We start from the raw sequence: 142,510 nt of genomic DNA, 5'->3' as shown, positions 1-142,510 counted from the left end.
GCAGCCTCCATCGGAAGTCGTGCATGAGACCCAGAGGTGGCCAGCTACAGCTGGACGCGCCTGCCCTCACCGCTTCAACGCCTCGCCCCGCAGAGTGGTTCACACACAGATCCTAGCGCCCTGGCTGGATGGTTAAGTTCCAGAGGACAGAAACCCAGCCTTGTAGTCTCTGTAGCCTCCACAACCCCACACCCGGAGGCTTGCCTGGAGCTGTCACTCAGCCCGAGTGTTAACGACACCTTTCCCTCTGCGCCCGGGAGGTCCAGAGCCCCGTGTACATGTCAGTCTGTGCATTCCAAACAGTCTGGGGGGAGGGCTTGCTAAAACACCTTTCCATCTTGCGCTCAGGGCCGAGGTCAAGCAAATGGATCTGTGCAGAAAACGCTGTTTAAAATGCATTACGTGCAGGAGTTTAAAGAGACGCCCGCCGCAGAGTGAATTTCAAAAAGGAGCAAGTGGGTGATGAATGACCTCGGGTTGTTAGCAGCTAAGGAACAAGGGGCTCTGTCTGTCTGCTGGTAAATAAAGTGTGGCCGTATGTCACCTTCGGGCTCTGCCGGAGGGAGGCTCCGGAACCTGTTGGACAGGAAAGTGCACTTCCCAGTTCATCAGAGCATCGGACAATAAGGTTCTGATTGGGGTGCACCATGGAAGGTCACAGTATGTGGGGAGGGGTCCTCACGCCCATCACAGGGGTTAGGGTCTCAACTTCATGGCTCCTGGGCAGTGAGGAAACTCCAGGGGGCTGCCTCCACGCTCCAGCTCTGGGTGATGTGTTTTGTTAAGTATCCAGCAGATTCTGTTTCTGAACTTTTCCATCCCGGGCAATGCTCTGAGATGGGTCGAAGGCTCTGTTAGCCTGGCTTCGTGCGGGGAGAAATTAGTCGGGTACATCAAGAGTGTATTAATTAGATCCTTCCATTTCCTCGCCTCCTAGAGCTGTCAGTGAAATTAAAACCAGGAGGGCAGGGGCCAGAGTTATGAACACGCCAATATAAAACACGCCCTGGGTCTGGAGCACCCCGTTAGGCCCTGCAGGGAGACAACAGAGCCCACGAGGCCGCTCTGGCGCTCCCGGGGTCTGCAAACAGATACAGGGCGGCTCCACAGTAACTGTGGGGCCATGCGTCACTGAGTCCAAAGTGACAGACTCGACACTGAGCAGATGAACTCAGGAAAGCACTCGGGCAGAGGAGTGATAGGACCGAGTGGGGACGTGTCCTGCGGCTCGCGCTCACTTCAGGGAAAGGAGCCGGCTGTTTGCAGATCACCTTTCTTGTGTATTACAGATCCGTCCCAGGCTCCTCGGGGCCTGGGCGCCCCGGGCTGTCACAGGGCTCGCACAGAAACAGATACAAGATAAAGGATGGGCCCATCCCGTCAAGGTGAGCGGAATGGAATCACGCTGGAGAGCCTGGTGTGGGCAATTATTCACACAGACTGTGTCTTCCAAGATGGACGGCTTCTCATCGGGGCTCGGGAGGCTGGGGTTGTGACCTTGGGCAAGTTGCTTGCTTCTGGGAGCTCTGCCTCCCATCTGCCGACTAGTCCCCCGCACATCTGTGAGCCCGCGCCACGCCTGCCCCTCCAGGACTCCCACCCAGGCGTGTTACGCCAGGCAGGCGTGATGTGTGGGCCCCACACGTGGCCTCACGTGGAGAGGCGGCCCCCGCACCGCTCCCCTGGGAGAGCCACGTGCACCGATCTGTGTTCACCACACGCATGGGGTGCCGCGGCGCAGAGGTCTGGGTACCAGGCTGCCCACAGGCGCCATCTCGGTTTGCGGAGCTGGGGATTCTCCTGGTGGCATGTTTGAACGCCACGCTGGCCCACGTTCCCAGCAGGCTTCCCGCCTCCCTCTTGCCGAGGCAACCGCAGAGCGTGCTGTGAAGACAGGAGCTCGCACATCACACGGCCTGGGCCTGGATCTCAGTTGTGCCATAGGCTACGGCATCCGCAGGGCGGGTGGCGCTCCTCCGAGTCCGGCTCCTCGTCTCTGGGGCGAGGATGAGGATAATGTAAAGCGCTCCCAACGGCGCCTGATACAGAGGAAACCCCTCATAAAATAACTTCTGATTGTAGCTGTTACTGTTATCACGATGCCGGTCTGGAAAGAAAGAGTGTGGTTGCGGTGGTGTGTGCCCCCCGCCCGCCCCGAGGATGTCTTGCTCGGTCCTCCTCGCTGCCTGAGATCCGCGGCTCACAGTCCAGCTCCGGGTCTTCATCTTTGCACGGGGACCTTGTACAGAATGCTCCATCTCTCCCCAGTTCTGGGGGAAAACATGGCTTGAGAATCCCCAGCTATGGACAGAATCCCACCTGTGAACCTGCTCCTTACCCAAGAAAGCCCGCCACGGGAGGAGGCCACAGGAGGAGGCCACGGGAGGAGGCCACGGGAGGAGGCCACTGGGAATACTCAAAACGGAGGCTCTCCCACAAGAAATCCTGGCCTCTGCGGTCTCTGGACCATGGCCTGGGCATCCCTTCCCGAAATCACAGTTCTGCTCGACCCTCTGGGGCAGGGAGCCACGTGAGGCTGTTTAGAACGAACACCCAAAACACGATGACTTCGACAGGTAAGCAGTATGCAAAACTGCTGGGCTATCTTACATTCTTTCTGCCGTGGCAAGTTTTCCAAAGCTGGTGTGTGTTTTGCTCTGAGAGCATATTGTAATCCGGACGCTAAATTCTCATCAGAAGTACTCGACGTGTATTTAGAGTTTGTAAAATGTAAAGCCGAAAATAGATATACGCGCCCAAGTTGTTCCAAACAAACTTTAAGGTTTTCCAATAACTGAGTCGAGCGTTTAGTTTTGAATTTTCATTTTAATCAGGTAAAACGAGACATCTGGTCCTCAGTCACACAAGCCACATTTCAAGTGCTCAAAAGCCACGTGTGGCTAGTGGCAGCTTATGGTACTGACAAAGAACGCGTCCTCCATCGCCCCAGGAAGTTGTGTTTACTGTGCAGAGCGGCTCTAGAACGGTGCCCGGAGCGGGGGGGAGGGGCTGTGTGGATGCAGACCCCCACCATCAGACAGGGCCAGGGCTACGGTGCAGAGGTCCACAGCCAGAGGCGGGCTGTGAGCTCCGTGAATCGTGCTCGGGGTGGTGACATGCTGAAGAGCCAGGCAGAATTTCAGAGCAGGGACTCTGGAGACAGCCAGGCATCCGGTGCTGGCCCTGCCCCCTGCGAGAGCAGTCTACCCTCTTCATTCCCCAGGGCTCCTGCCCCATTGATTGTCCCGGTCAGCAAAACCTCCCAGTATTTCTGTGAGCATGTCATAACGTGACGGGGCTTGTACGGGTGACGCTCGGTGTCTCCATCAATGAACAGCTGTAATTTTTTACAGTTCTCTTGCACAATAAACTGAAACTTTCCTCTTTGTACCTTACACCCTCCCACCTTCCTTCTGTTCCCCGGAGCTGAGTGGAGACAAGCTGATTGCCTCAGCCACACAATAGGCCTTCAAACATTCTAAAGCAACTCTCACATCTCCTTAATCTTCTCTTCCTGTACTCTAAACCACATACCCACTCTGTTTAGTACCATGGGAGGAGAAACCTAATAACCAACTATCAGTCATCCACACTTTAGTGAGAATTTGCTCATCAGCTTACTTCCCTCTGGAGGAGTGGGCAGGCAAACACGGCTCCGCCTCCCTGGGCACAACTGACCCCAGGCTGTGGGGCCCATGGTTACAGCAGGAGGACTAGTGGACAGCAGGCCAGCAACAGAATTAGAAGGTTTACAGTCTCTGGCCATCTGAGGCCTGGGTAGAGGGGAGTTTCCAGAACTGTGTGGTTGGTCCTGATGAACGTAGTCATTCCCGGCAGCCTGCGTGCAGAGAGCCAGCTGGGACATTGCAAGGTGCTGCCGTGGACACCCTACTTCCGGCACCCCTTCCTGGCAGCACCTTCACCTTGGCCTTCTCTGCTCCAGCCAACCCTTTGCTTGGAGGGTAGATGACCCGACTTGGGGTGGGAGGGCATGCCACGGGCCCTTCCTCACAGCTTCCTGAGACCAAACACTTCTTAGGGGCCCTTTCTTTCCTAATACGCCCCCAGGGTCAACTTTAGGGGCTTCCCCTGTGTGTTCCCATGGCCCCCTGCCCTTTCCCTTCAAGTCACCCAGCTGCTTGTCTGTCCTGGTTACTGTCCTCAGTGTCTGCAACCCTATTGTGAGTCACTTTCCCTTCAGACGGACATTAGGAGCCCATCTGCAGGTAAAAAAACAAACAAACAAACAAACAAACAAACAAACCAAACCTAAACAAGGCCGTGTCTTTCCTGCTTATCCCTATATCCCCTGGGCCAGTGTCTGGAATATTATAGGACCTTAATTAAGGCTGGTTGAATGAATGAATAAATGAATGACAGGACAGCAGGTAGCTAAAAATGGAGGGAGGTGCGACCTTCTCTCCTTCTGGAAGGATGGGATTATGGCACAAAGCTTAGATTTCCCCCTCCCACATGGCTCCGCCAGCCTGATGCCTCCCTGGGGTCCATCCCAGGGTTGGAAGGCCCAGGTAGCCATCCGAGCATTCACGCCCGGGGGCACCCTCCAGCCTGCATCAGCTGTGGGGGGTCACAAGATTCAAACCTGGGGACGGGCCAGGTAACTGGGCAGGAAGGGTTCCTCTTTCCAAAGAAACGTCTGCCTTTTGCCCGGGCTCCTGGGAGGAGCAGATCTCTAAGCCTCAGGACTGTCCTGCCTGATGGAATGTCCTGTCTTTGTTTCCCTGGGGGTCTTGGGCCACGCCAGACTATGCTGACGACACGATTCAGCATGGGCGCCTTGGGACACCCACTATGTCCGCTTGACCTCCAGAAGGGCTGGACACCAAGAACAGCCACCAGGCCGTCAATTGTGTCTACACGGCCAAGCTCCTACAGACACCCTTGGGCGTGGAGGCGCAGGGAGCATCCTAGCGGGCAGGGCTCGCACAGGGGACCCCCGTTGCCGGGAAGAAGCAGGCGCTACCCGTGGCCCCTGCGGGGAGGACCGCTGAGGCTCCTGCCTGGCGCTCTCCCGGCGCTGCCCCTGGCTGATCCCCCTCTGCCTCCTCTGCCAGGGTCAACCCCGAGTGTGAGCAGGAAGCCTTGTTGAGAGCTGAGGGCACTTCCAGCAGGTCACTGAGCTTAGAGGTGGCCTCTGGATCCCCTCCTCGGGCAGTGACTTTGCACAGATTCGCCGTCCATCTGGGCCTCTGTCTCTGCGTCAAACTGAGGAGGTGGACAGAGCGTCTCTCTGGTCCTCCCTGGGATATTCGCACTTAGGCCGCGAGCGTGTGCACTGCTGTGTTCTCACGGGAGGGACAGGTCCCCGCGGCGGGTCCCCGACGACGTGCGCCTCTCAGCACGTTTTCTCGTGCTGACCTTGATCGAGGAGCTACTCAGGCCTCATCTTGTTCGGGAGCTGGGGCCACGGGGCAAGAAACGGGAACGGCTGCCTGTTCTGTGTCAGGTTCCCTGAGGGCCTCCCCGGCCTGTGGCTCAGCCCGGAGAAGATGGGGCCGCCGGGGGGCAGGAGCCCCCCCCCACGCCTCGCCTCCTCCCAGCTGGGCCTGCCCTCCCACCCTTCCGATCTCGCCTCTTGTCTGAGAAGGGCCGACCGCCGCTGCCTGTCCCGGGAGCCTCGCGCTCGCCCGGCTAACAGCACCGAGCCTGAATTTCGTCCCCTGCGGGTGGGGGTGACCCAGAGCCACCCCCGTGGGCACGGTGGGCACGGTGGGAGTCACATCGCCGGACGATTAGCGTCGACACATCATTCCCGCCAGCATGATGTTTAGATGACTTTGCACTACGGGAGTGACACGGCCCAGCGTGGCCTTGAGAGCGGGGACCCCGGAATCTGCGTGTTCAACTCCCAGTTCCGCCGCTTGGAAGCCCCCTCTGCTCCCCACCGTCGTCATCCGCAGGCCCGCTGCCGTGAGGTGAATCGGGTGAATTCATGTCGATTCGGTTGTGACGTGGAGTGTGTGCCCGGGGCTGCTGCCGGGTGGATGCGTGGCCCTCCTCCGGCCCCCTCTGGACCTTTCTGTGCCTCGGCTGTGTGCCCGCTGCCCACACGGGGGGCCTCTTCGCAGCCGCTGTCAGGTAGGACCACCAGGCCTCGCTCCGTCCTGCGCCTCCAGAGCGCCTCGCTGGGGCCTGGACATCCGACGGCTGCTCAGTAGACGGGAGCTGGAGGGTCCGGATTTACCCCGGCAGCCCCCCACCCTCGCCGACTCCCGGATGCTGGAGGACCCCCTCCCAAACGGCGGCCGCAGCAGGGGCCCAGGCTCTCCTGGAGGCCCCGGCACCCCTCCTGGCACCCTGCCTGGCACTCGGCAGACGCACGGACACCGTCTGGACAGAGGCCGGTGGAACCGATCGTGGAGGCCTGGCGTGGACTCCGTGTCGGGCCCACGTCGCGAGGGGCGGGAGGTGACACGGGTGGGTAGAGGACCCTCTGCATCCTCATTCCCCCCACCTGCAGAGCTCACTGCGGGGCCCCAGTCAGTGCCCCCTGGGGCAAGGAGGTGCCACGGCAGGGAGAGGGGAGAGGGGCCCGGGTGGCCGGGGCAGGCAGGGTCCCGAGGACGTGGAGGGGTCTGAGGAGCCACGTCCCCTTACCAGTGGAAGGAGTCCACGGACGAGCCTCCCAGAAACAGCCACAGGGACGTGCTCCTTAGAACCAACCGGAAAAGGAAACCACTAGAAGAGCAGCATGGGGGCCACGGGCAGGCAGAGGGAGGGCTTCTTCATCCTAAGCGCACAGAACTCTTTGGCTTTAAAATTATGTACATGCATTACTTTGCTAAAAAAAGGAAAAGTAAGAGCAATACTAGAGCTCCTTAATTCATGTAATCAGATGGGAGGTTCTGGGGTGCAGAGTGGAGGACCAGTTCTGTCAGGCTCCCCCGTGGGTCGAACCGCTGTCAGCAGAGTCGTGGTGGCAGCTATGAGGAATGAGGTGAAGGTCAGATGCTGGTGTGGAAAGGTGTCCATGCACCGCAGGAGTGCCTGGAAGGACGCGGGCCTTAGCACGGCGAGGAGGGAACGCAGGACAGTCAGCCCGATGGCTTACGGGGGGCAGGTGGTGTCCAGCAGCCCGATCATGGGTACTTTGCCTTCGTCCATAAGGATTTCGTTTCTTACGATGAGCATGGATTTCTATTGTAATCGCAAAAGAGCTTAGGCCAAAAAAACATATAAAAATCTATTTAGAGGGGATAAATGTAACTTCATGTTCTTACTCAACCACTCCACAGCTCAAGAAACCTTGGAGGGAGGGGCCCAGGAGGGATCAGAGGAGGAAAGGGGGGTCAGCTGGGAAGTAACATTGGGGCCATGGGAAGGGGACGCTTAGGAGCCAGTCATGTCACTCTCCTGGTCAGGTTGCAGTTAAAATACAGCACACCTGGTTACGTGGGATTTCAGATAACAACAGATACTCTGGAGCGCCTGGGTGGCTCAGTTGATGAAGCGTTTACTTTCGGCTCGGGTCATGATCCCAGGGTCCTGGGATCGAGTCCCGCATCGGGCTCCTTGTTCAGCAGGGAGCTTGCTTCTCCCTCTGCCTGCCGCTCCCCCTGCTTGTGCTCTCTCTCTCTCTCCCTCTGACAAATAAATAAAATATTAAAAAAAAAAAACAAACCCAGGGGCGCCTGGGTGGCACAGCGGTTAAGCGTCTGCCTTCGGCTCAGGGCGTGATCCCGTCGTTATGGGATCGAGCCCCACATCGGGCTCCTCCGCTGTGAGACTGCTTCTTTCTCTCCCACTCCCCCTGCTTGTGTTCCCTCTCTCGCTGGCTGTCTCTATCTCTGTCGAATGAATAAATAAAATCTTTAAAAAAAAAAAAAAACAGATACTCTGGGGCACCTGGGTGGCTCAGTCGGTGAAGCATCCGCCTTCAGCTCAGGGCATGATCCCAGGGTGCTGGGATCGAGTCCCGCATCGGGCTCCCTGCTCAGCGGGGAGTCTGCTTCTCCCTCTCCTCCCTGCTCTTGCTCTCTTGCCATCCCTGTCACTATCTCTGTCTTTCTCAAATAAATAAATAAAATCTTTAAAAATAGAAAGAAAAATTTAAAAACGGATAATTTTTTAGTACAGGTCTGTCCCACAAAATATTTGGGACAGACTTATACTAAAAAAAGTACCCGTTGTTTCTCTGAAATCCCATGTAACCGGATGTACTTGTTTGAGTTTGCTAACTGGCAGCTCTGTGTTGTGGTGACCTGGACCCCCTTGCAAGCTTGATAGAAACCGTGGCCCTTCTTCTGGAGAAGTGCCCCGGCCCAGTCTGCAAACAATTCCAGGGAATTCATGGAACCCTCTGAAAGTCTATCTGTGGGTTTAGATCAGGGCTCAGCAAACTTTTTCTGCAGAGCTCCACATGATAACTATCTTTAGCAGAAGCACCATAGCCGGTACATACACACCAGCATGGCTGCACGCCAATAAAACATTATGGGAAATTCAAATTTCAGTTCCCATAAATAATTTCTGTGTGTCAAGAAAAATCTTCTTTTTTTGATTTTTTTCAAACCATTTAAAAATGTGAAAACCGTTCTCAGCTGGTGGGTCTGCGTGTGCCAACCCCTGCTCTAGAAGCCCCAGCTGGGTCTCCTTCTTCCTTTGGCCTCCCCCTCCCCATTTCTGCTGCAGCCCCCTTTAGAGTGAGGCATGAACAGTTCGGGGAGGTGGGTGGGGTTGTTGTTTGTTTATTCGTTTGTTTGTTTTTTTCCTAAGAAAAGCAGTTGTTACGGAAGGAATAAGGGCAGGTCCCTGTGTGGTCTTCTCTGATGACCAAATCACAGGCTCGCCCTCAGACTTGAGCCCCTCGCATTGGTGCTACAGGAGAGAAAAGTAAAAGTGGGTTTTGAGGTTGAGTGGCCCGAGCAAAAGGCGGTCCACATGGCCCCTGGCTGCTGGCGGAAGAGGACCCCGGTGTGTCACATGACTCCTAGGACATTCTTGGTGCTTCCGGAAGAGGGAAGTAGGGGTGATGGACGGTCGGGGGGCCAGCAACATGGGAGGTCACAGGCAACTCTCCTTGCGATGCCGGGTCCTGCCCTGGGCACAAGCTAGGTCCCTGGGGATGGGTCTCCCCACAGGGTGGTGGCTTTCTCAAGGTGTTCAGGAGGAGAAATTAAGTGGGCCACCTCCTCTGTCTCTTTCCTATCACTCGGCGGTCCTCGAGACGCTTGCTCTTTTGCGGCCCTTCTGGAAGAACGCCGCTCGCGGTCCCGCCTGGTTAGGTCAGACCCAAGGGTGGGGCCGTGCTGGAGCCTGGAGGAGGGGTGTGACTTCCCACTGCTGGGGGAAGCCTCTCTCAAGTTTGGGGCTGTCCACAGGGACAGACAGGAGGTTTTCACGAGGCTGGACATACTCGGTTCAAGGGCAATGTTTGTCCTGTCTCCCCAGTGCCTGGAATGCTACTAGCCCGGAGGACGTGCTCAGGAAATGTTGGTTGAATGAATGCGTGATGTAATCAGCTCTGAGATTCAGTCCTTCCGACTCCAGTTGCCCTTAGAAAGTTTCAATGCTCTCCCTTTCACGAGAACTCGCCTTAGAAAGTGGTTGCTTTTTAATGCCCTTTCTCGATAAAATAAAAAGTGGCTCTCTCCCCTCTAATTATTGTTATTTTTTTCCTGGCCTGTAAAACCTCCAATCTGGGTCCGAATTCATCAGCATGTTAATTGACTGAAGAGGAGTATCCCCTAGAGCACTGAAAGTAGCCCCTCTGCAGCCAGCTCCCCATATAGACTACAAAAGATGTTTCGATGCAGGGTGTCTCTGCCTTTCTTCGCCGGCTTTGTAAAACAAGGCATCGCCAAGTGTCTCGTATTGCTCTCTGGGAAGACACCGAGGACACTCCGGCTCAAGCCAAGACACATTAAAGGGCTAGGTTTTCAAGGCTACCCGGCGGCATCTACAAGCTTGGCGTCTGTGTTTTGTTCCCTTCCCCCATTCCCCCGGCAGAGGCGTTCCTGGTGGGGTCGGCCTACCCCTGCCGGAGCCCGCCAGAGGCCTGGGGAAGAGTGGAATCCATTATACCCGAATAGCACAGCTGAAGGAGAAACGAAGAGTGAGCTGGGTCTAACCGCACCTTGGGCAGCCAGGCAGGGCCATGAGTGGAGAGCAGATGTGCTGAAATTTCATTAAAGGGTCTTGAAAATCAACCTGTCAGGATTAGACGCTTGTCCTTTCCAAGTGGCCTCTGAATTTTCAGGGTTTTCTTTCTTTCTTTCTTTCTTTCTTTCTTTCTTTCTTTCTTTCTTTCTTTCTTTCTTTCTTTCTTTCTTCCTTCCTTCCTTCCTTCCTTCCTTCCTTCTTTCCTTTCCTTTCCTTTCCTTTCCTTTCCTTTCCTTTTTTTTTTTTAAAGGAAATAAATAATTCTATAGATCCTTCTCCCCAATCAGTGGCCTGCCTTTGAAATTAACCATTTCTCTGGCTGTCCCTCTGATTGGGATCATGGTCGTCCCCGGTCTTTCTGAAGCGCTATTGTGCCCAGTGTTATTCGCTTAGCCACACACAATGTAACTTCGAAGTGTGATGGAAAAAACATTAGCATTTCCAGTGAACTGGAAAGAATGCATCTGATTTCAAATGTGTACTTAAAAAAGAAAAAGTGCACCCAAATTGATTCTACCGACTCGAGGGCCTGTTCTGCCAAGCCGAACCTGAAATGCATTTCTGCAAAGGGACAACTTTTAGTTATGATTCTTTAGAGAAAGGAAATATGAAGATCCAGGCACAGGGTTAAAAAAAAAAAAAAGCATCTTGAGGATTTAATATAGCTTGGATTAATCAAAGCGCCTGCTTTTAAGCTGTGTGTCCCCACAGAGGAGTGAATTAATGAGCGATTTATGCAATGAATATATTTTTTCTTTAATTATCTAGGTATTTCAGACAAGCATGCTTCTTCTGACTTGAATCCTCCAGATACTTCTCTGAAATTTTAGCTTCACTTTGCATGGATAATTACTGCCTCCGGTTGTTCGGAGAGCAAGTCTGGAGGAAGTGGGAGCCTCTCTCGCCCCGACCCTCATGCAAATCAAGCTGGCTGCTCACCACTCTGCCTCAACTGTAGCCTGAAACCTTTTGAATGAAGAATCCATTTTGGAATTATCCTTAGGCCAGTGTCTCCTAGGTTGGTTTGGGGGAGGGTTTTTTTTTTTAAATAAGAATGCAGACCCTGGACCCCACCCCTGGAGACTCAGAACCCGCAGGTCTGGGGTGGGGCCTGGGAGCCAGTATTTTTGATATTTTTAAAGGACCCCTGAGCAGAGTGGCCCAGCCCTCCGCGCCCCCCCCCCCACACACCCACACCGAGGTGAAGGCGTTCAATTAGGCAAGTTAGCTCATCTGCTGCCTTACAAGGGCCATCTGTAGACCCCAGGCTGAGCCCAAAGGCTGACGTTATGTGAGTGGCGAGTAGATGGGTTTTCCTTTCTCACAGCACAAGCTCAGCTGCAATTTAGACCCCCAAGAAATGGGGGGGGGGGGGCTCTGGAGACAAGCGGAGCCTGTGGTCTGCGTTGCCCCACCGGCCCCTAACTACACTGGGTCTCGTTCTTAGGTTCCATGATTGTCCTGGCTTCCAGGAAATGAGGAGGGGATGGGGACACTGGGTGGCTGGAATTCCCAGGCTAGGGCCTAGAGCGTGTCAAGGTCAGTCTTATCTGCCCCTTGCAGCTTTACCGAAATGGACAGTCAGGTTTCAAGAAACAATAGGTGGGCACCGCCAAGAAGCCTGGAGCTATTGAAAGCTCGGGGCAGCAAATGTCGTGGGAGGATTGCCCCTTCCTCTCGCAAAAAACAAAACAAAACAAAACAAAAAAAACCCGATCCTGGATCTTACCTGAGTGTGGGGGCAGGGCAGCAGGACTCTGAGGTGGGGCCTCCTCTGAAGCCCAGGCCTCCAGGCCACCCAGCCGGCCACCCTGCCTGGTCTTCTCCTGGGCCCCTCCCTGACCAAGCCCTCTTCTGAGGCCAGAAGAGGGGACTGGGGAAGAGGGTGGTGCTCAACCTGAGAGAAAGTGCTAGATCAGAGGAAAGACTGGACCCCTTCCGGCCCTTTCTGCCTCTCAGCCAGCCCCTCTGGGTAGGAGTCAGGAGACTCCGACCCAGATCCCAGGTTCATGCCTTCCCACCGTCCCATCTCCCCCACTGAGAACCTTCGGGAACCAGAAACCTCAAGTTCAAGAAAGGACAAGAGTGGCCTCTCCTTCCAGTCACCCCTCCCCTTTGCCACATTTCCATTAGCACCAAAATCATAGCCTCCAGAGCCCTGGCGACTCTCCGGCTTAGATAATTATTTTCTTCTTATTTCCATTCACATTCACCTGCAAACTTCATTAGACACTGGTGTATAAAATGGTCAGCTCTCAGTACAGATGGCCAGCTAAGTCCACAGTTCTGTCGGCGCCTGCCTCCCAGCCCTGCGCCCATGCCCACTCCCTCCTGTGGGTACTGGGACGAAGCCGTCTTGACAGGGGCCTGCAGAAGGTGGCCTCATACCTCCCGGGGAATACTCATCCACCCTTAGACCGGCGTTGATCCGGGTTCAGGAGAGCCATCTTGTTTTGCCTTTCCCAAGCAAAGGCACAAAGCCAGACAGAAGGGTTAACGCGGCTTTCCAGGAGAGACTAACCAGCAGAAAGGTGCGCAAGGCCCATGCACAGGGTGACCATGCTGTCACCAACTCCAAATGAGCAGGCATTCCGGGTATTTCAAAGGCGAATGGCAGAGCTAGGGGCCCAGGAAATCCCGCCTCCGTGTAGCGGTGACTACACATGGCCCTCAGCCTGCTCTGCTAGAATTCTCTTTGCCCCCGTCAGGAGAAACCATCATGCCCTTCTCCACTGGAGCCCCACTCCTGTGTCTCTGAAATGTAATCTAGAGCTCCCTCTCATCTAAGTACCCATAAAGCAATAACTCCACCCCATCTGTTAACCAGGGTTGTGGACGCTGGATCATCTGAGGGCGGTTTTGTCCCAGGACCCATTTCTGGTGCTATCTGCCTGCAATCTGTCTGAGATGGGCTGCAGGCAAGAGTTGATCCAGCCAAACCCTGAGGTTCATGAGGCCTCCCTTATCAGCTTAGGATTTGAGGCCCTTAAGGCGTAATTGACACGGGAGAACGAACAGTATACCCTGCAATGGAATGGGAAGTGAAGGTCCTCATCTCTGTACAGAGGTGGGCGGACCCGACAGAGGAGCTCAGGTGCCTTGGGGAGCCTTCTACCCCCCGACCACTTACGGAACACCTGCATCTGCTGCTCCACAGAGTAATCGAAAGCTCACCGCGAATGCCCGTGTCTTCTCTTTTCTTGATCACGTTGAGTTAGACAGTCCAAGGGGCCAGGTCATCGAACGTAAAGTCACTCTGCTGGGAGAGCTCCATGACGTTGCACGGAGCTGCGTGCCCCGAATTTCAGCCCAGCACGTTTCCATATCCGTGGTTTTTGTGTATCTGCTGGCTTTGTTGTGCTGTGCTGTACCTAACATTGTTTCGCTCTTGCGTTATTTAAATGAATTACTTGAAAGTGAATGTTTACACTACCACGGTGAACAGAAAAATCTGTATCACTTGCCATAGATAGGAAATACACATAAAAACAAGTCCACGCTTATCGAACGTAGTAATAGCAACCCTCACCAGGGTCTAAGGGGACAAGGGTCCTGGACTAAGGGGACAAGGGTCCTGGAATATGTTTTGGCCCACAACTAGAGGGTATTGATGGCCGGGTTATAACGTGGAAGACACCAAAGTATCACAGATATTAGCAAAGCAAAAAATCCTTAGAGAACTACTGCAAAGTTTGGAAAAAATTCTGAGGTCCAGAGAGGGGCCTGGGTGTCCCCAGGGCGACACACTTGCGTGCTTCATAGGAATTCACCAACCCTTCCCTACGGTGTGTTTTTCGTAACAAATTAGCACGGTGTGTGGTTTGTTTGTGTTTTTTTGTAAAGGAAATTTAATTTTATATATTTATCTCTGAGCACTTATTTCTGGTTCGAAAACCAAAACATACAAAAGGGTGTGCAGGGAGGCGTCCTGTGGCCTCTCTCTCTCTCTCTCTCTCGCCTCCCCGTCCCCCTCCTGGGAGCCAGCCAGCCTAGGGACACACTAGGTGTATACAAGCCAGTGCACACGTGTATATTTTTTCCTTTTCTTATAAACACAGACGGGAGCACACTATAAACATTGTTCCCCACCGCGGCTTCAACAATGTGATGACGCATCCCCTCTCACTGTACAGTGAGCCTCCAGGTTCTGTGTTTAGCGCTACATGGTAATTCCATCGCAAGGGAGGAGTGGGGTTTCTTTAACCAGCCCTCGATGGCAGGCATCTACGTTGTTGCCAGCCTGTTGCTGGCCTCTCGGCAATGAATAAACCTGGGTACTCATCCTCCCCGGCCTGGGCAGGGCATCGGAAGGATAAGTTCCTGGCAATGCAATTAGCATGAGTCTTAGAATGTTTTTCGCACGGGTTTGTGATGTTCCCGTCCCATGGGAGGGAGGGCTGGGCCAGCGAGGTCAGCATCAGAGGACAGGGGCTCTGAAGAGCTGCTTTTTATTTTCTCCAATTTAAGAATAGGCCTCTCCCAGTCTCGATCTTCGGTAAAAAAAAGGAAAATTCAATTGAGCCGCACTCCCCCTGACTGGGTTCTCCATGAATTATGGATTTTTAAAAAGACAGGAAGGGAGGTGAGATATTGAATTTCCAAACTGGTTTCATTTACTTAATTTAAAGTTCGTCTTCTGCCTCTGACTTCGGCGCTGGCACGCAAAGCGGCTGCGGGAGCACCTCTCCGGGCCTTCTCACAATCAGTCGGAGGGCTTACGCGCTCCCGAGAGACACGGCCCCTTCTGCGCCTTCTGCTGCTGGGGGTCTGCTGGCGCACAGCCCGCCCATGTGGCATTATTTGTAGGGAAACTGGTGCCCCGGCCTCAGGCCTCACCGCGGCCTCGCGGGAGTGGGACTTGTCCCAAACACGCAGGGGCTCCTGGACCTCCAGGGGTCCTGCCTTTGTGAGGGGCTGTGCTGGGCCAGGTAGGCACAAAGGGGGGACCTTTAAAGACAGAAAACATGGGCAGTGACTCGGAAATGCAGCCGGTCCGCATCCTGATTCAGGGGCCTGAACCGTCTCTAGGAGGGCCTCGGGTTACAGCACGCTCTGTGCAGGCCCCGCGCTTGGCCCTCCCGCATGGGACCATTTGGCCTCAACTGGAGACATTTGGGGTTTGGCCTCAACTGGAGACATTTGGGGTTGTCACGACTTGGGGGAGGAGGGGAGCTATTAGCATTCTGTGGGTGGAGGCCAGAGAGGCTGCAAAACACCCTACGACGTCCAGGGGGCCTCCCCATAGTGGAGAGTTACCCCACCCCAGCTGTTAGTAGGGCCTTGGTTGAGACAGCCAGTCTTAGCCCGGCCGTGAGACACCATCAGAATGATCTGGGGACTACATGCTGTCTCTGAAGGGCAGAAGCACCAAGTCCGCTCACCTGAGGCCTGGAGGCATGCTGGACCCCGGGTGTTTTCCAGTCTGGGACGCTTAGAAGACCCTCACCGAGTCTCCCGTCTCCTAAATGTCTGTGCTGCAAAAATGTACACATCAGCTCAGAGGCGAAGTATATGAGAGAAGCAATATCTCCGTATTCTCAACAGTTTTTCTCAGCTGAGCTCGGAGAGCTTTTCCAGGACAATGTTACTTTATATTCCTATAATATAATGCGGGAAGGGATTGCTCTTCTCACTTTCCAGATAGACATCTTTCCCAGGGAGCTGCTCCTGACAGCTAGTTAGTGGGGGAACTGGATCAGAATCCGTAAGTCTTGAATCCCTTTTTCTTATTTTTACAAAATGAAAACAGCTCTTTTTTTTCTGATTATAAAAATGATACATGCACATTGTTCCTTAAAAAATTCACACAGTACAGAAAAACACAAGAAAAATAAAAAATTACCCAAATCCTTTCAGCAAGAGATAAACAAATGTAGACATTTCGGTGCCTTTCCTTCCAGGCCTCGCTCTCCGCTCACGGGAGGGCACGCATGTTACCCACGACACCCTGCTGCTGGCTCCGGGGTTTCTCCGCCTGCCCCTGCCCCTCTGGGCTGCATTACTGTGTGCCGCGAGGCCGTCCTAGGCACTGTAGGGTGCTCAGCAGCACCCCTGGCCTCTACCCACTAGATGCCCAGACCCCTGAACTGCAAGAACCCAAATGTCCCCAGACATTGCCAAATAACCCCGGGGCGGGGGGAGGGCAAAACTGACCCTAGCTGAGAACCCTGGAGATGGATGGACTCAGGTACCTCCAGCTCTGTATATATCCAGTGGTTGGAGAGAGAGAAAAAGACTAAGGGTTATGACCTTTGTATCCCTTGGTATTTAGCATCAGAGTGGCGGGGGTCCTGGACCAGCTGTGATATTTACGAGGTCAGAGCTGCGGGTAGATTACTTGACATCACCGAGCCTCACTTTCCAGCGTCTCCAGAAACAGGGGTAGTGCGCCCACGCCAGGAATGACCCCACAGGCCCATCCAAAGTTTTTGCTTGGACGGTCTCACCGGGTACCTAGCTCTGTGCCTAATGTGGCAGGGACCCCACGACCGGAAGGAGGCTGGCCCCTTCCCAGGGAGGAGAGGCAGGCTGCAGGGTGATTTATTCCAGGCATCGAGGCAAGAGGAGCAGCAAGGGGGCTGGTGCAGACAGCACCGTGAGGTTCTGTTTGTGGGCTTTGTTTTTTAATTCAATTCTTTTGAAAAACAGATAAGCACACGTCTGCTTCAATCTAGTGTGCTAGGTTTTTCTTTTCGTGTAAACTTTGGTTTCTTTTGAGCTTTAGATATTAAAAAAAAAAAAGACAAACGTATGAGATCAGTTGGAGGTTTAAGCAAATTGGTTTATTCCACTGCCGGGGGAATTGGGGTGGATGAGTCACAGTCCTCGCGTTGTTGGATTTTTACAAAGTAGCGTATGGTTTCAATGCTGGTGCAAAGCCTCTGGATCCTTGCTCTCCCCACCCCCATGCACGCCCTCCCCCCACCTCTGCACGCACTCCCATTGTCCTCGACACGCGGAGTCCAGGACTGGCTCTCTGGGGCCACATCTGCTCGTGGCAGGGAACCTCCATTTATCCATCCCAGTAGGACTGGCAGAGCCTCTGATCACTTCCTAAAATGATCCTGGCTCCTTAAAACGTGAGTCCCCTGGCCTCAGGATAACAAGCGCAATTCTTTCCAGGGCCCACAAGCCCTGCTTGGACACCCATTTCCCCCCAGGTCACTTAGCCTTCCTTGGGTCCCTCCCGTTCCCATGGTTCCCTGCCACAGGGCCTTTGCACATGCAGTCCTGTCCCTTTGCCTGGTAATGAATGCCTCCCCGTCAACTGGATCTTGGCCCTACAGCGCATCCTGTGGGAATGGACCAGCCCCTCTGTTGCACATCGTCGTTGGTGGCAGTTTGACATGTGTTTCTGTGATTATCCAATTAATCCCATTGAGCTATAAGCGCCCTGATGGCCGAGGCCCTAATTTTGTTCACTATTGTATCGCCAGTATTTTACACAACGCTGAGCACAGTCAATGAATATCTGAAGGAAGGAAGGCAAGAGGAAGAAGGGAAGGCGGGAGGAGAGACCCCCCCATGTTTAAAAGTGTTTTGTTTTTTTTAACCTTCAACATCCCAATCATCTATATTCAAGTGTACATGATTACCAGCGCTCTCTGCCTGCCTTCCTCCTCCTTTCCTGGGGGCCGAGGGGAGCATCTCCCATTAGTGGATTGGGGAGACACATCCATTAAGCCACCTGCGATGGCGGTCCGCTACCAGCCAGCGCGTGGGAGGAGGAATGACTCAGTGCCTCCCTGGCATGAGTGACCAAATGGCCCGCTCCAGCCTTCCCGAGGAGCCGTCCTCTGCCCGTAATGGAGAAATTATGTGAGGCATAATTTATAGTAAAAATCAAATGAACATTAATTCTGGTGAGTCACCCATGCAGAAAGGGCACCCGGCGGCTGTGGACGTGGGCTGTGGTTGAGGACAGCTAAATGTTTAATCAAAGAGAGAGGAGACCACACTGCACACTGCGGTTCCTGAAGTTTGGGGTGGCAGATGGGTGCTGCTGTCCGAGCCCTCCTGGGTGGCCGCAGCCCCACGTGCACCTCATCTTGGGCTCCTGAGCTGAGAGAGCATGTGGCTGGCAGCCAGATAAGTTCCCTAATTTTATAAAGGGGGACTCCAGGACCACGGGGACATGCCAACTTATCGCCCACCCTGCCCCAATGGCTATGCCCATTCTGCGTCTTCCGGGGCCTCCTTTGCACAGGGCTGGGGTGCCCAGCCTCCAGGGCTGCCTGCAGCTGGCACTCCTCTCTCCTCCCTCTGCCAGCCTCCCTCCACCCCCGTTCAGGGGTTCTCATCTACTGAGGGGTGACTCCAACAGCTTCCCTACCCCTACGTGTCCAGGCTTCTTGAAGGAACTTTTCCAAATGCAAACTGATCGCCACTTATCTGAAATGCTTCCGTGGCTCATCCCTGCCCTCTCAGTAAAATCCAAGCTGGGGGTGGAGGCTGGGGGAGTCCTGAGGGTCAAGGCCTTCCCACGCATTCCCCCCACCCCACCATGGGCGCACTTCGCTGCTGCCGAGCCACCTGGCTACCTCCTCATTCCATGTACACGCCATCTCCTCTAAGTAGCCCTCCCTGCTTCTCCTGGCCAAACCCCTGTTATTCACACGGTCACAGGCTCCAAGCTCTCCAAGGACAGGCCCACGTCCATCTTGTCCTCCTCTGTGTCCCCGTGGCCCCCAACAGGGCCTGGTGTGCAGAAGTGTGCATACATCTTTTCAGACTGTCTGCAGGGAGGGATGCTTAGTGGCTGGCCCCCGAGAATGAGTGATGGCAGTGGGGGCACCTCTGCTCCCCTTCCCCCACCCCTTCCACACCTCTTCCCAGAAGGAAGCTGGTCCTCAGGAACACCCGAGTGGGGGGTGGCCCACCCCAGCCGCTCCAGCCTCGGTCAGGCGGCAGGCACCCCCTCACAGCCCTGGCCTGGATCGCAGGCATCACAGCTCACTGTGAAGGAACAGGCCACAGATGGCTCCCATTCACAGGCAGGTGCCAATGCCCAGGACACAGGCACATTTTCTTTCTGAGAAGATGGCATTAGTCCCAATTCACCTCAGATGATGAGAACATTCTGCCTTTTGAGAAAGTGAAGAATGTCATCAGGGGAGTATTGGAAGATACTTTTGGGCAGACAGGGGCCTCCCCTGGATCTCCTTCTGCCAGGAGCGTGTGCTCTGGGTTTTCTTCAACTTGGGCAAACCACCATCAGCAGCTGGGAAGGCCAGGCCCCACAGGGACTCGGGGCCAGGGGGACAGCACCTGCCAGGCCCAAAGTGGTCACGGAGGCTGTGGAACCAGCGGTTCCAGCCCAAGTAGGCCTGGGCCTTTCCCAAGAGGTCCTGGGTGCACACGCTGGAGCGTGAGCCACCCTCCTGTGCCCTACCTCAGACCCAGCACCACCACTCGGGCCTGCCCACTGGCTGGTCCCAGCCGGAGCCCCAGGTGCTCCTAGACACCAAGTGTCCTACCTCACCACGTATCCAGCCCAACTTCCTCCCTCCTGTCCAGTCTCCCCCACATGAAGGGCTGGCCTCTCTTATCTCTCAACTGCTACCCGATGTTGGCCGTGCGCCTGCCAGGCCCAGGGGGCAGAGCTGCACAGCCGGCATTCAGGCAGACAAGTAAGCCCATCCGCTGGGCTCACGGTGCAAGGCGGGGAGTCGTGGCACAGAAAAAAGATCAGCCAGAGCCCACGTGGGTGTGGGGGCAGGGTGCAACTTCACCCATCTTAGTTCTCTGTAGCGCTGATGGGCAGCCAGGAAGGCCTGGTGCCTTGGTTTCTGTTCCTCACGAGACTGGGCCACATACGCCTCTATTTTAAGTAAACTTTTAATTTTAAAATAGTTTTAGATTTACAGAAGAGTTACCAAGATGGTACAGTTTCCATGTGCCCAGCACCCAGTTTCCACTGTTACACTGCTGTGGTAATTTGCCACAATGAATGAACCAATACGATACATTATTGACTGAATGCCATGCGTCATTCAAGTTGTCACTGGTTTCCACCAAATGCCTTTTTTCTGTTCCGGGATCCCACCCAGGCCACGTTACATTGAGTTGTCACGTCTCTTCTTGGCTGAGTGTCTCAGATTTCTCTTGGTTTTGATGCCCTTGACCATTTTGAGGAGTGCTGGTAGATCCTTGGTAGCAGGTCCCCGATGTTTGGTTCATACTTGGATCGGGGCGATGGGTTCGGGAGGAAGCTCACAGACGTGATGGCCTTCTCATCACAGTCTGTCTGGATCCGTGCTCTCAGTGGACTCCGTCACTGGCGATGTGAACCTCGGCCCCGGCTGGTGTGCGGTGTTCCCCTCTGCCCAAGTTCCACACGGCGCTCTGGAAGCTAGTCCCTGAGCGGTGCCCAGACTGAAGGGGTGGGTAGTTACGGCCCCACCTCATAAGCAGCTTTTACATGAATCTGTGAGGAGTTGGTTGGACAGTCAGGTAGTCAGGGCCAGGGTCCCCAACAAGGAACTATGGAGTCAGGACAGCTAAGAGCAAACAGCATGGACATCCTGTCCTATAGCTCAGACAGGACCACACTGACAGTTTGCTTTGCAGCCTTTGCGGAAATGACTTCTGCAGAACGTCCTAAAATAGGACAATGGACCACAAAAGCTTTTGTCAATATCACGGGCAAGGGGCAGTTAAGACCGAAGCCCCCCCATGTGAGGGGAAAAAAAAGACCATCAGCATGTGGACATGAACCTAATAGGCAGACAGATACGTGACCAAGCCCTGATCGGCACGACTCAGCACGTCCTGATTGTTGAAGATAGTTCCACAAAAGAGCTCATAAAAACCCCTAAACTTAGAAACGCCGGGGACAAGCCACTCCGCCCCCGCCCCCGGGACCTTGACGCTCTTGCTCGATAAACTTTGCTTTGCTGCCCACCTCTCCTGGTCCGAGCCTCCTCCTCACTCTCTGAAGCGGTGTGACCGCGAACCGCGGGCGCTAAGGGGACACAAACTCCTGTCACAAATTCTTTGGAATTCTCCATGCAAGACGTCTGTCCTGTACACATTTCTCTATTTGTTCAGTTACTTCCAACAGTATAGACTCAGGGGTCATAATCCAGTGCTAGCTTGTGAGACTGTCCCACTCTGGGCCCCGGGAGCACTCTCGGTGGCTCTTGTGTCCCTTGCCATGGCCCCCATTTTGGTTTTGGAGCACGTCCTTACCTTCTGCCACAACGCGGTGCTCCTGGCTCATCTGTGGTCCCTGCCCGGGCCCAGGAACAATCTTTTAGCAAGAAGCCTGGTTCCTTCTCTTGGATAATGGCGTCGGAGACCAAAGTCTGAGGGTGGGGCGTGCCTGCTGCTGCTGGGGTCACACTGGTTCCAGGGCCTCCCAGGGCCCGAGTGGAGTGCGGAGACCCAGCTGAGCACTGTGCCCACGATGTACAGATCCAGAGCTATTTCTGCGACGTCCCTCAGCCTCCAGATTAAACCTCCTCTATCACCGTGACCACGGAAGGGCACAGGCTTTCTTTAATCTCAGCTACCCTGGGGCAGTAGGATCAAGTCCAGGTCAGGTGATGTGTGAAATATTTTTCTGTCCTTTTTTATTTCTTCCCATGAGGTCAAGATAAAATTTGTGTAAGCTCACTGCAGTCTCCAGTGGGGCATGGGTTTCCCCCCAGAGGACGCTGGGCGATGTCTGGAGACCTCTTTCGTTGTTACAGTGGGCAGAAGGGTGGTTACCGGCCTCCAGTGGGTGGAGGCCAGGGACGTTGCCAGGCACCCCACGGTGTGCAGGACGGCCCCCACCACAGACAACGGTCCAGCCCCAAAAAGCAATAATGCTGATGGTGGGGAAGCCCAGGGCCTGGACACAGAGGGGAGGGAGCACGGGGTTCCCTGTTTAAGTCTGCAGCCTGTCTTCCTGCTCCCCCCACACCCACTCGTCCTCTTGGTCCCCCTGAGTGGGCGCGCAAGTGCACAGAGCTCAGCACGCTACAGAGTTCCAAGTTCTTTACAGCCGTCCTCTCCCACTGGAGGGAACGTCTCATGGAAGGGATTCCTGCCTCTCCTGTGTGCCCATGGCTGAACGGTGGTGAGAAGGAGGCAGCCAGAGTAGGCAGAAGCCACGAGAAGGAAGGTTGGCCTTGGCAAGGACGGTCACGTTGTTTTCCCGAGGTAGAAGGAAAGGCTACAGGCAAGAGAAGTGGGTGGCAGTTGGCATTACAACCGTGCTGGGGATGCGGAGCACTCAGAAGGGGAGAGGGCTAGAGGTGCCTGGCCACAGAATTGGACCAGGAGGCCCATTATCTCCCACGCCCTGGCACAGTCTCTGAAGCCACTGACTTGGAGCCTTCCCCATGGCACGTGCTGTCTGGTAGCCAAGGCCCCGTTCTTCATTCTCTCTCTCGGCCTCTCCGTGCCCTTGGCCTCCTCGTCCCACTTGCCAGGCCCTTTACTGCCCGGTACCTCACTGGCAGGGCCACCCAAGTCTAGCTGGGAGAACTCTGGAATAGGCAGGGGGCAGAGAGGCCAGTGGCCCGAGTGCATCACCAGGATGACCGCCCCCACCCTGGCCCAGCACAAAGCCCCTGCAGAGCCAGGCACCAGAGGCCCCTCAGTCCCCCTTCCCCCGCCTGTCGAGCCAGGCCAGACCCCGCGGAGGTTCGCGAATGGTCTTGGGGGGGGGGTGTCCTAAGGCCCAGAGAGTTCTGCATCCGCTGTGCATGACGCTGCTGTGACAGGATGGGTTCGCCTGCCTCGCAGAACACGTTTGACAGGAAGGAGGTAGCTTCCCCTGTGCAGCTGCTCTCAGCAAACTCTGGAATGCCTCTCACTCCCGTGCCTGTCCAGGTCCAGAGTCGCATGAATGGTCATGAGGCCACTCTCAACTTGCGATACTCCTTCAATTGCCTTTTCATGTCCCAACTGTGTGAATCCCTCTGCTCTGTCCATCCAGCCGTCCATCCAGCCAGCAGTTCTGTGACCTCACTGCCTGCTCTGTGCTGAGTGTGTGAGAAAGACAGGCCCAGCCCTCTGGGGTTCAGTCTGCTGGGGAAGCCAGGCGTTCGGACAGTAAGTTCCATGTGATGATAAATGCCACCTGTAATCAGGGGAAAGGACGGCGGCACCTGGCTCGGCCTGGGGGCAGGCGTGGGATCACGCTTCCTGAGAAGCCCCACGAGCAGCCGCCGGGAGCTCAAGGGAAACGGAGCAGAGGCAAGGGAACCACGGCCCTGCGCTGACCTCGGGCCACGGGCGCGAGGCGAGCTGGAAGGGCTCCGTGGAGAACGAACAAAGAGAAAGGCATTCACCCTCCTCGTGCTCACACACTTATTAGGCACCGACTGCACACCATGGGAGAAGACCAAGCTGGAGAACATAATAATCCTCAGGGCAGCCCTGGCCCTCATCCCGGGAGCTCAGGGACTAGAAGAGCTGGCAGCAAACGTTCCCAGCACGGGGACAGAGATGACAGAGGCCGTGGTGCCAGTGACGGCTGGGTGGCAGGGGGCTCCCTGCAGGTGGGAAGCCGGGGTGAGAGTGCCGAAGACCCCCAGGAGAGGAAGAGCGGGCCCAGGGGCAGGTCTCCAGGTAGCCCAAACAGCGTCTGGGGCTGGAGGGGGCGATGCAGGTGGTCAAGGCCGGGCTCCGGGCGTGGGTGGTATGCCAGGTAGCCGCTGGAGGCCCGGGGCAGAAGAACAGCATGGTCAGTGGCCTCTGGCTACGTGGGGTGCTCGCTGGTGGAGTGGGGGCCTCTGTGGGGGGGGCAGGCGGACGATGTGGCCTTTCCCTTGTCAGGTTCCGTGTCCCGCCTCCTGACGGCACAGCCTGGGGTGCAGCGCTCCTCAGAGCCCTTCAGGAAAGCCTCCACCCAACCCTCTGAATCGAGCACAACAGGATTGGGGGGGGCCCTCCGGAAGAGCCCTTCATCATCACCCCCACACAAGGCTGTGCCTCACGCACTCCCCCTCCCTGATGTCATAATGTGGCCCAGGGTCTCCTGTCACCTCTCCCAGCCTGGCCCCACATGGGGACGTAGGGTGGGCCCAGATGGATGGAGACGTCACAGGACACTGATGACCCCTCTTTGCACCCCGAGGGCTTAGGCCACCAGAAACCACGCACCTCTCCTGGCGGAGCCCGTTCAAACACGCACACTGACTGAGACCTGCCTTCCAACCCATTTCCCTTCCCAGTTCAAAGGCAGCGCTGTTTACTTTGAAGAAACAGCCTTTGAACGTGGGTTTGCCAGGGCCTTGGCGGCAGACTCTGAGCACCATGGAAAAGAACTTCATCACAGCTCTGTCACGGCCTCACGCGCTGACAGCCGGCCTCAACAGTTCATCTTCCGAAGGCTTCTCCCCGAAGGTTCTGTCGCTACCTTGATTTGAGTGGCGGGTGCGTGCTCACCGTGTTGTTCCGTGCGGGGACCCAGGAGAAGAGTCTAGGAACGATTGCCTAACTCGAGTGTTGCAACGACGGAGAACCCCTGCCTCGTTCTGAACAAAGGCTGCAAATCAAAAAGGAGCTGTCAGCTCACTCCTAAGCCAAGCAGGAGGCTGGTCCTTCATGGTGGGGGAAAGCCGCCGCCACCCCCCACGCCCGTGTCCTCCTCCAGGGCTGGCGCCTCTGTGGCGGGTCCGCACAACTGACTTCGGAGATTCTAGGCAGATGCCACGGGAGCATGAGGAGCGTCCACAGGAGCCTGCACGTTCTCCCTGGAACATGTGCTGTGGCGTCGAGAAGAAAGTGAGGAAATGATGAGCCGGAGCCAGAGCAGCGGCACGGCTGAGGGCTCAGCCTCCAGCCCTCCCCTGGGGGGCCAGAAGGCCACAAACCTCACAGCCCGGCACCCCAGACAAGCAGGGAGTGGGGAGACACACCCGCAGCCCCCTCAGCCGAGGTCACCGCATCCCACATTTATTATGCAGCAGTACAAAGTGTTTGCTCGGTGGATGTTCCGTTATTAATTTTTTTTTTTAACAACAGATGGTCTGGAGTTTCCCGCTTTCACCTGATCTGGCTTGGAAGTAAACTGGTACAGTAAATCCTCTCATTTCAGGTGGCTTTGGGTGGTGGGGTTACCTCCGTGAATTAATCAAGCCATCTTACAAAAGCCCGGTGGTGAACCCGAAGTCAGCTCTGACGTGGTGTTTGTAAGGGGCCACCTTACTGGGCCTGCACTCAAAGCTAAAAATGACTCAACTCCCAAGCGACATTTGCAAAGAACACGGCATAGAAGCCTTTAAGAACAACAGCTTCTGGCAGAAGGTGAAGATCAGTCTTTTCCTCCTTAAACCTTGTTTACACAAATCTGTGTATTTAGCAAACCTCTCCTCCAGGGAGCAAAGGGTAAAGTCCCACCGAGAAGAGGCTGAAGCATTAAGAGTCAAACCAAGGAAGTGGCATCAACCAGGCTCAGCGGTGGCAGCGCTTCAAAGGGACACCGCTGCTAGAGGCTCCAAGGACACCTGCGAGCAGACCCGCTTGGGGCAGAGAAAGAGGAGAAGGGGGAGGGTTAACAGGATACACGAAGGCAGACACGGACACGCGTGTGCACACAGCACAGCCACCCCGCCCACATTCGGACAGCTCGTGCGCTTGACTCTCTCCCGACCGCCAGAACGGCCATCCGCGCAACTCGTGCTCATGGGCAATCTAGACTGTTGTCTGTTGTTGATTTCAGAGAGAGGGAGTGGTGGTTTCGGAAATGTGGCCTCTTTTCTGATGAGAGAGAATGGGCTGTTAATGAAATCAGCCAGGAGCCACAATCTCCGAGGCCTTCTTGTGCGATCTTAGACAGATCACCCGCCCACAGCTGACTTCAGAGCTCGGCCAGCCAAGAGCAGAGCACACGGAGACAAGTTCACAGAAACCCGCTCTGAAATCTTCCTGGTTGGCCAGAGGAAGCAGACAGAACTACGGCGGCCTGCTGGTCTTGTAGAGCAGGGACAGAAGCTAGGGAACACAAGAAGAAACGAGGCAGTTGAATTTGTGGCCTCATTCACCATCGAATGATTGCGCTGATGGAAACCCGTCATCTCTGTCCCAACCGTCACTGCAGACGAGGAGACCCATGCAGGCGCCATCGCTTACCCGACCACATGGCCAGATCCAGAGCAGGTCCAAGAAGTGTCCCAGGTCAAGGGGACCAGAGGAAGCCCCCCACAGGGACTCTCCTGAGAAAGGGGGCATGGGTAGCCCCGGCGACATCATCACTGCAGCGGCGCCATCTAGTGGTGAGGGACTGGGGCACTTCGTGCCTCGGTCCGAGCCCCCAGGAACATCAATCACCCGAAGAGAGGAAGACGAAGGGCAGGGCTCCCAACGAACTTGGGGGTGTCCAGAAGACCTCTTCACGGTGTACCCAGAGTGAGCGATGGCCACCCACGCACCTAGCTGACCGTTTTCATCAGGGGTGTGAGGAACGGCTTCAGGCGCTCACCTCTCCAGGCTCACTGTCCTCACCTATCGGAAAGTTAAAATGGGAAGACTCAGGACACTGCATCGACAGGTCCTACTGCTCCTTCCAGAAGTGTAGGTGAGAGGGAAGGCACTGCTGGAAGTTGTGTCACTGGGCGCACACACGGGTGTCTGCTCTTCCTAACAGTCACATCCCACCCCAGCCAGGTCTCCAAGGCCACCCTGCCCTGAGGCCATGTCTGCTCCAGGCTGGAAGGAACCAGCTCTGACCACAGGCTGACGAACATTCCAGAAGTACCAGGGATCCCCCTCTACATTGTCAAGAAAGAGGTCTCCAAGGGAAAGCCTCCCCCCAGACTGGACCACCTCAGGAAGCAGACCAGATCAGCAGACCCAGCTGCCCAGCTCAGACCCTGAGCAAATCAGAGTGACCTTTGACCTCTAGCACATCCACAGCCAAGTGCTGTAAGCCTCCCAAATGCGTCTCAAACACACTCATTATCACCACTCACGGGTCTGGACCAGCGGGTCTCCCAGCCACTCCTGCCTCTGACAATCCCTCTTCCGCACAGTAGCAGAGAGGGCGCTAGAGGACGTGGATTCAGACCATGGCTCAGACCCCTCAGTGCTTCCATGGCCCTAGTCCAGCCTCGCTCCCTCCCTCTCACTCCTGCAGCCAGGCTGGCCTCCCTCTGTTGCTAGAGCTCCCGGCCACTGTTTCCCACCCCAGGCCCTTTCCCCAGCTTGAGACGTGGCAGGCTCCTGACTCAGCCCAAGGATAATCTCAGACTCCTCCCTGGAGCCCAACCCCCAACCCCATCTCCAAGCATCATTGAAAGACAGCGGTTTAGAAGGTGGGCTCTGGAGTTCAAAACCAGGCCCCACCACTGTCCAGCTGTATGGCCTTGCACAGGTTATTTGACCTGTGTGCCTCAGTTTCCCTATAAAGTCGCTGTGAAGATTAAATGAATTAATGTATTTCCCTAATGCCTAGGATGTGGGAGGCACCATCAGACATTTCCAATAAAGGAGCAAACAAATCAGGAGGAAGGGCTTCTCCAAGTTTCAGGCTGGTTGTGTGTAAATAGCCAACCCTACCGAGTGTTTCTCCCACTGAAGACTTGGTTCTTCAAAAGAGGAGGGGTCTCCCAAGACCTCGCACGGGAGGCCCTGAAGGCCCAGTTGCATCACTGCTACCATGGGTTCTTCCCAGGGGCCGGGACAAGCAAGAGGTTCCGCACAGCAACAGGGATTTAATTGAGGGCTGCCTGCCCCTGGTCAAGGGCCCCAAGAGCCCCCTGAGCACCCCCCTCCACCCCTCTGCCTTCCTTCCCTGGGCTGAGAAGCCACATCCAGGATCCAGACCCGCCCTGGCCTCCCCAAGCCTCCTTGAGCCCCATCCTGTGGCTGAGAGGCCCAGAGCCACACGGATGCTGGCACCGCCACAGAAATGGCCCTAACCCTGTTGTTTCTACTCAGGTTACCAAGGGGCCACAGGGAGGGAAACAGGCAGCCAAGCTGCCTCCAGGGGCCTGGCAGAGGCCCTCGTGAAAGCTCGTGGCCCCCTTCCTTCACCTCCCCCTTCCCAGGCCAGGCCAGGCCACTCAGTGCTCTTCCATGAGCCCAGGTTTCCCAAGACCAGTGTCATGCCAAAGTCAAGGAGGCCCCAGCCAGCAATTCGGTGGCTAATTCTGACAGCCCTCGCCCCTTCTGAGATAATAATAGGTCCACTTCACTGCACAGAAAGCAAGTGCAAATGCCTACAGAGGCCAGGCCCTGCTCAGAGATGAGTGACGGGGCCAGATGGCGGCGGGAGCAGTGGCGGTCTGCAGCTCGCCAACAGGGGGCAGCCGCCCCTCGGCGAAGGCTGCCTGTGGACAGGCGCCGGACAGCTAGAGGCTCTGGAGCGTAGGCCAGGAGACGTCAACTCCAAAAGTTCTGGTAATATCTCCTAATATCTAAACATTGGTGCCTATCATAATGCAGACTTAAGAAAGCAATTCTGTGTGGTTGAAACACAACCTGTTTCTGGGGGGATCAGCCCAGAGGGCAGTCTGCAGCCCCACTCCATAAGGGGGTTTCCCACAGGTTACTTTCTGCTAGTAATAATAGCGCCCACCGTTTCGGGACTTGTTTCTGAGCGTCCGGTGTCGTTCGTCTGGTTTAATCTCCAGGAGCCCAGGTCCCCTTCCTGGTAAGTCAGGAAACCAACTCGGCAGATAAATGAGTCGCCCCAAGGGTGTGGGGCAGACAGTGGGGTGCTGAGGTTGGTGCTTAGTTCTGTTTGACGCCAAAACCGGGGACAGGGTTTACTCCGCGGCCTGTTCTTGTGAGCGAGGGGGCTCAACCCTGCTGACCTCTCTGCTCTAGACTTGTCCTTGGCGTTTCCACACATTTCCATCTGCCCCCGCCCCTGCCCGCCAGCGCCTATCGCTTACTCAAATGACCCTCCTGCTACCTCTTCACTGAACTTCACACGCTGGGCTTCTTCCCAGGCACTAACCCTACCCAGCTCTCCTGACTGTACCTAGCCGTGGTCGTGCGGTGTCCTCCAAATCCCCCTGCCCCTCTACCCTGCTGCCATCTGAGCTTCCATTTGGCCCGTGACATTTAAAAATATCTGTCCAGCCTTGGCATATAGAACCCAATACCCCCAGCTGTTTAAATACCACTGCCGCATTCGGCCTGCACATGCCTGTGCTTCCAGTAAAAGCGTAAGTTGACCCAGAACATTGGGCCACCCGAACCCTCTATTCCAATCACACCAATCTTAATTTGGCTCCTTCGTCAAGTGTGCTGTCCGCTTGAGCCCATTCCTGACCCTACAAGGAGAAGACAGGCGCAGGCCTGGGGGGCTTTGAGCGGCAGGGCAAGGTGTGGGCCATCTGTGTGCCCATGACACGGGAGCACATGCCTGGAGCATGGTGTGATGTCCGCCACAGCTGTCCCATCTTCTCTCCCTGGCTTCCGACCCCATTGGGCCCCATGGCCCTGCTATTAATACAGCGCAAAGAGGCCCAGCAGCTGGCCGTGGCAAAAATCTTTCCACACGGACAGTGACAACTGACATCACACTCATTTGGGCTCTGTATGTTCCAAATGTGCATTCTTTTAGAAAGAGCATAGCTGAAATTTGCCTGGCCGCTGAAAATGTATCTACATTGTTTTGGGAATTGGGAAAATCTCCAGCGATCAATTTGGAGGCCTTTAAAAGGGGACCCAAAAGATGGGTGGCGGTTTCAGGAGACTCCTGGGGCTCATGGGGTTAGAGTCTACTCCCCTAGCAAGGGGGCCCCAGATCTGTGCAGTGACTGTCTCACAGGGAGGAGGGAAGGGCAGAGTCAGTTACCTGACTTGCTCTCCTTGCGGAGAAGAAGGTGGCTTTGACAGAGCCCCAAAAGAGCCGAGAAAGAGCAGCATGAGATGGTATGATTTCTGGGACATGCCTTAGAAAAGACACCCAAAGAAGGAATAGGGGTGAAAGAGGGAGCGAGCACTGATGGCCTAGTACAGCTGGGGTCTCGTCCCCACCTCAGTACGCCAGGAAACTTCCATAACAACAAATTTAAATTTATGCATGTGAAAAAAGATTCAACAAAAATTCAACAAAATTTGAATTCAATATTCAAATATACTCGCAATATACGTGTAGAAAAGAACCAACAAGTTGCTGAGAACCTAGTCCGTGCTAGGAGACCCCGGAACTTCTTGATTTGTACAAAAGAAAGACGGGTAAGCAGAGCCCTGGCGTCTGGTAAGCAACAGCCCGGCCTGAAAACCACCTCCTTTGGCCACAGCACAACGGGTCCCCTCCCCAAATGCCCTGGATTTGTTTCAACTGTCCCATTCCATTGATCCATGGAGACGGCCTCGACACATACCTTTTAAATTTAGTATTTAAAAATACACAACAAGCCAACCCAAGCACGACACAGCCGGTAACTTCACTCACTAGAATGCCTCTCTCCCCTGCCCTCATCCAGCGTCTCTGCCAGAGTAACAGGTAACAAATCTCTAGTTTATCACATGCTTTCTGTGAACGTGTTCCTTCCATCATGGATATATCGGCTTCATTTTGCTGGCTTTTGACCTGTATGAAAAGTGTATCCTACCACACTTCGGAAGGCATATTTTTAGGCACAGGCTCTTTTCTGGCATTTTCTGGCATCCAATCAAGAACCAAGCGCATGATGGGAGAAAAGACCCACCTCCCCCCACCCAAATCCCCAGAAAAGCCCAGCGTGAGAGGAGAGGCCTCCCCTCAAGGAGGGGAGTGGGTGGGCCCTGTGAGACGTACCAGCAGGAAGTAGAAGGTGCCTGAGCTCACCCTCCTGTTGTTTGGGACAGAGCTCTGCTGAGGCCAAGGGCATGGGTTAAAGCCTCACTGATAAGCCTGTTTCTTGGCTGCGTCTGCAAACAAAAACATGTGAAGTGACGGCAAATGTCATGGTAAAGGCGGATCAAGACAACTACATCTGTCGATTTATTATTAGAAGGCAAATGTCACGGAAAGAAAATATGCCCCAAGTAATTTAGTCCTGTGCAAACTCACCAGGCTTCAGCTGGCTGGAACCAGAGTCCTTCCCAGCACTCCTGAGCTAAGAGTTGCCTCACTAGATCCTGGGGTCAAAATCAAACGTGTCCCCCTTGATGGTAAATATCTGTTGGCAAGGGAGACAAGAATATGCTACACAGCACAGGAAGACCACCTGTCAGGCCATCCTTTCTAGGGTCCAGACCAGGATGTTCCTAGAGGGATGAACAGACTCAGCCCCTTGCCATCTGTTGGCGAGTAGACAGGGCTACGCCTGACCAAGATGGTGCCCGAGATGATTCCAAGGGGCCAAGGGCCAACATTGTCCATTTTAAGAGCTATGCATTTATCTTGTATATTTAAAAAATTCTTAGCCAGAAGCCAAGTGATAATGGTGTAATTTCTCCTTTAAAGTAAATTCATTTACATAAATACAGCAAGTTGATTTAAAGAAAACCGTTAAGTGTCACTGTAGTATGGGAATATAGCAAAAATCATCTAGCTAGTATGGAAATAACTGAAGTTTGAGCAAAAATCTCAATTCTTTCTAAGGGACTGTAAAATGTTTTCTAATTCCTATGGTGCTTTTGAGCTGGGAATGTTTCGACTACATTCTCTGCCTAAAAACGGCCCTTCCATCCATACCGCAGGCCAGCCACCTCCGGCCTTCTCTTTTCCAGGCCGTGTGCTGTGGGGCGTGTCCGATGGCTCTGCTGGAAGGGGTGCAGTGGACCCCCAGTATGGCGCGTGTGAGACGGGGGAGGAGGAGCCCGGAGTCCCCGCCACGGATGCTGAGCGAAGCCAACAGCTGGTGGTCGTGCACCTCAGCTCTCCGGTCAGGAACCCCCAGGAAAGGCCTCAGAAAGTTCCTGTTCTTTTTCTCCCAAGTTTGCTCTTTTCCTAAAGTTTCCACAATGACTTCAGAAACACAGATGAGCGAACACATTTCCCTTTTCATGCAGATAGTTCCCCCAATCGAACAAGTGGTCCTCATGGCAGACCTTTCTCTCCAGACAGAAGTCTATTTTGAAACTAGTCAGAGATGGGAAATAACTCTTTCAAACATGCTAAAAATATAGTAATGTTAATCATGTTATTTCACTAATTTTACTTTAACAACTACAATGTTATATTATTAATAATGAACTACTGTTACTATTAAGGAAAAGCTAGGACACCCATACAACCTGGTTTGCAGGAAAGCCCCACTTTACCCTTCATCCCAGAAACCCACCCAGTGAACTTGGCCTTTCACACTCAAAAATGTCCCAGCTGGATGAGGAATTACACAGTAACCCTGGTTGTACACCGTGACTAACTTGTCTATGCCTGCAAGGAGCAGGGTGGGGAGGAGCACAGGGGACGGGGTCCCCGATCTCAAAGGCTGGAGAGCATTCTTCAATCGTGGCCATTCCCAATTTAAACTGTGGACATGGGGGATCAGGAGAGGAGGTCTACCATGCGGGTTCAGAATGGTCAGAAGAGCAGAGCACTGCTCAGAGTTCTCGAGGGCACACCAGCAAGAGAGGTCTGTCCGCACTGTCTCGAAAGGCTCAGGGCCCTTCATAAGAACTTGAAGAAACAGTGCAGAGCCTGTACGCCGGCCTCTGGTCTAATTTCTCTCAGCGAGGTTCCCCCACGCCCCCGCCACCCCCTTTGTGGCAGGTCTCAGAAATGTATTTCACTAAAGTTTAACTTTTCTTCCTGACCCGTCAGAGCCAAGGTCATGCCCCTAAGGAAAACAGGGCTGGGGCCTGGCTCCCAACTCGCGGGGGTCTGGGCACACCACTGGTGCTCCTGCTCTCCTGGCCGGAGCAACTGGGTGTGAGAAGGTGGGGGACACACACAGTTGTGGGGACAGACCAGTAGCCTTGTACTAGAGGGCAACTGAGTCAAAGCGCCGTGTCTCCCTGTGACCTCACTTAAGACTGACCCCAGACAAATCCTTGTAAATGCATACACAGAAGAATGTGCCAGGACAGGGGACCAAATGGAAAGAGCCAGAATGTACATCAATAGGGCAAGGACTATCGACAGTCTTCTACTGGGACCACAGATGATGGGGTGACCACTGAAAAGAACAAAGGAGATCTCAGGTGGACCAACACACAAGGGTCTCCAAGATAACACTGCCAAGTGAAAAGGCTGCAAAGTGACATAAACACTACTTGTGTTTAAAAAAAAAAAAAAGACATTTTTTTCGGGGCATGTGGGGGGCTCGGTCAGTTAAGCATCTGACTCTTGATCTCAGCTCAGGTCTTGATCTCAGAGCATGGATTCAAGGCCCACATTGGGCTCCACCCTGGGCATGGAGCCAGGAAGGAAGGAAGGAAGGGAGGGAGGGAGGGAGGGAGGGAGGGAGGGAGGGAGGGAGGGAGGGAAGGGGAAGGAGGGAGACATTTTTCTACTAACGGTCATTCTGTGTGAAGTTGGTAGCCTCGGGGGAATTTGAGAGGTGGGCTATGGAGACCGTGGCTGGTGGAGGGCCATTAAAGCAGACTCTAGCCTTAAGCCCCAGTCAGTATTACTGACTTGCTATGTAACATACCCAATTCATGTATGCCACATGTAATTAAACACTGCACTTTTTAAAAAGTTAACAGCTAGAAGAAGCTGCTGAGACATCACAGGTTTCACAGAGTAGGCATCTTGAGAAAGGGTCTTGAGAAAAATGGGTTTGCCCTTCTTGTACCTAATCCCCACATTCTGGGGACCACCTTTCAATAATAACTGGTGCTTTGGGCCGTGGCTAGATTTTTGAATAACCAGGAGAAAAAAGAGTGTCACCAAAGGCTCTTAGCTTTAACCTTGCCCAAGTCCTTCCCGGATGCCGTGTGGACCCTGCCAGGCCTGAGTATTAAGGGCATGGTATAGTTCTATTTCCAGCCTCCAAACCACCTTCAGCCAGCCCTTGGTTTGCTCTTTCTTTAATAAGGAGCCGGCAGAATGTCAGTTCTAAAGTGATCAAGAAAAGAATGTGAAGCTGTGAACTGTCCGTTTAGATGCTGACAAAAAATAGATCTGCTATCAAAAGGGTTGACCTCTGAGCGCTCGGTTCATGTTCCCTCTCTCCATGAAGACACTCTGCTTGGGGTGGGGCGAAGGGATTGAAGTAAGACTGAAGCATCCTGTCCCCAAAGGCTTCTGCCCCAAACTAGCAGACCTGCCCTCTCTGAGCCTCAGTCTCCTCGGCTAAAGCACAGAGGGCCTGTCACTCCATCTCCAGTCCCTTCTGCCACAACGACTTCGGCTGGAACTTCAGCGTGGGAGGCCCTTCCCACGAGACTCTTCTGCCACCACCAAGCCTCTCCGTCGGGCTCTAGACCCCCTCCCACCACCCTTCTGCCTAGTGGATTCCTCCTCACAGGTCATGCAAGGCGCTTCTAACTCAGCGAGTCAGGGACAGAACTCACCCCACTCCACAAGGCAGAAGTCAAGGTCTGCCAGCTGCCCCTGCACCCTCTCCACCCCCACCCCTTCCGCAGCTCAGTGAAAGCTCCTGACTTCCCTCCCTCACACGGCGCATTCCCCAATTCCATGTCGCCACCAAGCCCTGCTTGTTGACATCTCAGATGCCTCTCAAGGCCACTCTCACTACCACCAGTTTTATGTATTCCCGAAGTCCAACTACTCCCATCATCTCTGGCTTCCCTTCAAATTCTACCCCGAGCCTCCGCCAAAGAGATTTTTGCAACGGACAGCTTGATGGCCGCACCTGCCGCTGGGACGAGGGCTTCCCGCTGTCCTGAGGGTGTTCAAGACACAAGACTGCATTTTGTCCTGCCGGGTCACGGGGGCCCCACATGGCAGCCCTGGGCCACCCCTCTCACTCACTTTACTCTGTAGCCCAGATTCTGCTGACCTTCTGCTGGTTCCCCTAATAAGTTCAGTCCCTTCCAGCAGAGGGCCCGCGAACACGCTATTCCTGCACTGGGAACTGCGCCCTGCCCCCCCGCCACCACCCGCCACATGCCCATCCTTCAGTTCACAGCTCAAGTGTGCACATATCGCTTTCTCAGGCAAGCATTCCCTGACATGCCCAAGTTGGGGGCAGCTTCCTCTGCTGCACACTCTGAAAAAAGGTTCTTTTCCAGTGCCCTTAGCTTGGGTTGTAACGAGACTCTCCTCAGTATGATGATTCATTATTTCCAGAGCCCCACGGAATGCACTGAGTGGAGAGACAGAGTCTGATTCAGCTCACCAACATACACCTGGTGCCCAGCACAGGGCATGGCCCATAGCGGGTGTTCAGTACACTTCTGTACATCAAACCACGGCTTCTAAGACCTTCATCAAGAAGCCACTAAGAGAGAACTGGAAATGTATATAGACAAAACCCACCATCATCACCGCCCTCGTCATCACCACCACCACCATTATCACCACCATCACCACTGTCATCACCACCGTCACCACCACCATCATCCCAGCCACCGCCGTCATCACTACCACCTCCTCCATCATCACTGACAGCTGCTGTCAAACTACTGGTTCAGAGTGTGCCTGTTCTAGACCCTTGCTAGGCACTCTCTATTTCTTTCCTCATGTGATCCTCTCCATAACCCTGGAAGGCAGAGCTTTCTGGACCCTAGAAAGACCTTTTTTGCAACGGAGGAGACAGAAGTCCAGACAGGTAATGCACTGGTCAGCTATGAAGCCGAGGGATGCAAGACACACGTCCAGGCCCACCTGGTCCCAACGCCGGCTTCTCACCTCTCACCCTTATCAACCTTGCCGTTGAGTCCCTCTCATGAGATGCCATCTTGTTTCCTCTTAGAAGCCACCTAAATACTGTCAGAGAAAGGACGTTAAGAGAAAATCCCTTAAAAAAAGAAACGCAATGAGGATACCCCCATCCCATCCCCTTGTTTAATAAAGGAGTAAGGGCTCTTTTCTGCCACACACTATGAGCACGGCAAGGCACAAGGGAGGGTACGGAGACTGAAAAAAGATGAGAGAAAACATAAAACACCAATCTAATGAAATGACACAACTAACCAGAAGAATACAAAAGACTAACTGGAAGAATACTAAAGAATAAACCAAACTTATTTTTAAATAAAATGGGAAGCTCAGAATCACCAAATATCATGAACTGTACCATCCAAGAGGACATGAGGTGGAAGTTCCGGATTTAGAGATTCCAGACAATGCTAAAATTTCAAAAGAAATGTGAGATGCCAACCTGGGGTTGCCAACTTATTTTTTTAGTAGAAGTAAAATCATTTTAAAAAATGAAATAAAAACAAAATTTTTTAAAAGCTCTAAAAAGCTCTCTAAAATCTTAAAACAAAAAACTCAAATCACTATCTGTTGTGATTCAAAAAGAAGTCCCACTGACAGACTAACAGAAGGGAAGATTCCGTAGGCTCTGTGATCAAGAACAGCCCTGGGGCGCCCGGCCGGCTCGGTCGCTGGAGGTGCGACTCTTGATCTTCGGGTGGTTAAGTTTAAGCCTCAATTTGGGAGTAGAGATCACTTAAAAATAAAATCTTAAAAAAAAATCGTCCCTTCGTCCCTTCTCTGAATAACTGAGCCTGATGAAAAACCTATCACGTCGTCTTTAATTTTCCTCCTTTCACTACAGATTGGCGTTTGGTGACTACTGACTTAGTTCGCCTCTCTCCTTACGCAGGAATCGCTTCTACAAAATCCTCTGCAACCTTCCCTGAGCGTTTGCTTGGGCAGACTGCTGGCTGCCTCATAAACCAAGCAGTTCTAAAAGTTGCGGAATATGAGAAAAATGCACAAAAATCAATACCATTCCTATAAACACATAATAAACAATCTGCAAATGTAATGAAAAAAGAGAGCTCATTCACAACAGCAACAGAAGTATCAAATACTTGGGAGATACATGATCTATTTTCACATATCAAACTCTACATATGATATATGAGAATTATATAAAGAAAACACAAATCCTTAATGGGAGAGATAGAAACTCAAGGAAATGAAGAGTGAGATCATACTGGGGCTTAAGGCTAAACACAGAGAAGATGACAGTATTTCCCAACTTAATTTATAGATTGAATGCAATTCCAGTCAAAATATCACCAAGGTCATTACAGAACTTGATAAAAATGGTTTTTAAATTCTATAGGAAAATAAATGGGCAAAACTATCAGAGGGTTCTGAGATAATATCCAGTAAGAAGGCATTTGCCCCAGCAGATCTTAAAATACAATATAAAACGATGATCATTAAGGCAGTAAAACACTGGAGAAAGGAAGGAATAAACTAGCTATCAGGTAAAAAAAAAAAAAAAAACACAAGCCACATTATGCCACAGGAGTCTGGCTGGTCGTTTCTTAAAACCCTCTTATCTCGAATGTGGAAAGGAAGTTTTACGCTTAATTAAGCAGTATCAGGAAATTTCAAAGTGATAAAGACGAAGATTTCTGACAGTCTAAGAAAAACACCTTTCTGCCTCCTCTGTATTTTCCCCGGTCATCTCAAGCCCCACCACCTCCTTGCTGGAGTGCTTATCAATTAGAGCCTCTTGTTCTTGGACTCTGAGCACGAGTGTGGGTGAGGGAGATACGGGAGGTGGACGGGCAAGAATCTTCCATCTGGGCTCCCTGGCCAGGACCCTACGCCCAGCGTCCCCCAGCAGGCCCCATGCAACCCTGGTTACCCACTGGTTGGCTTCCTAATGGCAAGGACTGTTCTCAAGGGCAATTATGATTGAAGTCCACGCTTGCCTCAAAGCAAACAGCCCTCTGTGCTTTGGAAAAACACGAGTCTTCTCTTGCTCCATGAGTGAAGAGAGGGAAGTGATGGGTGTTTTGTGAGCATATTTCTAGACCAGCTAAGGGAAAAAAACCCAACAATGATGTTTAGCCAAAACAATTTGAGTGGAAGAAGGAAAAGCCATGGCCAGCCGATGATGAGTTTTCATCTCTGATTCTGTTCATTTCTGGTGTGTTAGTCTCCTAGTTTCATGACGTGTTCTTTAGCACACGTAGTTCGTGTCCAGCCGTGGGTCCCGCTGGAATCTGGATGGTCCCGGCACAAGCACGACCCTGTTGACCACCTGAACCATGTCTCAGGATCCTTATGCACAAAGGAGGGAAGGAGGGGGGAGAAAAAGATAGGCAAACCCGGGGCCGCCAACACCAGAAGCAGAGGTGGTCAGCTGAACTGCAGATTACATACAGATCCACATCACTGCCCCCCGCGTCCGACTGGTCAACAGTGTCCTGCAACCAAAGGGAGCCACACGCCCTAACACCTGTGTGGGGTGGGATGCAGCTTCACCAGACTGCTTTTTGGAAAAACAAAGCCCAGCTCAAATAATAAACAAATACCTAGAATCCTCTTTAACTCAAAGCAGCGTTACAGTGAAATGAGGCTGATTCCCCCGTTACCAGGACCGACTGATTACAGAGCCCAGAGCCATTTGCCTGAAGATAATTGCCCCAATTCCCCACTTCACTTTGCACATATAGAAACAGTCCCAATCTACCAGAGCCTCAGTGACTAGACATGTAAAATTGGTCTAATCATATTTTGAAGAGCTCGAGCTGAAAGGGTTTCTATGAGCGTGTGCCTGAACCATGACACCACTAAGAGTTTCTCCCCTCTGGGTGCGTTGCTCGCTTGCTCACTCCCCCACCAAATTTGAAGGGGTGAGTCAGATTCTCAGCAGATGGGAGAAAAACAACTTTGAGGCTCTCTGTCGGTGCTGGTGGCCGGAGGTAAAGGTGGGATGACCCAGAGAGCTGGACAAAAGCTAAATCCACATGCCAGAGGACGGTCCCGAAGGCTGAGTCCTCTGTGACCAGCAGCCCACCAGCTACAGGAGGAACCTGGTGTGCAGGGCAGTGGGGACATCTGAGACTGGAATCACCTGGGCTGTGGGCACCTTGGGACACCGATGTCTCAGCTGGCCATGGGAAAGAACTAATCACGCTAAAGTGTTAAGTTGGGGGCAGGCACATGGACAGAACCCAGTCCCGATTTCTACAGGACAAGGCCAGGCCAACAGCCAGAGTCCAGAGTGTACACCAGGGGCCACAGGAAAGCTAGAGCCAAAGCAGAGAAAAAGAGGCACCATGCCCAACAAGGGCCTGTGTGCCTAAGCTTACACTTGGCCTAAATGAGGGGCCTCTAGACGTTCGGTTGGGTGAGGAGCCCAGAAAGCGCTCCGCCTGTGGTAGCGGGGGGCAGGCAGGTAGATAGGTGAGTGGGTGTTGGATCGATGGGCAAACCCTGGTAAAGCACAAATCCCAGGGAAAGAAAGGCCATTCCTGAGAAGACAACTCCTAACCACTCTATACACAGGAATATGGTTCACTTCTGATCCTGTCTCCCTTTAAAAACAAAGGGCACAAATAGAGTATTATAATCCCAATGATGGCCTGGACAGAATCCAGCCGTGTCAAAAAGATGATTATTTCGCCCTATCATTTGCTTTTAGCTCTTGGATGGCATTCCCCCCAAATCACAAAATCAGGAGCTTGGGGTTTCACTATTTCTACCGGTGAGAGCCAATCGATATCAGCAAAATAGCCCCAGAGAAATGAGCCAAATGCTTTTGTACTGTACCCAGACCTCTCTGGGGGGCAAATGGGAGGGGCAGTGCCAAATTCTCAGTGGGGTGGAGCCTTTCTGGCTGATTGCCACAGTCAGGGGTGGGGAATACTTCAAACTCCCTGAATTCATTTCTACCCAAAAGAAAGTTTGAAAAGCTCTCCATCTCGAAAAAATAGTCCTTTCTAACGATTGTCCAAAAAATACATTTAAGAGTCACTATACCCACTCACCTGGCCAAGTAGAACCAATCTTTTATCTCAAATCTCTTGGAAACTGTGTTGGTGTCCATGGGACCCATGACAATAGCCTGTCAAGCCTTTTGAGAACTCATGTGATTCATCTTTGTCTCCCCCAGAGTGACCAGCACGGGTCGTGTACAGGTGGGCACATGAGAATGGATGAGATTGAAAGCGATCGTCTCCGGACTTTTAAAGAACAAGAAAATTTCAAAAGTCAGAACCAGGAAAAAAAACCACCTTTTTCGAAACCCAGCAGATGAACTTCCCCTCTGACTGCACAAGCAGTTCCTCGGCTGCCCTTGGCAGTTCATGGGCCTCGTGTAGGGTTTATTATCCGGCACCTGCGGCAGCCCGCTTTTTAGAATCTAGGGCACCTTGCGCTGACGTGCATGTTGGAGGGTGAGCTGTGTGCACTCGGTTACGGCCGTCCCCCCACAGTGCCCGCGACAGCGTCTTGCTCACAAAAAGTGACTCGACTCCTGATTGCTAAACAGCCAATTTCATTCCTAATTTCCGAGACAGCTCTGGGAGGGGAGGCAGAGGACCCATGGAATTAATAGACAGACTTGACGAATTTCTTTGCTCCAACAAGAGGGCTGTGGAGCAAAGCGCCTCCCAGCCCTGCTGGTTCCCTCTGCATACACCTGTTTGCTCATGTCCTGAAACTGCACCCAAACACTCCTTCCTGTCACTGAGCCGCTTGCACTTTCAAATGCTTCTAAAATAGAAGCAGAGTCGGAAGGGCATGTCCATCAATAGAGCCCCCAGCCCCTCTCCCAAGGTCTCCAAATGCCTTTCACGGAATCGGAATCCGAGTTGAAAAGAATTTTGGCGCGCATTGAGTTCCAACGCTGCCCGGCTCATGAGTCCCACGGAAAACATCTCCAATATGTGCTCATCGTCCTTTGATTTAACACCGCTTCTGACAAAGAGCCAACCGCCTCCTGACAGCCATTCCATTTCAGAGCCCTAATTGTTAGAATATTCTTCCTTGGGTTAAACTGAAATCTGCCTGTGGTAACTACGACCCATAGGTTATAATCTTGCCCTCTGGAGCCACATAAAATACATCTCAATGCCTGTTCCACAGGACAATCCTTTAAGGGGCTGAAGACAATATTCTTCACAATTCATCCCAATCAGAACCTTACTGTCCGATGCTCTGAGGAACTGGGAAGTGCACTTTCCTGTCCAACAGGTTCCGGAGCCTCCCTCCGGCAGAGCCCGAAGGTGACATATGGCCACACTTTATTTACCGGCAGACAGACAGAGCCCCTTGTTCCTTAGCTGCTAACAACCCGAGGTCGTTCATCACCCACTTGCTCCTTTTTGAAATTCACTCTGCAGCAAGCACTTTTTAAAGTCATGCACGTAATGCATTTTAAACAGCGTTTTCTGCACAGATCCATTTGCTCAACCTCGGCCCTAGTGCGAGATGGAGCAGTGTTTCAGTGCAGTCCTGCTGCTCCTCCCGGAGCCTGTGTGGAAGGTGCACCGAAATTTATCTGTAACCATACAGGACTGGGGCTCTAAAATGCAGTGTTTTGTTAAATGTTCATTTGCTGATTAAAATGCATCTTGCAAAGAAAGTGCATTACGAATGCAGAATCTAGTCCAAAAATACGTATTATGTAATGCACAGTTGTTAATAATGCGGCCGATCTCGGTGTAGCTATATTGGTGGATGAGCCCGGGGCTGCCATCTCCATTACAGGCATAAAGCACTCCTTCTGAAAAACGAAGTACTTTCTTATGAACACTAAAGAATCATAATCCACCTCGTTGCTGACAGCTGGCATCCGTCTCCATTGAAAGGGCATTCACCAGCACCCACATATTCCTGATTTTTTTTCCCCAGCGTGCCTCGAAAAATCACTTGAACGATGTCTTTATGTTCCATGCATCATCAGTGGGGCTGTGCTAATTGAAAGAAATAAAGCAGGTGGGTTAATGTGAGCAAAACCTTTAGAGATGTCCCTCCTGGATGGGGTCTGAGAGATAAGGATTTGAGATACACAGCTCCAAACAGCCGGTCCAGTGTCCCATACTAATATCCCCATGATGACTGGAACCAGGCACTTGTGATAATAAAACCCTTTCAGTGTCTCTGCAAAGTGTTAGAGTCAGGCAACATTAGAATACAGACACTTGTCCTTTTATGGGATTTGCCAAATCAGTCCTACTTTATTAGACCCATCAGTATTTTAATGCTACAAAGGAACTCAAAGAAAACAAGATGAAAGATAGACACAGCCAAGAAGCTAAGTCAGGAACATTCAAGAACGTCCACAGCCAAGATGCAGAAACAAAAAAACCTCAACATGGCAAAGGCGATTGCTAGAATCTTGCTAAGGTCTACACTCGGGATGTGACAGCAGTACGTGGGCATGGTGTTGAAGGTATGAGGACCAGTCCCACCATGCTGAGTGACAGCTGTAGGCACATGACTCCTTAGCCACCAAGAAGGGAGTACCATGAGGGAGAGCCAGGTGGACAACATCAAAAGGGAAAGCAGAATTACAAGAGGTCATGCCTCTCCAAATGTCCCCCATATTAACTCAAAGACAAAACAAAACAAAACAACACAACCCATGTGTTCCAAGTGGATCCACTTTGTTGACGCGTCCGAGGATTCTAGGAAGATGGGATGGCTCTGAATTACACTACCGTTCAACAACAGGGGCTCTCCGTGCTTTACCAGGGAAGGCATCATGTACAACCCAGAAGCAGCAGTCAGATTACAGACAGAACTCAAGAGCTTTCCAAGGACCATGCTTTCCTGAACAAAGATCACTCCAGGGATTCCCCTTCAGGAGGACATGGAGCTCATTTGATTTTCCAGGGCTGAGAATGGGATGTACTAATTTCTTTCAACCTTTTGGCCTTTGGGGTTCAACATGGTCTATGGGTGTCGAGCCGCAACATCTACCCCAAATGCTCTGATCCACCCAATGGTTTTCTCATGGAGAATTCAAGCCAGATTAAATATTGGTGGGCAAGGAGGGATTCTGAGTGGTTTAACGCTCTCATTAACAGCAGATTAGTCCTAAACAGGCTTTCCTTAACGTAAGTTTTTCTTTCTTTTTTTTTTTTTAACTTTACCTTCAGCACCTGGAACAGAGCTTGGCATGTGCTAGGCACTCAATAGATATCCCCTGAATGAATTAGCTTTGTTGAAAACCTATCATGTATGAAATGAAAGAGGCCTAAGGGGTACCCCTGAGATTTCCTTGATAGCCGACCAGCCTGCAGCGCCCCACAGGGGCAGAGAACAGGGCCGGGCCTACTGAATGTGAGCTCAGGAAAGCCTCCCCCCAACTAGTGGTTCCAGCTAATTAGAGGCTGTCTCCCAGCACATGTTCTCGGCTCAAGCTCATGGCAGTCCACTGATGGGTTCGTGGACTTGCAAACCATCACCCTGTCTGTGGGCCCTTCCTAGGAAAGACGCTTATTTGTCCATGAGGTAATTAGCCAACTGAGACTACAACGGGGGGGGGGGGGTATTTTTCGGAAACGCTCTAATTACAGTCACTGTAACAGACCTGCCAGAGGTGGTGTCATGATTAATGACTGCCTGACGTTGCCATCCTCAAACTATTAAGCCCTTGGAAATCGCCCGGGGCTGATCATTAATGCCCATGCACAGGCCCCCTCATTTCATTCCGCCGAAAATCTGCAATTTTGCGGTCCTGTTTTTAGCTTCATTTTACCGATAACCCTGGAGTTGGGGAGGGGTATGGACCCCATGGAGAACCCATGCCCAGCTGCCTGAGTACCCTAACCTGTGGCTACCTCGCTCACTTGTTTTGCTCCTTGGCACCCGCCAGACCCACCCGCCCCTCGCTTCGCCCAAATCCTTTCAAACAAGGTTCCCTCCTGCCACCTGCCGGCCCACTAGGGTCTGCGCCACCGGCTGGGCGCCACCGCGCAGCTCGCGGGGAGGCGCCCCCGCCTGCTTACTGCACATGCCCGGCAGAAGTCCGGGAGCTCAACTTTGCAGAATCTCTCCGCCGCGTCCCTCCCCGCCTCAGTCTCCTCTTTCCTCTCCCAGGCGAGAGGACCAGCGGAGGCACCTCTCCCGAGTCTTAGACTGCAGAATCTGAGACTTAGAGAGAGGAGCCCAGGAGGAGGGAGATTTTTTCTCCCTTTTTCTCCCATCCCTTCTTCTCGCTCAGAGAGGCAAGCAGGGGCGCGGAGCTTTAGAAAGTTGAGTGGTCAGGAAGGTAGGTGTTTCCCTTTTCCCCCTCATACCGAGGTGGGGCTGGGACCTCCGGACCCAGCTTCTCACCTCGTGGGGTGCATCTTTTTCGGCTCTAGCAGCCAATGCGCATTGGAGCCGCTCTCTGCAGAGCCAGAGGGCGGGTGGTCTTCTCGGTGTGCGCCTAAGAGAATGGATCGTAGGTCCCGGGCTCAGCAGTGGCGCCGAGCTCGCCACAACTACAACGATCTGTGCCCACCCATCGGCCGCCGGGCAGCCACTGCGCTCCTCTGGCTCTCCTGCTCCATCGCGCTCCTCCGCGCCCTTGCCACCTCCAACGCCCGCGCCCAGCAGCGCGCGGCCGCCCAGCAGCGCCGGAGCTTCCTTAACGCCCACCACCGCTCCGCCGCCCAGGTGTTCCCTGAGCCCCCCGAATCTGACCACGAGCACGAGGAGGGAGACCTTGAGCTGTCCCTCCCCGAGTGCCTAGAGTACGAGGAAGAGTTTGACTACGAATCTGAGACCGAGACCGAGACCGAGTCTGAAATCGAATCCGAGACCGACTTCGAGACCGAGCCTGAGACCGCCCCCGCCACTGAGCCCGAGACCGAGCCAGAAGACGAGCGCGGCCCCGTGGTGCCCAAGCACACCACCTTCGGCCAATCTCTCACGGAGCGTCTGCACGCTCTGAGATTGCGGAGCCCCGACGCCTCCCCAAGTCGTGCGCAGCCCAGCACTCAGGAGCCCCAGAACACCAGACAGGGGGAGGAGCCCGAGCCCGAGGACAAGGATCCGAGGGACCCCGAAGAGTCTGAGGAGCCAAAGGAGGAGGGGAAGAAGCAGCAGCGCCGCTGCAAGCCGAAGAAGCCCACCCGCCGCGACCCATCCCCGGAGTCCCCTTCCAAAAGGGGGCCCATCCCCATCCGGCGCCACTAATGGAGGACGCCGTCCAGATTCTCCTTGTTTTCTTTGATTCAGGTTAGTTGCCCGCCGCCAAACCCGGGAACCTGGGGTCGGTGTGGGAGCCGCTGGAGGAAGGGAGGAAGAAGGAAAGGCAGGTTAGGAGGAAGGCGGGAAGACAGTGGACTCAGCAACCCTGCCCCGGGAGGCGGGGGAGCCAGGGCAAGCTGGGGAAGGTTCCCCAGGACGCTGGGAGGATGCCGGGAGCGCCCAGGTGGCCAAAGGCTTGTTGGACGGCGGGGCGCTCCGTGCGCCCCGCTGGAGACAGCCTGAGGTCTCCGAGCTGGTGTCCAGGACTCGCGACTGAACCCCCGGCGCGCCCCAGGTTTCGAGTTGCACACCCAAAAGGCACGGGTAAGTCACTTGTTTTACACGCTTTTTTTCCTCTGAAACACTAGTCTCAAACCAGTTGGCCTCGGCAGGCGCCCGAAACGTGATTCTAAGGTGCGCGCGCCAACTTTCACCGTGCGGAGAGCAGCCGCGCTGTAGCGACACTGTTGCAATGTGCGAAAAGTAATCACATTGGGATTGGGCGAGAACTCCCGAGACTGCCGGCTCCGAGAAAAGTCGCGCGCGGCGCTTTAAGGCGCTCGGAGCCCAGGTCCCAGCGCTGCCAATTTGAAGCCGCGGGACCTCGGCGCCAGTGCTCCCCGCAGCTGTGCGCCAGTCCTGGCCGCCGCCATCCGCCTCCGGGCGCGCACGGGGCCAAGCACACTGCAAAGAGCGTGCGCACCTGCCCGCACTCTCCAGAGCAGACCTCTCCAGGCCGGCCGGCGGTTCCCCACGAGCCACGCGTACTTGGAGGGCTGGCAGAGAAGGTAGGGGAGTCTTAGGGGGTGCCCCTACAGGCTACCAGGGTTGCTGGCGCGGGCTTGGTCACGTCGGGGCATCGCTAACATTTTGGCGCAGTTGATCTGGCGGCGAGGCTGGGTGCAGCTTGGCTGGAGAGGTCAGGGACTGTTTGCGCAGGGCCCTGGGAATGGAAGAGAGGGTCTAAGAGGCCCGCGAGGCGGTGCCGAGCGGAAGGGTAAAGCGGCACAAGAAACCGGGCTGGAGAGGGGTTCGCGTCTTTCATCTGGATACCCTACAATGCGTTCCCAAAGAGCGCGGCAGCGCAGAGCTGGGGAAAGGTGTTGGATCCGACGCAAGTCCTTGGGTGATCGGTCGAGAGGGGGCAGGGGCCGGCGGCTTGGGCAGCCTCGGGGAGGGGAGGCGGCGCACCGGCCATTTTCAGCTCGGGTGGAGCTAAGTTTGGAATCTGTAACCTGGAGGTGAAACCGCCCTGTTTGGTCAGAGGACAAAAAGGGCTGCAGTCCGGTAACGCATCTTCGGTGCATAAAGTGTGCTTTACTCGCCAACCCTGGAGGAGAAGACTGAGAAGTGAAATACATTTTACAAAACCTCACCCAGTATGGAAATTGAGCTTTTCTTGGTGCGCGCGCGCCTTGGTTTGCGCCGATTTGAGCTAGTCTGATGAGAATGATGGGGGTGGGGGGAGTGAAGCGTTTTGAGGCTTGAAATGAAAAGATCGGTCGGGTTATAAGGTGAAGCCAGAAGGAACACTTTCCATGGTCTTCCTTCCAGGTCTCTTCTCTAGGAAGGGCGTTGCGGTGCCCCTGAACTTCGTTCTGCCTGGTGCGCGCCGACTAATGACTGTTGGATGCCTTTACGGTCTTAACTAGTAAGTCCCAGGAAGGCACTCTGTGAGCAGGGGGCTTCCTTGGGCAGCGGGCAAGTGTCAGAAGTCTGGAGGCTGCCGAGTACTTGGAGAAGGGCCAGGCGTGCCCTGCCTTTGGCTTAAACGTGTGAGATTGCCTAAGTGAGATGGAGCTCCCCGAAGTTGAAATTTCTACTCCACGTAAACAGAGATGCTGTGGTTCCTTTCCGTGGCGTTAAGTGTTGTTTTTCCTCCGGTAACATCTTAGCAGCTTGAGTTCACCAAGTAAAATGTGTCTAGTGAGTGTGCAGCGAAGCCAGGGTTTGGGTTGGCTGTCTGGTGTGCTTTTCAGTGTGGGAGCATTCTTCCCAGACTGGGTAGTCTGGAGGCCCCCGTTTTCCTGCAGAGCTAGGTTTTTCATTAGAGAAATTAGCATGTTGCTTTGTTGCAGGAAGAATAAACAAGTTTTTTAAGAAGTCCTCAGTGCCTAAGCACACACTGTTCACGCCAATCGTCTGTTTTTAAACAGAAGCCTGTATATTGGGAAGCTTGCTTTCTTAACTGTAAGCAATACACCAAGCTCATTATTGGGGAGGGGGTGGTCCCCATCTAGGAACACACAAATATCTGCCCTCTTTCAGAGGCACTCCTCCCTATAAACTACCTCTGACTGTGAAAGTCTGTTGCCCACCCCCACACCCCCCTCCCCCACTCAGTTCCCTTCCCCCACCTTCCACCCCCCTCACCCCCCCCACCCCCCTTCCAGGGTGGAGAAGCCATTAGGGACTACACAGAACAGCTGAGGAATATGCCAAAGTCCTACAAACGTGCCTGGGACTCACCGGAGGACCGGATTTTGCTGTATAGACACTTCAAACCCTCTTTCTACCTCAGACACTGGTGCTCCACTGCCCCCCCCACCTCCACCCCCAGGCATTTCTGGCAAGTTCTTCCAAGCATTCCCAACTCACTAGTCCCCAAACTGGCCCTTTGTCTCACCCGGCTAAACTGGGGTTAGCATTTGAATGGGCTCACTGGCCCTTTCAATTTAGGTGAGGTGTGTCTGGGGAGGAAATGCACTCAGAAAAACCCAGACCTTCTAGTTGACCACCGAAGTGAATTACTTACTAGCTGGTTGTAGTATCTTCCATGGAGAGGGGGAGGAGAATAAAGCTAGTTAAAGGTGATGGTATGCTCTGGCATTTAGGATTTTCCTTTACTGCATTAATCATTTACTTACTAAAAATTTGCTTTTTCTTGGACAAAGTTCCTCTTACAACTGAACTTTTTGAGTTGGAAAGTCACAGCAGTGTTCAGATATTGTGTGCTGTCAACCAGCTGGCGGAGGTTTCCTTCTGAAGTTTGGCAAACAAAACTTTTATGTTTATCAGAGTTCAAGAATAGGGAATTGTAAAGTTTGGAAGTGTTTTAAGAGGATGTTTCTTTAATGCGCCAGAGGCTTCCCCCCGCCTGAACTGCTTACAGCCCTTTGCTCTTTAGCCCGCCTCACTCGTAGCAGCTGGGGTAGAAGATTTCATGAGGAAGCTGAAACTTCAGTGTGGGTAGGAATGAGGTCTTTTCCTTTGTTTTAGTAATCTGAATGGATTTTACGTAATTTACCTGTGTTATCACTGTTCCTTATGCAGACGGAACCTACTGAGGGGCAACTGAGCAGAAACCATGGTGTTGGGGAAAGTATGTATCTTATCAGAAAGGTGACCTATAACAAAAAACCAAATTACTAAAATCAAATTAAGCTTCCAGAGGCGAGTGATGTCATATGCCAGCTCAAGTGCTGCCCTTCTCTTAGAAATTGCCCAGCAAAGGAGATGAGATCCTCAAATTACATCTTTAATCCCCATGTTCCAGACTGAGAGATGGAATTCCTTGTCCTGCTCTGCGGAATTTTGACACTAATGACTGACTGTTTCCTAAATCTGGATGCCCCAGAGATGGACAGCAGGACCTAAGAATCTTCTAAGCCTGGTCCCACCCAGTGGCCTTGGGTCAGACCCAGCACCTCACTGCCTCTGTTTCTTCACGTGGAAAATGAAGTATTCCCTAGCATCGCCTTCAGCTCCAAATGCGTGTAGGCTGATTAAGCCAGGGTTGCCCAACTTGACTCCATCCATGATTTTAACACTAATGGGGCCAAAAAAATGTGCAAGGTTGATCAAATAAAAAGCATCAGTTGTGAGGAAATCTGTTTTGTGTTGCTCTGATTTCGATTTTATCCAGTCTGTTTTTTTTTTAGAATGGGTGGCAAAAAAAAAAAAAAAATGGTTTAAAAAGGCGAGTTAGAGAATACAGAATCCCACTGTGTCTTGTCACTAGCCTGAAGGGGAAATAACCGGCCCGCCCGTCCTTCAGAGCCGATCTCTAGCGGGCATCTTCTGTGTGCCTGTTTCCCTCACCTGCTCTCCCGGGTCTCTGTGTGTGAAAACGAGCTTTTCCGAGTGGCAGCAGCAGCCTGAAGCCGGCGTTGCTCTGAGTACTGCAGCCTGGAGACGCTCGCTGCTCTGGGAGAGCGCAGTCTGACAGCAGCGCTGGCTAACTGACCACAAGTGTTGAATATATTATTTGGTAACACTTAGAAGCGTCCTGATTAGGCCAGACCTGCACACACGGCTCAGAGGCTGCAGCTAGTTAGGATAAACCAGTTTCCTCAGCCTTTGTGTTTGTTTTTCTTATCCTGCCCTCCCAGGGGCTTTTTCGGACTTTTTTTTCCCTTAATTGCTCCTCCCATGAAATTTTAATACCACAGTTATAGAGATGTATTGGATATCTGCTTCTATATGGCGAGACCTTGTAATAGATAAGGTTTTTTTGTTTTTTTGGGGGGGGGTTTATTTTTGTTTTTGCATTTCCCCCAAACCAATCTTCCCTTGTTGCAAATGCATAGGATAACAAACCAAATGTTTAAAAAAAAAAAAAGGGTCAAATTAATGATTTGACATCCCATTTTTGTTTTTTGTTTTTCTTTTTTTTTTTTGGCTACATATTACAAGGCTATATATATGGTAAATTTTACTAATATTTGATTTTCCTTTTTTAAAAACATCTCACCCCTGGCACCGATCTGGTGCTAGTGCCCAGCTAATTCAGAGCAGAGGAGCCAAAGGGAACAGCCTAGTGCCTTAGTTCTCCCCAAGGCCAAGAGTCTGCAGTGCAGGGCCACCGTCACCTGTTGACAGGGCTCAGCCAGTCACGGCAGGGCATCCAAGAGGAGCTGGCGCCACGGCACCCCACACCTCCCCCCTGCTTGCCCTCAAAGTCCCTGTTGCAAGGTAGAATTGGGGAGGCTGCCTTCCTGGCTTCGCCTGTGGACATGGCCTATTTTTATTCTACGAGCTTATTTTAGGGTGAGCATGCTGCAAATTAACAGGGGGCCACGAATATCAGAAAGACTGGGGTGCGACTAGGCTGCGTGCACAGATGGGAAGGGGTGTCCCTAATGTGCGGGAAGAGTTGAGAACAACAAAGGGAAAGGAAGGTTTGGGGGATGGAGCACAGAAAAAACTGGAAGATGGAGACAAGAACACTGGGGACGGAGGAGAAGATAAGATCTGGAGATAGGAAGTCACAGAGCCCATACATGCTAGGGCTATGAAGAGTCATATGAAGAAATAAGGAGAGATTCAGGGAGAAAAAGGTTTAGGGGAGACTTCACAGCCATCTTCAAAAATCTGGTGGCAGCAGAAACAATGTCAGGAAGAGCATTTCTAATAGTCACACCTGGCAGTGGAGGACCACCGCCCGCCCCCCCTTCCTGGGGATTGCAGAAGAGGCACTCAGAAGGTCCCTTTCCCTTAGAGGGTCTCTACAGACCTGGCCAGAAATTTCAGTTTTCTAGGTGGGCTTTTTGTACATCTTCCTCAATTGCTTTGACCAAATGGAAAGATTTAAAACCTAGGAAATCTTGTTGTAGAGTTCAAATGCTAAATCTTGGCTTTCAGTTCAGGGACAGGCCCCAGGTCTCAAATTGGCCAAGGACTGCGGCCAGCTGAAGATGACCTGTTTCTCCCCCACCCCAGGCAAGAACGGGTTCTCAGCACCCTGGCTTATGTTGCTCTCTCCATTCCAGCTCAGGAGGAGAATGCACTCAGGGAAACTGAGGCCATGCACAAACATAAAATACACCATTCCCCTCACATTCAAATTACGGTGCCTGGAATTCCCACCATGATTACTGAAATTTTAAACAGAGCTTCCACTAAACAGATGTATCCTCAGGGATTCCCTCTTGCCCTTCTAGCCCCCACTTTTACTCCTCTTAGTCCCCCTTCCCAGGGCACTGTTCATCTTTTCTGGAAGAGCCACTTCTCCCCTCCAGATTCTCTGCTGCACATCAGCTAGCCTAGAGAAGGAGTCCACAGCCCAGTTCAAGCGATTGTCGAGACGGTGTGGACCCACCGCACCAGGACGGGTGGTCAGAGGACAGCCATGCGCCCAGCTGCAGCAGAAACGGGTAGTAGCCCTTGCAAGTGGAGGGCTGCTGAGTTTACCTCGTGAGCTGCATGAAGGGGTCTGAACTGACAGGAGACCCTTGGCCCCTCAGGCTCCAGCTCAGGGCTTTTTAATCTGAGCACATCAAGTATTTTCCGAAGTCTGGTTCTGTCTTTAGGATCAGCCCTAACCTCCATTCGAGGCATTTTCTCTTGAGCTGGCATTTGCCTGAAACAGCCTGGTCACGCAGACCCTTCTGCAGACAGCAGCAGGCTGCTGCTGCCTCCACCGGCCAAGGCTGGCAGAGGAGATGCTGGAAGGTAGAAGGATGGGCACAGCAAGTCTTAATTGAACAGTAATTAACTGAACAGCTTCAAAGTCTTATGGCTACTCACTCAGCACTCAAAACACATTTGTCACTGGGAGGCTGAGAAACGGAATAGTTGCCTCAGTTCTTTTCCCCTGGTTCCCTCCTTTCTGCTTTTGCTTTTTTCCTCACAACTGGTGAAAAGATTCTCCTTTTCCTCATTTGAAAGAAAGCCCCTGACAACAGGGACGGAGGTGGTCTGCAGAGACAGCTCTTCTGCAAATGGCCCCCCACCCCAAGCCATAGGCTAGGAGGAAATCCCACTGCCAAAAAAAGATCTTTTTCCTGGTTTCTGCTCCCTTCCCTCTTGACCACCTCCTTCCCTGTCTACTTTCTCTTTCTCAGATACAGGGGTGAACTAAGAAAGAAAGTTGACAGGCAGCTACTTAAAACTTGGACGTGCCTTGTGCTTTTGGCAATGAGTAGGAATCCCCAAATATAAGCATCCTAACAGCCGTCTGCTGATTATACTGTGTGCTGGCGTGGAGGTGTCGATATAGCAGGAAGATTGAGTTTGGGAAGCCTAGCGTACCACATGGGGTCACCAAGGAAGGGGGCCATGTCCCTGCAGATGGCAACAGTGCCACTCGGAGATCCCACAGTGAAGAAATACGTTCTTTCCATTGGGGGTTGCTCGTTTACAGAAAGCCAGCCAATATTCCACCTGAGGCCCCTGGGCCATTTGGTAAACAGGCTGACTTTCCTCAGAAATGCAGTTTAACTGAAACGTGAGCGGTGTTGGCTGCTCCTTTCTTAATTCATCGAGTGTAGAAAAACCTATTCTTTTTAAGTAGCTGAGGATACACAACTTCCCAGAAACCTTCGCCTGGATTTTGACAGCCAATCCTTTCCTTCTCTGATGGATACACCATCTCACCGCACTCCTTGTGGGAACAGGGCCCAGAGCCTGGCACGCAGCTTCTGTCCTTCACCCCAGCTCCCCGTTCTCCCAGGCACCCTGACGAGCCTCACCTTGCCTTCCTCTTTGTGATCTGTGTCAACTCATTCACCGACTTTCCTTCCTTGTTCCTGCTTATTCCTATCAAATAGTGACCTCTTTCCCGAGAGAAATCCATCCAGAACTAGAGATCTGGACTCGGCTGCCCACCACCACCTGTAACTGGCCATCTCCATCCAGGGCAAGGCCACAGTTCTGTCTTGAGCCAGAAAGCTTGACAGACAGCCCCACCAATCACCGCAGCCCCCAATCAACCCACCCGCTGTCGCCCCCAGCACTTACCACACCGGGCTCCTCGGGTCCCTGTGGTCCGGCGCGCCAGCTGCCTTTCATGTCAGCCAGCTCCTCAAACATCTGGCCGCACTTCCCACACGCCCATTCTCAGGTCCCACTCCGTTCTGTGCTGGTTTCAGCTTTGAACCCCTTCATGTAAGGGATTTGGGGTTTTCAGACTCTGGTGGCCAATCACTACAGGGGGGGAAAAAAAGAGTAGACAAAATGGGGAACACTAGAGTTAAATAGTGGGATTTTTTTTTCTTCCCAGTCCTCATTTACCTTTCAATTAAAGTGACTCCTATTCAAGTTCAAGGGTCCTTACTCAGCCTACGGCAGTGGTTTCATCCAGGGGCGATTTTGCCCCCCAGAGGACATTTGGCAAAGTCTACAGACATTTTTGGTTGCTACAACTAAGGGGCTGCTACTGGCATCTAGTGGGTAGAGGCCAGGGATGCTGCTGACACCCTAGAGTGCCCAGGACAGTCCGCAGCAGAGAGTCAGCTGGTCCCGATGTGAACAGTGCAGAGGCTAAGAAGCCCCAATCTCCATTAGGTACTCTGAGCACCTCTTAGATTCTCCCCTCCGGCGTACCCCCACCAGTCCCTTCTGAGCCCACTGCTCTCTCCCAAGACAACTTTCCTTTTCCTCTCCAGTGCTCCAAGTGTTCAAGATTCTATCACCAAATATATTCTTCCCCTCAAGGCTAGTCTCTGATCCAGTCATTTCATACCCTGTAAGGATGGCTATTACTTTGAACTTGGGGTCTTTACCTTCCTTCTAAACTTCAGACCCACCCTCTTAAATAATAGGCTGCCTGACTGCCCATCCTTCCTTCATCTCTGCCAAGTCTAAAACCAGAGTGGCTCCGCCACCACGCCAGCTCCTCCCCAGATCCTGTGGACTTCCTGTGTCACTTGTGTGTCCCATCACCCAAGTGCCATACTTTGGCTTCTCCACCTTTTGTGCCTTTGTGGCACAGAAGCTGCTAAAGGGCCCTTTGGGATCCCTCTCGAGTCCCTTCCTTCAGCCTTCCCACTACCTTAGACGACGCGACCAGCCACAGCTTCCACTGTTCTTGCCGTCAGGACCATCCCCCCCCCCCCCCACCCCAGCTGCTTCCATCTTTACTAAAACTAGGCTCAAACCCTACTTGCAGTATAGAAAATGTTCAACATCTGCTCTGTTTCCTACCAAAACAACCTCAAAAGTGCTTGGCCTTTAGTTTCCAACTATCCCTGGAGAGATCCTATCCAATTTGTCCTGCTTTCACTCTTACTGCCCCTCCTAAGACTCCACACGGTGTCCCTTGCTTCCCCCTATTGGGTTTTGCTCAGCTCAGGGTAGGCCCACATCTCCCATTCCTCCCATTTCCCCCCATTGGTAGGCCAGGGCCCTGCCCATCCATGCAGGCCCATCTGAAACGCCATTTTCCCCATCAAGACTTTCAGGGTCCCCCACCCCCAACACCAGGAGAGGTCTTTCCTACCATTTTTATGTTCCTTATCCTTTAGGATGGAGGGCGGGTATCTACCCAGCCTTTATCCCCTCAATAGTTTGCTCTCCAGGCAAAGGACCAAGATACCAAAGAGTGTTGAACAAAGGGGTCCCACACGCCCATGAGGATGTCAAACAAAGAGACCCTGTACCCACTCCTTGATGGACAGTGCTTGGGGACAGAGTCCAAGCGTCGTAGGCAAACCGTCCCTTTGGGGCTCCAGACCCCAATGTCTACTGACCTTCTAGCTCGGCAGGGCACAGGATCCCTGGGGCCTCAACTCCTTATCCGTCTGGGACTGCTCCTCTGCATCGGGGCAGTGAGCCCTGTCTCTCCTCAGGGTCCTGGCTCTCTACCTCCAGGCCCTAGACATTTTCTTCCTCCTTGCCTGGCCTCAGCGGCTGTCCCCTCGGTCGGGTGGGTTTGCCCACCGCCACCAGCGACTCCTAGGGTTGGCCCCTGACAGCCCCCGACCTTCCCTTCCAGCCTTGGTGACTTGTGGCTTCAGGAAGAGTGACCCCACGGCGCCAGCCCTCCTCGTGGCGTCCCAGGCCTGGCCGCCATACGCCCGCCCACCAGCTGCTTCCAACCACCCCAACAGCATAATCTCTTAGGGCGTTCCAACGCGGCGCCCCCTATTGGACCTCCCATTCATATCCGGTTTCCGGTCCGACGCCCCCTGCTCATTCGCCAGGCAACCTTGATTGGCGTGACCCCAGCCCAATGGCTGACCCAGCGCTGGGGTCGGAAGGGCGTGAGTGGACGGTCGCGACCCTGTTGGCCCATTCAGTGGATGCTCAAATGGTTGAGACGTTGCGTGTGGGGATAGTTGGACAAAGTTTGAGCCAAAGTTCAGCTTGGCATTTCCAAGTGTGTAGACCCGTAGTCCTGACATGATACGCCTTTGGGGGACCCCACACGTTGCCCAGAGTCCGACTTTGTCAGTTTTCCTCTGCAGCATGGCCACGTGGATGGTGGATGCGGGGCAGTGATGCGCCGCGGCTGTGGTCCCATCGTTCTAAAAGGGATGCGTTAGACTTAACGAGATTGAACGGTGCGTGGTTCACCCGCCTGCGGCTCGTACATACAGCGATCCAAGCAGTGCTCCCGCTCACCACAGCCCAACCCTTGTAACACTCATCCTGCATCTCTCTCCTGCCTGCCCACCAGGCGACCACCTGCCTCATGCCCGGATGCTTTTCACCGAAAGGTGGCTTGCAGGTCCGTGTCACCCACTGGCGAGACAGACCTCATGCCCATGTCCCGGGTCGTACGTGACCCGCAAGCGGCAATTTTTTCCCGCGGCTCAAATCCCTCCGCAGACGCCAGACCCCAGACCCAGGGCAGTGCGCGCGCACGCACCAAGCCCACCCACGCGGTGCGGGTATTTTCCCCTGCTGGCTCTAAGCCCCCACGAGCTTCGGCGACAGGAGCGCAGCCAGGCGACCGCTGGACTTGTGGCGGGCTCAGTGCCGCCTCAGAGGGCTTTAGCGTGGAAAAGTGAAGCGGCTGCCCTGGGATACCCATAGCGAAAGGAGAGGAGCTGGAAGGGAACTGGGGTCGCTGGCCGACCGACCCTGCAGCCGGCACCCGAGGCAGATAACGGCACATGATAGCCGCTGCCGCCGGCGCGGCACTGTGTGTGTGTGTTTGGGTTCAGTGCGCACAGGGTTGTCCAGTTCTCTGAGACCATGCTAAGCCGGCCATAAATCCCAACTGAAATGCCCTTAGCCTTTCCCCATAACAGTAGGACCCCCGAAACTCTGAGGCCTGCCCTGGATGGGGGTCTCCGTGTGTGTCCTGCGTCCCCCCCTGCCCCGTTCCGTGCCGTGGCAATTACCGCTTAGAGGGTCTCGGTTGAACGCGCGCCCAAGACCCTCTTAATTCCCCTGCATCATTATCCACATAAACAGGGGAAACCCTTGCCCAAACCACCCTAGGCTACTGCGAGGACCCCCAGAGTGTGGTGGGGATGGGGATGGGGGACATCGAAGTGCTTTACGGGAGCCAGTCTCGCAAGTCGGCAAACAAAAGCTCCATAAGCAGCGGAAAGTAGCCCAAGGCATTTTAAAAACAAATTAGGTGCGCACACCCGGCAGCCCCTCGCCTCCTGTCCGCTCGGCCGGTGGGCTCACGACCACCTGTCGCATCCCCGCGTGCACCCGCGCCCCCTTCCCACGCGCCCAAAGCTTTGCACTCTGGACTTAGAGCTTAAGATGGGAGGCTGCCCAGGTCTGGGGGCTACGGCTTAGGGGTTCAGAGGTATCCTGGGGTGATGAAACCCTCCTGCAGTTCCCCCCTCCCCCGAGGAGAGTCATTTGGATCTGGGAGGGAGGGTTTCAGCTCCTGCGCTCAAGCAGCTGGGGGCCCACGTCTTGCGTCACGTGTCCCGCAACGCAGGAGAGCTCTCTCTCTCTCTGGCCAGGGGATAAGAGAGGAGAAAGACTCCAAATCAGTCAGGAGAGGAGTGGAAGGAACCAAAACATCCCTGCGAGGCTGCGCTCATCAGCCCCCTTACCCAAAGTCCAGGGCTACCGGCGCCAGGATCCGGCTCCCGGAGCCACCTCGGAACCCGGGCCGGCGTCCTCTGGTGGCAGAGAGCGAGCACTACGAGCGATTTTCGGACCGAATCGGCACGCTCCTCAGATCCAAGCAGGCGGGGCTAGCCTGGAGCAGAGAGAAAGAGAGAGAGGAGGGGACAAGGGCAGACCAACGGGGGACGGGGGGGGGGGCAGGGGACAGCCTGAGGGGATAAAAGGTGGCCAGGAAGGAGCCAAGACTCTACCAGCAACAATAGAGTTGCTTCCGCCACTGTCTTGGGTTTGAGGCCCTGAACCCCCAGACCTCAAGAGGGTTAGAAAGTGAGGTTGGAGAACTTTCTAGTTGGTACTTTGAATTTTTTTGAAAAAAATTTTTTCACCCTAGTTCGGTTGGGTGCTCCGTCTTACGGGGCCCCAAGTTTATTTTAAGAGTCCGCCACCGTGTTATGGGCGTGCGCAACTGCCTCGACGGCAATAATATGTCAGGACAACGCGATATCCCCCTTGAACTCGGGGAACAGCCCCAGCAACCATCTTTGGAGGCCCCAGGGGCAGCTGCCCCCAGTCCTGGGCCTGGCGCAACCGAAGAGATGGAGACCGAACCGCCTCACAGCGAGCCCATCCCCATCGAGATTGAAGGCGAGACCTGTGGACCCTCAGAGGTCTCCAGGCCCAACTTCCAGGACCTGGGCCAGGCCATCGAGGAAGCCAGAGCCCATGGAGGCTACAGCCCACCTCCTGAGGAAGCCATGCCCTTCGAGGTCGAGCAGCCCAGCTCAGGAGGCTTCTGGCCTACCCAGGAGCAGCCTGGAGACACCACTGGGGCCTGTGCAGGCTTTGAGGTCTTCAGCCCAGCACTCATGGAGCCCGGAGCCTTCGGTGATGCCGGACCAAGCCTGGGAGGCTACAGCCCTCCACCTGAAGAAGCCATGCCGTTTGAGTTTGAGCAGCCTGCCCAGGGAGGTGGCAACCAGCCTGTCCTGCAGGTCTCAGACCTTGCTCCAGGAGGCCCAGGTGCGGGGGTCTTTAGCACTCCTCCCCAGGAGCCCCAAGCTCTCAGACCTGCAAATGCAGGCTTCAGAGGAGACAGCAGCCCTCCCCCTGAGGAGGCTATGCCATTTGAGTTTGATGGAGCAGCCTTTGGGGACGACAGCCCACCCCCTGGGCTCCCCCGAGCTATCCCACAAATCGACGGCGGCGGTGGCGTTGGCCAGTCCTCGGCAGCCGCGGTCCCGAGTGCGGTCCTCCTCGCTCCCGCCGCGAACGAGCCCCCCCTCTGGGTCCCAGCCGCCATCGGCAGCCCATCCCGAGAGGCTGTCAGATCTCCTGCACACTTCACGGGCGACAGCCCCCCGATGGAGATCTCCGGACCCCCGCTCGAGATTGGTAGCGCCCCCGTTGGGGTCGACGACGCTCCCGTCAACATGGACAGCCCCCCAATCGCGCTTGACGGCCCGCCCATCGAGGTCTCCCGAGCCCCAGTTAAGAGAGAGCGAGCAGAAGGAGAGAGACCCCCAGTTGAGGGAGAAGCAGCCGAGATGGAAGGAGGCTCAGCCACCACTGCTGCTGAGGGAGGAAAAGTCCCCTCTCCGGGGGACGGAGCCCCTGACGCCGGGGCCAAGCCTGCTTCTCCAGCCGCCGGGGCAGCCGCTGCCGCCCCTGACGCTCCAGCCGCCGGGGCTGCCGCTGCCGCCCCTGACGCTCCAGCCTCCGGGGCAGCCCCAGCCGCCCCTGACGCTCCAGCCGCCGGGGCAGCCCCAGCCGCCCCTGACGCTCCAGCCGCCGGGGCAGCCCCAGACGCTCCAGCGGCTCCAGCCGCCGGGGCAACCGCTGCCGCCCCTGGCGCTCCAGCCGCCGGGGCAGCCGCTCCAGCCGCCCGGGCAGCCCCTGCCGCCCCTGCGTCTGGAGCCCGACCCAAGCTCCGCTTCCTTAGACCCCCCAGCCCCGAGATCCAGGCTGCCGATCCGCCTACTCCGCAGCCTACTCGCGCATTTGCCTGGCGGGGCAGGTCTGGCCGCAGCCGCGACGACGACGAGGGGTCGGTCAGCAGCGACGACGACCACAGCAGCGATGAGTCCGACGATGGGACCTCCGGATGCCGCCGCTGGCTGCAGCCCCGGCGAAATCGCCGCCGACGAAAGCCCCGGCGCAACTTGCTCCGCAACTTCCTCATGCAGGCCTTCGGGGGCTGCTTCGGCCGATCTGAGAGCCCCCAGCCCAAAGCCTCGCACAGCCCCAAGGTCAAGAAGATTCCTCTGGCGGAGAAGCGCAGACAGATGCGCAAGGAAGCCCTGGAGAAGCGCGCCCAGAAGCGCGCAGAGAAGAAACGCAGCAAGCTCATCGACAAACAACTCCAGGAGGAAAAGATGGGGTACATGTGTACGCACCGCCTGCTGCTTCTAGGTAATGCGGCGGACTCTGCCCGTGGGGAGCAGGGCCGCTGGGGGACCCCGGGAGGGGGTGGCAAGGCTGCCCGGTGGAGCTCAGGGCCTGGCAGCGGGAGGAGGGGGTCCAGGCCGAGGCGGGAAGAGACTGCTAGAAAGTTCCAGCGAGGGGCCCTAACTTTGCCCTGGGAGCGGGAGGGGGCCTCGGTTGGGCTTGGGTGGCCGAAGTATGTGCCCTCCAGGGAGAAAAGTGGTGCCGAGCAACACTGAGGGTCGTTTCCGGCTGGACAAGCCAGCGCCAGCGACCGTAAGATGCCCCCGGGGTGGGGGCCGGCAAGAAAGGCAGGGGCTTCAGGTGAGCCAGGAACTGCCGGGGAGGGGCCCCAGGGTTCCCCAGGCTAGGCCGGTTGGGGCCGTGGTGGGCTGGGGTCGTTGGGGAAGGTGCGCCCCCGCCTCGCCTGGCACTGCTGCTTGGACTCAGACAGCTTGTCGTTGGTGTGTGTTGGTGTCCATATTGTGTCCGCCTGTGCATGATATGCTCAAGTGTCCCCAATTCCCATCCCTGGCACCCCCAGATTACCCGCCGACTGTGTACCCGTACTGGGGAACGGGCTGTCTTGTGTTTTGCGCCATGGCGCGGGCAGAAACTTTCCGTGTTTGCACACTGTGGTGGTACCTGTGCGCTGGCGCTCTGCAGCGGGCGGCGCGCAAAATGCGAAGGAGAAGGTGGTGGGACATCTTGGGGAGTGTGTTGGGCCACTGGCGCGGGGGAGAGGGGGCCGCCTCTGGCTGGCCTCCATAACCTTTTTTCTGTATGTCTTTCTCTCTTTTTTCCCTTTGCGCTAAGCGTTTCCTCACTTCTCATTCGTTCGCCAAACCCTCCCGCCTTTACGGTTGAAAAACCAGACACTCAGGTATCGGGGGCGTCGGGGCTACACACATAAGTTCAGTATTCTGCACACACGCAGCTCACCTGGTGGGGGGATGGAGGGAGGAGGGGGGGAAAAAAAACCCACTTAATCTGCTACAGGCAGGTCTGGATCCAAACCCTCATGGGGCTGGTTCCAAGAGGGTGGGCGTGGCTGTGTTTAAAAAAAAAAAGAAATAATTTTTTTCCTAGGGAAGAGTCCGAGGTAAGCCAATCATTTACGCTTTTACAAAGAGTACAGTAGGAGGGGCTTGGTTTTAAAAGACTGTTATGCGTTGGGAGTGGAATGCTGTCTTGTCTTCGAAATGCGATTAAAATAAAAAAAATTTTTTTTAAATGTTTCCAGTGTATTTTAAGAATGTGGACGAAATGTGGTAAAACTGTGACTATGACTTGTAAAATATGTAAATGTTTGCATGTGAATCTTTTCAAGCAGCTTTAGCTGGGGGCAGAGAGGATCAAAGGTGAGATCCTCTGCGAATGGACTTGGGATACCAAGAAATTAAAAAGGTCTTGTGTTCATAACCATACCGGGTACGTTTGGCGGCCCTCCGCCTTCCCCTCCTTCTCTCTTCGTCTTTCCCACCTTTCAGTGTCCCCTCGCCCCTCAGGACTGTCTCCCCCACACACAAGTCCCTCCCCCCCATCTCCCTACCCCTGTGGCCCTTCCCACTCCCCCCACTTCCCCTCCTCCAGCCTGCCTTGGCTCTCATGTGAGGCGTTGGCTCCTTGTGCCACAGTCCATCAAAGCAGCAATTAGCAAGGGTCTGAATGTGTGGCTTGAATGAAAATTTCAAAAGTGAAGCCCCACAATCTTAATTTATTTTATTCTCGAAGACCTTTCAAGGGATTTAAAGATCACAGTTTCTAAAGCTAGGCTACATTTGTTGGTTAAATATTTTATAATGTGTGATGCTTTTTAGTAATGACATTATGGACATAACTATTGGCTTTTGTGACATGTGTGTCTTTCACAAATCACAGTTCCAAACATGGTTGTCATTTTAGTGATGCCCACCCAGGGAAATAATGATATCATCATTTTCCCAATCACATATAGAAGGGAAGCAGTTTTAAATTTGGGATGTCCCAATCGTACTATAGCCAGAGCCTTAGATGACAACGCGCTGTTTTCCTGCAGACAACTGGGTTTGCCATAACAGTCCCATTTGCTCTGGGAAGCTGGCCTCTGATGGGGCGGGGACACAGTGGGTACAGACAGGAAGCCAGGTGACAGTGTGCACTCAACCCCTAGTTGGCAGTGTCCCTTACTCGCTGGGGTCTCAGTTGTCTCATTTGTGACATGAAGCTTTCCCAGCAAATCTCCAGTACAATCTTCTTTGCTCCATGTCTCCAGTCCTCTATTCTGGGGGCGGGGGGGGGGCGGGTTGGGGTGGAAAGCCCAGTCCACTTAAATCAGGACTGGGGGCTTAAACCATAGATTACGCCCAGCCTGCAGCAAACTATCAGTCCATGTCTGGGGCCAAGCCCTAAGAAGATTAGAAGTTTACTTTGCTTACCCTTGTTTTGTATCCAGGGTGCAAAATTAACCTTAATAAAAAGAAATTTGCTGGGGTCATCCTGCAGTTGTCCTGACTCTGCTCTCAAGGAGTCCCTGGTCAAGAAGACCAAACCTCAGGCCATGTCAGACACGAGGCTGAACTAGGACAGCCAGTGTTACCTGCTGCCGTAATGCGGTTTGTCGAAACGGCTCATTTCCGACCAGCCTTCATTTGGCCAAAGTAACAAAAGAGCTACCCCATCTGGGTCTGAGTTACTGATGGGGGGTGGGGGAGGAAGGATGAGGACTTACATTTAGGACAAGACCTCTTACTAACAGTCTAATTCTAACATAAAACAAGACATCCATATAGTCCTACTACTGAAAATGCAGGTCAAAAGACCATCCTTTCATATGGTTACTAATTTGTGACATGCACACTCATCTGTTGCTTTACAGCTGTGTGTGTTTGTGTGTATGTACTGTTTCCATTGTTATTGCCCACACAGTTTAACCACACTACAGGGAATTTTTTTTAAAGGAGATAGATAGATAATAACAGACTTTAATTCTAGCATATGTAAGAGATGAAGCCCTTTTCTTACTTGACATTTCTCAATAATAGACTATTTCCATGTTTTTGGAAACCCAATTTGGGTATGATTCCCCCATTTTTTAAAAGAATTGAAGGGGCTTGTAGATTAGAATTTTTTAATATCTGCTACATTTATTAAAAGTGTGCAGGCAAACGTTATGGAAAATAATGGCCATCCTGCTATGACACTTTATATAGCGAATCTCAATTAATTGTATAATTTATTTATGCTGCCAGGTATAAACAGTAATGCATTGCATCCCAGCATGTGGGAGGGCCTTTCCTTTCTTCTCCTTTAGTACGGCCGTTTTTCCGTAGTCAGAATGCCTCCACTGAGCTTTTTGGTGCAGTGGGAAGGGCATAGCTTATCAGGCCACCAAATCTTTAGAATTAAGAGAGACTTAGGTTTCCCTCTCTGTCTCCCTAGTAATATTTTATGCTTCTTGGAGGCCGAAATTCTTCCCTGCCTTTTAAAATCCAATTTCCCGTAGATTTCTCTCAAAAAAAAAAATGTTTTCTATACAAGTAGGTTCATTTTTATAGTTTGCCCACATTATGTCTATCATGGGAAATTGGTATTAGGCAAAGAAAAGTGGGGTCCCTGGGCTTTTTGCACACCCCCTCCTGACTTGAAAGGGATAGCCTCACTGCCTTTAGGTATTAGTAACCAGGAATAGTAATGATCACGCATAATGATACCACATTCTTATTGTATTTTTAAAAGCCTTTCATCTAAGTCACATTTGTCCTTTGAAACAGCCTTGGGCGTTAAAAATGTGGTAGGACCCCATGTCATAGGCAAATAAACCGAAAGCTCAGAGATTAAATGTCAGGGACTTTTGCTCAAAGCCTGCAAGGTAGGTGAAGGAATCAAAAGTTTCGAATTCAGATGAGACAGCGCTTAACAAAAAATGCAGTAATAAGCGATAAAGCACTATTTAAATGTGAGGCATGATTGTGAGTGTGCCGTGGGCTCTTCAAATCCCTTGTCAAATGACAGGTGTCTAGCAGTCTTCTGCTTTCTGAAGGATAGCCAAACCCAGCCGATCCCCGGTTATAAATGTCCATCGAGTGTACATGACACGTGAGCTCCCCCATTTCTGAGATACCTGTCATCGCTACGGGGATATTTGGTTTCCACATTTGCTTTAACTCATCTGCCAGCACTGCAGTCTTAGTTTGTTTATTGGGCTTTGTTCTTTTTCAACTGCAGGTTTCCTTTCGAATCCTCTGTGGTTTTCTTCAGTGGGGTCTAAAGCTTTCCTTGCTCAGAGTTCCCACTTAAAAAAAATAATAATAATTAACAATAATACTAAAAAGTGGGCTTTTATGCCTAGCTCCCTATATTCGTGGGGTTTGAGAAGCAGACTGTTTAAATTCCTGGCCTGGATCTAATAACCCTATTAAAATCACTCTTGTTTTAATATTCTCCATAGTGATTTTTTTTTTTAAGTATGTCTTACTTTTAGTTGGGGCTTAATTCCTCCTTAGCAGGAGTTAGTGTGTAGTTTTAGAAATCACCTTTGACTTTTATGCAGGAACCTTGGTATTAAGCAAAAAAAAAGAAAAAAATTAATTAAAAAGATATATATATATATATATATATAAAATATTTTTTTAAAGAGAAGGTAGCCTAATGCCTAGATTTGAAATTCCTTATACCGTCATGCCTCTACTCCTTTTCAGTCAGTTTCCCCACCAAGTAAAACTCACCCTCACCCCCAGCAAACTCGTGGCACTCCAGTGCTTCTACGTAGAGTAACTTTCAGGAAGCACAGAAATAGCCTTCCATTCAACAGAATTAAAATTGGTTTCTACACTTCTTGGTTTCTTTAACTGGTGGCAAAGGGGCTCTTTCCAAACCCACCTTATCCCTCCTGGGGTTCCTAGTGGATTGTGAAATTAACATGCCCCTTGTCCATTTCAAAATCAGATTTCTCAGAAAGATTCGCAATTTTCAAAATAGGAAGGGCTGGGCCAGTTGATAGGACAAGGTTGCCCCCCACCACGTAAAGCAGTGAAGCATTGGCCAGTCTAATTAGCCCTCTGAAGCCCTGGTGTCCCCCAGTAACAGGGACTCTGAGGCTGTGGCTCTGCTGGCACCCTCCTGACAAATTTCCTTGAATTAGACTGGAAAGGGGTTTTGTGGCATCAGGTTCCTATTCTGGCCTGTGGTCACCCTGGGCATGAGATCCTGACCTCTTTGGGAGGGAGCAGAATCAGCCTGAGTCTGTCTGTCTGTGACAGTCCTGCTGGAGAATCAGCAGATTCTCAGTGGCCTCTCTAAAAGTGAGAGGGACAGGTAGGGTGCCCCAGGTACAAACTACCATAGGGGTGGGCCAGGGAGCCTCTGAGCAAGGGAGAGGAGGGGCGTTTCCAGAAGAATCAGAGGAAGGGTTGTCATTTGTCCATAATTCCTCTAAAAAAAAAAAAAGGGCCAGATACTAGAAGTGAAGTTACCCTCTAGAAATTCTCAACCCTGTGCCTGGCATAGGCAAGTGCCCAGTAAATGGTAACCATTGTTTCTGGAAATTCCCTTAAGACTTTTCTCTCCCTGCTCCAAGTAAGATTTGGGGTTTTTTGTTTTGTTTTGTTTTGTTTTGTTTTGTTTTTTCCTGTACTCCCCATGAGACTGTTAACTTGTACATTCTAAAAGTACTAGGTACCCATTCTTTCTCTACGTTTCCAAGTGCGCTCTGCATACATACTTTATAAATAAAGGTCAGCTGAAACAGGAGACAGATGACACCTTGCCAAATTTAGGGTTGTGTGAAGTCACTCTCAGGTGAATGATGTGGCCAAGCGAAGATGGGGAGAGACCTTGTTTTTACTTGTCCTGAAAAAGTTTCCCCCATCCCTCTTTCCTATCCCCTACCCCCCACCTCCTTCTCTTTTTATTATTTCTATTATCCTCCAGTCTATAAACCAACTCCGTACTGTGGTTGAACCCAGGGACCTGAGCGCAAATTGTTCTGTTTACTACACATGCAAAAAAAAAAAAAGATTGTTTTTAGTTTCCCTTCCTGACAGCCAGATGGTGAAGGAGGCCAGCCAGTGGGAATTGAAGAGGAGACCTCCAAGAATGAGGTAAGAACAACAAGAAAAAGCAATCGTTGATGTTTAATTGTTGTTGACCATCGCACGCTCAGTTGGGACCCAGGGTGCTCTGGTCTCCGACACACAGCACACAGGTGCCCACCTTGCACGTGAGAATTACCAGAGCCGTGGCGGCCCATGTGGGAACCGGGGGCTGTAACATGGGAAGGCTGTTAGGGAACTGATCTGTGACACAGTAATGGAAGGGAAGGGAGTGCGCCTCTGTTGTACTCGCTGAGAGGGAAAATCCCAAATTGCACGGCAGAGTAATTTGTTAAACCTCGGGAGAATTCGGGAGCCTTTGACTCGTGGAGCTCTGCCCACAGAACTTGAACATTAGATCTTACTAAATGCTTCTTAATGATTCAGTTTGGGGCGAGGAGAGAGGTGTATAAATTGTTATCTGATCCCAGACTTATTATGAGTCAGTCAGCGTTTCCGACATTGTCACACACACTTGGTGTGTGGGACAGAGTAAGTACCTTAAACTGCCTTTAATGAGCTGATAATGGGAAGCGAGATCTCTTGTACCCACTTCCTAAGGAGTGCCGTGATCGGGCTCCACGTCCCGCTAGACCACAGCTGAGTCTAACAGGGAACCCAGGGGCGCCAAGAGGCACGCCCTTGATTGACACAGCTCTCACCTCCTCCAGTCAACAGACCCTGTCGCCTCCCTCCTTGTTCCTAATTATTAAGTAGAATGGTTCTTCCTTTCATCAACCCAATGGCTAGTGTGCAGATGTCTATAAGGGGATTTTTTTTTTTTTTAAAACGGGGAGCTTGCCTTCAGGTAAGTTTGCAGGATTTTTGGAAGGAAAGACTCACGCTCATCCTGATGCCCCCAGAATGGAAGTCAGGTGGCAGTGCTAGAGTCCGGGCCGGGAAGGCCTGTTTCACCAGCCGGGGTCCAACCGAAAATGATGAGAACCCCCAACCTGTTGAGAGTAGATGGTGTTACTTAGGAAGGGTCTGGGTGCTTAAATGCCTGGGGCCTGTGAACACATCCCTTTCGATCTTCTTGTCTATGGTAATTCCCAAGCGTCGGAAGGACTTAAGCAAAAAAGCCTGTGAGGTCCTTGTTCATAAAAAGTGAAACCTTATTTGTCATCAGTCCCTTGAGTTTTTTTTGGCCTTCTCGGGCTTCTCAGATCGTAGAAAGTGTCCATCTCAATTCCTACAGCTTCTGTCTATATAGGTCTGTGAGGCCTACGGGATGCATAATTAACATATTAATAAAATCATAGCCGTCGTTCAGGGGTCCACCCACTTCCCCCACTGCTGTGAATTCTTTGATGACTTTAATAGGGCACGAGCATGGTGAAGGCGAGTTGGTATTTCAGATGGCCACTAGATGGTGAGACCGTGTAAGGCAGGGAAAAGGTGTCACATCTATGATTAAATGAGAGGGAAGGGGACAGGGAGCAGGGGTGGGGAGGGTCCCACTCCACTTTCACCCTCCACCCCCACCCCCGGACAAAGCCCACATCTCATAGGCCCCAAAAGCTTTAGTCAAACCCAGCCTTTTGTTTTTAAGCTGTGACATCTCCCTGTTGGCTAGGCAGTGGGATTTTTGGAGCATTTTAGGGGGCCGCGTCTAACACAAGGGTCCTCCGTAATAGTTCTTCTGATATTTTGTCATGGAGGCTGTCTGGTAGACGCACTGTAGAGGTGTCCAGCAGCATCCCTGACCTCTGCCTACTGGATGCCCATCTCTCTTTCTCTCTCTCTCTCTCTCTCTCTCACACACACACACACACCGCACTGCACCCCATCCCGCCACCACTAGGGACATACACAGTGTGACCATCAGAACTGTGTCCCCTGGGGGACATCATCATCCCCAGTTGATAACTTACTGCCCTAACAGTATCAATATCAAATTCCGGGGAAGGTGAAGATCACACATGTCATAACTTGAGCACCTTAAAAAGGGAAGATATCTTCAGAGAGAAGGTTATAGACTCCAGTTACTAATAACCAGTCAGAAATGTTTGTCGCAGTGGTGAACCCTGCTTTCTTGGGTAGAAATAATGTCCACAAATCGTAGAGAAGAAGGTGACCCAGATGACCCTAAAGAGAATAGAAAAGGGGATTATTCCAGGGAAGTAAGTAATGAATTGGTCTAAGACTCTGATTAACGAAGTCAGTCCCATAGCTAATCAATGGGCCAGGATAAATCAAGGCTTAAATAGATTTTAACCCTCAACGTGATCATCTCCAGCACTTAGAGGTCCTTTTAGGGGCCTTTGCAGCAGGCTGGGGATTCTCCCTCTGGTATGTACTTAATCATTGACTCTGCAGTGTAGAGAAGGGTCCCAGGATAATCAGGACTAGTGCTCAGACAGCTATTAATATAGCAGCCCTGGGATGGCTGGGCCCCTCTTTGCACGTGTCTCACAAAACATTAATGGAGCCTTCAGCTGGTAGTGTGTGCACACACCCAAGGATGTAGGCTCTTAGCTGGGTCACCTTAGTCCCAGGTCTACAGGGAGCCAGCCCACCTGCATGGAAGTGACCCATAATAACCCTTAGCAAGGGATATTTCAAGGCAGGAAGTTACCTTGTGGGGGTGGCGGGGGCCCATGGAAGGAATGCCTCTGAATGACTACCTGAGAAAGGTAAAATAAGATCTTCTAGAAATAAAACATAGTTGTGCCAGTAGAAGTCCTAATCCAAGGACATTTCCTGATCAAGAGTCCTGTACTTGGTTTTGGGGAAGATGGTCAATGCCCCCTCCTCCATCCTAGGGCACAGTCTATAACCAGCATCTCTTGTAATAATCATAACAAGAATAAATCATGATTTTATTTTTAAACTGTGGCCTGACCCCCCGCCCCCGCCCACCTTGCTCCTAAACAGCCTCTCCCCTAGTTAATCGTTACAGAAGGCGTCTTTGTTGCTTCTTTTTTGTATTTTGAGCCCAACACATTTATATTCTCGCCCCCATTTGGTCTTTCAACAGAGCTGTGAGGTCTTCCAGATCCATCAGATTGAATTTTTCTTAAGCAAGTGTTTTGTTTTGTTTTTTTCTTAAAGCATTTGGAATTTGTGATCTTTAAGTTAATTGCAAAGTCTAGAAGGGAAAAAAAAAAAGAACAATTACTTTCCATCCGTAGACATCTATATGAATTTAAACAATTTTGCTCTTATTATTAGGATGACTTTAGGGTGAGGGGTAGAAAGTGATCGGTGGTTTGATAAATTACATATCGGATATGTAAATTTAAAACTATCATTTTTTTATATGTTTCGAGTTTAGTTAAGTGAAGTGCCCCTAACTAACACATCCTTATTGCAGAATCCTCGAAATTACCCAAGGCATGTTTTTTGAATGTTGATTTTGACGTTTTGCCTGGGACTAAGTACAACATCTTTCCAAGGAAATACTTAGAAGACTCCGGGCAGAACCCAAAAACAAATGCCAGACATTAGGGGAAAATTTTTAAAAGTTGGGTTGCCAGAAAACTAATAGCTATTTATAATTAAACATTTGTGTGTGATTTTATTTCTTCCTTTTTGCTGCTAAAAAGGAAGCACATTAGATCATTTTGTTTTACGAATGGCCAGGGCTGGTTTTAAGAGGGACACTTGCAGGAAGGTTCCCCTTTCCAAGTGGGAGTCTTTGGAAATTTTCCCGATGGGATCCAGTCATTCTGGAGCACTGTTAGGAAATCATTTATTGTGGGGTGGTTTGGCATGGGGTGAGCCTATGGTGATTATTCCTTGCTGTCGTCCCACGTTGCCCTGATGGGGGAGAGAGTCTGACCTGATGGGGGAGGGGTGGGCAGAGGCTCCCCAACTTTTCTGGAGGGTCTAGGAGAGTGGAAAGAGAGCACTGGCTTAGGTGTTAGGGGGGTTCTCATTCCTGGGACGTTGGTGGTTTCTAGATCCCATGTATTTGCCAAGTGACACCCAGAAAAGGCCAAATTTGACTCTTAAAAGGGTTGACAAGCCTTCATTTTGTGATGATTCTGCTAGAGGAGTCCTGGGGTGCTGCCATGGTCAAGGGAGAGACTTAAATTTGATGGGTGGTCCAAGAGAAAGCCAGGCGGTATCTCTGTGTCCAACTTAATGTATAAAGAGGTAATGAATGACCCAAGGTGGGGGGTGGGCAGGGCTTGAGAAAAGGATTCTGGGTAGAGCACATCAAAACCCTTGCACATGTCTTATCCTGAGACTTAACTTGACAGGTGGCAGAGGGCTTTCTTTTCTTTTTCTTTCCGGCCCTAAAACCTTGATACCCCAGAAGTGGGGGGTCTGACTTCAGATGTGAAAGCAGGCTCAAAGTGAGGAGTTGGTCTTTCATCCCGTAGGAAGAAAGGATCAAGGAGAAGACCATCGGGGCCTGGCCTGGCCCTGCAGAGGTCTGCACAGCTCAGAAATGGGAGCCGAAATTAACCTCCTAGGGAATTCTTATTTCCTTCTTGCTTTCCTTTTCTTTCCCTTCTCTTTGAGGTTTTTTTTTTTTTTTTTAACAATTAGATTCTTATTTTAGGGGGGCTTCAGAGCAGGAAATAGCTTGTTTTTAGGGAAAGAGGTGAGATTCCCCAACTGTCTGGGCTGGGAAATAGAAACAGTACAATAAAGCAAGGCTGTTCTGAGCTGGCTGGCAGATGGCGCTCGGCTTTTACTATTGGGAGCCTGCCTTTTCAAAACTCACCGCGCTTCCGCCCAAGGCCTGACTCTGCACCCCCTCCCCTAATCCTCTTTCTCAGGGACTCAGCCCCCACCCCCAAGGCCTAGGGGTAGTTTTAAAGATTTTTCAGTTGAATGATTGATATCTGAGGACAAATCCTGTCACTTTTAACTAGTGGCTCTGGAGACCTTAGCCAGTGCAGAAAAACACACTGTCACGGTGACCTCCAAATTCCTAACCCACGTGTGTGCCATGGTTCTCCTGGGAACCAGCTCTGAGACCTTGGGCAAATGTACTGGGTCCCAGTTTCCCTCATTTGAGCAATGAGAGAGAGGGATGTCCTCCTCACTTTAAAACTTTAGTTCTCTTATAAAAAGTTTAACTAGAACCGGTATACTGCCCCCCACCCCCCCCCACCCCCACCTTTGAAGTGTCCTTTCCAAAATGGCAGACTGTACAGGAAATTTTAGGCCTATTTGTTGTCCTTTGGTAAATAATTAATAATTTCTGAGCACCCATTCCTGGGAGAATCCTTGCAGGAAGCAGAGGTGAGTGGCGCATTTTTGCCAACCTAGTCAAGGGGTAGAAAAGAGATTCGGAGGTGGGCAGAGGTCCCTTTCTACCTGGGAAACCCAAGGAGCCTTCCTGGAGGAGTTAGCATTTGAGACAACACAGGAAGATACAAGGAGATTCGGGAGTAGAATTTGGGATGGAAGCTCAATGCTCTTACAAGTGAAGGTACTGGCTTACGATGAATTCTTTTTTTTTTTTTTTTCTCACTTACAAGGGCGTCCTTGGGTTTTTCAGGGTCTCTGAGATTTCAGGGTTAGCTTGAGATTTTTCCCCTTTCCGCCCCCCCGCGACTCCTCCGTGCCGTAAACCCACAGCGCACTGAGGGCATTCTTGTTGATTAAGAGCTTTCCCTGCCCAAGGGTGGGACCCACACCTTTCACCTCAGGATGTGGGGCAGGTCACCTCTGCCTTCTTTAGGCCAAGTTTCCGTGGAGGGGAAGCTAGGTCTGACAACGTCTGGGGCCAGGTTCATTGGTTCTAAAAAAGAGCAGGCACTGTTTCACCATTTCTTTCCACCCCCTCTCCCCGTTCCCTCCCTCCCTACAGTGGCCCTAAATCGGGAGATCGTCCATCTGAGAAGGGCCACGTGAGCTTCTCATGTGAGCGCCTATAGAGCCCTGTAATGGGAATTCATTCCTTTCCAACGAAACTTATCTTCCATACACCACTCCTAGATACTTACCCCTCTTTTATAGTTGAAAAGTCAAAAGAACTGAATAAAATGTATTAATTTCAGGCAAAAGCTTCCCCCACCCTGCTATTAAAATTCTTTTAAGTGAACAAAGTTTATTCCAACATTCCTGTCTTAAGCCCATAATCTTCTGGGGCTTCTTTCAAGCCTTTCTTGCTTTTTTTCTCCCCACGCCTCCCAACTTATAGCCCTGAACCTTGGCCAAGGCACATGACCATGGCAGCCCCCAGAGGTGTTCCTCAGGATTTAGGGGGTACTGGGGAACAGGACAGGTGGGCTGCCCCTGTTTGGAACACCTTTTTGGGGCCAGTAGAGCTCCTCTCCCACCAGAGGTCAGCAGAGAGCTCAGAATGGCTTTGCGGACTCGCAGGAAGTGGGATCACTTAGAATTCTCTAGATGGAATGTAGGAAACCCAAACGGGAAAAAGCCCCACCTTTCAGGGATATCTTAGGTTGGGGTCTCATTTTGTCCTGGGTCCCTAGGGGGCTTAATTTTGACACCGATCCTGTTGTTCTGTGCTTCGAGGGGGCCCGGGGGGCTTCAGTCTGTTCATTTGGTGAGTTTCTTTGCCAGTGTCCCCAACCCCCCAACACGTACACCCACACAGACACCCCTTTTCCTGACAGGGGACCTGGCCCTCTAGAACTCGGAGCCTCCCACATGTGACCAAACTGCCCACTTGGGTTGCCCACAGGACTGAGAATCTGCACCCCATACTTTCCCTGGCCCCTTTCCCTTTTTCTTCCAGAAGGCCATATTTATTGTTAAAATGACATTATAGTATTGCAGGAAATCCCCCCACCCCGCCCTTATCCTGCCATGATTTTACATCTCCTTATCTGCTGTGCTTCAGCCAGATGTATGGATGTTTCTGAAGAGGGTATTAACCACGGTATACAAACCATTCTGTGCAAACCATTCTGTGCGTGTGCCCCAGCCCCCCCCCCCCCAGCACACACACAAACACAGACACACTTCCTTGGAGGTTTTCCCACGTTCTCCATTGTGCTGTCTGTCTGTCTACTTGCTCTGTCCTCCCACCGGGGTGGGAAAAGGAATCTGAATTCCCTTCGTTTGTTTTTTACTCCTCTGAACTTTTGAAATCCCAGAGTGCTTGCAAACGACCCCTCTCCCTGCCACCCCAAGTTAAAAACCAACTCCCCTTAGCCAGGTGTTTATTGTAGAAAGAGAGAGAGAAGGAAAGAAGGTGCAGAAGGAAGCGAAGACTTAAACACAGAGATCAAATGGAAGTTTTTAAGAGAGAGAAAAGGTGCCTTGCCTAAATTTAGCTCTAAGCCACCGATGGGGTGCCTGCCCTCTGGGAACTTGCAGTCAAGAAGGAAGGATCGGGTTGCAAGTCTAGGCAGTGGCAGCAGGCGGAGGGTGGAGGGCTGCCAGCCTCCTGGGAGTGGCCAGCACAGCTGAGAGCCTGACCTGGAGCAGGAGTGGGAGGCATCCTCCTCCCCATCCCTCTGTGTCCCCAGGGTCCGATGTTGGCGCCCAGAGCCCACTGAATAGGACAGGGACTGGGGGGCCAGGGGTGTGTACCAGGGAAAGGCTGAGCTCTAACCACCACCTTCTCTCACACACAGTGGGCCCTTTCTGCCTCCCCAGATTCCTCTCCCGGTCCTACAATGACTATTATTCGATTTCTGGAATCTTTTTTTGAAATTAGGAATTAAGCCCCTCCTAGCACAACCTGATTTTCCAAGCCGTTTTCACATGCCTTGCCCCGCTCATTGGTTTGGTTTTGCTTTAAGAAATCTGGCACACAGTGGACCTTTTTGTCCTTAAAAAAATCCAGTCTTCATGAGTTCTTTGATTCGATAATTACTCAAAGCAAAACAAAGCCAATCCTAAAGTTAAAAGCAAACGCCCTATACGTTACGTATACATCTCAGATGTTGAGGAAATCCTTAGAAGTTTACAGGTTGGTGTCCTCGAGAATTTGGCTCCAGCCAGACCCAGTATAGGCATTGTTTTCTTTTTTGTTCCTTCCTTCCTCCCTTCCTTCCTTTCTTCTCCCCCCCCTTTTGGAAAAACAAGTTTTATTCTCCTGGGTATGTTCATTAGAGAGGGGAGACATTCTATTCAGTAAGGAAGAATGGGGGGAGGAAGAAGGGGGAGCAGGGTTCTGCAGGAGGAGACACAAGATTGATTGCTCTGTGCTGGGGGGTCGAGAGTGACCATCACACCCAGATGCAAATCTCTCGGGCTATAACAAGGAGCAACACAGAGCAGACCTTCGGCTTCCTGGAGTTAGTGGGGAAAGTATTTCGTCAGCTGCCTCTGTCCTGCGCTTTATTCATTAACTCAAGTGAAAAGGAAAAAAAAAAAAAAATCAAAGTCTTGTCCTAATTTGTTGCGGTGGGACCCCAGTTCTCCCAAATTTTTGCCCTTTTTTGTTTGTTTGTTTAAAAATCACAGCCCACAGAGGCAAAAGGGGTTTGCTGGGTAGAGCGTGCCTCAGTTTGCTCTCAAGGCTTAGCTTCTCTCCACCAGGAAAAGTTCACACTCTTCCCAAGTGCCAAGAGTTAGAAATGTGTTACTAATTGATTTGACCTAAATTTGTATTGCTTTGAGACTTAGCAAATGGTCGATTAGGGGCCAGCGGGGGAAACAACAGTTGCTGTCCCAATGGCCAAGAAAAGGGACTCGCCACAGCTATGTTTATAAAACGGGCCTTTCTATGACCTTTAGGAATTGTTGGGGGTGGGGGGAAGGAGGTCGTGGTTGTTCTACAGAGAAAGAGAAAGGTGGCTGGGAAGTGTTTAATGGGAATTTAGCATAAAACGACACGCCTGGCCGAGGAAAATCACGGTTCCAAATGAAAACAGTTGTCACAAATTAATTTCTCAAATTCTTGACTATTGGCAGATGTGAGGTTTACCTCATATGCAGAATTATGTCCAACTTGGCAAAGAGCATGGAATATTGCCTGGTTCTTGGTACATACGTACCCATTTTCCCTCACTGATAAGTTATTTCCTAATTGGGGGGTTAAACTGAATGTCCAAATAGCTCTGTTTCCTTTTTGCCTTTCTAGTAGCGTCTCTTAGCTTGCGGTAGCCGTGGGTGTGTCTGCCAAGCCTCTCAGAAGGATGAAATCCTTGCCGGGTCGGTGAGTCTGCCTTCACTTGGGCATTTTCATTCATTCATTCATTGACTTGTTCACTATACACATATTGAGTGCCTAATATGTGCCCTTCCCCGTGGGGAAGACAAAGGTATAAGACTTGCGGCCCCCTTTGCTGGTCTTATAATCAGAACAAACCCAGGAAGTCTCTGCTAAGGAATGCAGTAGGGCAGAGAGAGAATGGTTCAGAGCAGTTGGAAAGATGGCCCAAAAACACTGACTTCAGAAACCTTTCATCACTTCTCCAGGGTGGTGGGGCAAACCAAATCAGTGCTTCCATGAAATTATTGTGCCCTGATCATTATACCACAGAGAACTGGCCAGAGTCGCTTGGGTCAGAACAAGCAATGGTGTCAACGTGTTGGATGGGTACAACCATGTGGATTTCCATGTCTGTCGGAGGCTGGAACTTTATAAGCAGGCCGGGATGGAGCCCTCTATGGTGGGCTGACAGGGCTTCCTCCCTAGGACTCCACAAGGCCTTTCTCCCGCCCTGTAATCCAGGGGCGACTGGCGAGCTCGGTGGGGGGGGGGGGGGGGGATGGTGCACAGGTGTGCTTTCCCGTCTGCACTTAGCCCCTCTCTTTCCTGCTCTGTCTGGAGCCAGGCAGTGCCTCCCAGGATCTTCTAGGACTAAAAACTCTTGAGATGGGCCCAAAATCTTCCACCCACTTAGAATCTTCTTTGGGATTCCTGTTCCAAGGGTGGGATGGGAAAGTGCTCGTAGTTTGCTGCCGGAGGTCCTGATGGACGGTGGAGTGCTTTTATCTTAGCTTCTAGACTGCCCTTTATTTTAGCTGCAGGCCTCCATCTTAGTTCTAGGCCTCCATCTTAGCTCCAGGCCGTCGTCTTAAGTCCTGAGCTGCCCTCCATCTTGGCTGCAGGCCTCCATCTTAGGCCCTTAGCTGCCCTCCATCTTGGCTGCAGACCTCCATCTTAGGCTCTGAGCTGCCCTCCATCTTGACTGCAGACCTCCATCTTAGGCCCTGAGCTGCCCTCCATCTTGACTGCAGACCTCCATCTTAGGCCCTGAGCTGCCCTCCATCTTGGCTGCAGACCTCCATCTTAGGCCCTGAGCTGCCCTCCATCTTGGCTGCAGACCTCCATCTTAGGCCCTGAGCTGCCCTCCATCTTGACTGCAGACCTCCATCTTAGGCCCTGAGCCCTGGGCCTCTTTTTCCTTTTCTCTGATGCAAATAGAGAGAGTCTGTATTCAAGTAGTATAATTAGTTCCCAGTCATTGTGGAAAGAAAACACACCTTAAATTCCAGAATTAATTTCCAACTTTCCTTTAACAAATATTTTACCTCCGCATTACCCTACCGTTACCCTGTAGGCCTCCTGTAATGCTCAGCACCTACATGATCTTTATATAAAAAAACAATTTTTTAATGCGTGTCTAAAGATAGAGATTCTTTGCTTTAGCTATGAGACCAGGGACACGCTTTTGCGTGGACGACTGAACGGCAGGAGCTCCCAGATGACAGGGACTGGTTTTGTTCCAGGAGTAAAGTTCAGATTCACAGAATTAAGTTTTGGCCCCCGCCGTTTGTAATATTGAACATTCTGCACCCGAGAGGCACACAGAGCCATCAATGTGACTGAAAACTCGTTTCAGGACCCAAGCTGAAGCTTGCTTGCCTGCTTAGAAAAATCAGTCGCCCAAGTCACTTTTAAAGCATCCTTTATGCCCAGTCGCCAGCTCTGTAAACGCATTAGTTTATGTGCAATTGCTTTCCCGCACCGGCCTGACGCTGCTCTGTTCATCCGGCCGTGTTACCAGGACACTAACAAAGCCTTGTCCACCCCAGGAGAAATGATGGGCAGAGATGAGGGCAGCAAGGCTGGGAGAAAGTCAGTAAGCAGGTGGTCCCACAGCTGGGACTCAGGCCCTGGCTTCAGAGTCCCCTTCCAAAGAGATCCGAAACAGGGATGCCTGTGTTTTGCGTTCTGGGCCCTCTGAGATGAGGCTCTGGCAAATTTGAGAAGCGGGGACTTGACCCGGGGCCTCCTTACCTCCCTGCAGGTGGCTGTGTTCAGTTCAGTTAATCCCATTAGCTGGCAAAAGCTTACCGGTCTACCCTTATGGGAAATTTGCATTTTAATAAAGAGCTCTGTAAAGCCAAAAAAAAAAAAAAGAGAGATTCACATTTTTTAATGGTGGAATCCTTAAAAGTAGAATTCTAACTGGAGGCATTGGGAAAGGATAAGGGAGAGGGCGCCTGGGCAGTGGATTTCCCTCCCCACTCCTTGTCCCAGGCTACACCCCCATCCTCCCCGGCCCGGCACCTCCCAGTGCAGTGAATTCATTGAGTTGGTTTTTTCCCTGGTGACCCTGCAGGACTTGAGGGTTCCTCCACCCCCCCCCCAGGTGCTACCAGGGTGCCTCACTGGCTTCCGCTTGGCAGTGGGGGGTCGGGGGTGGGCATCCGAGTGGCAGAGTCAGGTCCAGATTGAAGCCTTCAGGTGTCTGACTCATTCCGGCTCGGGTTGATAATAACAGGCCCCATGTTTTTCTCCAGCATCCTCTGCTATGACACACAGAACAGCCAGGAAATAAAAGGCTCGGGTACTATATGGTTGCTTTGCTTTCTTTAAAAAAGAAAAAAAAATATCATGTCGCGGGGGGGGGAGTAGAAGGAGCTAGGAGGTAGGAGGCCAGGCCGGCAAGTCATCCAGCAGCAAACACGGTCTCGTTGCCCGGATGTTACATCAACAGCCCCCCAGCCGTCCTGCGTTACAGCCTCAGGAAAAACTGGTGCTTAGTGCCACTTGGGTTGATTTCACACCTTGGCTTCCAGTTACTCAGAGGTGCCCTAACAGCTACTGATTCAGTCGAGGGAGGCCTGGATTGCCATTTTGACTTGCTAGCTATTAGCATACCGTGTAGAAACCCGGAAGCCTGCCAGTTAAGCTCCCCAGTGTAGCTCAAAGGGGCCTTTCCAAGATGTGTGATCTTTAGGAAAAGGAAATTAAGCTAATTTTGAAAGCTCCTGACATACGAGTTTCCTTAAAATGTAAGTCGTTGAAGGCTGGGATGAATATTATGATTTCCTCACATTATGTGTATTTGAACATATGTCATCGATTCCAACGGCAGAGCTCAAAGCTACTCGGGGCCGCGGGCTCGTTGGTTCTTCTGTTTTCTTTCCTTCCCAGTTTTTTCCTCTTTTCTGTCCTTTGTCTTCTCACACGTTGACACGCACGCCGCACCTGCAAGGCTCTTTGCAGAAAGTTCTGCGGCAGCCAAGGGGCTTAAAGGGACGTTTGCACAAAACGCAGGGAGACGCCATTGCCAGGACTAGAGCCCGAAACACTGCAGTGGCCGTGACAGGCAGCGGTGTCCCCCAGTGGCTCGGTAGCACTCGGCGGGGAGGAGCGGGGCAGTTAATTATGCGTGTAAGTTATGGCTTTATTTCGAGCACACGCACGCAGGCCGCCGACACTGCGTACACAGTCACGCTTTCCCTGTGAGCCTGAAAGGCATTCGGATTTTATCTTCCCAGATCCAGAACCTATTGACTTCCTCCCAACAGCTTCCTCCTGCCCCTCTGCTAGGTCCCGGGGGAGAACCAGCCTCCCCGTGGGGCGGACTCGCGCCCCCGGACAATGGCGGGTGATGAGGGGCCCCGTGGAGCGGAGCCCGGGTTGGGGGGGCCGCCGTCGCCGCTCCCGCCCGCGGGGATGGTGGCTTCGCCAGCACCTTGCCGCAGAGAGGCCGCTCGACACATCGATTGCCCCCCCCACCCTCCCAAGGTTAGGATTCTGCTTAGAACTCTCTGCTTCCAGCTGAAATTTCCATCCCCAAAGGGCCTGATTTCAGCAGAGAAAGGACCACTTTAGCAAATGAGAGAAGAGGAACGAGAGGGTCATTTCAACTGCAGCAAAAATCAGCCATGCCATTTTCCCTGACAGCACTTTAATTATGATGAAAGAACAAGATGTTTTTTGGTTTTTACAGAGGAGGCTTGCGGCGGGGGAAGGGAAGGGACCTCTGGAAGAGATGGGAGCTGCGGCGCGGGAGTGCAGAGCGCCTGTCACCCGTGTGATGTATACTCTGGGAGGGGGAGCCAGGCCCCCCACCCGCGCGCCCCGCAGCAGCCCCGGGGTCCCGGCCCCCGCTCAGTCGGGCACGCCTTGCGGTGGCCAGGGGTGGAGTGTGACTAGGAAGGGCCCACAGGACAGAAGTCAGCAAGCGGCTGGGTGTTGGCCTTTCCCTTCCTTTCTGTGGGGGGAGCTGGGACCTTCACCCCAAGGAGGAGGCCAGCCTGCTTTCTGCTCCACCGGCTTTGAAAGCAGCGGAGGGGTTTCGAGGGGTCACACCACCCCGTTGTCGCAAATGATGTTTTTTTTCCTTAAAGTCAGGTGCCCGTGCCAAATGGGCATCCGGGGGCCTCGGAGCTGCAGGGAGAGCCGGGTGCCGATGCTCGGATGGGCAGAGGCCATGTTTCAGGGTGGGAAGAGGGTGAGAGAGGAAGACGGTGATAGACCTCATTCAGCTCGTGCAGGCATCCGGGAAAGGGTCCCCTTGTCCCCCTGCCACCCTCCCGGGCTTGATCCCTGCCCTGACCTTAGGCATCGGGCCCACGGGGAGCCCGCAAAGTAGGTGGCTACAGCCCCGGCCAGGGGCCCTGCGATTCCAGTCTGGCAGCCTTTAGAAAGAAATGTAAAAGTGAATACTAGACTCTCAGCTGCAAAGAGCCTTAGCTGCTGCGAATGGGATCGTGAGCGAGAGAGGAGCAGAACGTATCCAGGTTAGCCGTGGGGTCGCAGCAGTGCAGGGAGCAGAGGGAAAAACACCAGACCTAGAGGGTGCGTGATTTCCTGCCCGCTTCCACCCCCCTGCTAGTTGTTGGGCTCTTTCATGCCACGCAACATACAGCGCAGGCAGCTTCCGGAGCCTCCAGCGCAGAATTACACAGAGCAGGAGACACGGTGCGAACGTGCTCACGGCGGCTGCTTTTGTGTAACCGAATTAAACAATGTCGCCGTTAAAAGTGATGTCGCCGCCGCTGCCGAGCGCCCCGCGGCCTTGAATTCAACACCGATGGGCGTTATTTCCCTCCAAGGAGGCACGCTCTGCGGCAGCGTCCCCCAAACAATTTGTGATTTTCTGGGGCTCCTTATTCCCCTCACTACACTGGTGTGCTGCTAGGCACACTTCTAATTTTGATGATTATTAACGGGCAGCGGATAATGAAACAGCGGGGACTTGGGGCTTTGTGGTAGATGAATTATGGACACTTATGAGTAAAACCACTTTATTTCTCGCACTTAACAAGAGGATTAACAAGCAAAATGCCACATCCGTAGACTCTTAGAGGAGGGGGCTGCAGTCGGGACTGCAGCCTGGGCTGAGATGTCTTCTTCCCTGGAACCACTGCAGTCTCCCCATCGGAGCCAAGCCGAGATGCAAATTCTCGCTTTATCTAGATACGCGGGGATTCTGCTTCGGAGATGAGGCGCCATGATCGTGCTGATTTCAATGGACCAGTTGAGGGGAAAACATTAGAAAAATATGTTTAAACCCACTCCCCTCCCTTTTCGCTTGGAAAATAATATTAGGAGCCGGCAGTTTGGTCTGCAGGGAGAAACATCGGAGGACAACATCTTGACTTACAACCCTCCGGGTACTTCGATATTTTATTTTATAGTGATTTTATAGTTTGGAGGAACAAAAAAAAAAAAAAGAAAAGAAAAACCAGACAAATAGGATGTAGACGCTGGCAGGGTGGGGGAGGGGCGGCCAAGGCTAGCCCACTTCAGGAGATCGTGCCTTTCCTGTGCAGAATAAGGGCAGAGTGAGGATTTCATCCCCTCTTTGAAAGAAATAGGCACTTCGGAGAAGGGAAAATATCCCGTTCTTTGAGAAACACAGTGAGGCGATCGGTTAATGTCAGGCGGGCGGTGGTCATAATCTTGTCTGGAGAATTGGTCTCATTTTTCATGTCAGAATTAATATTGGTTGAGATTAGATGGCTTCTTAATTTAGACCATTTACATTTTCTACAGTGCTAAAAAGGAGGGCTCAGGCCACTCTGTGGCAGCAGCAACGCCAAATAAATAGGAACCGTATAACCTTGAAAAACATCCACTCTTTCTGCTATGGCTTTGTTCTGGCAAATTTTGAGTCATTTAGCACAATCTGAAAACTCGGATTTTCGTTGCTAGAAAAATGTCATGCTTTCCGCTATTCCTATGGCTTCTTATTGCCCACAAATTTCCTGTTCTGGTGACCTTCTTGACTTGGAGTTTTTTGTCTTCTTCCCACCGAAGCATCCAATCAATTTGGTCAAAAATGTAATCGTGAAAAAGCATCTGGTTGTTTTGTCTGCAGACAGCCAGTTTGCCGGAATATTTCCGAGGAACAGCTCATCCAGCCACCTACCCTGACATCACCCCAACACAGCCCAAATGCCGTAGATAAACTTATTTTTTGGAACCAGGGGGAGCAGACCTAGGATCCAGGCTGCGCTCTGAGGGACGAGGAAGGGAGGGCGTGAACAAGACGTTGGAGTCTCTTGCTTTCTCTGCAGTGGCCATCAGAAGTCTGCGGAGGGACGGTGGGGTTGAAGTAGTAAGCCGGTCCCTACAGGCAGGCGCGGGGAGGCAGAACGGTGCCAAGAGACATCTTTACGACTTGGCTCTCGGCAGCATCATTATCAGGGTCAAGATTCATCTGGTACCTGAAGCCATCTTAGAATTTAGAGGAAGCCGAGGCCACCCAGCCCTTGTTTTGTCTTAGGTTACAACCAGCTCGGTCCCAGCAGTAAAAACTAAGGATGAGAAATTGTAGCTTTCATAGAAAAAGAAAAAATGTCCATGATTCAGTTTCTCAAAAAAAGCTGATACCCTCCCCCCTTTTATCTCAAAGTCACCGAAACTGGAACTAGATCTTCGGTCTTTTCTCTTTTCCTTTCTTTCTCGTGTGGGTAGCCAATTTAGACTCCTGATCTTTCCATGCCATCAGCAGCCAGGCAGGTAGAGGAGGAAGGGGATGAGGAGGAGAGGTAGGAGAAGGGTCCAGGCTCCCTTGGCACACCTCACTCGTGCACTCCAGTCTCGCGTACTTCACGTCTATTTGCAGACAGCTCAGCTCAAAGCAGAGCATTGGTATTACCCCCAGATGCTGTCTTACTTTCCCTCTGGGGCGCAGGCAGGGCAGAGCCCAGATATGCTCAGACCTCCGAAACCGCGCAGCCTTGATCCTTTATTTTTATGTTACAGTTACGGAACCTTGAAAATGTGTTTTCAGCAGTTTACCCCATACCGAGAATTTCAGGAGAGAAAGGTCAAGAATTGATGACTTAAATTTATTAGTAGCCCCATTAGGCAGACCTGAGAATTCTAATAATGGGTCTTTGCCAGACAAATCCATGTCACGTTCCTAAAAGGAAGAGAGTGACAGCTGGGTGATTTCACAGAATTACCAGGTATGGGGAGGAAGGTTAAGCAAGGGTTCCATTACGATAAATTAGAGTGATCTTTTCGTTTGTTTCCCTGGGGTCTGCGTGCCGTGAGTAGCTTTTTAAAAAAATTTTCATTTGCAAGACGTGCTGTTTTGCTCTGCACGTTTTAGAAATGACATGTATATTTTTCTCCCCGAATGCCTTTGGCATCCATTTTAGATACTAGGGGTTCGTTGTAGAATTCTTTCCTTCCGTTCTAGTCCTGTCCTCCTCCTCCTTTTTCTGGAATTCCCCTCTCTGCTCTCCATACCCTCAGTAAATGTAGCATATAAGTAGCTACGCCAGGTTGAGGAAAACCCATTTATTTAACACATTTAAAAATGTGCAAGGAAAATGAAATATCAAGGTATTTTATACTGAAGATTCAAGCATTAAATGTCCTTGGGGATCACACTAGTCAGTCAACAGTTTGTTTTTTTTTTTCACATTTTGCATTCAGCCAACTCGTGGCAGCTCATTGAAATGATATATTTAGAGTACTTACTGACTTAATTAAGAGAAAACCATCTAAGAAACTCACTTTAAAGGCTGAGAGTGATTTTAAATTACCCTGCTCTGGGGCGCCCCCCTGAGGCATGGTTAATAACAACATGGTAGGAATTTGGGGTCAGTTAGGTTTTTCTAAACTTGGGGATGCTTTTAATGGCGGTGAGTAAATGGAGTATTTGTTTAACTTGCAGATTCGGTGTCTTTGGGTCCCAAGTAAGTTTTATATCAACTTCCTATGAAAGGTTCTTTCATGGGTATGCTTTTGGAAGCAGCTCTGGGGATCTGGTTATTAAAGAGAAATCCTGGTACTCAGAAGGCAGAGATTACCTTTTAAGAATTGGAAGCAAAAGGGGCGCCTGGGTGGCACAGCGGTTAAGCATCTGCCTTCGGCTCAGGGCGTGATCCCGGCGTTATGGGATCGAGCCCCACATCAGGCTCCTCTGCTATGAGCCTGCTTCTTCCTCTCCCACTCCCCCTGCTTGTGTTCCCTCTCTCGCTGGCTGTCTCTGTATCTGTCAAATAAATAAATAAAATCTAAAAAAAAAAAAAAAAGAATTGGAAGCAAAAAAACCTAACATGGCTTTAAATTGGTCGCCACCTTCAGTGGTCATCTTAGTGAGAAGCACTCGGGAACCAGGGTCCCAAGTGGGAGCTGTGGCAGCATCTGGAGCTGGCCCTCTGTCCATCAGCTGTCTGGCACCATCTTGCCAGAAGATGGGGACCCGGGGCCTTTGCCGTCAGTGGGACAAACCAAGAAACGCCTTGTCCGGGATCCATCTGGGCTTGACAAAACACAGCCTAGCCTTCTTCCTTCTTTCTGTAGACCAGGACACCCCGTGGGCATCATCCAGTTCGCCCAGGCCAGACTGACATTTCAGAGTTGCCCTCTTCCCAACGTGCTGACATCACCCCCAGAACTCCCGAAGTTTGGTCAAGAGCCTCACTTGGCTGCTTTCACTGCTTCCAAGTTCCCACGAAAATCAGCTGCCTTCATGGGTGACTGCTGATTTCTCACCCCGGAGAGGACCAAGGGACCCAGTGAAGCCATTGCCCCGTGGCCCCCACCCCCAAGGTGTTCGTGTCTTACATATGCGAAGGGCTAGTTTTCTAGAGATCTTATATCTTGGTGTTAGGTCACTGCAACCCTAGGATAAAAATAGCTATAATTAGTATGTTACAGATTAGACTCTGCATTTCTAGCTTTGTGCCACTTCCTCTAATAATACCAATTTTGGTGACACATTTCCTAGAATCCTGGGCTTGCTTCAATTGCTGAAATCCTCCAAGAGGCGATTATAGGACAGACCTGTTTGCTTTAAAACCTGGAAGGGTTTGGTCCCGATCGGTTCTCTCAGCTCCCACCTTTGTCTTTCTCCCACCTTCCAGGGTCTGTCTGGATTTTCTCGTTTTATGTTCCGGGAGCAATGCCTCCCTCCACTCTCCCCCCGGCTGCCGTTTTGTTGACAGCTGAGCACACATGGTCTTCTGTGTCTGTAGCAAAAGGCGCTTGCTTTCCTGGCCAGCTCCAGAGTCCCTACCAATTAATTGGGGGGGGGGGGATTTGAGTGGGGCATCCCAACTTCGGCCAAGCTGGGCATACATCAAGTACACCTGTCACTCGAGCCGGTGTCCAAAATTCAGCCCTACGGGTCACAGCTGTGGCATTATTTCAGCATGAGCAATTCAGTATTTAATGTTCCTTAGAAAAATAAATCATTCCAAGCTGCTACTGTTCACCTATTAACCCTTGGAGGATTTCAGAGAAGGAGGGGTGGTGTCATCCCTAGTTTGCCTGGCTTGCAGGGGTAGCTCGTCCTTCCCGGTGTTGTCTCTCCCGGAGATGGCTTCTTACATCATGGAGAGTAGGGGCCGCAGAAAGCAAATGCTCTGCTCTGTGGCAGTCACAGCCTTGCGGGGGGAGAAGTTAGGCACGCGTTTCATGTATGTCTTCACCTGCATGGTCCAGGTACTGCTTTCTGTAGGGCTGCGGCTTCGGTCTCTGCCCTCTTCCCGTGGTCACTACGTTAGCCTGCCATCCCTGGCAGGTCGTAATTTACAATGAAGTGCTGGGACGGGGTGCGGGGGGAGCTCATCATTCATCAGATCTTCTCATTTTATGTAAATGGCCCCCAAAAGCAGCACACATTTTTAATTTGTCCTCCCAGTCTCTGGGCTCTTCTGTCACCTGGGTCCTAATACATGAATTGGCCATCTGCAACTAATCTACGGAGTGCGGATCGTTTGAAAGCTGAGTTGTCTGCCTTCTGAAAGAAATTGGCTATATTTAGGCTTTAAGGCAACCCTGCTTTGTGTTCTTTGTAAAGTCAGCGACATTCTTTCCATTTTTTCAGTGTAATTAGCACAAAAGGAGCCGTAATCTGAGAAGGTAGGAGAGACTAAGGCAACCGAGAGGCAGGAATGTTCAAGAAAGCGGCAGAGGCAGCTTTCCCAGTCCTGGGCAGCGTGCAGAGACCCCGAGACGCGGCTGTGGCTAGGGCTGAGGTCTGGAGCTCATGGAAACATCTCCTTTTCATCTGATCCCCAGACTGGTGGCTTGATGCTTTGTCTGAATGATTTTCTCCTCCTAACTTCCAGAGGTCGGCAAAGACCTCAGGACGCCACAGCACCAGCGGGGTCCTGCTGCTGCTGAGTGGGCTCCTGACAGGCCGGCCAGGGTCGTGCACGCTGCTGACCCCGTAACCTGAGGGATGGGGACCAGGGTGGGGTGGGGTGTGTGTGTGGGGGGGTGCAGCCTCAGGGCTCCCAGCAAACCCTGAGTTTCACCAAATGGTGGCTGAATGGAGTTTGTGGGGCAGGGTGGGGGGCAGCCAGGACAGCCCGGGCTTCTGTGGAGCCTCAGTGGAAAGGAGGCTGCCTTCCCCATCTGGGGGCCATGCTGTTTATGCCCCCCGATGGTTTGTTCCCCCTGAACACAGAAACCCAGGGAAATAGGTGGAGCCGCACCGTAATTACACATTTTTCTATTTCAGTCTAAACGTGTGTGGGCAAACACAGAAAGATGAAAAGGTAGATCCATGTCTAGATGCAGGAGGCATGTGACTAACGATGTCACAGGAGTGCTTCGTGCAGAGTTCACCAACAGCAGATAGAAATGGGACTGGGGAGGGGGCTCCAGCCAGGAAGACGACACCCCCGCCTGGCCGGAATCTAGGGGATGGGAGACAGAGGCTAGTCACTAAGCGCAAGGCTATTTGAAAATGATCACCCACATTGGGTTAGTGGGTAAGTAAAGGAAAACCCAAGACGTAAAACTTGTATCTAGAAGTCGTTACGTTTGTATATGTGGGTGCACTGAATTGAATGAAAGCATTGAATGAAAGGAAATTTATTACCTGATTAATCCAGAGTGTTCAACTCTCTAAACTCTTAATGATAGGGGGCTGGGTTTGAAGAATTGAATGCAACGAGAAAAAAACTAAAATCTTTAAAATCAGAGCAATTTAAAGGGCCTCTTTAATCGGAGGAGGTCTTATTAGGACTTCAGCACTCTAGTGATTGTGCTAACTTGCTTTTTGGTTTTTTTTTTCCTGTTGTTACTTGTTTAGTAAGATGTCGGATCAAAATGTCATTTAAATAAGGCACCCTGTAAATGAAAATAGAAGTTAGCTGACCCTCCCTCCACCACCACTCCCCATCCTGGATGAGTTTCCGTCCTCAAGGCCAACTTAAAAGTTCTAAGCAACAGGTTTTGCCATTACCTTAGCCCTCGTGAAAAAATTTTCCCGCAAGGGGAGTTAAAAACATTTTAAGTTTAGGAAAATTAATTTCCCTGCTATAGGGCAGTAACACTTACATGGCTTTTTTTTTTTTTTTTCAAACCCAATTATGACCTCCAGTAGGTGGGTCCATGGGTCTATGTTTGATGTCATTGTGCCCTAATCCAAAGTGTTTGTCCATCTAGAATCTTAAGTCAAGGCTAACATGTGTATCAGATTATTTAGGTTTCAGTTTTAAAAGGAACAGAGTAAAGCACATAGTCTCTTTTTTATTGTCTCCCTCTTTTAAGGTAGCTGGTGGCTTTGTTAAAAGTCTACTCCCACCCACTCTGGGGCTCTTTGGGGATGTAGTAAGGAAGGGAAGGCACCCAGGCCCCTGGAAACTGGGCATCCACAGAGACCAGAAAGCGCCCCCTCCTAAATGGGGCCCACTCCTCAGCGTCAAGAAAGATCAGTGAAGGGGCAGTAAGTCCCAGTTGCCTTCACAGCGCGCCATTGTTTCAAGTAGACGCTTGAATGGCATCTCAGAGCACTGGCTCAAGAAATTGGGTCCAAACGCATGGGCCAGTGTGCTCCCACATTCTGTTTGGATGAGCTGTGCTTTGAATTTGAAACAAATTGTTTTGAAATTAGTTGATGGCAATTAAATAGGGACGTTTCATATGGCACGTAGTTTGATCCTTGACTTCGAATCTTCTGAAATGAAGTTTTCCTAACTTAAACATTGTGTTTAGTTGAGAATGGCCGTTTAGAAGTACTCTGTGATTGAAGTTACTAAGTAGGGAATATGACAAGAAAAAAAAATGCCCTGGGTAATCACTACGTTAGATTTTAAGAACTTTACGGTCCTAAGTAATAGGATCTCTTTTACCAAGGATGCACTGGGCCTTAATTCTTGGTCTCATCATCTACGTAGCACGTGTTTCAGATCACATTCGTCTACAGCAATTTCAGTCATTCTACTTAAATAAAGTGCAGAATGTGCTTTAAAGACTGAAAATACCATGGAAGCACTAAATACTATTAAAATCTTATAGCAGAGGTTTCTATTTCAGTGGAAACCTATTTATTGTTTCCTAGGCTATTAAAATATTATCCTATTTTCTCTGGGTTCTTTCCATGACCCCAACGGATGAAAGGCCAAGAAGAATGCCCTCGTCCAAAAACTGAATTACATCATTAAGTGTAACAATATTTTCAAGATTCCAAGCTATAGTGAGTCTGTTGCTTCTAAAAGCAGACAAGGCATTCTTACCCAGACAGGAAGATGCAGAAGAGCCAAAGAACACATATCCATCCATAAATACGAAGCTTATGAGACCACACAGTTCAAACCTGGACATGTGAATTCATTGTCATAAAATGTCGTGTTGGAAAGAACTGTTGCTAGGCCATCCCTCTGGGTAGTGTGTGACAACATCTGTTTAACCAAGTTGTATCATTAGGGGACTTAGTGTTTCAGGTTAAGGGTGTGTTATCCCAACTTGCTGGCTTTGGCATGAAGCAGGTCACCTGAGCCAGGGACCTGTGCCCTCCCTAGACATTTTATACCCAGGACATTCTGGCCCTTTGCCCCTTTCTGGAGCCTGAAGTTTCCATGACTTACATCTCTCCCTGAGCCAAATGAGAGGCCCCTTCTATTAGAAAACTCCAGTCGAACTGTTCCAAGAATCATTCTAATGGATTTCTGTACTTTCAAAGCATAAGCCAGGTACTTAAAATGGCAGCAACCTATTAGAATAAATTACTGATTCATAGGAAAAGGTCACGCATGGTGGCCTCCAAATGTGAAAGCCTTTTTTAAAAATTAAAACTTTTAAGGCCCGGGCAGGTCAAATGCTAGACCAAAAACTCTAGACGGTGTCGGCTCACCACACCAATTAAGTAAAATCAGGTCTTTCAGTTTGTGTCGGGTGAAAACAGAAAGCCGAACAGACCACAAACGCGCTTGTGCTCCAGAGCGCTCAGTGTCATTTGCTTACCTGTAAACCCTTGACTCCACCTGCTGTCATTTATTTACAAAGTAAATGCTTTATGTGTCCATCAGTGGTCATAATGCCATATAGGTGAAACCTACACTAAAACAAAACAAAACCCTCTGGAGGATGGCCTGCCAGGTTAGAAGCTGAAATGACTGAAGTCTGACCTTGCTCGATACATTTCCGGGACAATTGTCCCAGTTGTGCCTTGCCTGGAATACGTGTCTGTGTGTGACATGGGACAGTTTCACTCCTTTCAAAGTTCAGGTGTGATGTTTATCCAAAAGGGGGGAGATGGTAACCCACCTCCAGGATTTCCAAATAAGGAGACTGGGAATTATATTCACTGTAGTAATGTGTAGCTACTGGCATAAGTCTCAAGGTTGTATTGGTTACTATTTACCTTGTTCCTCTTAAATACAGTGTATTTGTGTTTTGCCACATTAGAAGCAGGAAGGAAGATGCTTTTGAACAAATGGAGCATAACAGAAATTTCTGGCCTGTTCCTCCGCCTCCTAAGTCTGCCAATTTTTAAAAATGACAATCAGTGAATCAAATTCAACCAAGAAGTTTTTATTTAATATAGGAAGATAGAAACCTTGGGCCTTGGCTTCAACTAGTTTCTAATCTCGTTGGTGAACGATCGTGAGTCACACTCACTGCAAAGAGCCGCGGAGCCGTTGCTCCGAAGGCCTTGCTGCCGAGGTGGCTTACGGCCCCCTTTCGGTCCGTGAGCTCACTATTTTTATCCGCTCTGGTTTAGGTAGAAAGTGTCAACCTGGAACAGTAGTTCTTTTGAGCTCTTTTCAGAGGAAGGTATATTTTTGTGTGCAAGAGAGGCCAGAATCCAAAGCGTGATAAAGACCTGGCTAAGTGTGTGCGGTGACGGCCAGTGGCGGAGAAAGTCGGAGGCCCTCCGTGAGGGAGCAGCTGCCGGTTATGAGGGTCCGGCCTTCGGCTTCTGCTTCCTGTTCTTAATTCCAAGTATTCTTTAGTGACTTTGAATTGCCCTCTGTTGTCTTTCAGATCCTTAAAAAAAGAGGCCTTGTAGAACAGGGATAGAGGTGTAGCTGATGGGGCCAAGAAAAATAGTATGTGACATCTCCATCTGTCACACCTTTTCTTACTTTGGGGAAAGGGGATTTCAGTCGTTCTGTTGAATGGTTACCAGTGTCTGTTTTCAAAGAAGACTTAGAACTGTACACGACAGTTTGCTCAAGGCCTCTGGAAGTCTCAGTCACCTTACACCCCTAGGTATGTTAGCAGTGTTTCCATTTACAGGTAGGCTTCCTTCCTCTCTTTTTCCCCTGGGCATTGCAAGTGTGACCCACTGTCAAATAAGGTCAAAGGTGGGAGAGAGTTCATGACTACTCTGACCACCTGGGTTTACTGGCAGGTAGGCCTGCCGCCCACCAAAGGCAGTCACCATGTCTTAGCCTGATCTCACCTGGGCACAAGGTGGGCCGCACCGCTCACCTATTGAATGAATGAATGAATGAACTGCACCCAAGCAGACACCCATGTGGCAGCAAGTGACTCATCCAGGGTCCCAGGAAAAGTGAGGCACCACAGTGTTTGAGAACTTCAGCGTCTCTGCTCTCAACCCAGTGTGCTCTTACCACATCCTAGCGTGGGGACACTTCAGAGTTTTTAAACAACTCTCAAACAAATTCGTGTTCAATAAACTACTTTTCACTCTGTTCCAGAGGCCTCCGCCATGCCCAGGCCGGGCCACGGATAACCAGGACACCCCGGCCCGCCACTTCTCCCGCCTGGGAAGACGCCGCGTGCAGGGACTCCGCAGCCTCGGCCACTGCGGCCGGGCTCTCGCGTCGCCGGCGCACTGCCTGCCTCCTGCTTCCTGTGGCTATGCTAGCTTTGCGCTCACATAGCGCCTCTCACCACAAGATCTGAAACCCTTTCCAGGCGTCGCGATTAATTAGTCTTGCCGACACCTACCTCCACGGGCACGCGCCGCCGGGGAAGGGAGGGGTGGGTGGCGGTCCCCGCGTGCACTAACCGGGAAACTGGAGGTAAGGAGGCGCGCAGCAGGGGTAAGCGCCGCCGTCGCACACTTTGCACGCCGCCCAGGGCTACACCACTCACCGAAAATTGGGAGGCAGGTCTGGGAGGCGGGGTCCGGCGCCCACCGCCTTGGGCGCCCCCGCGCCCGGCGCTGCTGCGCCCCCCACGCCCCCTACCCACTCCCGCACCACCCGCACAATGGCCCGCACCCCCTGGGTGCGCGGCGGCCCGTTTGGGTGCGTCCTCGGCGGGCCGATTTTTCGGCTTCCCCTTCGGTTTATAGGGGCCGCCGCTGTGGGTCCGTCCTCTGAAGAGGCTGGGGCGTCATCGGGCTGGTTAGGAGCGCCGTCTTCGGCGGGGACACTCAGTCGCGTCGGCACCGCGGAGCGGGCTGCGTCAGGTGGCTGGCCCGGCGCGGCGCTCGCTCGCTGGCTCTCCGGCTCGGGGCTGCGGCGCCGGCTGGAGCGAACCCCTGTCCCGGCGCGGGGTGGCGGCGGGCGGCCGGCAGGCAGGCAGGCACTGCCTTGCGTGTGAGTGCACCTCACTCACATGTAAGTCCGGGTGCACCGTGGCCTCCCGCGGAAGTGCGAGTCGCCCGGCGCGGGCAAGAGCCACCGGGGCCGGGACAGGGCAGGGGCGCCCCGGTGCTGCCGCCCTGCCCCGTGCCTCCCGGGCACCCCCCAATTCTCTCTTTTCTCTTTTCTCCTCTCCATTGGCGTGCCCAAGAGCCAAACCGAGGAGCGCCTGAGGGTAACAGCAAACTCGTGCCATCGCGCCTCTGCACTTTTTTTTTTGAGTTGTTTGACATTTCTCGGTGCTTTTTGGTTTCTCGCTGTTGTTGGGTGCTTTTTGGTTTGTTCTCACCCCTTTTTTCATTTGCTCATCCTTTTTGGCGCTAACTCTTAGGCAGCCAGCCCAGCAGCCAGAAGCCCGGGCAGCCGCGCTCCGCGGCCCCGGGGCAGCGCAGCGGGTATCGCAGCTGATTACCCCGCCCCCGACACGGGGCGCACGGGGTCCGGCCAGGCCGAGGCCGGGGGCAAGCAGGGCGCCCGGGCCAGGCGAGAGCCGGGCACCCCGAAGTGGCGGAGCCACCATGCTGAAGATGGCCATGAAGATCAAAGCCCGAGCGGCGGAGAGCGAGAAGAAGACGGCGGCGGCTGCGGCCGAGGTGGCTGCCGAAGCTGCGGCGGCGGCTGCAGCGCTGGCCGAGCCGAGAGAGCCGCTCGCGCCACGGAAGAGCGGGGACGCGGAGAAGACCCCGAAGACGGCGCGGGAGGAGCCCCCCGAGAAGTTCCTGACCGAAAAGGAGCGGAGGAAGATGGAGAAGAAGCTGCTGGAGCAGAGAAGAAAAGAGGAGAAGAAGAAAGAGAAGGAGAGGAAGAAGTTGGAGAAGATGCAGAAGAAGAAGAAGAAGGCGCCCGAAGCCCGGGAGGAGGCCCGAGGCCCGGAGGCCGCCGCCGCTGCCGCCGCCGCCGACGACGACGAGGGCGCCGCGGAGGGCGCCGGCGGGGGCGGCGAGGGCGCCGGCGGCGGGGGCACGAGTAGGACCTGGGCCGCGTGGGACACGGACTCGGGCGACGAGGACGACGCCTACTACACGGCGCCGCGCGTGGGGGGCGTCGTGTGGCGGCCCGGGCCGCTGAAGGCTGGCGCGCTGAGCGCCCACCTGCCGCTCGTGGTCTTCCTGGTCTTCTCGGTCCGCAGCCCCTCGTGGGTGCTCAACTTCCTGCTGCAGAAGCGCACGGAGCAGGGCCGCGGCTGCGGCTTCGTGTTCGGGGCGACCTGCTGCTTCCGAGTGTTCCTGGGCTGCGCCTTCTTCTCCTACTTGGGCGGCCGTGCCAAGCGCAGAGGCCGCGGGCGCTCCGGGGCCAGCGGTGCCTTCGGCTCGGGCCATGGCGCCCGGCGCCGGGGGCGCGACGAGCGGCTCATCTAGTCAGACCCCCGCCCCCCGCCCCCCGCCACCGCCACCACCACCACCACCAGACACCACCATCGCTGTGTAGTGTGGATTTTTATTAAGTATTTGTGTGTGTGTTTGGACACATTTTCCTTTTCGGTTGCTCTGTCCTTTGGTTCGTGCTCGCCTCGCTTTTTCCACACTCTCCCTGCTCTCTGGCTCTCTCTGTGTCTCTCTCTTCTTTTCGAAAATTTTCCGAAGTCCGGGCTCGGGCTCGCGCTCCCTCCCCTTCCGCCCACCCCGGCCCCTCGGCGGCGCCCGCGGGAGGGGGGGGGGGGCTCGGCCTCGGGGGCCGCAGGGCTACGCGGCCCGGGGGGTGGAGCGTTGGCGTCGTGCGAGGGGTCGTCACTGGCTCGGGGCCGCCCCCTCTCCCCCCGCGGCCGGGCCCGAGTGGGGCCCGAGTCAGGGGGGCGAGGGGGCGGCTCCCTGTCCCGGGTCGGGCCGGGCGCGGGCGGAGGGACCCCCCTTCCCGGGCACCCGGGGGGGCGCCTCCCTCCGCCAGCTCCCGCCCTCCCCGCCGCCGCGGCCGCTGCCGCGGCTGCTCCTCATCCCTCCTCCTCCTCCTCCTCCTCCTCCTTCCACCCCCCTCGCCGCCGCCGCCTCCTCCTCCCCCCGCCTCCCCCCGCCCGCTGCAAAGCTTTGGGTCGGGGCGGCGGCGGGCCCGGGCCGAGGCAATAAGAGCGGCGGCGGCGGCAGCGGCGGCAGCAGCTCCCGCAGCTCCTGCTCTGGTCCGCCTCGGCCCGGCGGCGGCCATCAGCCCCCTCGGCCTCGGCTCGAGGGGCGGGGAGCTACGCGCTCCCCTCGGTCCGACCGCCAACCTCCCTTCCCCGCGCGCCCCGCGGCCCGCAGTCCGCCCCGCGCGCTCCTCCCCGAGGAGCCGAGCCCGCGCCCGGCCCGCCCGCCCGGCGCTGTCCCGGCCCTCCCGGCCCGCGTGAGGCCGCCCGCGCCCGGCCCCGCCGCCGCCGCAGCCCGGCCGCGCCCCGCGCCCCGCCGCCGCCGCCATGGGCTGCCTCGGAAACAGTAAGACCGAGGACCAGCGCAACGAGGAGAAGGCGCAGCGCGAGGCCAACAAAAAGATCGAGAAGCAGCTGCAGAAGGACAAGCAGGTCTACCGGGCCACGCACCGCCTGCTGCTGCTGGGTAAGGGCGGGGCGGGGGGCTCGGGCCCCGGCCCGGCTCGGGGGCCCCTCGGGGCGCCCCGCAGGCCGCGCGCGCCGAGCCCGCCCCCCGCCCCGGGCGCGCGCTCCCGAGCTCGTCGCCCGCTCGCGGGCTCTGTCTCTGGGGGGCGAGGCCGGAAGGGGGACCCCGGGGCGCAGATTCGGCCGGGCGGGGGCTCAAAATGGGGCGGGGGCCGTGGCGGCGCGGGCGCGGGGCCCCCTCCCCTGGCCCGCCCGCTCTGTCTCTCTCTCTCTCTTTCTCGCCCTCCCCCTTGCTCTTTTTTCTCTGTTTTCCGCGAGGCCTACACGACGCCAAGGGTTTGGGTGCATGTTGGGGAGGGGGAGGGGGAGCCCCACAGGGCTCGGAAGACTGCGACAAAAAGAGGGTTTCGGGGACAGGAAATGGGGTGGCGGGCAGAGGGAGGGGGACCCGCCTCCGTGGGGTGTGTGATTTGTTGGGAGAGGGCGACGAAAGAGGGGCCAGAGAGGAGGGGGTGACGCGGGGGGGGGGCGCCGTTGTGGCGGAGGGGACCTCGCCAAGGGGAGGCTTTGGCGAGGGGAGTGGGGGGGGGCGGGTGACATCAGCCCCTCGGAAGGGATCGGAGTGGTAAAGGTGGTGCAGTGAGGGGGAGGGGGCGCGGGCGAGTCGTGGCGCCGGAGGGGGGGGGGCGGAGAGGAGGGAGCGCGGCCGCCGCTGGGCGCGACTCGGTGCGTTTCGGGCAGGACACACTGTGTGTGCGCCGAGCAGACGTGTCCCGGGCCGGGTCGGGCCGTGGAAGGAAGACAAGGAGAATCAAATAAAATAAGACCAAAAAAATTAAAAAAAAAAAGAGTTAGTACGCTAAGTGCCCAGTGAAGCCAAATGACACGTCATTTTTACAGTATGACCTTTTTATCCCCTTCCAGACATGCAGGCTTTTTGAAAAGCAAAGAAAATTAATTGTAGCACCCCCACCCCCACCACCAAATCATTAACACACACACACACACACACACACACACACACATTTTCCTGTTAGTCGGCCACATTGAGAGTGCTTTGTGAAAGAAAAAAAAAAGACATTCACAAATCAAAACTGGAAAATGACATTTGTCTGTAAATGGCTTCTTGGTCTGGAAATGGCGTGGGTTTTTTTTGTTGTTGTTGGTTTTCTTTTTTTTTTTTTTTTTTTTTTTGTCCTTTTCAACGTGGGAGGGGGCATTGAGAGCGCTTTAAGAAGACTTTTTTTCCAGGTGGAAGGAGATGAAAAGACGTTAATTAGTTGTTTGTCAAGTGACATTTGGTTGTTTGGTTTTGGGTTTTCTCTTGATTGCGGTTTTTCCTCTTTGGCCAGAAAAAAAAAAAAAGGCAGGGAGGGGGGATTGTTAACTATAAGGAGATGGCCTTTCCTCCTTTTTTCTTAAGGGGGGAGGGACAAAATAAAACATAAGCATAAAAGAAATTGTTGAAATGACCAGAAGAATTACACAAGCATTAATTAGTATGGAAGTTTTCCACTTCCTCAGTAATTTGGCTATCTGAGTTAATTTGTGAATTCGCTAGGTTAAAACCTAGTTCATGGTCACATTTCAACAAAACAGCTTGAGTATAAAGAATAAAAATGTAAAAGGCTGAATTTTCTTTGTGGTGGTGTTTGGTTTGCTTTTTTTGGATGGGTCACCTCTTTGTTCTCCTGGGTCCAGATTTATATAAAGCAGAAAATTATTAAGTGGAAATAAACCTGGTGTTTATGCATTTGCTATTTCAATAATTAAATGATACATATGTCGAAGTCTTGCCTAAAACTTCTAAAGGTAGAATTAATGCTATGTGAATTATTAATATGTATGTAACTTGATTTCAAAGTATAAGCCTGGAAAAGTCTAGAATCTTTCCTAGGAATACCATCTTGCTACCTGAATACTAATTTGAAACAAATGTGATACTAAGGGTGCCTTAAATTTCTAACACCTTTGCTCAGTGATAACAAAGTCTCTACTTAATTTGAGACTGTTACTCTGAACACACCTTGCATATCTGTGGGCTTATTTTCCCCAGGTGTCCCAGTCTATATGGCTACGTTTTATCATTATTTATTGACAGCCTCTGGCATGGGGGGTCTGCAGCCCAGCTCAATGCCACACATTTTGCATTTTTAAATGGTGTTTCTCGCCAAATAATGCCCCCCCAAGAGGAAACCTAATGATACCCCAAATCCTGTTTTTAAGTGCATCTTAATTTAATGACAAAGTTGAGTAAATGACAGTGCCACAAAAGATGTCGCAGTAATTTTTCAGCCCAGTTCTCTAATTTCATAAATGTGGAAACTGAGGCACAGATCTGTTTGTGTAAGAGAGAGGTGTTACACATGTTAACACTTCTGACAAAAGAATTTGGAGATTCTGATTAATGTCATGTATTCTCTGCATGGAATCTCTTAATAGTGCCTTTAATATTTTAACTTATTAGAGTTGGGCTCATTAAGATACAGTGTTTGCTTTGAAATCAATGTTTCTGTGGAAACTAATTTTAACTTTTACAGATATTGATTACAGCCTTGTGAAAAGGCAAGAGAAGGAGGAATGCTTTGCTCTCTGGGCAGTAAAACAAAAGCAATTAATAAAATTAAAAGTGAAGGAAAAAAAAGGGGAAAAGGTAAAGAAAAAAACCAAACAGGTTTGTGTGGGAGGAGGGCAAAAAATTTTTCACACAAAGAGTATTTGTTGAAGTGAGTGTACATTTGCAAAAAAGAAAATGAAAAAATAGCAATCCTCCTTCTAGCTGGGTGGAAATGTGCTTTTTTCATAAAATATATGTTTACAAAGAAAGGTGATTTAAAATGGAGGCATGTGTTCCTTCTTACTTTGAGAAGGGCTTGAGGAATCTGAAAATTCAGTAGCTCCCAGGAATATTTTCCTCAAGATTAAAGTCGTGTCCTTTGAATACTTGTTACAGTTGTTGCTGCATGTGGTTATGGTTGTTCTCAAGCACTACGTTTGATATTAAAATGTGTTTTTCGAGAAGATGACAGACCATTGATGGGTTTTCCCCCCACCCCCGCCCCCCACCCCCTGCAACATGGTGGTTGTATCCAGAGAGAATTTCTCTTTAGGAAAATACCCTTTGCGGGAAAGGAGGACACATGTAACCTTGCGGGTTAGGGTTGAGTTTTGAGTAGCCCAAGGGGAGAGAAAGCTGCCCGCAAAGCAGCTGCATTGTGAGAATTTGCGGGAGGGAAATGCTGCGTCAGTCTGGGCGCTGAAGGAGACTGCGGTGTGTGGGTATTGTTCGTGAATCCTGGGTGTTTTAACCATGAAAGCTCCGACGAACCGTGAATTCTGTGGCTGTCTACACTGATGTGTGCGTTTCACCAGTGAATGCTCCTGTTTCAAGGATTCAGTTTCAGTTTTAACTTCAATTTTCTTCCCCCCGCCACCTCCAATGACAAAATTGCGTCATTCCTTCTCTTTGCCCCTTGGCTTCCCCACCCTACAAATTTTAAAAACAACCCAAGGTGGGGGGGGGGGAACAGATCCTGAAAACAGCATTTGTAATTTGTAATTCTCATCATTGTGATGGTGAATACTGCAGGTAGACAGAGTGGGACATGTGTTTCATTTTCTCTGCGTCGAAATGTCAAGGAAAATTGCAAGTCTGTTATGTTGTTTGTTTTTTGCGTGCTGCTTCTATGGAAAAGACAGCAGTCCTCTTCCCTGCCCGAAGTGTGTAAGATGCCTCCTTCATAACCTGAGACTTACTTTCATTTTCTAGGTGCCGGAGAATCTGGTAAAAGCACCATTGTGAAGCAAATGAGGATCCTGCATGTTAATGGGTTTAATGGAGAGTAAGTGTCAACTCTGTGCCAAGGGCACCGTAAGATTAACACAGTGTATACTAACCTTTAGGAAGTTTAGGTAGATTTGGGGGGCTGGGCAGCCAATTTCCACTTAATTTTTTCAGCCTACCTATTAGAAAATCCAGGGAAGAACTCTTTGGGGATTTCCCCCCTCCCTCCTTTTAATCTTGGTGCAGCAATGAATAATAATAGTAATACTAAAGCACCGGTGTTCTTATAAAAATACCCCCCCCACCCCAGGAAAATAGCACCTGGTTGGCCCCATGACAGGTCTGCTGCAGACCTGTCCATGGATTTTGGTGCAGTGGGTCTCCAGCATGGCTGACACCTGCTGTGGCCACCCTGTCTGCGGGCAACCTGACCACTGCAAAGAAGCCCCCCCGTCTGCCCCCACACCCCAGCAGATGTCAGCGCAATGCACCAATGCAGGATGTTTTAAACTATTAGGGAAAAACAGTTGCAGTAATGTTCTCACGTAAAACAAAGTTGGAAAGAGGCAGCAGCCCCTGTTAATAATTCCTCATTCCCTCACCACCCCCCTTTGGAATTAATATTATGGGCAAATCACTGTTTCCCTTCCTAAAAATCAATAATATTGCCTAAAGAAAGAAAAAGGAGACATTTAAGTGATGGAGACTGGGAGTTAGGTACTTGTGGCCGTGTCAAGGGGCATTTTTGCCTTTGAAAAGTCCTTGCAGGCATCTTGGTGTAGGACAGGGTGACAATACCGCATTGAGAATAAAGATTAAAAGAGAGTGCGTGTGTACTAGGGATGGAGGAGAAATGTGGGTCCTGCTTGCCGTGAAGAATGCAAACAGAGGGCAGCCCTCAATATAATTAGGGTATTTGCTTTTCTCCCCAGACCCCAAATGTCCCCCCCATTGTGAAACAGAAAATGCGAAATCTACCAGCCTCCACTTTCACTGGGGTGACAGCCATTCACCTCACCAGATTGCAAACACCTGAAGGCACTAGTTTGCAATTACTGGCTAATTAGCAATCCCATTCCCTTCCCTCAACCTGGATTCAGTTGAAAACTTGCCTCTCCATTGTATCCCCTTTAGTTTCAAAGGGGGACATTGAGTCAAGGCCGCATAGTTTCAGTAATGCACCAAAACCCCACAAAAACAAACCAGTAAAAAGCCACTTACAGACGCCTACTCTGCACCAAGCACTGGGGGCACAAAGATGAATTTTATTACCTTTCAGAAGTAAAAGGACTGCACTTGAAGGCAGCTCTTTATGGAACATTCTAGAATTTCTTAGGTCAGATAATAGGGGCTGAGGATGATGTCACGCATACAAATGGGTGCTTTAGGGTGCCTTCTATGCTTTAAGCACAGATTCAGAAGGATGGGCTATTTTACCAATTTTACGAGTGACTCGATGAGTTATCAATACGCACGTTCGTGCGGCTAATTAACTACTCACTTGTCACAAAGCAATTCTGGAATTCTTAATTCCTGACACAGACTTCCATAAAGCCCTAGTCCCAGAGATTGCCAGTGGTGGATAAACAAAAAGCCAGAAACCGACTTTTAGCTATGTGAATTTGTAATTTAAAGAAAAATCTTGCATAATTATTTTTCCCTGTAACTTGCCGGGGAGTGCTTCTTCATGAGGCTAGTTGAGCAAAAATAATTTGACCATGTACCCTCTAGATAAATATTTTGATTAAAACTGGACATGGCTAGCATTTTTAAAAGGGTGCAACCGCTGCTGTTTACCTTAGCTCAAATCCAGCAGAAGGTGGGACATCCTTGCAATGATTTACTTAAGGCTTCATCACTCTCCAGACTGCCCCACGATTTTTTAATTTTTAGAGAAAGGATTCTCCTCCCTTGGCAAGCCAGTCTGTAATGCACACGAGACATTTAAACCAGAACTTCTCTTTTCTATTTTCTTTTTAAAAAGAGGAAGCGACATTCCCAGTTTGCCTGCCTCATAGAGGAAGCCATAGGTAATCTCTCAGGATGTTAAATTTAGCCCGTGGAAGTGACATACAGGGGAATTCTTCATGTGAGTCTAGAAATCTTATTTTTGTCTCCTCCAAGTGAGCCTCCTTTTTTCTTTTTCCTCAGTGCGGTATTGCAACAAGAGCAGTTTCCTTCTTCACTAGGAATTCCCTCTGAAATGATGGTGACATCTGTCCACTAAGGCGTGTTTTGCGTGGTCCAGGGCATTTTCCTCCTCGCTCCCGTAAATGTGCGCTTTGTTAGGGCTGGGCTGAGCTGTTCAATTTGCCTTAACTGTCCGCAGATTGCTGTGCCAATTACATTTTTAGAGTAAGGTGTAATATTAATCTGACCTTGAGACATACAGAGGTCAAGTGCGGATTTTCCTAACTCAAAGCTAACTCTTCCTTACCTTTAGTATCAAAGGGGAAAAAAAGTGCCATTAACATTGGTCGAGCTAATAAGCTAATCAATTGCAAAACCACGTAGAACGTAGAACGCTTAGCCGTCCTGCCCTTCGCACTTCCAAGGAGGGATTCCTATCACTTACGAAGATTGCGTTTTGAGTAGGGTTTTTTTGTTGGTGATGGGTTTTGTTTTGTTTTTTTTTCCAGTTTTTTTGGGGGGGGGTGTTAGTGGTAGTGGGTTTTGTTCTTTCTTTCTTTTTTTTTCTTTTTTTTTGCTGCCTCACGGTGCAGACGCAGTTTTTATTGATGACAATTTATCGGGAACAGTTCTATATAAATAAAAACACTTCATAGGTAGTTTCCCCGACTACAAGAAGGGAGGAAATTAATACTGTACCAGGAAATCATGGGCAAAGATCACCCATGTCTGGGCCTTTGTGTGTTCAGATACAAAGTGGTAAAGATTGAGATCTGGGAGCATTAAGGAGCCTTAAGCGCTGCTATATTCTCCAAAGAATTGTGAGATAAATCACGGCGTTATCTCCCTAATGCATGTACATTTAGTGAAAGCACTAGAAAATAATTATCCGTCCCTTCTGTATACCCGACCAGAGCGTCTCCAGAGGGCTCGGCTAATAGGGTGCGAAGGTGTGGCATTCTTCCCGCCACTGCCTGCCGTCTCCGTAGACCTTGCAGCGTGGCCGGAAAGGCGGCTAGGACTGAAGGGGAGGATGGCCGTCTGTTCAGGAATGGAGAGAGGCTGTGTGGGGTTTTTGGGAAATTGCGGTGCTTTGCAGATTAGGTGAGCTTTCAATCTCTCTTTAAAAGGGGCGGCGAAGAGGACCCGCAGGCTGCAAGGAGCAACAGCGATGGGTAGGCACATTCAAAAACAGAAAAACTTTTTAACAAACAAACAAACACGAAGATCATACTGGGAAACTGAGGGCCGAGCCCGGGGAGGAAACAAAACTCATTCCAGGGCCATCCGCCATCGTGGTTTACGTGTGCACCTGACACCTGAACGGTCTCAACATTTCAGAGCAAGCAAAGCGCAAAACATAAGTTTGGGGGGGCCATCCTTTAAATGTAATTAAATCCAGCTGGGGAAAAGTTATAGATTTCAGCTTCAGACCAGTTTAAGATTTCGAGAATTGATGTTTTTCCATATGGTTTCTGTTTCCCCACCGCCCCCCACACACCCCAGCTGTCCGTTCGAATTGGCTACTTGTTTTTAAAACTATCTACTAAATTCCATCCACCCAGTTGCTTGGTCTGATTTTAAAATTTCAGACTCTTGGGGGGAAAAAAATCTTTTTCCCTTATCAAAATCTGTGGTGCTACACCGTCCGTAATTTGGAGAGGAAAAAAAAAAAGTTCCTCAGCATCTTGCAGGGGGTCATTGTTAAGAATGATCTCAAAGCCTCTGATCTAAGATCTTCGAGTATATTTTTAATTGGAGGCATATTGTGTTAGCTAGTGGATAGGAAATTTCACGATGGCATCCGCTTTTTTTTTTTCCATTCATTATCAATTTTGTTTTTCTTCACCTCCTACATCCCCACTCCCCATTACACACCAACACGCACACGCATGCCAGGTAACCATTGGAAGTCTGCTTGCATATTCAGCATGCAGTAACGAAGCAGCTATTTCTCATGAGAACACGCAGAGCCAATTGACCTAGCCTAGGGCATCTCAAAGAAATAGCTTCTGTGGCGGGGGTGGGGGGGGGTGGGGGGGGGGCGGGGCAAAGGATCCTGGGGTCGGGACAAAGTAACTTACACGTGTTTGTTCATCTGTTTCTTTTAGAATATATTATCCCTAGATGATGGCTACAGTTTCTCATCTTCCCGGCTATGTCCTATCACACTTTGCATGCTGGAATTGCCTGGTCTTAGGAACTTCTAATAAGAATACTATTCTGTTGTGGGGGGGAGGGGGAGGGGGCCCTACCACCTAACCTCTAAAGATAACTGAAAACAAAACAAAAACTACAAAAAACCATAAAAAATCACACAAAAAAAATATGGAATGAAATCCTTAATTGGCAAAAATGTAGTGTAATAGCAATCCAAAAAAAGGCATCTGCGTAAGAGTGATTGACAGTTTGCTGTACCAAAAGTTGGCATTTGAGAAATATGACAAGCCCTTATTGAACCACCTGTTGTGTGCTAGACGCTGTGCTAGACCCTTGAACCCTACTAATACCTTGCCTGCACTTCTCTCTGTGACTCTGTTCTGCAAGTAAATACAAGAATTAACATACGTGATAAATAAAAATTCTCTGCATGTCTCAGCAATCCCTGTATCTTGCGTCTGTCTTCTGTCTTTCTTCTTTTGTCTGTCCTTTCCCACAAAAAGCACAAAGATAAGGTGTAGGACTGAAAGAGACTTTCAGGACAGCGCAGCCTCCCCCTACTACTTAGGCAGCTGATGGGGGGGAGGGGGAGGGGCTCTTAAAACTCAAACCCAGACAACAGGCTTTATATACATGTTGGGGGGGGGGAGGAAGGGAGCAATGTGCTACAGGCACTTCTCGCCCCAGCCCCGATATTTTAGTCCCTCCAAATTGTAGTAGCAGCTACATAATTTGGCTTTGTTAAGTAGTTTAGAGACATCCGAGGGATTTTCTCTGAATTTCACAATCAACGTTAGATTCATTAAGCGATAGTAAAAATGACGTTGAACCCGCCAGCCCCAGTATAATATCGCCGTCTACATAGTAATTGCTTCAATGGAAGAGTTTTATGTTTTAGTATTACACACCCGAATTAGATTTTAGATTTCTATTTTAGCTGTTTTATACTTGATATACTCCCACAACTATTCACATACGTAGATGAATACTGAACACGTTCTCAAAATATCCGTATTTAAGACTGGAAGTTTTCCAATTATCATACTACTCCTTAGACCAAAATATCAAACTGAATGAAAGAACCTAGTTTCTGGAAGTTCTTTCCTCTTGCGGTACGTACATTTGGGTATTGAATACCCAGACATCTCTAATTTTAACTACCGTAGGACCTTGAAACTGAAGGTTAATGGCTCTCGTTACCATGGAAACGGAGCCTGTTTTTAATGAATGGGAATGATTTGTCCTGTGGGGTTTCAGGTAAATCTGAGCCCACGAGTGAACTAATTAGGGACCGATGCACATCCTTTAAAAATGTCTAGTGTCTGAGTGATTTAGACTATAGCAGCGAGTCTGGACATGGTTCCTAATTTCAGAAACGAGCTTTTGTGGTGCACGTGCAGAGCAGAGAAGTCCCACAGAAGGGTCAGGACTCTGGGTCCCTTTTCAGTGTAGGGTGGTTGCATTAAAAGTGGGGGGCCAGAGCCAGACCTCCAGTCAGGGCGTGAATGCCTCACTTGTGGTTTGCAGGACACCTCTTGCCGTCATGTCTATTCCCTCGAGTTCTCCTGACTTCCAGCACTTTTAAGTGGCCCCTGAGGGGTTCCTGGTACCGTTTAACCCCCCCACACACACACACCCTAAAACCTACTGAACCTCCCCCACTGATGAGAATGCTTCTAAACTAGCTTCTCACTCTGATATGAAAAACAGTTTCTCTGAGGCCAGTTTACCACAAAGAGGGCTGACCCTGGAGAAGGGATGAAATGAAATCAGAAAATCAGGGCCCACCCCTCAAATCAATATGCAGATCTTTCTTTTGATAAGAATAAAACGGGCAGGAAACATTAGCTATTACAATTGCCTGGAAAACTCAGGACCAGGATCTGTGGGGGGCAGGGCTGTTGGCAGGCGAGCACATGACCCCTGCACCCCGATTTCTCCCCGGCGCCCTGCCCTACAACTAACCGTTCTGCTGGCCTGTGGGTGCTATTGACACCCCTCTTCTTTGTGTTTCCTCTACTCCTCTACCTCCATTCCAGGACTCTTGGTGAAAAGCAACCAAGTGAAAGCTTCAACAATTAGGAATCTCTAGATTGTTTTTAAAATTCCTACGCAGCAAGAAAAAGATGAGCTCTGTCCCTTCTGCCTCTGTGCTTTTCCTCTCAGCCTTAGTTTCCTCCGTGAGGGGGCGGCGCCTTACTTGCACACGACGGTGCTGGCGTGTCCCTGGGCCTAGTACACAGTAGGTGTGTCCTGCACACGGGTTCCACTCCCCCCACCCAAAACCGCAAGGTTGAGGCAATAGGTGTGATAAGATTTACCCCAAGCAAGAGGTCCTTTTTATCCCCTGAAGACGCAAACTCTAGAATCTTCTTTGGTCGTGTGTCTAATGAAGGACAGTTGCTGAAAGACACTTACTGCATTTAGATTGAGGTGATGGGCAGCAAGCATTCTGTCAGCCCCCCCCCCCAAGGAGTCAAAGGGTGTGGCCTTTCCTTGTGGTCCCAGTGACTCTGAATAAAGATCATCCTCATGTCCTGTATGACTTAGGTTCAAATCATAGTTAAAAGGCAGCTAAAGCTCTGACTTCTACTTAATAGGGGCCCCTGCCCCCCATCCCCCCAGCACACAAGTCCCAGATCATGAAGACTCCTGGGGGCAGAATCTTATTTTATCCCTATTCACGCTGAGGAATCAATGTATATTCACATCACCTGGAAACGTCATTGCTGCTGGCTTAGTGACTGACACAGTGACTTAATTAATAAAAATGGCCTCAAAGCCTTAAAATCTAATATCACCGTCTGCCTTCCCTGGTCTCTGTATACTAGTCCAGTGACAGAGTAAGCCCCAAGTGGAACCATGAAACTTTTTCTCCTCCCCAATGATTGACATATCAGCCCCTTACACCCCTCCACCCCCCACATACACACACACACACACACTCTCTCTCTCTCTCACGTGTTGATAAGGGCCAGTAGAAACCTTTTAGGACGTGTTGGCGTGCAGTGGGAGCTTCGAAAAATGGGCCCATGTCTGAAACGCCCAAAGAACCGGGTCTGACTTCTGGTACAGTAGACTCGATCGTTCTCTCGATGCCAGTTTGCTAATCGGCTCCAATCAGGCGTGTCTTCGGGACACATTCAATTCGAAACCACCTTTATTCAGGAACCTCCAATCTGGACAGATTTGAACCCACGGCTCTTGCAAGAACAGAATACTATGCTTTTAGTTGGACTGTCTTGACTAAAGAGACCCTGTTCGTCCGCGTGATGCAATATCATGTCTCTCTCTTTTCAATCCCACTGTAGTGAGAAGGCGACCAAAGTGCAGGACATCAAAAACAACCTGAAAGAGGCGATCGAAGTACGTGTTTGGGTCCTTTCTCTCTTCTCGTAGCCCCCCCTCAGGCAGTGCCGTCCCCCTGACTGCTTTGCTCACTCGTTTTCAGACCATCGTGGCCGCCATGAGCAACCTGGTGCCGCCCGTGGAGCTGGCCAACCCTGAGAACCAGTTCAGAGTGGACTATATTCTGAGCGTGATGAACGTACCGGACTTCGATTTCCCTCCCGTAAGCTAAGCTCTTGGTTGTGTCCCCCCCCCCCCGCCCTCGGCGCAGCACCGGGCATGAGCTCCATCCACCGGTCCCCTGTTTCAGCCACACTTCCGGCGAAACACCTTTCAGTGACACCGATTCGTAGGGGACAGTGAACTCCATGAGGGTCCTTAGTGTTCGATACCAAAACTTTAATGATCAGTAGGGTTTTTGCTCAAGACGGTGAGCAAAATTCGATCACCCCTCGTACACCTTGGCTCGCCCATCCCCACGAGGAAACGCCGCACTGGCATCTCTGCATGACTAGATTGTAGGTGTTTTTCAGGGAAAATGGTACGAGTTGTGGCGCAGCCTGAATTATTCCCTCGGACACGTCTTGTGGCAAACCGAACAGTAGGTGAAGCTACAGATGCTAGTCGTCCAGTTAAATGAACGTGTCCGAAGAGAGCAGAGAAGGCAGAAAGGAAGTGCCAGCCCTGGAAATGGGAGACGTTCTCATTTTCAACAATTTGCTGTTGACCTTTATGAGTTTTTTTTTCCCTAAAATCAGCCCTTGCACTGGGGCAGATGAAGCCTTTTCTCATTTTTTTTTAAAAAGGGAAAGAAAGGACTTTCACCTAAATTATAACTTGGAGATTTTCTTCCGTGCGTCCTTGTTGGCGTGCAGAACACTGTTTACAAAGATTCTCCGTCCCGTAAAGAAATATTTTTAGGTGACACAGAACTGCCCGTGCCCAAACGTATACGTTTTGACCCCTTTGTAGGGGAAGAGTGGTTTCTAAGAGGGGAACGGGAAACAAGATGGAAAGATGCGCGAGTTTATGAGGCCCAGAAGGAAAAGACTTGTCTACAGTTAGAACAATGAGTTATTGTGGCCTTTTGTCAGGCTTTCCTGGGAATTTGTGTTTGTGTATTTTAAATGGGCTTGGCTGCAAACTTCTACTAGCAGGGAAGCAGTATTAATAAGTAGGGCTAGGCCAATTTTTCTTTTTTTTTTTTAATAGCGTTTGTTTGAAAAAAATTCAAGCAGTCAGCGCAATATACATAATGCATATTTCTTAATAGAAGGAAACATGGCAGCTGATTGAAAATGTACCAGAACAGTAACCTTTTATTAGTTGTGCTGATAGCTGAACTTTGTGTCCCTGCCTACTTTTAATTCTTCTCTGGCTGAATTCACATTGAAGAAAAACCTTCTCTTTCCTTGTGAGGGAAGATTGCCCCTGTAGAATTAAAAATGTTTCTATGTTCAAATGAAATATGAATCGTAACCTACTGCAGTTTAAAACAACAGGGGTTATTTGCTCCTTTGTTTCTCCCTATTACGACCCTTCCCAAGGGATAGGCACTGACAAGGCCAGATTTGCCAGCCATTCCCAACCATAATATTTTTTGGGTAAAATTCAAATTTTCCTGGAAGGGAAGTTTCATCCCAGCACATCTTACAAATGAAATATCATGTTTTCACAACACTGAATCATTCCTTGGCATATTTTCCTAATGCAGATTAATGTATATCTTTCCCGTAAAAGCAATTGTGCGGAGAAACAGAGTGATTCAGTAGTTTACTCTGTCCTGTCCCCCTCCCCCCCCCCCAAAAAACACAGGAGGAACACTACCCAAGACCAGTTAATTCACAATAAGAGGACAGCAGGAATTAATTACTTTGGCTTTTAATTACGTTTAACAAATTGAATGAAAGTTCTTTTGAGCACGAAGTCATTAACTGGGTTCGCAAGTGGGAATGTCACCGGTGCTGGTCCCACTGTGAACTGTGGTGTCTGGGTTGTAGGGGCAGGGCGCCTGCCTGGGCACGAGCTCACGTGTGTTCTCTCTTGTGTTCGCTCTCAGGAGTTCTATGAGCATGCCAAGGCTCTGTGGGAGGACGAAGGAGTGCGTGCCTGCTACGAGCGCTCCAACGAGTACCAGCTGATTGACTGCGCCCAGTAGTGAGTAACCTCTCTCCCCCCTCCACACACGGCATAGGCACAAATGGAGAAAACACCAGACATCTCAACACCCCTTGTAGAAGCCAGCCAGTTAGTCCCACCTGCACTTAGAAAGTTCTGGTCTGATTCATTTGTTTTAGAAAGCCCTTAATTGCACTTTTTAGTGCAGTGACATTATTTTATATAAACAATTAATGCCTGTTAGAGCAAAATGATAATTACTGGCAGTAAAGTGATGTTCGTAATTAATTAGCTTGAGGTAATTAACTGGATTGACCTCCAAGCTTTTAGGAAGATTGGGCAGCTCTCACGATTTGAATAATGTAAAAATATTATATCTTATTGCTGTTCTTTAAAAACCTAACTGACATGGCGAGGACAAACCCGTGCCCCGCCCCCTTCTCCGTAGCTGATAATCGGCTTGCTCTTTCTGCGATCGGGTGAGTGACACGGTCCTTGTCAGAGCCCAGCGTTACCCATGCTGTTGCGTTCCATTTCCTACCTTATTCGTTCACACGGGGCTTTCCCTCCAGGACGCTTGCCCTCGTGGGGAGTAGACGGCGTACTTACCGCCTCTCTGGCCCGGCCCCGGTAGAGGAATTACAGGGTGCTCAGAGCCATAAGGAGATGTTTGGAAGACAGTTTGTTGCTATCCACAAACATGCTAATATTTTCGGTGAAAATATTCTGAAGTTGGGGTGTCTTGTGACTTGGGCGGGGGTGATAGATACTTGCGAGGCTCCAGCCTTTCTTCTATAGGTCGCGGAAGCTTAGAAGCGACTTTGCTATAGAAAATATCAAGTCGGGGCGCCTGGGTGGCACAGCGGTTAAGCGCCTGCCTTCGGCTCAGGGCGTGATCCCGGCGTTATGGGATCGAGCCCCACATCGGGCTCCTCCGCTATGAGCCTGCTTCTTCCTCTCCCACTCCCCCTGCTTGTGTTCCTCTCTCGCTGGCTGTCTCTCTCTCTGTCAAATAAATAAATAAAATCTTTAAAAAAAAAAAAAAAAAGAAAATATCAAGTCGTGAGGCCCAGGGTTCCAGGCTGTCTCACCCAAAGCCGCAGTTGCCTTGCGCAGGAGCCCCAAGCCTGAGGGGTTCATTGTGACCACCAGTGGAATCAATAGGGAGGAAGACGTAACAGCCAACAGCAAGTTCCCTGGAATCTGTTATCTGCAAATCACAGAAGCGTTTGGTAGGGTCTGTGAAACCTATCAGTGTCTCGCGCCCCGGCCCCGCCCCCCACGGGGAGCCCACGGCAGATGGGTGTCCAGCGGCCACACACAGAGCTGTGTCGCGGGGACCATACCCACCCATCTGCGTATGTTCTCAAGCAGAGAAAAACAGTCCGTCTTAGCCAGTCCCTGTGACCCCAACCCCCTACCACTTCTTCAACAAAGTCCCTGATTTTCTCAAAAGTTTGAACTAAAAGCTGGAAGTGCTAATTATAGTAACTCAAAACAAATGGAAATCCTGGAATTGTTTGCGTTTGGTATTCTGGCTCCAAGTCAGAAGTACAGGTACAAGATTCGGAAGGTTTGACCCTCCCCGTTTTGAGTGCTGGGGGCGGGGGGCGGAGAGCCTAACAATTTCATGAACAGTCATTCAGCCGGGTTTCTGGGTTTTGTTTAATTTTTTTTTATTTCACACCATTTAAAAAGTTTTCTCTTACAGCAACATTAAGTTGTTCCTGCAACTTTATCTGAAAATGGCAACATTTGCACAGTTTATGGAAAGTTTTAAGGAAACTTGGAGGGGGGAAAAAAAACATAGCTTACAACTTTTAAAACGTCTTCGCCGGCGGGATGATTAGAACAGCCCCGCCCGACACGCTGACCAGTGTGTTTCTGGTTTAACTGCCTTTATGTTAAAGTTGCCATACTGGTATCTTGCCCATTTCTTAAGCTGCCTATTTTTATTTGTTGAGCTGGGGTTTGGCTGGCGCCGCTCCAGATGTCTCTCTCACAAGATTTGGTGCTGATGATCTATTTATAGAACTGTGGTTCTGTTGCCGTGGCAACATGCTGGAGGCCAGGGCGGCTGGGGAGCTATTTCTGGACTGGTGCTGTAATGTAGGACTGATTGGGCAAGTTAGTATATCCTCTAAGCCAGACTAACTCTCAACTGGTAAAAAGGAAGGTGGGGGGGAAACTGGCAGAATTTCTTCAAAGTAGACTTTTCTCCCTTTGTGATTTTCTTTTCAGTTTTAGAACAATTCCAAACCCCCCCTCCCGCTTGAGAAAAACTACCCCGCCCCCCGTTTTAACATTCATTTTTCCATATCAATTAAATGACCCCAATCTTTCCAAAGTTCTTTTTCCTAATGGTGTGTCTAGGCCAGCCACACCAGTGAGGTCCTCGTTATTTGGGAACGTCGCGGCCCGCTCTTGATGTAAAATGTCCTTATGGTGGGTGATTGCGTCTCAGGCCCCGAGCCCCTCTTTTGTGCGGGATCCCGGCCCTAGAAGGATCCATAACCTGGATGGCTGTGGGATTTTTTAAAAACTCAGTCTGCTATCTGGAGGGTTCTATTTCATGGACCAAACAGAACGGAAGGGAACTTTGTGTTTGTTTCCTGTTCGGTGTGGTTAGGCCAGAAAGGGCCCCTTTGTGTCAACCTCTTTTGTTCTCTTTTAATAAGTGAGATTCTTAAAAAGTAGGAGGAAGGGATACCCATTCTGAGTAATTCAAACAATCTCATTTTCACGAGTCCCTGGAGGGGAAAATCCTTGCTGCTTTTAAGTGTGCCATTTTACTTAAAAAAAAAGAAAAGAAAATGGAATGGGTCGTAAGTAGACAGTTTTCAAATTACTTGCTATTTTAGTCAAAGGCAAACAACTTGAAAATTTAAAATTTTTAATCATTTTCAAATGGCACAAGATCAGATAGGCCTGGTTTGGGGGCCTCTGCTGGTTGCAAGTCCAGAGCCCCCCCTTTAGTCCTGTGCTGCACCTGTCGGCCAGGGCCCTGAGAGTCCAGTCCTACTTCCGGGTTCCTAGATCTGGTCCGCCAAGTGCACTTCTCTTAAATGCTGCTTGCACTCACCTTCCCAAGGCATAGGCTTTGAGTCATAAACGTAACCAACCCAGGCAAAACTCCTGCTGACGGACTGCCATAGAACTCCGACACCACCGTGTCCGTCAAGCTCAACTTCATAGTGCGACAGGAATTAGGGGCAAATCAGCACGAGCTCAGGAGCTCTTGGAACACCCCTGCGTGTTTTTCTTCTCCCAGCTTCCTGGACAAGATCGATGTCATCAAGCAGGCTGACTATGTGCCCAGCGATCAGGTATGTGAACGTTCTCACCATCTGAGGACTCGCAGCCCTCTTTCCCAGCTAGTCAAGACTTGTGCTCCCAGTTGGCATTTACGAATATTCCGGCTGCTTTTGGGGAGATCCACTGACCCAGCTTTTGTTTTAGGATCTGCTTCGCTGCCGCGTCCTGACTTCTGGAATCTTTGAGACCAAGTTCCAGGTGGACAAAGTCAACTTCCAGTAAGTGAATGGCTCCCTTTTTGAGAGAGAGACTGGTTTCCCTCGGCCCCCACCAGCAGAGTGGTGGAGTGACTGGCTGTCCTCTGTCTCCCGCAGCATGTTTGACGTGGGTGGCCAGCGCGACGAACGCCGCAAATGGATCCAATGCTTCAACGGTATGGAAGCCATAGACTGCTCCGCTCTGTAAGGGCGTTTTGCTTTGAAGCGTTAAGGATCACGTTCCCCTCTAACATGCATTGCCTTTGCTTTCTCGTGCTGAAGATGTGACCGCCATTATCTTCGTGGTGGCCAGCAGCAGCTACAACATGGTCATCCGGGAGGACAACCAGACCAACCGCCTGCAGGAGGCTCTGAACCTATTCAAGAGCATCTGGAACAACAGGTTTGTGGAGCTCAGCCCCCTGCTCCCTCCCAGCCTCTCCCCCGGGGGGCCGGCGACGGAGCCCCAGGCCCTGTGTCGGCGCCGCTCTTAAAGCCGGTCCCGTGCCAGCGTGCCAGACCCCTCGCGGAGCGCGTGCGCGCCTTCCCCGACGCTGAACCCGCGTCCCTCTCCGTCAGATGGCTGCGCACCATCTCCGTGATCCTGTTCCTCAACAAGCAAGACCTGCTCGCCGAGAAAGTCCTCGCTGGAAAATCGAAGATTGAGGACTACTTTCCAGAGTTTGCTCGCTACACTACTCCTGAGGATGGTACGTGCGGCCTTGTGCCGGGGCGCGGTCCGCTCGTTGGTCCTGTGCCCTCAGCAGTGTGCTGCCCGTTCCATTTCTGGGGGCGTCTCATGGGGGTGGAGTTTTGCAGTCACCTCAATGAACCACCTCTAAGAATGGGAATGTCCCTTCACGCCCGCGAGGCAGGAGAAACTGCCGTCTGCTCCAAGGGGCTGCCGCGACGCCGGCGGTCCGGCTCTGCTCTGACCCTTTGCGTGACCTCACCAGAACTATTTCTGTTCTTCGTAGCTACCCCCGAGCCCGGAGAGGACCCCCGCGTGACCCGGGCCAAGTACTTCATCCGCGACGAATTTCTGGTGAGTAGAGACTGTCCTTAGTTCTCTCTTGGCTGGTGCTGCTTCTTGGGGGGGGGGGGGGGGTTACTTGAGCGTGTGGGGATTACACTCTCCAGTTCTTCCATTGTATTTCACGGGTAGCCAGCGAGCATTATAGCTTTAACGTGACGTCCGTAGCGGGTGGACGGGTGCTTGGTGGACGCCCCGTTGATGACGGTAGGGAGGCGGCGTTGACTCTGGTCTCTTGTGCTCGTGCCGCAGAGAATCAGCACTGCTAGTGGGGACGGCCGCCACTACTGCTACCCCCACTTCACTTGCGCTGTGGACACCGAGAACATTCGCCGTGTGTTCAACGACTGTCGTGACATCATTCAGCGCATGCACCTTCGTCAGTACGAGCTGCTCTAAGAAGGGAACACCCAAATTTAATTAAAGCCTTAAGCACAATTAAGAGTGAAACGTAATTGTACACGCAGTTGATCTCCCACCATAGGGCATGATGGACAAGGCAGCCTTTCCTTCTCCCAAGTGATTTTGAGAAACCCCTTTCCCTTCAGCTTGCTTAAATATTCCAAATTTAGAAAGCTTAAGGCGGCCTACAGAGAAAAAGAAAAAGGCCACAAAAGTTCCCTCTCTTTCAGTAAATAAAATAACAGCAGCAAACAGAAATAATGAAATAAAAGAAATAAATAAAGAAATAAATGAAATAAATGAAATAAATATTGTCTTGTGCAGCATTAAAAAAAAAATCAAAATAAAAATTAAATGTGAGCAAAGGATGTGAGTCCTGTGACTTACTTGCGGCTTCAAGCAAATACCCATTGTTCCTGGTTTTGACTACGGCAAATCTGGGAAGCCCCATGTTGACGTGACAAGTCCTCATAATTTGGGTTTCTGAAAACAATTTGCAGGTACTCCAAAAAGTCTACCCCTGTCCTTTGCCCAAGCCCATAGAAAACCATTAGCCCGTGTAAAGACCTCTGAATTGATCATAGCCACCCTATCCATTCCACCAACTTCCCTTAAATATATCATCATATGGTGCCTGTTTTAGCTAGAATCTCCCCCCAAAATAAGTTTGGGGCTCTCTGTCCAGCTTTAGGATATGGACTCCCACATGTGGGGGGAAATTCAGGAATGCAGTGTTTCAAAAGGGGGAGTGGGGTTACTCAAGAAATGGTGTACAGTGTAGGCCTTTATCAAATCATCACATTGTACACTTCAGTAAGGATCTCAGAAGTTTGTCTAGTGTCCCTCAAAGCTGGGGAGAGACAGACAAGAGCTATCAAATAGAAGTGGTTTTGAAACAAATGGCTAAACATTTGGGAACAAACTGGATCCCTACCTCACCCCCTACACAAAGGAATTTTATGTGGATCAATCACGTTTAAATACAGAAAAGTACTTTAAAATTTATAGAAGGCCTCTTCTATATGCTCTAACCTGCACAAGCCATGGGGTGGGGTGGGCTATATAAAATTAGGATTATATAAAAAAATATGAATGGGGTGGAGACTGGGTAAAAATCGGTGACAAAGGGTTGATTTCCCTAACAAAGTGCTCATAAGAACTAATAAACCGTCATAAAAATGTAAAATTCACAAACACATGGTTTACTTGAAAAAATACATATAAATAACGGGGAAAATGGGGAGTCTCAATGAAATGCACTATAAGCTCACTAGGGGGGGCCTGGGGGGTGGGTGGTCAGCATTCACAGGCCCCACATGAGACTCAGTAAAGCTGTAATGAACTGCGGCTTGGGTCTGAGGTCCACTTGGGCTCCCTAACCTTCATCCCCGGGGTCATACCTTAAGCCTGTGGTCACCCCTGCTGTGGCTTCCTGGAGAGGCGGGAGAATCTCGAGAGACCAGCTTGTCTTCAGCATCAGCCAGGGCACCCTCCGAAAGTGGCCAAATGAAACATCAGACCCTGAATCCACTTATGGTTCTGGTTTCCAGATAAAATTAATCCCAGCCAAATCAATCCTCTCACGTAGTCCCCAGAGGTGAGCAAAATAAGCCCCAAGGAGGGCAGAAAAAGTAGCAAATACCCATCTCCATAAACCCTTCGAAAGCTTCCCATGTAATATTCAGTCCACATAAAAATTGTGCGCGTGCTCTGTAGATTTCGTTGCAGAACCCCCCAAAGCACCCCCAAATTAACATCGAGATACGTAGTGTTTATCATGCAAACAGAGCCAAAAGACCAGCCCACCAATCCCCATCCTCCTCCAAAGTACTCCAGATAAACAGCTAACTAAAACCTGGGTACCGGCTATCAAGACTAGCCCACCAGATGGCCAGCGCTTCCAAGATGGCTGCCTGTTTGCCCCCCTACATAGAAATTCTGGAACCTTCTCTGAAGAATCCACGGGTGATTACCACAGCACTAGCCACAGATCCATCAAAATTAGGCCCTAGAGCAGTTACACCAAGAAAACGGTATCCCAGAACCCTACCCCCTTGCTGGTCAACATGGGCAGACTTCACAATAACCTCCAGAAGGAGGGTTATAAAAGTCACAGTTACCCAGCACCTGTTACGTACCGGCCATCACCACCGTTTTACCAATGAATCCACCCAGGCCTACTTGTAAGAGACAAGGCTGGTAAATGGGGAAAATGGCCTTCAAACTCAGCCAAAGCCCACTGCTAGACTACCACACCATACTGTCCTTCTGGAAGACACAGAAAAAAGGAAAAGGTCTCCTGTTGTTCCTTCCAGGATGCCTGTTGTCAGGAGTCCCTGACCTGTGACCCCAAGGGGAAATCCTGCAGGGCTCCTCTGGATTCCAGAGCCAGTCGTGATGGTGGGGTAGGTGGGGTCGGTGGCGCAGCAGGGAGGGGGTCCTCTTCCCTCGGACAGTGGCTTTGGACAGACTCCTGCCTTCCCACGAGTCCAGAGGGTTGCCTTGGGCTCCCCTCGAGTCACTCAAATGCGTTTGAGGGGTTCCTTCTGCTCCTTAGGATTTATTCCTTCTATTGACAACATTTCCATTTTCCCTCTGACCCGGTCCCGAACATAACTTTTATAGGGCTATTTTAAAATCTAGATTCTAGGATCTTTAGAAAGTCAAAAACTATGAGATTTCATCTAAATCTTTGATTACAAGTAGCCATTGGTTTTTAAAATTTCAGCTGATTTCACATCTCTATTTGAACGCAAAACATTTTTCTAAAGGTAGCAATTTGTGCCACACTTTCTAAAGGTGTCTAGACTATATAGAATTATGTATTAACCTTTTAGAGAATAAATAAAAATAATAATAAACCACTAAGCTCCCCAATAAAGCCTAGTATGAGGAGGGTCTAGAGTTGAGCGGAATCTTTATCTACCTTCATTTTTATTTAAATGTGGGCAAAATCATACCCCCAAGAATGACCACCTCTGCAAAACCTGTCTATGTCCAATGGCCTTCTATTTTCATGGTGTCTTGGACAGGACTGGTCATCTCGGTATGCACCATGTGCAGAGTACAGAATCTCTACCAGCCACTGAGGTTTTGCTCTCGTGCAGTTTACATTCTATTAGGGGACACACACATTTACCAAATAAATAATCAAAAGAATTACAGATGGCGACAAGCTCTCTGAGCTAATAAAAAGAATGGTGCAATGGGGAATGGGAGATATTTGGGGAGGGATTCCACTTTAGATGAATAGCCAGAGAGGGCTTCTCAGGGGAGGTGACTTTTCTTGTGGGAATACAAAAGATGAGAAGGAGCTGGCCATCCATGTGAGTAGGTAACATCAATATTTTTTATTAACATTGATTATTAAAACACTATACTTAATATTTACGGGGTACTTTAACATGGGAGAGGGGCTGTCCTAGGCCCTTCTGGTGAATTATCTCTTTTAATCTCTTTGAAACTCTTTGGGGACGTAGTCTATCATCTGGACAAGATGCACCCGACCTGGACCCCGTTGTCCAAAATTTCGAAAAGTGATATTTGAAACACGGTGAATAATTTATGACAATTACGCTTTTAAGAACGGCCACACGAAAAAGGCCATTGCAGTAAGCACTGAATTTGAGTAATTGCTACCCGGGTTCCTATTTTAGAGTTAGGGGATTTGGTGTCTCTGTGGTAATTTCCCTGTGTTTAAACACGCATATACTATGAACAACTCAAGTTTGCTGGTTTTGTCTAATGTATTCTATCAGTTAGGAATGTGTTCAGCTGCCCGTGACAGAACCTTGACTTGGAGTGGCATAGACAAACAGAGGCTTCTAACTCACTTCACAGGAATCCTGAAGAACCCTGAAAGCAGTTCCTGGTGTTACTTAAACAGATCATCATAGCAGGGCCGGGGCCTCCAACAGTTCTCTTGGCTTCTTTCTCTGGGTGGCGAGATGGTATCACATCTTAGCCCAAGGCAGAGAGGAGACGGAAAGACAGCCCAGCCAATTCTCTCTTTTATCAGGAATGCAAAAGCTTTGTAGCTGCCCTTCCATTTTTCTCAACCACGTGAAATACACAGAGATCCCTAGATAGCAAGATACTAGTTAGATGCCTAGATAACTAGCTAGACAGACAGAAAAATGTATGTTTAATAACACTACCACACACAGAGAAAGATGGATTCATAATTTTCTGTTGCACACACCTTGATGAAACATCTAGAAAGATCTATCCAGTGCCTGTAGTTTTTAAAGATTAGGGAAGATAACAGGAAAAAACTTTCAAATCGTAAGAGAGCCATTTGTATAATTCTATGTAAATCAGTTTGAAAGCCTAGATGAAAGAGTTGTCCAGAAGAATGCTATTTATTAAAACTGATCCTGGTGGAGACAAAAAAAATTGAAGCAAATCAGTTACCACAGGGGAAAAAGATACCCCTCACGTTACCATAGTGAGCAGCAGGACAAGATGGACCCAGGCTCGGGTCGGAGTGGGAAACTAGGGAATGGAAGGACATCTGAGGGAGGCTTATGGGGTGTCTGTTTCTTGACCTCAATGCTGATTAAGCAAATTTACTTGAGAAGATTCATTGAGTTATATGCCCATGATTCATGAAGATTTCAGTCTGTATACTATACTTCAAAAAAAACATTTTTAAGTGAGAGAAAGGAAGAAGGCACTACACTCAGGTAGTCTTACAGAGAATTCTACTAAATCTTTAAAGATTGAATGATTCCAATACTAGTTAAATTATTCCCGAGTATAACCAAAGGAAAATTTCAAAATTATTTTTGAAAAGCAGGTATAACACGGATTTTAAAATATGCCAAAGATTGCATCCAAAAATAAAATTACAGACCAATCTCACTTATAATGTCAATTAAAAATCTTAAAATACAAGCAAACAGAATCCAATATTGTATTTAAAAAATAATACATCATGCCTAGATGAGATTTATTCTATGAATTCAAGGTTGGTTCAATATTCGCAGAATAGCAATATTTGCAAAATTTAATACCCGTTTATATTTTTGGAAATCCAATAAAATAGTAATCAATGGGTGCTTTCTTAATGACTATATGTATACTATATATATATATATATATAATATATAAAGTACACTGTCTATATATGCATCTATATAGTATCTAAAATGTACTTTCCTATGTTTTATATAAACATATTAATTATAAATAAATATTATATTTAAATATAAATATGTTTTATTAATAATAGATGATCAAGTAACCAATTAATATAGATATGTTAAATAGCTATATTACTTTTTTCTCCCCAAACCAACATTTTACCTAATAAGAAACCTCTAAAAGCTTTCCCATTAATGTCAGGAAACAAAACAGACAAGGGTGCTATATCACCATACTATTTATCATTGTATTGGAAATATACACCGATTCAATTAGACAAAAGAAAGCAATTAGAGTCCTGAGAATTTGAAAGGAAGAAGTAAAACTTTTATCTTGTACCGCAAATGGTGTAATTGACTATCATGAGCCCCCTCAAAAAATCCACAGAAAAGTAATTACTAAAAAATGAGAATTTAGTAAAGAACAGGTTTATGAGATCAACATGAAAACTCACTAGCCTTTCAATAGTGGGTAGACTGTCAAGACAGAAAAGTCAACAACAGCTGACTTGAACAATACTACAGACCAAGTGGACCTAAAGAGATATATACAGAACTTTCTTCTCAACAGAAATAGGATAAATCAATGTTAAGTCATAACACGAGTTTTAATAAATTTAAGAAGATCAAAATTATTCCAAGTGTCTTCCCCATCCAAAATAAAATAAAACTAGAAATCAGTAAGTGTAAAAAATGAGAAAATTCAAATATGTGGAAACAATACATTCTTGAATGACTATTGGGTCAAAGAGAAAATTAAAAGAAATTTTTAAAATATCTTGAGACAGACAAAAATGAAAATACAACACACCAAAACCTAAAGGATGCAGTAAAAGCAGTACTAAGAGGGAAGTTTATAGTGATAAATACCGACATTAAAAAAGAGGAAAGATCTCAAATAAACAACCTAACTTTATACCTCAAAGAACTAGAAAAAGAACAAACTAAGCATAAAGCTAGCAAAAGGAAGGAAATAATAAAGATTAGGGCAGAAATAAATCAAATAGAAAAACAATAGGAAAAAAAAAAACCTACAAGTTGGTTTTTTGAAAAGATAAACAAAATCAAGAAACCCTTAGCTAGACTAAGGGAAAAAAAGAGCAGACTCAGGGTGCCTGACTGGCTTAGTCAGTGGAGCAATGTGACTCTTGATCTTGGGGTCATGGGTTCAAGTCCCACGTTGGGTGTAGAGATTGCTTAAAAGTAAAATCTTTTTTAAAAAAAGAGAGCAAAGAGACTCAAATTTTTAAAATCAGAAATGAAAGAGGAGACATTACAACAGATGCTTCAGAAATAAAAAGGATCATAAGAGAATATTATGAACAATTAAATGCCAACAAATTGGATAACCTAGAAGAAGGAGATAAATTCTTAGAAACATACAACCTACCAACACTGAATCAAGAACAAATAGAAAGCCTGAACAAACCAATAACAAATTAAGAGATTGTATTAGTAATCAAAACCCTCCCAACAAAGAAAAGCTTAGGACCAGATGGCTTCCTGGGTGAATTCTGTCAAACATTCAAAGAAGAATTAATACCAATTCTTCTTAAATTCTCCCAAAATAATAGAAAAAGAGGGAACACTTCCAAACTCGTATTATGAGGTCAGTATTACCCTGATACCAAAGCCAGATAAAGACAGCACAAGAAAAGAGAACTACAGGCTGATATCCTTGATGAACACAGATGCAAAAACCCTCAATAAGATACTAGCAAAATTTAATAGCACATTAAAAGGATCATACGCCATGACTCAGCGGGATTTACCCCAAAGATGCAAAGACAGCTTGACACACGCAAACCATTCCACGTGGGACCGTACGTTAGCAAAATGAAGGATAGAAACTACACGATCATCTCAGTTGATGCAGAAGAACATTTGACAAAGTTCTATATCCATTCGTGAGAAAAACTCTCAACAAAATAGGTACTTACATCAACCCAATGAAGGCCAGCATGAAAAAAGTCCACAGCTAATGCCATAATCAATGGGCAAAACGGAAAGCTTTTCCTCTAAGATCCAGCACAAGGCAAGGACGCTAACTCCTGCTCCTTCTGTTCAACATAGTACCGGAGGTTGTAGCCAGAACAATTAGACAAGAAAAAAAAAGAAATAAAAGTCATCCAAATTGGAGAGGAAGAGACAAAATTACCTCTGTTTGCAGAGGACCATGATCCCAAATACAGAAAACTCTGAAGGCTCAACAACAGCTGTTAGAATAAATGAATTCAGTAAAGTTGCAAAATTAAAAATTGACATAAAAATTCATCACATTTCTATATATAAACACCAACTATCCAGAAAGGAAGTTAAGAAAACAATCTAGGCTGTGGGAAGATGGCGCGGGAGCTTTCCGACCTGGATTCTGACATGACAGCTACACTCCGGGACAGGCAGCTGCAGGGACCGAAGACACTAGGCGGGGACAGCGACGTGAGGCCCTTCCAGGGTACGGCAACACCAGTATCACATGATCAGACTGTTAAAAAGTGTGGATTCAAGCGAAGAGAGTTTTTCTGATAGAGATGATAATAGCTATCTTTGGAAATGCATGCGACAGGAGCGTTGAACCCTCCTTCCAAGCCAGAGCAGCCAGGGACCACCTGTTCCTGGAGGTTAACGACATAGGGGGCGCTGGGCTCCAAGAACGGAGTCAAGACGCACTGGCCGCTGAACTTGGTGTCTTGGAAATGGAGGGTGCTATTGACAGAAGCAGACAACGGGAGACCTGCAATGATTTGCTTGCTAAGAAACTTAGGAAGAAATCTCAAGAACACACAAAAAGATTAGACAAAGACCTAGATGACGATATGCACGGTGGCCAAAAAGATGGGATCAAAGGAAAATGGGCGAGGTGGTCTCACACAGAACTGACCCGCTAAAGACAGGCGAGGGGACAGACTAGGAATGAACTCTAAAGGCCGGTATCAGATCACAGAGGACGAGTCACAGGAGAAACGGGCTGATGAAATTTCTTTCAGTTTGTGGGAAATTTCTTTCAGATTGCAGATCTTTCCAGAGAAAGATCTGGTAGCACAAGTAGTGAGGATAATTGGGAACAAAAAGGTAACTGAACTTCTGATGAAAACTGCCAAAGTTGAACAAAAGGCTGGCCTTTTCATAATGAATGCTAGTCAAAGAAAAACACCAGGTGGAGTTTTCCTGGATCTCCTGAAAAGCACTCCCAGCGTCAGCGAGGAATAAGCGAAGGACATTTTCTACGTTGAAAATCAAAAGCAGTATGAACATAAAAAGGCTGCTAGGAAGAGAACACAAATGTTGGGGAAAAAAGATGAAACAAGCTATTAAAAATCTAAATGTTCAAGAAGATGGTGACGCATCATGAGAAACTTTGCAGGTGACGCGAATGAGGCACTGGCCTCTCTTGCCGAGCCCCCAGAAAGCCACACAGAGGCCACGGTGGACGCGGAGGAAGTCACTGAGGTTGATCGTTCTCATAACGTGGACATCTTTTAGTCCATTTTGAAGAAGAAACCTTTCTAAAATAAATTTGTAATAAGCCACTTCTACTGAGATTGCTTTGTTTCACTTTGCACTGATAAACATAAAAATCTGGAGAGAAAGAACTGTTTTCTTGTTTAAAATAGAATTGAATTTGTGGGGAGATGAATGTTATTCTTTTTTAAGATTTTATTTATTTATTTGAGATGGAGAGAGTGAGCACGAGCTGGGCGGGAGGCAGAGGGAGAAGGAAAAGCAGACCCCCAACGGAGCGGGGAACCCCACGCAGAGCTCGATCCCAGGACCCCAGGATCACAACCTGAGCCAAAGGCAGACGCTCAACCGACTGAGCCACTCAGGTGCCCCTGGAGATGAGTGCTATTGATAGAACATTCCTCGCGTCTGACAAAATACTTAAATATATATAGCAGAGGATTTAATTTCTCATTCTGTTGCATGTATAATTATTCCTACTTGATAATTACTTTTGCCCAGGACATTGTAACATGCTATTCAAAAATTTGTTTTCTTTTTCTGATTTATCTTTGCAGCAAATTATGATTGGTTCAAAACATGCCATTAAAAGACCCTAATAGGGCACATAAATTATTAAGCTATTACGAATGGATTCAAATTTAGTTTTTCTGTGTTCTAAGAACTTTTAGGCAATTTAAAGGATAGAGACTAAAATTAAAATAGGTTTACACTGTTGGCTCTTCCCACTTATGTTAACTAACATCAGAAGCTTTTCAAAGACGTATTGGTTCTTAACTTTCACTTTGTTTTTTACTTCTTTTTAATTAACTCAATCATACACTAAATACTGAATGTGATCCATACCTGTGTAATTGCCATGAAATTTTTAAAAATTCCCAGGGGTTGCCTAAGACTGTTTCACCTTATGTTTAAAAAGTTGGGTATTAAAAATGTTACTCTGGGGCACCTGGGTGGCTCAGTCGTTAAGCGTCTGCCTTCGGCTCAGGGCGTGATCCTGGCATTCTGGGATCGAGCCCCATGTCAGGCTCCTCCGCTGGGAGCCTGCTTCTTCCTCTCTCACTCCCCCTGCTTGTGTTCCCTCTCTCACTGGCTGTCTCTCTCTCTGTCAAATGAATAAATAAAATCTTTTAAAAAAATTAAAATTAAAAAATAAAAAATAAATAAAAATGTTACTTTGGCAAAAAAAAAAAAGATTGGTACAATGAAATTACAAAATGAAGGAAATTAAAGAAGACACAGGTGAATGGAAAGACATTCCATATTCATGGATTGGAAAAATTAATATTGATACAATGTCCATAATATCCAAAATTGTCTATAAATTCAGTGTAATTTCTATCGAAATCCCAAAGGCATTTTTTACAGAAATAGAGAAAAATTCTAAAACTATTTTGGAACAAAAGACCCCAAATAATCATAGCCATCTTGAATAAGAAGACAAAGCTAGAGGGATCACACTGAAATATATTTCAAATATATTACAAAACTACAGTAATCAAAACAGTATGGTACTAGCATAAGAATGGACATATAGATCAATGGAACAGAATAGAGAGCCCCAAAATAAATCCACACATCTATAGTCAATTGATTTTTGACAAAAATACTAATGAGGGAAAGGACAGTCTCTTCCTTAAAGGCAATAGGGAAAACTGGGTATCTACATGCAGAAGGATGAAATTGGACTCTTATCTAACACTGTATACACAAATCGACTCAAAATGGATTGAGGATGTCAATGTAAGACCTGAAACCATAAAAGTAATAGAAGAAAACATAGGGGAGGGGCGCGTGGGTGGCTCAGTCAGTTGAATATCAGAGTTTTGGTTTTTTATCTTGGGTCTTGATCCCAGGGCTGTGAGTTCAAGTCCTGCTTTGGGCTCCATGCTGGATGTGGAGACTACTTGAAAAAAAGAAAAGAAAACATAGGGAAAAGCTACATTGGTTTGGACAATGATTTTTTGGATATCACCAAAAGCACATGCAACAAAAGCAAAACACAGACAAATGGGATTACATCAAACCAGAAGGCTTCCGCACAGCAACAGAAACAAGGAACAGAGTGAAAAGGCAACCTACAGAATGGGAGAATATATGCCCAAGCCACATATCTGATAAGGGGTTAATACCCCAAATATACCTCCAAAAATCAATAGCAAAAAAACCCCCCAAATAACCCAATTATAAAATGGACAAAGGATCTAAATAGGTATTTCTCAAAAGAAGACAGAGAGATGACCAACGGGTGCATAGAAGGGGCTCAACATCACTAATCACCAGGAAAATGCAAATCCAAACTACTATGAGATATCGCCCTGCACCCGTTAGAATGGCCGTCGTCGTATAGGCAGAAGATAAGTGTCGGAGAGGATGTGAATCATAGAAAACCCTTGCACACGGCTGCTGGGAAGGTAAATGGGTTCTGCCACTATGGAAAACAATATGGAGGTCCCTCAAAAATGGAAACAGAACAAACTTATGATCCAGCAAACCCACATCTGGGTATAGAGCCAAAAGAAAGTCGGTCAATATCTTGAAGAGATATTCGCACTCCCACGTTCGCTGCAGCGGTATTCACAAAAGCCAAGATAAGGAAACAACCGGTCTATAGATGAATGGACAAAGAAAATGTTGCATACACACACACACACACACACACACACACGAATATTATTCAGTCTTAAAAAAGAAGGCAATCCTGCCACTTAGGATAAAGTAGGTGAATCTGGATGACATTATGCTGAGATAAGCTTGAAACAGAAGGAAACACACTGCATGACCCACCTTATTTGTGGAATCTAAAATAGACTCATAGGGGCGCCTGGGTGGCACAGCGGTTAAGCGTCTGCCTTCGGCTCAGGGCGTGATCCCGGCGTTCTGGGATCGACCCCACATCAGGCTCCTCCGCTGTGAGCCTGCTTCTTCCTCTCCCACTCCCCCTGCTTGTGGTCCCCCTCTCGCTGGCTGTCTCTATCTCTGTCGAATAAATAAATAAAATCTTAAAATAAATAAATAAATAAAATAAAATAGACTCATAGAAGCAGAGAGAATGGTGGGGGGGCTGGGGGGAAAGGGGAACTGTAGGTCAGAAGTCAAGTTTCAGTTATACGAATAAGTTCTGGAGATCTAAAGCACAGCAATGTGAGCACAGTTAATACTGTATTGTGTACCTGAAATTTGCTAAGAGACTAGGTGGTAAGGGTTCTGGCTGAGAAGAAGAGAATGGCTACTATGTGGGGTGATGGAGATGTTAATTAATTCAACTATGATGACTGTTTCACAACTAGACATGTATCAAAACATCAAGCTGTACAATTCAAATATATATTTTTAAATTGTCAATTATACCTCAGTAAAGGTGGGGAAGGGGGAATCGATAACACACGACAGGTAAAACAATAAATCCTTTTGAGGAAAACACAGGAGACCGCTGGCTGGATAGGCTACCACGCTGCATTTGGTTTATACGTCTCCTTTAATCTGTAGCTCCCTCTCCGAGCCCTCTTACAGTTTCACTGTTAAGCAACCAGGTGGTCTGTCCTATTGAGTTTTCCACATTTTAGGTTTTTCTGATTGCATCCCGATAGTACAGACCCATTTGGAATTCTGGTTTGAACAAACCAACTATTTTTTTTAAGGTTTTTTTTTATTTGAAAGAAAGGGAGAGCACAAGAGCGGTGGGGGCCGGGGGAGAGGGAGAAGCAGACTCCCCACTGAGCAAGGAGCCTGATGTAGGACTCGATCCCACAACCCCGGGATCATGACCCGAGCCGAAGGCAGACGCTTAGCCAACTGAGCCACCCAGGCGCCCCCAAATCAACTATTATTATTATTATTATTTTATTTTTTTAAAGCTTTTATTTATTTATTCGACAGAGATAGAGACAGCCAGCGAGAGAGGGAACACAAGCAGGGGGAGTGGGAGAGGAAGAAGCAGGATCCTAGCGGAGAAGCCCGATGTGGGGCTCGATCCCAGAACGTCGGGATCACGCCCGGAGCCAAAGGCAGACGCTTAACGACTGAGCCACCCAGGCGCCCCCAAATCAACTATTTTTAAAAATCATAAGATTATCCGGGAAACTGGAACAGCAACTAATATTTGACAATGTTTTAAAAAGTTGTGTGAACTTTTCTATGTGTGACAGAGAATTACAGTTCTGCTTTTTCAGGAATTCGTACCCTTTAGGTGTGCCCACTGAACCAAATATGATGTCCCCAAGTCAGCTAGCTGGGCGGAAGAAGGAGTGGGGGTCGGAGCAAGGCCGTGCTGGTCACGGGCTCACAGAGACTGACCGCGAGCTGGTATTTGCGGAAACGGAGTGATGGGTTCATTATACTGCTCTCTCTAAATGTTTCTATTGAGCTATAATTGACATAACATTGCATGAGTTTCCGGGGTACCACGGAATGATCTATGTATATATTCCAACATGACCACCCCAGTCAGCCTAGTAACACCCATCACCACTCAAGTTACAAACCTTTTCCCCTGTGGTGGCCACTTCTAAGATCTACTCTCTTAGTAACTTTCAGACATGCAACGCAGTCCCGTTAACTTCCCTCACCGGGCTACACATGACACCCCCATCTCCTTCTGTACATTTTTAACTAAAAATTTAAAAAGAAGAACCCTAAATTGCAAGACGCAGATTTGTAAACCTTGCGATGCTATGGCCGACCACTGCAGGTCCGTGCGAGCAGGACCCAGACGACACATCCATGGGGTGCGACAACGCTATTGAGTGCCTACTACCTGCCCGACCCTGGTTTGCGTGCTTCACAAAGGATCATGCAAGGGGCTCTTATCCTTGCTTCACAGATGAAGAAATTAAGGAGAAAGCCACGCAATTGTCTTGGTTTATGCTCACACAGCCAAAAGTGGCAGAGTTGGGGTTCAAATCCAGGTAGTCAGGCTCCAGAGCCTGCGATTTTAAACTCTGACCCAAGACACTTAATTTTACTTTATTTTGTTTTTTATTTATAATCCCGTTATTTCCTGACGTCATCTCTAAGACCATCATGCGACTCCAACTCATGACCCAGAGGTCAAGAGTCACACGCTCTGCTCACCGAGCCAGCCAGGCACCCCACTGCATTTTTTTAAAAACACCCGAAATGGCTAGATTGGAAATAAAGCCGGCGATGCAGCCCACGGGCAACAGCTGTTCAGGAGAACGGTTTCCTCATCACAGATCGTGAGTGCTTCCGTTAGACCAGAACTGAGCCAGACGACGGTGACCAGATCTGGCTCCGTCCTCAGGGGGCACGCGTCCGCTGGGAGGCAAAGCACGTTTCCAAAATGGGGTTTCATATTATGAGGCTGAGTGGAGCAGGACCGAGGGGCTTGTTGACATATAAAGTTTGGGGTTCGTCTTTGATCAGCATGGTGTCCTGGTAGTTTCTCTGCATAAATCTGTGAAGAGTAATTTTTCTAATTTTAAAAACACAACACAAGAAACAAGGAGTATTGGTGAGGATGTGGAAAAGGGGCCCCTCGTGCCCTGTTGGTGGGAGTGCAAGCTGGTGCAGCCACTCTGGAGAACAGTATGGAGGGTCCTCAAGAAGGTAAGAATCGAGCTGCCCTACGACCCAGCAATCGTACTACTAGGTACTTACCCAAAGGACACAAAAACACTAAATCATGAGATCGAGCCCCGCACTGGGTCCTGTGCTCAGCACAGAGTCTGCCTGAGATTCTCTCTCCCTCTCCCCCTGCCCCTCCCCACCCTGTTCACATGCTCTTTCTCTCTCTCACTAAAATAAATAAATCAATCTTAAAAACAACAACAACAACAACACACACAAATTCAAAGGGACACATGCACCCTGTGTTTGTTGCAGACTTATTTATGATAGCCGAAGTATGGAAGCAGCCCAAGTGCCTACTGATGGATGACTGGATAAAGACGACAGATACAGATACAGATAGAGAGATAGAAAATGCAAGTACTTGGCCATAAAAAGGAATGAAATCTTGCCATTTGCAATGACATGGATGGATCTAGAGAATATTATGCTAAGTGAAATAAGTCAGTTAGAGAAAGACAGATACCATATGATTTCATTCATATGTGGAATTTAAGAAGCAAAACAAATAAGCAAAGGGGAAAAAATAAGAGAGAAGCAAACCAAAAAACAGACTCTTAACTGTAGAGCACAGTTGCTGGTCACCGGAGGGGGATTGGGGGGGATGGGGAAACGGGACAGGGACGAAGGAGGGCACTTGTCACGAGGAGCACCGGGTGATGGAGGGAGGTGCTGAATCACTGTCTTGTTCACCTGAAACTAATATTATACTACATGTTAGCTATCTGGAAGTTAAATGAAAACTTAAAAAAAAAAACCCAAAAAAAACAAATGTTTTCCCTTTTTGTCATAGCATAGACTACTTTACCCACTCAGCAAATAGCTCCTGGGCGCTTACTACCCAGCAAACACTGTGCGGGGCACCCAAGGGACAGCAGCAGTGGGGCAGGAAAGCCCTCTCATTCCACAGGGAGATTGAGACAGTAAAATGCTAACCTAATATATCATCAAGGAAACTCAGCGTCGCAAGGTCCATCTAGAGCAAGGGGACGTGGTGGCGGTGGTGTCACTGCAGAAAGTATGATCACGGAAGGCCTGCCTGAGGAGGTGATATTGGCCTGAGACCGGAAACGTGAGAAGAGGCAGGAGCTGAGGCACGGGGCACAGCCCCAGGGAAGGTCCCAGGTGCACGCCACGTCACCGAAGCACATTTGGAGACACAGATGTGTGCTTATAATTAAGGACTTTTACGACGTTGCCTGTGGACCTCCGCCGTGCGTCTCAGGTCCTTCCTTTCCAAAGCGAGTTTCTATAGAAACACCACTAAAAGTGGAGAGTTTGGCCAGACCGGTGGACCTGGGGGTGGGGTTAGGAAGAGGGCGAATGATGGGAAGACTTGCCTATCAGAAGCGGAGTTGTACCATGAACCCACTGGAGACACAGGAGCACATTTCCATCTACTCTCTGGTGAAGTGAGTGAGTTCATCAAGGGGCTTCTCAGTACTGGGGAGGTGCGCGCAGGACCTCCCTGACCCCCACCTGCCTAGACTCTTCTATACACACGGCGTTGCTTCAGAGATGAAGATCAAGTCTGAGAATAATGGAGATCAGCTGCTAGAAATAAGGACCCATGAGCCAGAGATAAGAATCAGTTCCTCACTTTTTTCCAAAAGGAAAGAAACAATCAAAGAAAAAAAAAAACCTTGTTCCCCAAGGTTGGGGAACCTCAAAGGAAAGGGGGTCTCCATTAAACTGGGTTTCAGTGAACAAGGACTTTAAGCAATGAATAATTGTAGACGGGGTTGGCATTGCCAAACAGCCCCTCAGACAAAGGCTAAGAATGCTTTTGTGTTTTCTCATCATCTACTCCCTGATTGCCTGGTACTTGCTTTAGAATTCTATAGATCACTAGCGAACTGGGGATCCTCGGACACGGTAATAACTGGCCAGCGAGGGCATTCTAAGCTACATTCTTTAGGGTTCTGTGATTTAATAATGCTTAGCAAACATCTAGAGACCCATTAAAACTCACACTGCAAAAAGAAAAAAAATTAAAAATCTCACTGTATTTGGTAACTCTGCAATTATTCGATATTTCTCCCTCTGTTTTGTCTTTCCCAATTACTAAGTAGCCTTTGTTGGCGGTGTCCACGATGACAACATTTTTCCGATGCCTTTCGAGTGTGAAATGTCTCGGGCTCCTAGAGTTTGAGGAACCCTTCGACGTGGTTCCATTTGGGTAATTTGATGCTACAACTTCTTTCCTTAGTTTCAAATGGAAAACTTGTTTAGTACCAGATCTCAAACACATTGGCCATAAAAAGATGTCGAGTGAAGAAGCGGAGACCCCTAAAGAAAAATGGTACCCGGGAAGGAAGATACCAGATTGCTAGTACAGCAAGTTTTTAGGAAAAATTCAAGTTTTCTTGCCTTCACACAGAAGAGAATTATCGCCACTGGAATAATTCTTATTTGTCTCCGAGAACAAGAATCCAACACAGAAATGAATACATTTCACAAAAAGGAAGAGGACTTCCCTTAATTAAACTGAAAATCTAAGAACCAGCAGGTGCTACGGGTTCAATTCAAAACGACAGCATATGACAACAAAGCATTAACCCTTTACCCATAAAATTACAGCTTATCATACAAACCGATTGAAAAATTACCCCATATAGAATTCTATAATTGCTTCCATCCACAACTATAAACATTTCCATTATCTCCATATAGAGGTTCAAATATTCTTATAATAGTTTTAGCAATAAATTGAAGCTGTAATAGTAGCTTATCATTTGCCTTAAGGCTTTTACTTTTATTAAGTAGTAATACTAGTACAGAAACCGTCGGAGTCCCCTGGCTGTGCCTATGACAATATGACTTCACTCGATCAAGGTTCAGCCCTCAATGAAACCCAGTGATGTGCTGAAAGTAAAAGCTCAGCGTCTTATACTTCTGTACAAAAGAAAGAGAGGAAGAGAGGAAGGGAGGGAGGAAGGGAGAGAGGGAGGAAAGGAGGGTGAGAGAGGGCGAGACAGAGAGAGAGAGCGTGAGAGAGGAAGAGAGGAAGGGAGGAAGGGAGGGAGGAAGGGAGAGAGGGAGGAAAGGAGGGTGAGAGAGGGCGAGACAGAGAGAGAGAGCGTGAGAGAGGAAGAGAGGAAGGGAGGAAGGAAGGAAGACAAACAGTAAAACAAAACCCCAGGATTTGCTTTACACTTCGCTACCCCAAATAAAAATTCAACGGATAAGTCACCTACTTCTTCCTCAATTGGGACATTAAACTTGGACACAGAACCGCCTCACTGACACATCTGATCAAGGCGAGGACTTTTTCAGGTACAATTCAGTGCATCTTCTGAAACCCAAACCCTCATCGTAAGAGCGTAAATTCGGATGGGTTTTGAGAGCCAGCTTCTGCCCAGGCCCTCGGAGCAGACACTTCCGAGCACTTGTCTTTGGCTTTCCACGGCAGCTCTGGGTTTGTCAAAGCCGGTTCGACAACCCAGCAACATTAAGAAGAACGTTGTCCTGCTAGGCCTGCTTCTTGCTCGTTTAGCTTTTCCTGAAATGATACTGATACTTCGGCTTCTGACCCTGATGCTTGACACCCTTCTTTAGAGAGTGAGAGAGGATTTCCATCACAGCCGACAGGATCTAGACCGTCGCCGGAGGGGCTGACGGCAGGAAGGCAGAGGGCGGGCATCGCAAGATGGGCAGGTGTGGTTCTCCGTATTAATGGGTCCAAAGGGAAGGCACATCGTGCTGCTCGGTAGGGGTTCACAGGGCATTTGAGACCTTGGGTACCTTCCTGGCTGTTTTCTAAAGCCCGTGGCAGAAGTGTACTACAAGGGTACTTCCTGACGTCATGTGTGTGTCTCCCAAGCGTGCAGGGGACCAACAGCCAGGGACATTCTCAACGTCCTTGAAGTCAGGAGGAACGACAGCAGTGCCTGTGCTCATCACTACTCTTTCATTACCCTCTGGGGAAGTTCTGATTACACTTCCAGTACAATTAGACAAAAATAATAAATAACAACTATTGGAATTAAAAACCTGAGAAAGGAGAAGCTAACACTGTCATTACCTGCAGATGACAGGCTCGGAGAGCTTTGGCGAACCCCACAGAAGAGCCCCTGCATGCACTGTAACTAAACCTCACACTTGCTGAGTGCCAGCACCGTCCCCAGTGTCCTACTGCTCACGTACGTGTCACCGCGATGATAAAAGCCAGCACTGAGGGGATACTTACCCTGAGCCGGCCCTGTTTCACACTTTGCTACTCATACACATACAGCTGCAACAGGAAACCTTTAAACCTCCTGGGTGTTTATGATGGGCCAGGATCTGTCAAATACTTTTTAATACTCATACCAATTGTAAGAGACTTGAAATACCATTGGTGCCATATTGCGGGATAGTATAAATTACTCATAACATATACATATTACCACATATGTATCCCTATAATATAGTTTATATGTAATTATACATACATGCGAAATATATATCAAATTATATATAATTGATATGCTTTACATTATCAATTTTATTATAGATTAATAGTATGTTATATGTTTATATTATGGCATATATTTATATATTTCATATAATTATACAGGTAAATGATGATATATTACATATTATAGATAACTTATTATACTATACTAGATTATATGTATGATATAAATAAAAACTCCCTAGCAGGATAGTCAACCAGGATTCGAGAGGGGAATCTTTTTCATTTTACTGGACCGCAGGAGAAGAGTTCATTGTCACCCCCAGGTCCCCGCCTGGACAATCCTGTCCCGGGAAAGGGCCACCGGTTTCACTGATTTATTTATTCCTCTTAGCTCATTTCCCTTCCCACATCAACAGCAATTCTAGTACGTTTGAGGTGTAGCCTTTTGCATGTGTTCTTGGAATAATGCGTGAGTTGTTTGGGGCACCTTATTTTTAACTGATATAAATGGTATTATGATACAGATCTCGTTTGGTTCTTCCCCCACCCAGAACTGGTTTTTAGATCTATCCACACCGTGGTGCGTGCGCCTCGCACGTTGCTTCCAGCGTCTGCATGTGGCCACTGCATCGGTCAGTGTCTTTTACTGCAGTAACAAATATGCTGCACCTTGAAATGCCTTAAAGCCACGAAGGCGTATTTCGCACTCATGCTCCCTGTCCATGATAGATTGGCAGGAGGGCTTCGCTCACTGTAATCACCCAGGGACCCGTGTGCCGTCTCTAGCGCTGCCAGGTGCTATGCCAGAGATAAAAGAATGTAGCGAAGCATGCACTGACTTGATTCTCATCTGGAAGTGAGGCACATACCTTCTGGCCATATCTGATGGCCAGAGCACGTCACATGGTACTAGCTGTTTATGGCAGGGACGTCCAGTCCTGCCATCTGACTACAGAAGGAGAAAGGGTCAGAATAGCCATGCACAGTCCCGCTGAGTGGTATCAAACACCCTCACATTGCCTTTGTCTCCCTGCCACCCCAACAATGGGATGATGAACAATCCTGTATATGTCCCCCACCAGCCCCCTGGACCATTGCTTTGAACATCACCCAGGAGTGGAATTTCTGGACAGGTGGGCATGTATTTAACTTCACTAAGAGCACCAGATCATTCTCCAGAATGGCTGCTCCCGTGTATGCTGAGAAGGCACAAAGGGGCATTTATCCCCACATCTTGCCAACGCTTGATAATACCCAGCTTTTTTAATTTTGCCAGTCAAATAGGTATAAAATGATAGCTATTATTTCTCTAAATTGTAGTTCTCTGATGTCTAATGGTTTAAGTATTTCTTCGTATATGTATATTTTTTCTTTTGTGAATTTCTTGTTCATTTGTTTTTCTATTAGGGTTTCTATAGTTTTCTTACTGATTTTCAAGAGTTGCTGGTAGAGATTTTTGCTGTAGATCCTTTAGTATCTTTTAGACGTGGACTAATAGGAATATGGATATATTCTTGTTCCCCCAGAAAGTTATCTACTATTTTAACAGATTGCACCTCATCTCCCAACTCTTTGGGGGAAAAAAAAATCTCAACAAAGGAAGATAGACCAGGCTTAAATCAGAAGCCATTCCCGGGCCAATCAAAGGTGACTGGGATGGAGGTTCCTCAAAAAGTTACAAATAGAGCTACCCTAATACCCGGCAATTGCACTGCACAGTATTTATCCGACGGATACAGACATAGTGATTCAAAGGGGCCCCTGCACCCCAATGTTTATAGCAGCAATGTCCACAACAGCCAAACTATGGAAAGACACTATAGATAGATGAATGGATAAAGAAGATGTGACATATATATATACACACACACACACACACACACACACACACACACACACACACACACGGTGGAATATTACTCAGCCATCAAAAAGAATGAACTCTTACCATTTGCAATGACACAGATGGAACTAGAGGGCGTTATGGTAAGCGAAACAAGTCAGTCTGAGAAAGATAAATATCATAAGGAAAAATAAGATGAAAACAGGGAAGGAGACAAACCATAAGAGACTGTTAACTCTAGGAAACAAACTGAGTGTTGCTGGAGGGGAGCTGGGTGGGGGGATGGGGTAGCTGGGTGATGGGCATTAAGGAGGACACGTGATGGAATGAGCACTAGGTGTTATATGAAACTGATAAATCACTGAACTCTACCTCTGAAACTAATAATACAGTATATGTTAATTAAATTGAATTTAAATTTAAAAAAGGCGACTGGGAAGGTGGGTCTATAAAATGACAGCTTCTATTTAAATCACAAGGCAGGAACAGATGCAAAAACTTTCCTAGAACAAGTGGGAGGGGATGGGGGGAGGTGGAGAGGAAGGGAGGGATGCTCTTTTGGGCAAAGCAATAGATGATCCCTAGCTTAGGGTTTGATGTAAAAAGTAAGGTCATGTATCCAGGATGCTTTTGATTGCACGTAATAGAAACTCAGTTGAGGCTTTCTTGCTTTATTTTGGGGGGAGGGCATACTGGCTCCAGTAACTCAAAAGTCCCATGGGTAGTGGGTCAGTTGGATCTAGGTGCTCAAATAATGTCATCAGATCTCCATCTTTCTTCCCATCTCTCTGAGGGGCTCTCCCCAACGTGCGTACGGTAGCCTCCAATAACCAAACACACGTGGTTCCTTAACAGCTGCAGCCTGAGGAAAATGGTCTTTTCCTAATCGTGAGGGTAGAAAAAAGTCCCAGGGAGACATTCTGATTGGCCCGACCTATATCACATGCCCTTCCCTGGACCAATCGCGGTGACCAGAGAGACGGAGTCGTCTGACTGGTCAGACCTGGGTCAAGCAAGGGTGGTGGATGGGCTCACCCCACCTCAGACTACAGTGAGAGGCTGTCCCATTGGGGCAAGAGAAAGAGAAAATACAATGACCAGCAGAACCCAGAAATGCCAGATTTCTACCTCATTCCTGAAGTCAGTATGTATTCTATATGGACAAAGATTTAAGGGCGGGGGGGAGAAACCATTCAAGAGGTAGCAAAAAATATTGGTGACTGAAAGAATTGGAGCCTTGGTAAATGCCTTTCTAACCATGACACTTAAATTAAATGTCATAAATGAAAACGCCGATGCATAATAAACTTTGTTAGCACAAAAACAAACGAGACCACCAGAATCAAGAAGCAAGATCAGCAGACTATTGACACATGGGAGTGGGGGGATTTGTAAACTACATGTCAGACAAAGCATTGGTACCCCGCTTATGCCAAAGAGTTCTTAGAGATTAATACAGGACGGCCACTTCAATGGTAGTCTGAAAAAAATGACACGAACAGTTCTGAGAAAGTAGGACAATGGAAGTGTACTACATGTATGAAAGATAGAGTGCAAATTCCTGGTAAAAAAATCAGCATGCTCAGGCACGGCTGGCTGGAGCGTCAGTTGGTGTAACCTTCTGAGAAGATAAGTTGGTTCGATGTATCAAAGAGTGAGATTCATTGGTTCATTCAGCAAATAATACTTGAGTGCTCAGTGCATGCTAGACATTATTCCAAGTGCCTGAGTAAAGGTGTGAACAAGCGGACATAGTCCCCGCCCACTCGGAGTCTACATTCTATGCGGAAAGGTGAATGTTAAAAATCCAATGGACAAGAGAGACGCTTGGGTGGCTCAGTTGGTTAAGCATCTACCTTCGGCTCAGGTCATGATCCCAGGGTCCTGGGATGGAGCCCCTCGTCAGGCGCTGCTGCCCCTGCTTGCTCTCTCTCTCTCTCTCTCTGACAAACACATAAATCTTCAAAAAAAAAAAAATCCAGTGGACACGATAGTTATAACCGTACTCAGCGCTACAGGAAAGGGGGGGGGAAGGGAAGTGCCTTGAGACTAGGTAGCAGGAGACCTGACTTAAGCCTGGGGTGAACCAGGAGGCAGTGACGTTGAACATAAGATGTTTTACCCAGATAATGTTTAACCCGATAAATATTTGTTGAATGAAGAAATGAACCTCAAGTTTTGATACAGAGCAGATCCGTTCAAGTTGGGCCAATTTACGTTTCTGCTCACCATGCACAGGTGAACGGATTTTCCGATTGGAAATTGGCGGATGTCTTATATTGTTAGGGTTCCTAGCTTCACATGTTACGGAGTGGCCAAGGAAGGTGCTGGCCAAGTGAAGAGCAGGAAAGAGTGTTCAGGGTGAGGGGTCTGCACGTGCAAGAGTCCCGAGATGAGGAAGGACAGAGCCTGTCCGGGGGAGTAAAGGTCATGGTGACTGGGGCACGGAGGGCATGCGGGAGAGGCCTGTGTGGGCCGTGAGCCTGGTTCAGCACCTGTCCAACGCCACCGGTCGGGAGCTGTGCCACTGTGTTCCACGCCACTAAGAAACCGTGAGCTGCCATTAACCGAACAGGTCTGATTGCAGATACACTGAAATAAAAAAAAAAAAGATGCATCGGAGAGTTGATGAAACAGGGTAGTTTGGATGGAGGTTTGGCCTCTCGCGGCAGGCTGAAGGAACGGGCACAGGACAGAGCGTCATCTCTGCCCCGTGCAGGAGCCGGAGAGGGTACGGTGACCCTGGGGGGTGGCTCTCGTCCACAGGGGCCCCACGGCCCATCCCCATGATGGCCTCCAAGCATCGGGAGAGGCAGAGAGAAGGAAGACACCACCCAGAGTTGGCACGTGTCATCTCCCCTCACCTCCCAATGGCCATCACTTTGTCACACGGAGCTTCTCACTGCAAGAGAGGCTAGGTGCCCAGCTGGAAGAAGGAACGGATGGATGTTGGCAGCTTGTTGGGGGTGGTCTCGGCCGCAGGAGTGACCTGCACGTGGGTGATGGACACTGACGGCACGGCTGAGACAGGTGACCGAGAAGAAGGCCCAGGCCAAGCACTGAGGTCTCCCACGCGGAGCGCTTTCGGAGAGATGGTAGTAAAGAAACAGACTGAGAAAGAAAGGCCTAAAAGGACAGGGGACCTGGAGGTTATCTGGGCCCTGGAAGCCACGGGAAGCCAACATTTCAAGGCAGAGGGAGACGCCACTCTGTCCAGTGCTGCTGGGGGGTCAGGAGAGATGAGCTTTTCTACAAAATTAGGGAACGGAGGGCGGCGGGAGTCAACGAAACGGGGTTTGCGGAGCCCGGCACCTGCAGAAGCTGGACAACGCCGGGCGGCTCTGGGCTTCTACTCTGGAAGACAGTTGAACGTTTCCATACGTCACAACAAAATAACACAATGTAGATTCGTCAGCATGGAATGATCCGTGACGTTCCCAGGAGCAGCTGCACAGCAAAAGCCAGGCTGGGGGGAAAAGGGACCTGTGGGGGCCGAGGGCAGGCAGAGCGTGGCGGCCTGTGTTGCCACAAACGCCACAGCACTCTCATTCCACGCGCTCTTCCAGAACCTTCCTCTCCTCATCAGGAGGGGGAGCCCAGCCCCGAACCCTGAGTCTGGCGCACCTGTGACTTGTCTGATGAACGGGAACAGAGGACGTGGCGCCGTGGGGTGTGTGAGGCTGGGCCGTGAGAAGGCTGCAGCCCGTGTTCTCTCTCCGGCTGTAGTAAAAAACACGGAATATAAAACTCGCCGTTTCGACCACTTTCCAGGTGGTCCAAGTACCATGTCAAGTACGTTCACGCTCGTGCAGCCCCTCTCCAGAGCTCCTGTCGACCCCCAAAACCGAAGCTGTGTCCCCAGGAACACGGACTCCGCGTCCCGCCCCGTCCCTCCAGCCGCGGCACCATCTCCTTCCCGACTCCGGGACGCGGACTGACTCTGCCTCTTCGCTGGCTACTTGCCTCCTTGGAACCCAGCCGTCAGGCCACGAAGAAGCCCAGGTGGTCCGGAAAGGGGCCGCGTGGAGAGGCCCCGAGGTCCCCGGCTGACGGCCACCGTCCGCCTCCGTGTGAGGAAACAAGACTTCGGGAAATGCCAGCCCGAGTTCGGGGACCACCCGCCGAAGCTCGGGGGCCACAGAGCAGAAGCAAGCATCCCCAGTGGGCTCTGTCGGAATTCCCGACCCAAAGAAGCCCCTCGAATAATCGATGTCACTCAGGTTGGGGGGGTAATTCGTATGCAGCCATAGTGAGGGGGACTGCTGGTCTGGCCAGCAGAGAAGAAAACTGGGGTGCTGACCAAAGGGGGCGAGGTGGAGGAAAGAGGGTCTTCGTTTTGCTTTTTTTTTTTTTAAGCTGGAAGCTACCTGAGTGTGTTAAAATGATGAAGGGGGAAAATATTATTTTGAGAAGGAGGCGCTGAATCTGCAGACGAAAGAGAATCGATCCATCACATGAAGCTCCCAGGAGGCAGAGGGCAGAGGGGCCTAAGCGCCGGTGGGCGCGTCCTTCCTCCGGTAGGACATGTAGGCCGGTCGCCGCGGCGAAGGGACCAGAGGCCGGCGTGTGAGGGCCTCCTGATTTCTCCGCAGGAGAAGGTACTGGCTGCAGTGTGGGGAAGTCAGAGGTTTGGGGAGAGACACAGAAAGTCTGGAACGTCTTTGCAGAGAGAAGGAGAACGTGTGGACCGGAAAGAAGCAGCAGGATGGAAGGAGAAGCTGTTTGGTTGACGTTGGTGATTAGGAATTTCTAGGAAACAGGTTACCTGGTTACGTGCTTTTTTTTTTTTTTTCCTCTGCAAGCCTTAGCCGTCCAGGTGGAGGCATGGCACCCAACCGAGGGGTCTCCCAGGGTTGGGACCAGATGGGGTAAAAGGATGACGGGGCAAGGGAATGCTTCCATGATGGAGCTGGAAGGCTCAGCCGGAGAAGGGCGGAGATTATCAAGGGTCGCACAAGTGTTCAGCCAGCATTCCCACGTCTAGGAATTTATCTGAAAAAGAGCATTGCGTGGACCACGTCCAGTTTCCTGGTCCATACAGGAGGAGCTCGGAAATTGCCACTCCGTCCTAACACCCAGTAGAAAGCTGACCAGACTGAACACTCGGGAACGCTTCTTGGATCCCTGAGAGGGAGGACAAGGGCCTAGCGCGGCCTCGAGGCTGGGGACCAGAAAACCAAGGCAGGCAGCCACTCCTCACGGGGCCGCCTGGCGCGGGAGGACCACCCGGGGGGAGCCCGCTCGGGAAGGAGATCCCGAGCTGAAGCTGACAACGTCCCCCAGGTAAAATCCTGGTCCTGGAGGGGTCCCCCCAGGATGGGGAGATTTAACGGCGGGAGCTCGGCCAGGTTCCCGTAATAAACATCTGAGAAAAATCCCCTCGTTTCTAAATACCCCAGAGCAACCTGCTGTGGACGAGGCCTGCCCTCAGAGGAAAGTAGTTCCCCAGAGCCGGCCGACCTGGGGGAGGGATACCCCAAGGGAGCCCATTACAGCCAGTCTGCCCCACCTGTGGGGGGAGAAACCCCCAGAAGGGCACAGTCCAGAGACATGAGCTCACTAAAAGGCCAAGGAAAGGCAATGATGGGCTGCAGAAGGCTCCCCCCACCAACTCTAACCCTCACCACCATGTTGCCAAAGGCCTGTTACCAGCGCTTCCTGTACCCAGCACGTCATGCGTGGCTATCAGGAGAAAAAAGGCAACAAAACCAAACCATCGGGAGAGACAGAGCATCGGAGCCCGACATGCAGGGATGTTGGAATTATCAGACTGGAAATTTAAAACACCTATGAAAATATGCAGGCATACCTCATTTTCTTGCACTTTGCAGATAATGCATTTTTTTTTTTTTACAAATTAAGGTTTATGGCAATCCTTCATCGAGCAAGTCTGTCAGTACCATTGTTCCAACAGCATTGGCTTACTTTATGTTTCTGTGTCACGTGTTGGTAACTCTTGCAATATTTTGAACTTTTTCATTACTATTATATTTGTTATGATAATTGATGATCCGTGGTCACAACTCTCTGAAAGCTCAAATTATGGTTAGCATTTTTCAGCATGAAGTATTTTAAATTAAGGTACATACGTTGTTTTTTTTAGACATAATGCTATTGTACACTTAATAGAATATAGTATAAACATAACTTTTTTATGTGCTGGGAAACCAAAGAATTCATTTCACTCACATTCCTGCAATATTCGCTTTATTGTGGTGGTCTGGACCCCGACCCATAATGCCTCCGACATACGTCTGTGTTGGGGCGCTAACGCAACAAGCAGGCGGCACGTGAGAACGGATGGGCAGTGTGACAGAGAGATGAAAATCCTAAGCCAGAATCGAAAGAAATGTTCAACCAACCCAATGCTCAAAGCATCAAAAAGAGCTCAAACAAACACAGTTAACAGAAACGAAGAATGCCTTTGATGGGCTTACCAGGTGACTGGGCGTGACTGAGGACAGAGTCTCTGCGCTGGAGGACATCTCAACAGAATCCTTGGAAATGGAAAAGCAAAGAGAACTCAAAGGGTAACATATGTGTGATGGGAATTCCAGACAGAGAAGAAAGAAGGAATCAGAAAAAAATACTTGAAACAACAATGACTGAGAAGTTTGCCAAATGAACGTCAGATGGAAAACCACACATTCGGGAAGCTCTGAGAACACCGAGCAGGATAAATGCCGAGCAAACAAAGCAAAACAAAACTACACGTAGGCATATCATTTTCAAACTACAGAAAATCAAAGATGAATCGAAAAATTCCTTAAAAGAGCTAGAGGGGAAAAACCCACCTTACCTACAGAGGATAAAGGTAAGAATTATATTTGACTCCTCCTCAGAAACCATGCAAGCAAGAAGACACTAAAATGAAATTTTACAAAGTGTTGAGAGGAAGAAATCCACACCAATCTACAATTCTGTACCTTGTGAAGGAAATCAAGATCTCCTCGGACAAACAAATATTGAGAGAATGTGTTGCCAGTAGACCTGCCTTGCAAGAAAGGTTAAAAGTTCTTTAGAGAGGGGCGCTTGGGTGGTGCAGTCGTTAAGCGTCTGCCTTCGGCTCAGGGCATGATCCCGGCGTTCTGGGATCGAGCCCCACATCAGGCTTCTCCGCTAGGAGCCTGCTTCTTCCTCTCCCACTCCTCCTGCTTGTGTTCCCTCTCTCGCTGGCTGTCTCTGTCAAATAAATAAATAAAATCTTAAAAAAAAAAAAAAGACTGCTGAGAAAGAAAATCTTCCTCTTAAAAAAAAAAGTTCTTTAGAGAGAGGAAAAATAATGTAGTCAAAAACTCAGATCTACCTCAAGTAAGTCAGAGCATCAGAGTAGGAATAAAGAAGATGAAATAAAAACTTTTATTTTTCTTTATACTCTTAATAGATCTCACTGGTAATACTTGGTTTAAAATAGTAATGGCAGTAATGTATTCCATTACGTATGCTAATGTACGTGCATGTACTTACATAGGATTATGTATAAGTGAGATGAATGCCATCAGCAATGCAAGTATGGGAGGAAAGAGTAAGGGATCTTTTCTTATTATAAGGTTCTTGCACCGTCTGCGACACGCTATAGCGGAATAGTGTTATTTGAAAGTAGATTTGGATTTGTTGAAATTGCATGTTACAAACTCCAGGTCAACTATTAAAAATAGCATATGAATCCAAAGATGTACAAAAAGAATTATACACTATGACCCTGGGGGATTTATCCCAGGGGTGCAAGAAAGTTTGGCTCATCACTCGAAAATCAATTAATGCGTTGCATCACATCAATAGGCTAAAAAAGAAAAATCACATGATTAACAGATGCCGAATAGGCATTTGTCAAAATCCAGCACCTATCCATGATAAACGCTCTTAAGTGAGAACTTCCTCAACTTTATAAAGAATAGCTGCAACCCTCCCCTCCCACAGCTGACCTTAAAAAAAAACTTTTCCACTAAGATCAGGTACAAGGGAGGGATGTCCCTTCTCACCAGTGCTTTTCCACACTGTACTGGAATTTCTAGTTAATGCAGTAAGATGAGAAAAGGAAATAAAAGGTATATAGATTGGGAAGGAAGACCTAAAATTCTTTGTTTGCAGATGACATGATCATGCGTGTAGGAAATCCAAAAGAATAGGGGGGAAAAACTCCAAGAGGTAATAAGCAATCATAGCAAGTTTGCAGGATACTATTTTATTTTGTTTTATGTTCTTTAAGATTTTATTTATTTGACAGAGAGAGAGCAAAAGCAGGCGGACCAACAGGCAGAGGGAGAGGGAGAAGTAGATTCCCTGCTGAGCAAGGAGTCCGACACGGGGCTCAATCCCAGGACCCTGCGATCATGACCTGAGCTGAAGGCAAATGCTTAATCGACTGAACCACTCAGGCACCCCTGCAGGATACAATTTTAAACTACAAAAGTAAATTGCTTTTTCTACGTAGCAGCAATGAGTAAGTAGAATACGACACACACGCACGCACGCATATGCACGCACGCACATGCACGCACGCATACGCACGCATACGCACGCACGCATACGCACGCACGCATACGCACGCACGCATATGCACGCACGCACGCATATGCACGCACGCACGCATATGCACGCACGCATATGCACGCACGCACGCATATGCACGCACGCATATGCACGCACGCACGCATATGCACGCACGCAATACCATTTACATTAGCACTCCCAAATCAAATACTCCGGTATAAATCTAACAAAATGTGTACAAGATCTACATGAGGAAAACCACAAAACTCTGATGATCGGGATCAAAGAAGAACTAAATAAATGGAGACATCTCCACGTTCCTGAATAGAAAGACTCAGTATTGTCAGATGGTCAGTTTCTCCCCATTTGGTCTATAGATTCATTGCGGTCCTGATCAAAGCCTCAGCAATTATTTTGTGGGTATCAACAAACGAATTCCAAAATTTATGTGGAGAGGTGAAAGACCCAGAAAAGCCAAGAAGAACAAAGTGGGAGGGTTGGTGCTGCATGACTTTAAGACTTAGAGTAAAGCTACGGTAGTCAAGATGGGGTAGTGGCAAAAATATAGATGAATGGAAAGCTCAGAAACAGGCCCACATAAATAGAGTCAACTACTTTTTGACAAAAGAGCAAAGGCAATACAAAGGAGTAAAGACAGTTTATTCCACAAATGGTTCTAGAACGACTGGACATCCACATGCAGAAAAATGAATCTAGACACAGACCTTATACCACTCACAAAAACGAACTCAAAGTGGGTCACAGATCTCAATGTAAAACACAAAACTGTAAAACGCCTCAGAGATGACAGAGGAGAAAACCAAGATGACCTTGGGGATGGGGATGCATTTTTAGATAAAACATCAAAGACACAATCCACGAACGAAATAACTGGTAAGCTGGACTTGATTAAAATTAAAAGTTTCTGCTCTGCAAATGGCAGTGGCAATAGAATGAGAAGACAAGACACAAAGCAGGAGAAAATATCTTCAAAAGACACATCTGGGGGACCTGGGGAGCTCAGTCGGTTACGCGTCTGCCTTCGGGTCAAGATCCCGGGGTCTTGGGATGGAGTCCCACATCAGGCTCCCTGCTCTGTAGAGAGCCTGCTTCTCCCTCCGCCTCTGCCCCTCTCCCTCTGCCTCTCATGAATAAATAAATAAAATCTTTAAAAAACAAAACACCAAAAGACGCATCTGATAACGACTGTTACCCAGAATATACAAAGAACCCTTAAAACTCAACAATAAGAAAAAAAACCCAACTAAAAAATGGGCCTAAGACCTTCATGTACAACTCAGCAAAGAAGTTTTACAAATGGCAAATTAGCACGCGAAAAGATGTTCCACGTCATGTATCATCAGGGAAATGCAAACTGAAACAACAGCGGAGTACACCACATCCCTAGGCGGGAATGCACAATGGTGCCGCTGCGAGACAGTGTGGCTGTTTCTTCCAAAGTGAAACATACTCTTTTTTTTTTTTTTAAGATTTTATTTATTTATTCGACAGAGATAGAGACAGCCAGCGAGAGAGGGAACACAAGCAGGGGGAGTGGAAGAGGAAGAAGCAGGCTCCCAGTGGAGGAGCCTGATGTGGGGCTTGATCCCAGAACGCCGGGATCACGCCCTGAGCCGAAGGCAGACACTTAACCGCTGTACCACCCAGGCGCCCCCAAAGTGAAACATAATCTTGCTAGACAACCCACCAGTCACACTCCTTGGTATTTACCCAAAGGAGCTGAAAACTTGTGTCCACACAAAAATCTGTACACAAATATTGATAGCAGCTTTACACATAATTGACACGTGTTAGAAGCAACCAAGCGGTCCTTCCGCAGGTGAATGTGTAAATTAACTGCGGTCCATCCAGACAATGGAATATTATTCGGTGCTAAAAAGAAATGAGCTAGCGAGCCATGAAAAGACAAGGAGGAAACATAAATGCATATGACTAAATCAAAAGGCTACACATTGTATGATTCCGACTCTATGGCATTATGGAAAAGGCAAAACTATGGAGACAGTAAAAG

General features: G+C 49.9%; 2 protein-coding genes and 2 pseudogenes across 14 annotated transcripts; 3 read left to right on the top strand and 1 right to left on the bottom strand.

Annotated features, from left to right (window-relative positions):
• The first annotated feature begins 43,866 nt into the window (after positions 1–43,866).
• On the top strand, positions 43,867–45,000 carry LOC123803297 (neuroendocrine secretory protein 55). The gene has a single exon (XM_045814640.2). The coding sequence runs from the start codon at positions 44,219–44,221 to the stop codon at positions 44,960–44,962; it is 744 nt and encodes a 247-aa protein (XP_045670596.1). The 5' UTR covers positions 43,867–44,218; the 3' UTR covers positions 44,963–45,000.
• Positions 45,001–57,156: 12,156 nt separating this feature from the next.
• Positions 57,157–111,914, top strand: GNAS (GNAS complex locus). Of its 13 annotated transcripts, none has more exons than XM_087853466.1 (14): positions 57,157–58,325; positions 58,425–59,128; positions 96,831–96,903; positions 100,106–100,150; positions 104,447–104,501; positions 104,587–104,706; positions 106,543–106,640; positions 109,873–109,927; positions 110,061–110,134; positions 110,231–110,289; positions 110,396–110,516; positions 110,693–110,823; positions 111,091–111,158; positions 111,399–111,914. In XM_087853466.1, the coding sequence occupies exons 1-14, from the start codon at positions 57,172–57,174 to the stop codon at positions 111,543–111,545; spliced, it is 2,904 nt and encodes a 967-aa protein (XP_087709592.1). In that variant the 5' UTR covers positions 57,157–57,171; the 3' UTR covers positions 111,546–111,914. The 13 variants fall into 13 exon arrangements, with proteins under 13 accessions (XP_087709592.1, XP_087709589.1, XP_087709591.1 ...); XM_087853463.1 differs by adding an exon at positions 103,379–103,381 and having other exon boundaries at positions 57,157–59,128; XM_087853465.1 differs by lacking the exon at positions 100,106–100,150 and adding an exon at positions 103,379–103,381 and having other exon boundaries at positions 57,157–59,128.
• LOC148108014 (uncharacterized) lies at positions 75,332–91,075 on the bottom strand (annotated as a pseudogene).
• A 7,121-nt stretch (positions 111,915–119,035) lies between the features above and the next one.
• On the top strand, positions 119,036–120,175 carry LOC123803289 (phosphorylated adapter RNA export protein pseudogene; annotated as a pseudogene).
• The last annotated feature ends 22,335 nt before the right edge of the window (positions 120,176–142,510 follow it).

The sequence above is a fragment of the Ursus americanus genome, chromosome 22 (genome assembly GCF_024610735.1).
Source record: "Ursus americanus isolate L20-20 chromosome 22, mUrsAme1.1.p, whole genome shotgun sequence".
NCBI lineage: Eukaryota > Metazoa > Chordata > Mammalia > Carnivora > Ursidae > Ursus > Ursus americanus.
The sequence above is the reverse complement of the archived record's forward strand: the minus strand, read 5'-3'. Positions and strand labels throughout refer to the sequence as shown.

Excerpts from the sequence above, each read along its gene's own strand:
- GNAS (XM_087853463.1), top strand. The coding sequence starts at position 57,172 with ATGGGCGTGCGCAACTGCCTCGACGGCAATAATATGTCAGGACAACGC. Across the intron at positions 96,904-100,105 it reads GTTAATGGGTTTAATGGAGA|GGGCGGCGAAGAGGACCCGC; the intron begins GTAAGTGTCAAC and ends TCTCTTTAAAAG. Across the intron at positions 106,641-109,872 it reads CTGATTGACTGCGCCCAGTA|CTTCCTGGACAAGATCGATG; the intron begins GTGAGTAACCTC and ends TTCTTCTCCCAG.
- LOC123803297 (XM_045814640.2), top strand. The coding sequence starts at position 44,219 with ATGGATCGTAGGTCCCGGGCTCAGCAGTGGCGCCGAGCTCGCCACAAC.